Source organism: Schistocerca americana, chromosome 7, assembly GCF_021461395.2.
Source record: "Schistocerca americana isolate TAMUIC-IGC-003095 chromosome 7, iqSchAmer2.1, whole genome shotgun sequence".
Classification (NCBI taxonomy): domain Eukaryota; kingdom Metazoa; phylum Arthropoda; class Insecta; order Orthoptera; family Acrididae; genus Schistocerca; species Schistocerca americana.
In genome coordinates, this window is record NC_060125.1 from 25167226 (window position 1) to 25311404 (window position 144179).

Consider the following 144179-nt stretch of genomic DNA (forward strand, 5'->3'; position numbering starts at 1 on the left):
AGAAAATGTTACTGTTGACGAGCAGTTAGTAGCATTTAGAGGTCGCTGTCCATTCAAGCAGTATATCCCAAGTAAACCGGCAAAATATGGGATCAAAATATGGACCATGTGTGACAGCAAAACTTCATACGTACTGAAAGCCCAAATTTATACAGGAAAGGTGAGTGGAGCGGCACCAGAAAGAAATCAGGGAATGAGGGTGGTATCTGATCTCACTTCTGAGTTACGTGGTCAGAATATCACGTGTGACAACTTTTTTACGTCGTACAATTTGGGGCAGCTGCTTCTGAAAAGGAAATTGACTATGTTGGGAACTATACGGAAAAATAAGCCGGAGCTTCCACACAAAATGACCAACAAGGAGGTACACAGCTCTTCATTTTACTTCACAAATGACACTACTGTGGTTAATTATATTCCTAAGAGACACAAGAATGTTGTACTTATGAGCACTCTCCACCATGATGCGGAAATCAGTGACAGGGCTGATAAGAAGCCAAAAATGATTTTGGACTATAATTCAACCAAAGGTGCTGTAGACACGCTTGATCAGTTATTAGGTACATATACATGCAAACGAAAAAGTAATAGGTGGCCAATGATAGTTTTCTACAATATTCTTGATGTTTCTGCTTATAATGCATACGTTTTGTGGATTTCGGTTGACCCTAATTGGAATGCAAGCAAATTGACTAGAAGGAGAATATTCTTGGAGGAACTTGGAAAGTCACTGATAAAAGAACATATTGCATCAAGAACGCATTTCCCAAGAACAGAAGATTCTTTGAGAATGGTCACAAGCATCCAAAACCCGAATGATGTGGGTGGTGTGTCAGAATCGGTAACAACAAGAAAATCTACAAAACGTGCACGCTGTAAGTTCTGTCCATCAAGTAATGACAATAAAACAAACATGGTGTGTGGAAAATGTAGTAAACATATTTGCAAGAAACATGTAACCTACTTGTGTCCACAGTGCAAGCAGTAAGAAAAGAACTGTAGTATTTTATAAGATGATTGTATTGAAAATTCTGTTGTTTCAAATTTATGTGAATACTTGTGCCTAAACTACAATCAGTAAGAAGAGAGGATTCTAAAGTTGTAGTGCTTTCTATGTTGGAATGTAATAAAAAAACTGTAGTGTGTTCTGTACTGTAGTGTGCTCTAAGATGAATATCTGTAATGACAACTGTCTGTTGTTAGAAAATGTCAATACTTACGTCTAAACTGTCAACAATAAGAATAGAAGTATGGAAAAACTGTAGTGCTTTCTAAGTTGAATGCCTGTAATGGAAACTGTCTGTTGTTTCAAATTTATGTGCATATTTAAATGAAAAATATCCCTCAATAAAGTTGTATGCATTGTTATTATTATTATTATTACCATTATTATTATTATTATTATTATTATTATTATTACTAACAAGGTACTGGAATAGAACAACAATGTCGATAGCTAAAACTGTACCAAAATTTATGTTTCTAAAGCATTTTGATATGTCGGGTCATATTGACCCGAACAGTATATATGTCAAGTAAAAGTGAACAGAACAGCAGGGTTAAGGCGGCATTGCGCCTTTTGTATTTGATTCCGATGCGATTTCTGTGTTTCATCGTCAGTGTGAAGTTCCAAGGAATACATTGAACCTGCAGTGGTGTATCGGAAACTAATACTGGTCTCACAGGGAATGCTGAAAGCACCGACTGTAAGAAGAGTCTCTATTCTTGTACTTAAGGCGGCATTGTGCCTTTTGTATTTAATTCCGATGCCATTTCTGTGTTTCATCGTCAATGTGAAGGTCCAAGGAATAAACTGCACCTGCAGAGGTGTAGCGGAAACTAATACGGGTCTCACAGGGAATGCTCAAAGCACCGACTGTAAGAAGAGTCTCCATTCTTGTACTTAAGGCGGCATTGTGCCTTTTGTATTTAATTCCGATGCCATTTCGGTGTTACATCGTCAATGTGAAGGTCTAAGGAATAAACTGAACCTGCAGTGGTGTATCGGAAACTAATACTGGTCTCACAGGGAATGCTCAAAGCACCGACTGTAAGAAGAGTCTCTATTCTTGTACTTAAGGCGGCATTGTGCCTTTTGTATTTAATTCCGATGCCATTTCTGTGTTTCATCGTCAATGTGAAGGTCCAAGGAATACATTGAACCTGCAGTGGTGTATCGGAAACTAATACTGGTCTCACAGGGAATGCTCAAAGCACCGACTCTAAGAAGAGTCTCTATTCTTGTACTTAAGGCGGCATTGTGCCTTTTGTATTTAATTCCGATGCCATTTCTGTGTTTCATCGTCAATGTGAAGGTCCAAGGAATTCATTGAACCTGCAGAGGTGTAGCGGAAACTAATACTGGTCTCACAGGGAATGCTCAAATCACCGACTGTAAGAAGAGTCTCTATTCTGGTACTTAAGGTAGCATTGTGCCTTTTGTATTTAATTCCGATGCGATTTCTGTGTTTCATCGTCAATGTGAAGATCCAAGGAATATACTGAACCTGCAGAGGTGTAGCGGAAACTAATACTGGTCTCACAGGGAATGCTCAAAGCACCGACTGTAAGAAGAGTCTCTATTCTTGTACTTAAGGCGGCATTGTGCCTTTTGTACTTAATTCCGATGCGATTTCTGTGTATCATCGTCAATGTGAAGATCCAAGGAATACATTGAACCTGCAGAGGTGTAGCGGTACCTAATACTGGTCTCACAGGGAATGCTCAAAGCACCGACTGTAAGAAGAGTCTCTATTCTTGTACATAAGGCGGCATTGTGCGTTTTCTCTTTAATTCCGATGCGATTTCTGTGTTTCATCCTCAATGTGAAGGTCCAAGGAATACTTTGAACCTGCAGTGGTGTATCGGAAACTAATACTGGTCTCACAGGGAATGCTCAAAGCACCGACTGCAAGAAGAGTCTCTATTCTTGTACTTAAGGCGGCATTGCGCCTTTTGTATTTAATTCCGATGCCATTTCTGTGTTTAATCGTCAATGTGAAGGTCCAAGGAATTCTTTGAACCTGCAGAGGTGTAGCGGAAACTAATACTGGTCTCACAGGGAATGCTCAAAGCACCGACTGTAAGAAGAGTCTCTATTCTTGTACTTAAGGTGGCATTGTGCCTTTTGTATTTAATTCCGATGCGATTTCTGTGTTTCATCCTCAACGTGAAGATCCAAGGAATATACTGAACCTGCAGAGGTGTAGCGGAAACTAATACTGGTCTCACAGGGAATGCTCAAAGCACCGACTGTAAGAAGAGTCTCTATTCTTGTACTTAAGGCGGCATTGTGCCTTTTGTACTTAATTCCGATGCGATTTCTGTGTATCATCGTCAATGTGAAGATCCAAGGAATACATTGAACCTGCAGAGGTGTAGCGGTAACTAATACTGGTCTCACAGGGAATGCTCAAAGCACCGACTGTAAGAAGAGTCTCTATTCTTGTACATAAGGCGGCATTGTGCGTTTTGTATTTAATTCCGATGCGATTTCTGTGTTTCATCGTCAATGTGAAGGTCCATGGAATACTTTGAACCTGCAGTGGTGTATCGGAAACTAATACTGGTCTCACAGGGAATGCTCAAAGCACCGACTGCAAGAAGAGTCTCTATTCTTGTACTTAAAACGGCATTGCGCCTTTTGTATTTGATTCCGATGCGATTTCTGTGTTTCATCGTCAGTGTGAAGTTCCAAGGAATACATTGAACCTGCAGTGGTGTATCGGAAACTAATACTGGTCTCACAGGGAATGCTGAAAGCACCGACTGTAAGAAGAGTCTCTATTCTTGTACTTAAGGCGGCATTGTGCCTTTTGTATTTAATTCCGATGCCATTTCTGTGTTTCATCGTCAATGTGAAGGTCCAAGGAATAAACTGCACCTGCAGAGGTGTAGCGGAAACTAATACGGGTCTCACAGGGAATGCTCAAAGCACCGACTGTAAGAAGAGTCTCCATTCTTGTACTTAAGGCGGCATTGTGCCTTTTGTATTTAATTCCGATGCCATTTCGGTGTTTCATCGTCAATGTGAAGGTCTAAGGAATAAACTGAACCTGCAGTGGTGTATCGGAAACTAATACTGGTCTCACAGGGAATGCTCAAAGCACCGACTGTAAGAAGAGTCTCTATTCTTGTACTTAAGGCGGCATTGTGCCTTTTGTATTTAATTCCGATGCCATTTCTGTGTTTCATCGTCAATGTGAAGGTCCAAGGAATACATTGAACCTGCAGTGGTGTATCGGAAACTAATACTGGTCTCACAGGGAATGCTCAAAGCACCGACTCTAAGAAGAGTCTCTATTCTTGTACTTAAGGCGGCATTGTGCCTTTTGTATTTAATTCCGATGCCATTTCTGTGTTTCATCGTCAATGTGAAGGTCCAAGGAATTCATTGAACCTACAGAGGTGTAGCGGAAACTAATACTGGTCTCACAGGGAATGCTCAAAGCACCGACTGTAAGAAGAGTCTCTATTCTGGTACTTAAGGTTGCATTGTGCCTTTTGTATTTAATTCCGATTTGATTTCTGTGTTTCATCGTCAATGTGAAGATCCAAGGAATATACTGAACCTGCAGAGGTGTAGCGGAAACTAATACTGGTCTCACAGGGAATGCTCAAAGCACCGACTGTAAGAAGAGTCTCTATTCTTGTACTTAAGGCGGCATTGTGCCTTTTGTACTTAATTCCGATGCGATTTCTGTGTATCATCGTCAATGTGAAGATCCAAGGAATACATTGAACCTGCAGAGGTGTAGCGGTAACTAATACTGGTCTCACAGGGAATGCTCAAAGCACCGACTCTAAGAAGAGTCTCTATTCTTGTACTTAAGGCGGCATTGTGCCTTTTGTATTTAATTCCGATGCCATTTCTGTGTTTCATCGTCAATGTGAAGGTCCAAGGAATTCATTGAACCTGCAGAGGTGTAGCGGAAACTAATACTGGTCTCACAGGGAATGCTCAAATCACCGACTGTAAGAAGAGTCTCTATTCTGGTACTTAAGGTAGCTTGTGCCTTTTGTACTTAATTCCGATGCGATTTCTGTGTATCATCGTCAATGTGAAGATCCAAGGAATACATTGAACCTGCAGAGGTGTAGCGGTACCTAATACTGGTCTCACAGGGAATGCTCAAAGCACCGACTGTAAGAAGAGTCTCTATTCTTGTACATAAGGCGGCATTGTGCGTTTTCTCTTTAATTCCGATGCGATTTCTGTGTTTTATCGTCAATGTGAAGGTCCTAGGAATATACTGAACCTGCAGAGGTGTACCGGAAACTAATACTGGTCTCACAGGGAATGCTCAAATCACCGACTGTAAGAAGAGTCTCTATTCATGTACTTAAGGCGGCATTGTGCCTTTTGTATTTAATTCCGGTGCCATTTCTGTGTTTCATCGTCAATGTGAAGGTCCAAGGAATACATTGAACCTGCAGAGGTGTAGCGGAAACTAATACTGGTCTCACAGGGAATGCTCAAAGCACCGACTGTAAGAAGAGTCTCTATTCTTGTACTTAAGGTGGCATTGTGCCTTTTGTATTTAATTCCGATGCGATTTCTGTGTTTCATCGTCAATGTGAAGATCCAAGGAATACATTGAACCTGCAGAGGTGTAGCGGAAACTAATACTGGTCTCACAGGGAATGCTCAAAGCACCGACTGTAAGAAGAGTCTCTATTCTTGTACTTTAGGTGGCATTGTGCCTTTTGTATTTAATTCCGATGCGATTTCTGTGTTTCATCGTCAATGTGAAGATCCAAGAAATATACTGAACCTGCAGAGGTGTAGCGAAACTAATACTGGTCTCACAGGGAATGCTCAAAGCACCGACTGTAAGAAGAGTCTCTATTCTTGTACTTAAGGCGGCATTGTGCCTTTTGTACTTAATTCCGATGCGATTTCTGTGTATCATCGTCAATGTGAAGATCCAAGGAATACATTGAACCTGCAGAGGTGTAGCGGTAACTAATACTGGTCTCACAGGGAATGCTCAAAGCACCGACTGTAAGAAGAGTCTCTATTCTTGTACATAAGGCGGCATTGTGCGTTTTGTATTTAATTCCGATGCCATTTCGGTGTTTCATCGTCAATGTGAAGGTCTAAGGAATAAACTGAACCTGCAGTGGTGTAGCGGAAACTAATACTGGTCTCACAGGGAATGCTCAAAGCACCGACGGTAAGAAGATTCTCCATTCTTGTACTTAAGGCGGCATTGTGCCTTTTGTATTTACTTCCGATGCCATTTCTGTGTTTCATCGTCAATGTGAAGGTCCAAGGAATAATCTGAACCTGCAGAGGTGTAGCGGAAACTAATACTGGTCTCACAGGGAATGCTCAATGCACCGACTGTAAGATGAGTCTCTATTCTTGTACTTAAGGCGGCATTGTGCCTTTTGTATTTAATTCCGATGCGATTTCTGAGTTTCATCGTCAATGTGAAGGTCCAAGGAATACATTGAACCTGCAGTGGTGTATTGGAAACTAATACTGGTCTCACAGGGAATGCTCAAAGCACCGACTGTAAGACGAGTCTCTATTCTTGTACTTAAGGCGGCATTGTGCGTTTTGTATTTAATTCCGATGCCATTTCTGTGTTTTATCGTCAATGTGAAGTTCCTAGAAATAAACTGAACCTGCAGAGGTGTACCGGAAACTAATACTGGTCTCACAGGGAATGCTCAAAGCACCGACTGTAAGAAGAGTCTCTATTCTTGTACTTAAGGCGGCATTGTGCCTTTTGTATTTAATTCCGATGCCATTTCTGTGTTTCATCGTCAATGTGAAGGTCCAAGGAATACATTGAACCTGCAGTGGTGTATCGGAAACTAATACTGGTCTCACTGGGAATGCTCAAAGCACCGACTGTAAGAAGAGTCTCCATTCTTGAACTTAAGGCGGCATTGTGCCTTTTGTATTTAATTCCGATGCCATTTCTGTGTTTAATCGTCAATGTGAAGGTCCAAGGAATACATTGAAACTGCAGAGGTGTAGCGGAAACTAATACTGGTCTCACAGGGAATGCTCAAAGCACCGACTGTAAGAAGAGTCTCTATTCTTGTACTTAAGGTGGCATTGTGCCTTTTGTATTTAATTCCGATGCGATTTCTGTGTTTCATCGTCAACGTGAAGATCCAAGGAATATACTGAACTTGCAGAGGTGTAGCGGAAACTAATACTGGTCTCACAGGGAATGCTCAAAGCACCGACTGTAAGAAGAGTCTCTATTCTTGTACTTAAGGCGGCATTGTGCCTTTTGTACTTAATTCCGATGCGATTTCTGTGTATCATCGTCAATGTGAAGATCCAAGGAATACATTGAACCTGCAGAGGTGTAGCGGTAACTAATACTGGTCTCACAGGGAATGCTCAAAGCACCGACTGTAAGAAGAGTCTCTATTCTTGTACATAAGGCGGCATTGTGCGTTTTGTATTTAATTCCGATGCGATTTCTGTGTTTCATCGTCAATGGGAAGGTCCATGGAATACTTTGAACCTGCAGTGGTGTATCGGAAACTAATACTGGTCTCACAGGGAATGCTCAAAGCACCGACTGCAAGAAGAGTCTCTATTCTTGTACTTAAGGCGGCATTGCGCCTTTTGTATTTGATTCCGATGCGATTTCTGTGTTTCATCGTCAGTGTGAAGTTCCAAGGAATACATTGAACCTGCAGTGGTGTATCGGAAACTAATACTGGTCTCACAGGGAATGCTGAAAGCACCGACTGTAAGAAGAGTCTCTATTCTTGTACTTAAGGCGGCATTGTGCCTTTTGTATTTAATTCCGATGCCATTTCTGTGTTTCATCGTCAATGTGAAGGTCCAAGGAATAAACTGCACCTGCAGAGGTGTAGCGGAAACTAATACGGGTCTCACAGAGAATGCTCAAAGCACCGACTGTAAGAAGAGTCTCCATTCTTGTACTTAAGGCGGCATTGTGCCTTTTGTATTTAATTCCGATGCCATTTCGGTGTTACATCGTCAATGTGAAGGTCTAAGGAATAAACTGAACCTGCAGTGGTGTATCGGAAACTAATACTGGTCTCACAGGGAATGCTCAAAGCACCGACTGTAAGAAGAGTCTCTATTCTTGTACTTAAGGCGGCATTGTGCCTTTTGTATTTAATTCCGATGCCATTTCTGTGTTTCATCGTCAATGAGAAGGTCCAAGGAATACATTGAACCTGCAGTGGTGTATCGGAAACTAATACTGGTCTCACAGGGAATGCTCAAAGCACCGACTCTAAGAAGAGTCTCTATTCTTGTACTTAAGGCGGCATTGTGCCTTTTGTATTTAATTCCGATGCCATTTCTGTGTTTCATCGTCAATGTGAAGGTCCAAGGAATTCATTGAACCTGCAGAGGTGTAGCGGAAACTAATACTGGTCTCACAGGGAATGCTCAAATCACCGACTGTAAGAAGAGTCTCTATTCTGGTACTTAAGGTAGCATTGTGCCTTTTGTATTTAATTCCGATGCGATTTCTGTGTTTCATCGTCAATGTGAAGATCCAAGGAATATACTGAACCAGCAGAGGTGTAGCGGAAACTAATACTGGTCTCACAGGGAATGCTCAAAGCACCGACTGTAAGAAGAGTCTCTATTCTTGTACTTAAGGCGGCATTGTGCCTTTTGTACTTAATTCCGATGCGATTTCTGTGTATCATCGTCAATGTGAAGATCCAAGGAATACATTGAACCTGCAGAGGTGTAGCGGTACCTAATACTGGTCTCACAGGGAATGCTCAAAGCACCGACTGTAAGAAGAGTCTCTATTCTTGTACATAAGGCGGCATTGTGCGTTTTCTCTTTAATTCCGATGCGATTTCTGTGTTTCATCCTCAATGTGAAGGTCCAAGGAATACTTTGAACCTGCAGTGGTGTATCGGAAACTAATACTGGTCTCACAGGGAATGCTCAAAGCACCGACTGCAAGAAGAGTCTCTTTTCTTGTACTTAAGGCGGCATTGCGCCTTTTGTATTTAATTCCGATGCCATTTCTGTGTTTAATCGTCAATGTGAAGGTCCAAGGAATTCATTGAACCTGCAGAGGTGTAGCGGAAACTAATACTGGTCTCACAGGGAATGCTCAAAGCACCGACTGTAAGAAGAGTCTCTATTCTTGTACTTAAGGTGGCATTGTGCCTTTTGTATTTAATTCCGATGCGATTTCTGTGTTTCATCCTCAACGTGAAGATCCAAGGAATATACTGAACCTGCAGAGGTGTAGCGGAAACTAATACTGGTCTCACAGGGAATGCTCAAAGCACCGACTGTAAGAAGAGTCTCTATTCTTGTACTTAAGGCGGCATTGTGCCTTTTGTACTTAATTCCGATGCGATTTCTGTGTATCATCGTCAATGTGAAGATCCAAGGAATACATTGAACCTGCAGAGGTGTAGCGGTAACTAATACTGGTCTCACAGGGAATGCTCAAAGCACCGACTGTAAGAAGAGTCTCTATTCTTGTACATAAGGCGGCATTGTGCGTTTTGTATTTAATTCCGATGCGATTTCTGTGTTTCATCGTCAATGTGAAGGTCCATGGAATACTTTGAACCTGCAGTGGTGTATCGGAAACTAATACTGGTCTCACAGGGAATGCTCAAAGCACCGACTGCAAGAAGAGTCTCTATTCTTGTACTTAAGGCGGCATTGCGCCTTTTGTATTTGATTCCGATGCGATTTCTGTGTTTCATCGTCAGTGTGAAGTTCCAAGGAATACATTGAACCTGCAGTGGTGTATCGGAAACTAATACTGGTCTCACAGGGAATGCTGAAAGCACCGACTGTAAGAAGAGTCTCTATTCTTGTACTTAAGGCGGCATTGTGCCTTTTGTATTTAATTCCGATGCCATTTCTGTGTTTCATCGTCAATGTGAAGGTCCAAGGAATAAACTGCACCTGCAGAGGTGTAGCGGAAACTAATACGGGTCTCACAGGGAATGCTCAAAGCACCGACTGTAAGAAGAGTCTCCATTCTTGTACTTAAGGCGGCATTGTGCCTTTTGTATTTAATTCCGATGCCATTTCGGTGCTTCATCGTCAATGTGAAGGTCTAAGGAATAAACTGAACTTGCAGTGGTGTATCGGAAACTAATACTGGTCTCACAGGGAATGCTCAAAGCACCGACTGTAAGAAGAGTCTCTATTCTTGTACTTAAGGCGGCATTGTGCCTTTTGTATTTAATTCCGATGCCATTTCTGTGTTTCATCGTCAATGTGAAGGTCCAAGGAATACATTGAACCTGCAGTGGTGTATCGGAAACTAATACTGGTCTCACAGGGAATGCTCAAAGCACCGACTCTAAGAAGAGTCTCTATTCTTGTACTTAAGGCGGCATTGTGCCTTTTGTATTTAATTCCGATGCCATTTCTGTGTTTCATCGTCAATGTGAAGGTCCAAGGAATTCATTGAACCTGCAGAGGTGTAGCGGAAACTAATACTGGTCTCACAGGGAATGCTCAAAGCACCGACTGTAAGAAGAGTCTCTATTCTGGTACTTAAGGTTGCATTGTGCCTTTTGTATTTAATTCCGATTTGATTTCTGTGTTTCATCGTCAATGTGAAGATCCAAGGAATATACTGAACCTGCAGAGGTGTAGCGGAAACTAATACTGGTCTCACAGGGAATGCTCAAAGCACCGACTGTAAGAAGAGTCTCTATTCTTGTACTTAAGGCGGCATTGTGCCTTTTGTACTTAATTCCGATGCGATTTCTGTGTATCATCGTCAATGTGAAGATCCAAGGAATACATTGAACCTGCAGAGGTGTAGCGGTAACTAATACTGGTCTCACAGGGAATGCTCAAAGCACCGACTGTAAGAAGAGTCTCTATTCTTGTACATAAGGCGGCATTGTGCGTTTTCTATTTAATTCCGATGCGATTTCTGTGTTTCATCCTCAATGTGAAGGTCCAAGGAATACTTTGAACCTGCAGTGGTGTATCGGAAACTAATACTGGTCTCACAGGGAATGCTCAAAGCACCGACTGCAAGAAGAGTCTCTATTCTTGTACTTAAGGCGGCATTGCGCCTTTTGTATTTGATTCCGATGCGATTTCTGTGTTTCATCGTCAGTGTGAAGTTCCAAGGAATACATCGAACCTGCAGTGGTGTATCGGAAACTAATACTGGTCTCACAGGGAATGCTCAAAGCACCGACTGTAAGAAGAGTCTCTATTCTTGTACTTAAGGCGGCATTGTGCCTTTTGTATTTAATTCCGATGCCATTTCTGTGTTTCATCGTCAATGTGAAGGTCCAAGGAATAAACTGAACCTGCAGAGGTGTACCGGAAACTAATACTGGTCTCACAGGGAATGCTCAAAGCACCGACTGTAAGAAGAGTCTCTATTCTTGTACATAAGGCGGCATTGTGCCTTTTGTATTTAATTCCGATGCCATTTCTGTGTTTCATCGTCATTGTGAAGGTCCAAGGAATAAACTGCACCTGCAGAGGTGTAGCGGAAACTAATATGGGTCTCACAGGGAATGCTCAAAGCACCGACTGTAAGAAGAGTCTCCATTCTTGTACTTAAGGCGGCATTGTGCCTTTTGTATTTAATTCCGATGCCATTTCGGTGTTTCATCGTCAATGTGAAGGTCTAAGGAATAGACTGAACCTGCAGTGGTGTAGCGGAAAATAATACTGGTCTCACAGGGAATGCTCAAAGCACCGACGGTAAGAAGAGTCTCCATTCTTGTACTTAAAGCGGCATTGTGCCTTTTGTATTTACTTCCGATGCCATTTCTGTGTTTCATCGTCAATGTGAAGGTCCAAGGAATAATCTGAACCTGCAGAGGTGTAGCGGAAACTAATACTGGTCTCACAGGGAATGCTCAAAGCACCGACTGTAAGAAGAGTCTCTATTCTTGTACTTAAGGGGGCATTGTGCCTTTTGTATTTAATTCCGATGCGATTTCTGAGTTTCATCGTCAATGTGAAGGTCCTAGGAATAAACTGAACTTGCAGAGGTGTACCGGAAACTAATACTGGTCTCACAGGGAATGCTCAAAGCACCGACTGTAAGATGAGTCTCTATTCTTGTACTTAAGGCGGCATTGTGCCTTTTGTATTTAATTCCGATGCCATTTCTGTGTTTCATCGTCAATGTGAAGGTCCAAGGAATAAACTGAACCTGCAGGGGTGTAGCGGAAACTAATACTGGTCTCACAGGGAATGCTCAAAGCATCGACTGTAAGAAGAGTCTCTATTCTTGTACTTAAGGCGGCATTGTGCCTTTTGTATTTAATTCCGATGCCATTTCGGTGTTTCATCGTCAATGTGAAGGTCCAAGGAATATACTGAACCTGCAGATGTGTAGCGGAAACTAATACTGGTCTGACAGGGAATGCTCAAAGCACCGACTGTAAGAAGAGTCTCCATTCTTGTACTTAAGGCGGCATTGTGCCTTTTGTACTTATTTCCGATGCGATTTCTGTGTTTCATCGTCAATGTGAAGGTCCAAGGAATACATTGAACCTGCAGTGGTGTATCGGAAACTAATACTGGTCTCACAGGGAATGCTCAAAGCACCGACTGCAAGATAAGTCTCTATTCTTGTACTTAAGGCGGCATTGTGCTTTTTGTATTTCATTCCGATGCGATTTCTGTGTTTCATCGTCAGTGTGAAGTTCCAAGGAATACATTGAACCTGCAGTGGTGTATCGGAAACTAATACTGGTCTCACAGGGAATGCTCAAAGCACCGACTGTAAGAAGAGGCTCTATCCTTGTACTTAAGGCGGCATTGTGCCTTTTGTATTTAATTCCGATGCCATTTTTGTGTTTCATCGTCAATGTGAAGGTCCAAGGAATAAACTGCACCTGCAGAGGTGTAGCGGAAACTAATACGGGTCTCACAGGGAATGCTCAAAGCACCGACTGTAAGAAGAGTCTCCATTCTTGTACTTAAGGCGGCACTGTGCCTTTTGTATTTAATTCCGATGCCATTTCGGTGTTTCATCGTCAATGTGAAGGTCTAAGTAATAAACTAAACCTGCAGTGGTGTAGCGGAAACTAATACTGGTCTCACAGGGAATGTTCAAAGCACCGACGGTAAGAAGAGTCTCTATTCTTGTACTTAAGGCGGCATTGTGCCTTTTGTATTTACTTCCGATGCCATTTCTGTGTTTCATCGTCAATGTGAAGGTCCAAGGAATAATCTGAACCTGCAGAGGTGTATCGGAAACTAATACTTGTCTCACAGGGAATGCTCAAAGCACCGACTGTAAGAAGAGTCTCTATTCTTGTACTTAAGGCGGCATTGTGCCTTTTGTATTTAATTCCGATGCGATTTCTGTGTTTCATCGTCAATGTGAAGGTCCAAGGAATACATTGAACCTGCAGTGGTGTATCGAAAACTAATACTGGTCTCACAGGGAATGCTCAAAGCACCGACTGTAAGAAGAGGCTCTATTCTTGTACTTAAGGCGGCATTGTGCGTTTTGTATTTAATTCCGATGCCATTTCTGTGTTTCATCGTCAATGTGAAGGTCCAAGGAATAAACTGAACCTGCAGAGGAGTATCGGAATCTAATACTGGTCTGACAGGGAATGCTCAAAGCACCGACTGTAAGATGAGTCTCTATTCTTGTACTTAAGGCGGCATTGTGCCTTTTGTATTTAATTCCGATGCGATTCCTGTCTTTCATCGTCAATGCGAAGGTCCAAGCAATACATTGAACCTGCAGTGGTGTATCGGAAACTAATACTGGTCTCACAGGGAATGCTCAAAGCACCGACTGTAAGAAGAGTCTCTATTCTTGTACTTAAGGCGGCTTTGTGCCTTTTGTATTTAATTCCGATGCCATTTCTGTGTTTCATCGTCAATGTGAAGGTCCAAGGAATAAACTGCACCTGCAGAGGTGTAGCGGAAACTAATACGGGTCTCACAGGGAATGCTCAAAGCACCGACTGTAAGAAGAGTCTCCATTCTTGTACTTAAGGCGGCATTGTGCCTTTTGTATTTAATTCCGATGCCATTTCTGTGTTTCATCGTCAATGTGAAGGTCCAAGGAATAATCTGAACCTGCAGAGGTGTAGCGGAAACTAATACTGGTCTCACAGGGAATGCTCAAAGCACCGACTGTAAGAAGAGTCTCTATTCTTGTACTTCAGGCGGCATTGTGCCTTTTGTATTTAATTCCGATGCGATTTCTGAGTTTCATCTTCAATGTGAAGGTCCAAGGAATACATTGAACCTTCAGTGGTGTATCGGAAACTAATACTGGTCTCACAGGGAATGCTCAAAGCACCGACTGTAAGACGAGTCTCTATTCTTGTACTTAAGGCGGCATTGTGCGTTTTGTATTTAATTCCGATGCCATTTCTGTGTTTTATCGTCAATGTGAAGGTCCTAGGAATAACCTGAACCTGCAGAGGTGTACCGGAAACTAATACTGGTCTCACAGGGAATGCTCAAAGCACCGACTGTAAGAAGAGTCTCTATTCTTGTACTTAAGGCGGCATTGTGCATTTTGTATTTAATTGCGATGCGATTTCTGTGATTCATCGTCAATGCGAAGGTCCAAGGAATACATGGAACCTGCAGTGGTGTATCGGAAACTAATACTGGTCTCACAGGGAATGCTCAAAGCACCGACTGTAAGAAGAGTCTCTATTCTTGTACTTAAGGCGGTATTGTGCCTTTTGTATTTAATTCCGATGCCATTTCTGTGTTTCATCGTCAATGTGAAGGTCCGAGGAATATACTGAACCTGCAGATGTGTAGCGGAAAGTAATACTGGTCTGACAGAGAATGCTCAAAGCACCGACTGTAAGAAGAGTCTCTATTCTTGTACTTAAGGCGGCATTGTGCCTTTTGTACTTATTTCCGATGCGATTTCTGTGTATCATCGTCAATGTGAAGGCCCAAGGAATACATTGAACCTGCAGAGGTGTAGCGGTAACTAATACTGGTCTCACAGGGAATGCTCAAAGCACCGACTGAAAGAAGAGTCTATATTCTTGTACATAAGGCGGCATTGTGCGTTTTGTATTTAATTCCGATGCGATTTCTGTGTTTCATCGTCAATGTGAAGGTCCAAGGAATACTTTGAACCTGCAGTGGTGTATCGGAAACTAATACTGGTCTCACAGGGAATGCTCAAAGCACCGACTGCAAGAAGAGTCTCTATTCTTGTACTTAAGGCGGCATTGCGCCTTTTGTATTTAATTCCGATGCCATTTCTGTGTTTAATCGTCAATGTGAAGGTCCAAGGAATTCATTGAACCTGCAGAGGTGTAGCGGAAACTAATACTGGTCTCACAGGGAATGCTCAAAGCACCGACTGTAAGAAGAGTCTCTATTCTTGTACTTAAGGTGGCATTGTGCCTTTTGTATTTAATTCCGATGCGATTTCTGTGTTTCATCGTCAACGTGAAGATCCAAGGAATATACTGAACCTGCAGAGGTGTAGCGGAAACTAATACTGGTCTCACAGGGAATGCTCAAAGCACCGACTGTAAGAAGAGTCTCTATTCTTGTACTTAAGGCGGCATTGTGCCTTTTGTACTTAATTCCGATGCGATTTCTGTGTATCATCGTCAATGTGAAGATCCAAGGAATACATTGAACCTGCAGAGGTGTAGCGGTAACTAATACTGGTCTCACAGGGAATGCTCAAAGCACCGACTGTAAGAAGAGTCTCTATTCTTGTACTTAAGGCGGCATTGTGCGTTTTGTATTTAATTCCGATGCGATTTCTGTGTTTCATCGTCAATGTGAAGGTCCATGGAATACTTTGAACCTGCAGTGGTGTATCGGAAACTAATACTGGTCTCACAGGGAATGCTCAAAGCACCGACTGCAAGAAGAGTCTCTATTCTTGTACTTAAGGCGGCATTGCGCCTTTTGTATTTGATTCCGATGCGATTTCTGTGTTTCATCGTCAGTGTGAAGTTCCAAGGAATACATTGAACCTGCAGTGGTGTATCGGAAACTAATACTGGTCTCACAGGGAATGCTGAAAGCACCGACTGTAAGAAGAGTCTCTATTCTTGTACTTAAGGCGGCATTGTGCCTTTTGTATTTAATTCCGATGCCATTTCTGTGTTTCATCGTCAATGTGAAGGTCCAAGGAATAAACTGCACCTGCAGAGGTGTAGCGGAAACTAATACGGGTCTCACAGGGAATGCTCAAAGCACCGACTGTAAGAAGAGTCTCCATTCTTGTACTTAAGGCGGCATTGTGCCTTTTGTATTTAATTCCGATGCCATTTCGGTGTTTCATCGTCAATGTGAAGGTCTAAGGAATAAACTGAACCTGCAGTGGTGTATCGGAAACTAATACTGGTCTCACAGGGAATGCTCAAAGCACCGACTGTAAGAAGAGTCTCTATTCTTGTACTTAAGGCGGCATTGTGCCTTTTGTATTTAATTCCGATGCCATTTCTGTGTTTCATCGTCAATGTGAAGGTCCAAGGAATACATTGAACCTGCAGTGGTGTATCGGAAACTAATACTGGTCTCACAGGGAATGCTCAAAGCACCGACTCTAAGAAGAGTCTCTATTCTTGTACTTAAGGCGGCATTGTGCCTTTTGTATTTAATTCCGATGCCATTTCTGTGTTTCATCGTCAATGTGAAGGTCCAAGGAATTCATTGAACCTGCAGAGGTGTAGCGGAAACTAATACTGGTCTCACAGGGAATGCTCAAAGCACCGACTGTAAGAAGAGTCTCTATTCTGGTACTTAAGGTAGCATTGTGCCTTTTGTATTTAATTCCGATTTGATTTCTGTGTTTCATCGTCAATGTGAAGATCCAAGGAATATACTGAACCTGCAGAGGTGTAGCGGAAACTAATACTGGTCTCACAGGGAATGCTCAAAGCACCGACTGTAAGAAGAGTCTCTATTCTTGTACTTAAGGCGGCATTGTGCCTTTTGTACTTAATTCCGATGCGATTTCTGTGTATCATCGTCAATGTGAAGATCCAAGGAATACATTGAACCTGCAGAGGTGTAGCGGTAACTAATACTGGTCTCACAGGGAATGCTCAAAGCACCGACTGTAAGAAGAGTCTCTATTCTTGTACATAAGGCGGCATTGTGCGTTTTCTATTTAATTCCGATGCGATTTCTGTGTTTCATCCTCAATGTGAAGGTCCAAGGAATACTTTGAACCTGCAGTGGTGTATCGGAAACTAATACTGGTCTCACAGGGAATGCTCAAAGCACCGACTGCAAGAAGAGTCTCTATTCTTGTACTTAAGGCGGCATTGCGCCTTTTGTATTTGATTCCGATGCGATTTCTGTGTTTCATCGTCAGTGTGAAGTTCCAAGGAATACATCGAACCTGCAGTGGTGAATCGGAAACTAATACTGGTCTCACAGGGAATGCTCAAAGCACCGACTGTAAGAAGGGTCTCTATTCTTGTACTTAAGGCGGCATTGTGCCTTTTGTATTTAATTCCGATGCCATTTCTGTGTTTCATCGTCAATGTGAAGGTCCAAGGAATAAACTGAACCTGCAGAGGTGTACCGGAAACTAATACTGGTCTCACAGGGAATGCTCAAAGCACCGACTGTAAGAAGAGTCTCTATTCTTGTACTTAAGGCGGCATTGTGCCTTTTGTATTTAATTCCGATGCCATTTCTGTGTTTCATCGTCAATGTGAAGGTCCAAGGAATAAACTGCACCTGCAGAGGTGTAGCGGAAACTAATATGGGTCTCACAGGGAATGCTCAAAGCACCGACTGTAAGAAGAGCCTCCATTCTTGTACTTAAGGCGGCATTGTGCCTTTTGTATTTAATTCCGATGCCATTTCGGTGTTTCATCGTCAATGTGAAGGTCTAAGGAATAGACTGAACCTGCAGTGGTGTAGCGGAAAATAATACTGGTCTCACAGGGAATGCTCAAAGCACCGACGGTAAGAAGAGTCTCCATTCTTGTACTTAAAGCGGCATTGTGCCTTTTGTATTTACTTCCGATGCCATTTCTGTGTTTCATCGTCAATGTGAAGGTCCAAGGAATAATCTGAACCTGCAGAGGTGTAGCGGAAACTAATACTGGTCTCACAGGGAATGCTCAAAGCACCGACTGTAAGAAGAGTCTCTATTCTTGTACTTAAGGCGGCATTGTGCCTTTTGTATTTAATTCCGATGCGATTTCTGAGTTTCATCGTCAATGTGAAGGTCCTAGGAATAAACTGAACTTGCAGAGGTGTACCGGAAACTAATACTGGTCTCACAGGGAATGCTCAAAGCACCGACTGTAAGATGAGTCTCTATTCTTGTACTTAAGGCGGCATTGTGCCTTTTGTATTTAATTCCGATGCCATTTCTGTGTTTCATCGTCAATGTGAAGGTCCAAGTAATAAACTGAACCTGCAGGGGTGTAGCGGAAACTAATACTGGTCTCACAGGGAATGCTCAAAGCATCGACTGTAAGAAGAGTCTCTATTCTTGTACTTAAGGCGGCATTGTGCCTTTTGTATTTAATTCCGATGCCATTTCGGTGTTTCATCGTCAATGTGAAGGTCCAAGGAATATACTGAACCTGCAGATGTGTAGCGGAAACTAATACTGGTCTGACAGGGAATGCTCAAAGCACCGACTGAAAGAAGAGTCTCCATTCTTGTACTTAAGGCGGCATTGTGCCTTTTGTACTTATTTCCGATGCGATTTCTGTGTTTCATCGTCAATGTGAAGGTCCAAGGAATACATTGAACCTGCAGTGGTGTATCGGAAACTAATACTGGTCTCACAGGGAATGCTCAAAGCACCGACTGCAAGATAAGTCTCTATTCTTGTACTTAAGGCGGCATTGTGCTTTTTGTATTTCATTCCGATGCGATTTCTGTGTTTCATCGTCAGTGTGAAGTTCCAAGGAATACATTGAACCTGCAGTGGTGTATCGGAAACTAATACTGGTCTCACAGGGAATGCTCAAAGCACCGACTGTAAGAAGAGGCTCTATCCTTGTACTTAAGGCGGCATTGTGCCTTTTGTATTTAATTCCGATGCCATTTTTGTGTTTCATCGTCAATGTGAAGGTCCAAGGAATAAACTGCACCTGCAGAGGTGTAGCGGAAACTAATACGGGTCTCACAGGGAATGCTCAAAGCACCGACTGTAAGAAGAGTCTCCATTCTTGTACTTAAGGCGGCATTGTGCCTTTTGTATTTAATTCCGATGCCATTTCTGTGTTTCATCGTCAATGTGAAGGTCCAAGGAATAATCTGAACCTGCAGAGGTGTAGCGGAAACTAATACTGGTCTCACAGGGAATGCTCAAAGCACCGACTGTAAGAAGAGTCTCTATTCTTGTACTTCAGGCGGCATTGTGCCTTTTGTATTTAATTCCGATGCGATTTCTGAGTTTCATCTTCAATGTGAAGGTCCAAGGAATACATTGAACCTTCAGTGGTGTATCGGAAACTAATACTGGTCTCACAGGGAATGCTCAAAGCACCGACTGTAAGACGAGTCTCTATTCTTGTACTTAAGGCGGCATTGTGCGTTTTGTATTTAATTCCGATGCCATTTCTGTGTTTTATCGTCAATGTGAAGGTCCTAGGAATAACCTGAACCTGCAGAGGTGTACCGGAAACTAATACTGGTCTCACAGGGAATGCTCAAAGCACCGACTGTAAGAAGAGTCTCTATTCTTGTACTTAAGGCGGCATTGTGCATTTTGTATTTAATTGCGATGCGATTTCTGTGATTCATCGTCAATGCGAAGGTCCAAGGAATACATGGAACCTGCAGTGGTGTATCGGAAACTAATACTGGTCTCACAGGGAATGCTCAAAGCACCGACTGTAAGAAGAGTCTCTATTCTTGTACTTAAGGCGGTATTGTGCCTTTTGTATTTAATTCCGATGCCATTTCTGTGTTTCATCGTCAATGTGAAGGTCCAAGGAATAAACTGAACCTGCAGAGGTGTAGCGGAAACTAATACTGGTCTCACAGGTAATGCTCAAAGCATCGACTGTAAGAAGAGTCTCTATTCTTGTACTTAAGGCGGCATTGTGCCTTTTGTATTTAATTCCGATGCCATTTCTGTGTTTCATCGTCAATGTGAAGGTCCAAGGAATATACTGAACCTGCAGATGTGTAGCGGAAAGTAATACTGGTCTGACAGGGAATGCTCAAAGCACCGACTGTAAGAAGAGTCTCTATTCTTGTACTTAAGGCGGCATTGTGCCTTTTGTACTTATTTCCGATGCGATTTCTGTGTATCATCGTCAATGTGAAGGCCCAAGGAATACATTGAACCTGCAGAGGTGTAGCGGTAACTAATACTGGTCTCACAGGGAATGCTCAAAGCACCGACTGAAAGAAGAGTCTATATTCTTGTACATAAGGCGGCATTGTGCGTTTTGTATTTAATTCCGATGCGATTTCTGTGTTTCATCGACAATGTGAAGGTCCAAGGAATACATTGAACCTGCAGTGGTGTATCGGAAACTAATACTGGTCTCACAGGGAATGCTCAAAGCACCGACTGCAAGAAGAGTCTCTATTCTTGTACTTAAGGCGGCATTGTGCCTTTTGTATTTCATTTCGATGCGATTTTTGTGTTTGATCGTCACTGTGAAGTTCCAAGGAATACATTGAACCTGCAGTGGTGTATCGGAAACTAATACTGGTCTCACAGGGAATGCTCAAAGCACCGACTGTAAGAAGAGTCTCTATCCTAGAACTTAAGGCGGCATTGCGCCATTTGTATTTGATTCCGATGCGATTTCTGTGTTTCATCGTCAGTGTGAAGTTCCAAGGAATACATTGAACCTGCAGTGGTGTATCGGAAACTAATACTGGTCTCACAGGGAATGCTCAAAGCACCGACTGTAAGAAGAGTCTCTATCCTTGTACTTAAGGCGGCATTGTGCCTTTTGTATTTAATTCCGATGCCATTTCTGTGTTTCATCGTCAATGTGAAGGTCCAAGGAATAATCTGAACCTGGAGAGATGTATCGGAAACTAATACTTGTCTCACAGGGAATGCTCAAAGCACCGACTGTAAGAAGAGTCTCTATTCTTGTACTTAAGGCGGCATTGTGCCTTTTGTATTTAATTCCGATGCGATTTCTGTGTTTCATCGTCAATGTGAAGGTCCAAGGAATAAATTGAACCTGCAGTGGTGTATCGGAATCTAATACTGGTCTCACAGGGAATGCTCAAAGCACCGACTGTAAGAAGAGGCTCTATTCTTGTACTTAAGGCGGCATTGTGCGTTTTGTATTTAATTCCGATGCCATTTCTGTGTTTCATCGTCAATGTGAAGGTCCAAGGAATAAACTGAACCTGCAGAGGAGTATCGGAAACTAATACTGGTCTGACAGGGAGTGCTCAAAGCACCGACTGTAAGATGAGTCTCTATTCTTGTACTTAAGGCGGCATTGTGCCTTTTGTATTTAATTCCGATGCGATTTCTGTGATTCATCGTCAATGCGAAGTCCAAGGGATACATTGAACCTGCAGTGGTGTATCGGAAACTAATACTGGTCTCACATGGAATGCTCAAAGCACCGACTGCAAGAAGAGTCTCTATTCTTGTACTTAAGGCGGCATTGTGCTTTTTGTATTTAATTCCGATGCCATATCTGTGTTTCATTGTCAATGTGAAGGTCCAAGGAATACATTGAACCTGCAGTGGTGTATCGGAAACTAATACTGGTCTCACAGGGAATGCTCAAAGCACCGACTGTTAGAAGAGTCTCTATTCTTGTACTTAAGGCTTCATTGTGCTTTTTGTATTTAATTCCGATGCCATTTCTGTGTTTCATCGTCAATGTGAAGTTCCAAGGAATACATTGAACCTGCAGAGGTGTAGCGGAAAGTAATACTGGGCTCACAGGGAATGCTCAAAGCACCGACTGTAAGAAGAGTCCCTATTCTTGTACTTAAGGTGGCATTGTGCCTTTTGTATTTAATGCCGATGCGATTTCTGTGTTTCATCGTCAATGTGAAGGTCCAAGGAATATACTGAACCTGCAGAGGTGTAGCGGAAACTAATACTGGTCTCACAGGGAATGCTCAAAGCACCGGCTGTAAGGAGAGTCTCTATTCTTGTACTTAAGGCGGCATTGTGCCTTTTGTACTTAATTCCGATGCGATTTCTGTGTATCATCGTCAATGTGAAGGTCCAAGGAATACATTGAACCTGCAGTGGTGTAGCGGTAACTAATACTGGTCTCACAGGGAATGCTCAAAGCACCGACTGTAAGAAGAGTCTCTATTCTTGTACATAAGGCGGCATTTAGCGTTTGGTATTTAATGCCGATGCGATTTCTGTGTTTCATCGTCAATGTGAAGGTCCAAGTAATACATTGAACCTGCAGTGGTGTATCGGAAACTAATACTGGTCTCACAGGGAATGCTCAAAGCACCGACTGCAAGAAGAGTCTCTATTCTTGTACATAAGGCGGCATTTAGCGTTTGGTATTTAATGCCGATGCGATTTCTGTGTTTCATCGTCAATGTGAAGGTCCAAGTAATACATTGAACCTGCAGTGGTGTATCGGAAACTAATACTGGTCTCACAGGGAATGCTCAAAGCACCGACTGCAAGAAGAGTCTCTATTCTTGTACTTAAGGCGGCATTGTGCCTTTTGTATTTAATTCCGATGCTATTTCTGTGTTTCATCGTCAATGTGAAGGTCCAAGGAATATACTGAACCTGCAGAGGTGTAGCGGAAACTAATACTGGTCACACAGGGAATGTTCAAAGCACCGACGGTAAGAAGAGTCTCTATTCTTGTACTTAAGGCGGCATTGTGCCTTTTGTATTTAATTCCGATGCCATTTCTGTGTTTCATCGTCAATGTGAAGGTCCAAGGAATAAACTGCACCTGCAGAGGTGTGGCGGAAACTAATACGGGTCTCACAGGGAATGCTCAAAGCACCGACTGTAAGAAGAGTCTCCATTCTTGTACTTAAGGCGGCATTGTGTTTTTGTATTTAATTACGATGCCATTTCGGTTATTCATCGTCAATGTGAAGGTCTAAGGAATAAACTGAACCTGCAGTGGTGTAGCGGAAACTAATACTGGTCTCACAGGGAATGCTCAAAGCACCGACGGTAAGAAGAGTCTCTATTCTTGTACTTAAGGCGGCATTGTGCTTTTTGTATTTACTTCCGATGCCATTTCTGTGTTTCATCGTCAATGTGAAGGTCCAAGGAATAATCTGAACCTGCAGAGTTGTAGCGGAAACTAATACTGGTCTCACAGGGAATGCTCAAAGCACCGACTGTAAGATGAGTCTCTATTCTTGTACTTAAGGCGGCATTGTGCCTTTTGTATTTAATTCCGATGCCATTTCTGTGCTTCATCGTCAATTTGAAGGTCCAAGGAATAAAGTGAACCTGCAGAGTAGTATCGGAAACTAATACTGGTCTCACAGGGAATGCTCAAAGCACCGACTGTAAGAAGAGTCACTATTCTTGTACTTAAGGAGGCATTGTGCCTTTTGTATTTGATTCCCATGCGATTTCTGTGTTTCATCGTCAATGTGAAGTTCCAAGGAATACATTGAACCTGCTGTGGTGTATCGGATACTAATACTGGTCTCACAGGGAATGCTCAAAGCACCGACTGTTAAATGAGTCTCTATTCTTGTACTTAAGGCGGCATTGTGCCATTTGTATTTAATTCCGATGCCATTTCTGTGTTTCATCGTCAATGTGAAGGCCAAGGAGTAAAGTGAACCTGCAGAGGAGTATCGGAAACTAATACTGGTCTCACAGGGAATGCTCAAAGTACCGACTGTAAGAAGATTCTCTATTCTTGTACATAAATCGGCATTGTGGTTTTGTATTTAATTCCGAGCGATTTCTGTGTTTCATCGTCAATTTGAAGTTCCAAGGAATACATTGAACCGGCAGTGGTGTATCGGAAACTAATACTGGTCTCACAGGGAATGCTCAAAGCACCGACTGTAAGAAGAGTCTCTATTCTTGTACTTAAGGCGGCATTGTGCCTTTTGTATTTAATTCCGATGCCATTTCTGTGTTTCATAGTCTATGTGAAGGTCCAAAGAATAAACTGAACCTGCAGAGGTGTAGCGGAAACTAATACTGGTCTCACAGGGAATGCTCAAAGCACCGACTGCAAGAAGGGTCTCTATTCTTGTACTTAAGGCGGCATTGTGCCTTTTGTATTTAATTCCGATGCCATTTCTGTGTTTTATCGTCAATGTGAAGGTCCAAGGAATAAACTGAACCTGCAGAGGTGTAGCGGAAACTAATACTGGTCTCACAGGGAATGCTCAAATCACCGACTGTAAGAAGAGTCTCTATTCTTGTACTTAAGGCGGCATTGTGTCTTTTGTATTTAATTCCGATGCGGTTTCTGTGTTTCATCGTCAATGCGAAGGTCCAAGGAATACATTGAACCAGCAGTGGTGTATCGGAAACTAATACTGGTCTCACAGGGAATGCTCAAAGCACCGGTGTAAGAAGAGTCTCTATTCTTGTACTTAAGGCGGCATTGTGCCTTTTGTATTTAATTCCGATGCCATTTCTGTGTTTCATCGTCAATGTGAAGGTCCAAGGAATAAACTGAACCTGCAGAGGTGCAGCGGAAATTAATACTGGTCTCACAGGGAATGCTCAAAGCACCGACTGCAAGAAGAGTCTCTATTCTTGTACTTAAGGCGGCATTGTGCCTTTTGTATTTAATTCCGATGCGATTTCTGTGTTTCATCGTCAATGTGAAGTTCCAAGGAATACATTGAACCTGCAGTGGTGTATCGGAAACTAATACTGGTCTCACAGGGAATGCTCAAAGCACCGACTGTAAGAAGAGTCTCTATTCTTGTACTTAAGGCGGCATTGTGCCTTTTGTATTTAATTCCGATGCCATTTCTTCGTTTCATCATCAATGTGAAGGTCCAAGGAATAAACTGAACCTGCAGAGGTGTAGCGGAAACTAATACTGGTCTCACAGGGAATGCTCAAAGCACCGACTGTAAGAAGAGTCTCTATTCTTGTACTTAAGGCGGCATTGTGCCTTTTGTATTTAATTCCGATGGGATTTCTGTGTTTCATCGACAATGTGAAGGTCCAAGGAATAAAAAGAACCTGCAGAGGTGTAGCGGAAACTAATACTGGTCTCACAGGGAATGCTCAAAGCACCGACTATAAGAAGAGTCTCTATTCTTGTACTTAAGGCGCATTGTGCCTTTTGTATTTAATTCCGATGCCATTTCTGTGTTTCATCGTCAATGTGAAGGTCCAAGGAATAAACTGAACCTGCAGAGGTGTAGCGGAAACTAATACTGGTCTCACAGGGAATGCTCAAAACACCGACTGTAAGAAGAGTCTCTATTCTTTTACTTAAGGCGGCTTTGTGCCTTTTGTATTTGATTCCCATGCGATTTCTGTGTTTCATCGTCAATGTGAAATTCCATGGAATACATTGAACCTGCAGTGGTGAATCGGAAACTAATACTGGTCTCAAAGGGAATGCTCAAAGCACCGACTGTAAGAAGAGTCTCTATTCTTGTACTTAAGGCGGCATTGTGCCATTTGTATTTAATTCCGATGCGATTTCTGTGTATCATCGTCAATGTGAAGGTCCAAGGAATACATTGAACCTGCAGAGGTGTAGGGGAAACTAATACTGGTCTGACAGAGAATGCTCAAAGTCCCGACTGTAAGAAGAGTCTCTATTCCAGTACTTAAGGCGGCATTGTGCCATTTGTATTTAATTCCGATGCTATTTCTGTGTTTCATCGTCAATGTGAAGGTCCAAGGAATAAACTGAACCTGCAGAGGTGTGGCGGAAACTAATACTGGTCTCACAGGGAATGCTCATAGCACCGACTGTAAGAAGAGTCTCTATTCTTGTACTTAAGGCGGTATTGTGTCTTTTGTATTTAATTCCGATGCCATTTCTGTGTTTCATCGTCAATGTGAAGTTCCAAGGAATGCATTGAACCTGCAGAGGTGTAGCGGAAACTAATACTGGTCTCACAGAGAATGCTCAAAGCACCGACTGTAAGAAGAGTCTCTATTCTTGTACTTAAGGTGGCATTGTGCCTTTTGTATTTAATTCCGATGCGATTTCTGTGTTTCATCGTCAATGTGAAGGTCCAAGGAATATACTGAACCTGCAGAGGTGTAGCGGAAACTAATACTGGTCTCACAGGGAATGCTCAAAGCACCGACTGTAAGGTGAGTCTCTATTCTTGTACTTAAGGCGGCATTGAGCCTTTTGTACTTAATTCCGATGCGATTTCTGTGTATCATTGTCAATGTGAAGGTCCAAGGAATACATTGAACCTGCAGAGGTGTAGCGGAAACTATTACTGGTCTCACAGGGAATGCTCAAAGCATCGACTGTAAGAAGAGTCTCTATTCTTGTACTTAAGGCGGCATTGTGCGTTTTGTATTTAATTCCGATGCGATTTCTGTGTTTCATCGTCAATGTGAAGGTCCAAGGAATACATTGAACCTGCAGTGGTGTATCGGAAACTAATACTGGTCTCACAGGGAATGCTCAAAGCACCGACTGTAAGAAGAGTCTCTATTCTTGTACTTAAGGCGGCATTGTGCCTTTTGTATTTGATTCCGATGCGATTTCTGTGTTTCATCGTCAGTGTGAAGTTCCAAGGAATACATTGAACCTGCAGTGGTGTAGCGGAAACTAATACTGGTCTCACAGGGAATGCTCAAAGCACTGACTGTAAGCAGAGTCTCTATTCTTGTACTTAAGGCGGCATTGTGCCTTTTGTATTTAATTCCGAAGCCATTTCTGTGTTTCATCGTCAATTTGAAGGTCCAAGGAATAAAGTGAACCTGCAGAGGAGTATCGGAAACTAATACTGGTCTCACAGGGAATGCTCAAAGCACCGACTGTAAGAAGAGTCACTATTCTTGTACTTAAGGAGGCATTGTGCCTTTTGTATTTGATTCCCATGCGATTTCTGTGTTTCATCGTCAATGTGAAGTTCCAAGGAATACATTGAACCTGCTGTGGTGTATCGGATACTAATACTTTTCTCACAGGGAATGCTCAAAGCACCGACTGCTAAATGAGTCTCTATTCTTGTACTTAAGGCGGCATTGTGCCATTTGTATTTAATTCCGATGCCATTTCTGTGTTTCATCGTCAATGTGAAGGACCAAGGCGTAAAGTGAACCTGCAGAGGAGTATCGGAAACTAATACTGGTCTCACAGGGAATGCTCAAAGCACCGACTGTAAGAAGATTCTCTATTCTTGTACATAAATCGGCATTGTGCTTTTGTATTTAATTCCGAGCGATTTCTGTGTTTCATCGTCAATTTGAAGTTCCAAGGAATACATTGAACCGGCAGTGGTGTATCGGAAACTAATACTGGTCTCACAGGGAATGCTCAAAGCACCGACTGTAAGAAGAGTCTCTATTCTTGTACTTAAGGCGGCATTGTGCCTTTTGTATTTAATTCCGATGCCATTTCTGTGTTTCATCGTCTATGTCAAGGTCCAAAGAATAAACTGAACCTGCAGAGGTGTAGCGGAAACTAATACTGGTCTCACAGGGAATGCTCAAAGCACCGACTGTAAGAAGAGTCTCTATTCTTGTACTTAACTCGGCATTGTGCCTTTTGTATTTAATTCCGATGCCATTTCTGTGTTTTATCGTCAATGTGAAGGTCCAAGGAATAAACTGAACCTGCAGAGGTGTAGCGGAAACTAATACTGGTCTCACAGGGAATGCTCAAATCACCGACTGTAAGAAGAGTCTCTATTCTTGTACTTAAGGCGGCATTGTGTCTTTTGTATTTAATTCCGATGCGGTTTCTGTGTTTCATCGTCAATGCGAAGGTCCAAGGAATACATTGAACCAGCAGTGGTGTATCGGAAACTAATACTGGTCCCACAGGGAATGCTCAAAGCACCGGTGTAAGAAGAGTCTCTATTCTTGTACTTAAGGCGGCATTGTGCCTTTTGTATTTAATTCCGATGCCATATATGTGTTTCATCGTCAATGTGAAGGTCCAAGGAATAAACTGAACCTGCATAGGTGTAGCGGAAATTAATACTGGTCTCACAGGGAATGCTCAAAGCACCGACTGCAAGAAGAGTCTCTATTCTTGTACTTAAGGCGGCATTGTGCCTTTTGTATTTAATTCCGATGCGATTTCTGTGTTTCATCGTCAATGTGAAGTTCCAAGGAATACATTGAACCTGCAGTGGTGTATCGGAAACTAATACTGGTCTCACAGGGAATGCTCAAAGCACCGACTGTAAGAAGAGTCTCTATTCTTGTACTTAAGGCGGCATTGTGCCTTTTGTATTTAATTCCGATGCCATTTCTTCGTTTCATCATCAATGTGAAGGTCCAAGGAATAAACTGAACCTGCAGAGGTGTAGCGGAAACTAATACTGGTCTCACAGGGAATGCTCAAAGCACCGACTGTAAGAAGAGTCTCTATTCTTGTACTTAAGGCGGCATTGTGCCTTTTGTATTTAATTCCGATGGGATTTCTGTGTTTCATCGACAATGTGAAGGTCCAAGGAATAAAAAGAACCTGCAGAGGTGTAGCGGAAACTAATACTGGTCTCACAGGGAATGCTCAAAGCACCGACTATAAGAAGAGTCTCTATTCTTGTACTTAAGGCGCATTGTGCCTTTTGTATTTAATTCCGATGCCATTTCTGTGTTTCATCGTCAATGTGAAGGTCCAAGGAATAAACTGAACCTGCAGAGGTGTAGCGGAAACTAATACTGGTCTCACAGGGAATGCTCAAAACACCGACTGTAAGAAGAGTCTCTATTCTTTTACTTAAGGCGGCTTTGTGCCTTCTGTATTTGATTCCCATGCGATTTCTGTGTTTCATCGTCAATGTGAAATTCCAAGGAATACATTGAACCTGCAGTGATGAATCGGAAACTAATACTGGTCTCAAAGGGAATGCTCAAAGCACCGACTGTAAGAAGAGTCTCTATTCTTGTACTTAAGGCGGCATTGTTCCATTTGTATTTAATTCCGATGCGATTTCTGTGTATCATCGTCAATGTGAAGGTCCAAGGAATACATTGAACCTGCAGAGGTGTAGGGGAAACTAATACTGGTCTGACAGAGAATGCTCAAAGTCCCGACTGTAAGAAGAGTCTCTATTCCAGTACTTAAGGCGGCATTGTGCCATTTGAATTTAATTCCGATGCTATTTCTGTGTTTCATCGTCAATGTGAAGGTCCAAGGAATAAACTGAACCTGCAGAGGTGTGGCGGAAACTAATACTGGTCTCACAGGGAATGCTCATAGCACGGACTGTAAGAAGAGTCTCTATTCTTGTACTTAAGGGGGCATTGTGCCTTTTGTATTTAATTCCGATGCGATTTCTGTGTTTCATCGTCAATGTGAAGTTCCAAGGAATACATTGAACCTGCAGTGGTGTATCGGAAACTAATACTGGTCTCACAGGGAATGCTCAAAGCACCGACTGTAAGAAGAGGCTCTATTCTTGTACTTAAGGCGGCATTGTGCCTTTTGTATTTAATTCCGATGCCATTTCTGTGTTTCATCGTCAATGTGAATGTCCAAGGAATACATTGAACCTGCAGTGGTGCATCGGAAACTAATACTGGCCTAACAGGGAATGCTCAAAGCACCGATTGTAAGAAGAGTCTCTATTCTTGTACTTAAGGCGGCATTGTGCCTTTTGTATTTTATTCCGATGCCATTTCTGTGTTTCATCGTCAATGTGAAGGTCCAAGGAATAAACTGAACCTGCAGAGGTGTATCGGAAACTAATACTGGTCTCACAGGGAATGCTCAAAGCACCGACTGTAAGAAGAGTCTCTATTCTTGTACTTAAGGCGGCATTGTGCCTTTTGTATTTGACTCCGATGCGATTTCTGTGTTTCATCGTCAATGTGAAGTTCCAAGGAATACATTGAACCTGCAGTGGTGTATCGGAAACTAATACTGGTCTCAAAGGGAATGCTCAAAGCACCGACTGTAAGAAGAGTCTCTATTCTTGTACATAAGGCGGCATTGTGCCTTTTGTATTTAATTCCGATGCGATTTCTGTGTATCATCGTCAATGTGATGGTCCAAGGAATACATTGAACCTGCAGAGGTGTAGCGGAAACTAATACTGGTCTCACAGGGAATGCTCAAAGCACCAACTGTAAGAAGAGTCTCTATTCTTGTACATAAGGCGGCATTGTGCCTTTTGTATTTAATTCCGATGCCATTTCTGTGTTTCATCGTCAATGTGAAGGTCCAAGGAAAAAAACTGAACCTGCTGAGGTGTAGCGGAAACTAATACTGGTCTCACAGGGAATGCTCAAAGCACCGACTGTAAGAAGAATCTCTATTCTTGTACTTAAGGCGGCATTGTGCCTTTTGTATTTAATTACGATGCCATTTTTTTGTTTCATCGTCAATGTGAAGGTCCAAGGAATAAACTGAACCTGCAGAGGTGTAGCGGAATCTAATACTGGTCTCACAGGGAATGCTCAAAGCACCGACTGTAAGAAGAGTCTCTATTCTTGTACTTAAGGCGGCATTGTGCCTTTTGTATTTAATTCCGATGCGATTTCTGTGTTTCATCGTCAATGTGAAGTTCCAAAGAATACATTGAACCTGCAGTGGTGTATCGGAAACTAATACTGGTCTCACAGGGAATGCTCAAAGCACAGACTGTAAGAAGAGTCTCTATTCTTGTACTTATGGCACCATTGTGCCTTTTGTATTTAATTCCGATGCCATTTCTGTGCTTCATCGTCAATGTGAAGGTCCAAGGAATAATCTGAACCTGCTGAGGTGTGGCGGAAACTAATACTGGTCTCACAGGGAATGCTCAAAGCACCGACTGTAAGAAGAGTCTCTATTCTTGTACTTAAGGCGGCATTGTGCCTTTTGTATTTAATTCCGATGGGATTTCTGTGTTTCATCGTCAATGTGAAGGTCCAAGGAATTAAAAGAACCTGCAGACGTGTAGCGGAAACAAATACTGGTCTCACAGCTAATGCTCAAAGCACCGACTGTAAGAAGCGTCTCTATTCTTGTACTTAAGGCGCATTGTGCCTTTTGTATTTCATTCCGATGCGATTTCTGTGTTTCATCGTCAATGTGAAGGTCCAAGGAATAAACTGAACCTGCTGAGGTGTAGCGGAAACTAATACTGGTCTCACAGGGAATGCTCAAAGCACCGACTGTAAGAAGAGTCTCTATTCGTGTACTTAAGGGGGCATTGTGCCTTTTGTATTTTATTCCGATGCCATTTCTGTGTATCATCGTCAATGTGAAGGTCCAAGGAATAAACTGAACCTGCAGAGGTGTATCGGAAACTAATACTGGTCTCACAGGGAATGCTCAAAGCACCGACTGTTAGAAGAGTCTCTATTCTTGTACTTAAGGCGGCATTGTGCCTTTTGTATTTGACTCCGATGCGATTTCTGTGTTTCATCGTCAATGTGAAGTTCCAAGGAATACATTGAACCTGCAGTGGTGTATCGGAAACTAATACTGGTCTCAAAGGGAATGCTCAAAGCACCGACTGTAAGGAGAGTCTCTATTCTTGTACTTAAGGCGGCATTGTGCCTTTTGTATTTAATTCCGATGCGATTTCTGTGTATCATCATCAATGTGATGGTCCAAGGAATACATTGAACCTGCAGAGGTGTAGCGGAAACTAATACTGGTCTCACAGGGAATGCTCAAAGCACCGACTATAAGAAGAGTCTCTATTTCTGTACTTATGGCGGCATTGTGCGTTTTGTTTTAAATTCCGATGCGATTTCTGTGTTTCATTGTCAATGTGAAGATCCAAGGAATACATTCAACCTGCAGTGGTGTATCGGAAACTAATACTGGTCTCACAGGGAATGCCCAAAGCACCGACTGTAAGAAGAGTCTCTATTCTTGTACCTAAGGCGGCATTGTGCCTTTTGTATTTAATGACGATGCCATTTCTGTGTTTCATCGTCAATGTGAAGGTCCAAGGAATAAACTGAACCTGCAGAGGTGTAGCGGAAACTAATACTGGTCTCACAGGGAATGCTCAAATCACCGACTGTAAGAAGAGTCTCTATTCTTGTACTTAAGGCGGCATTGTGCCTTTTGTATTTAATTCCGATGCGATTTCTGTGTTTCATCATCAATGCGAAGGTCCAAGGAATACATTGAATCTGCAGTGGTGTATCGGAAACTAATACTGGTCTCACAGGGAATGCTCAAAACACCGACTGTAAGAAGAGTCTCTATTCTTGTACTTAAGGCGGCATTGTGCCATTTGTATTTAATTCCGATGCCATTTCTGTGTTTCATCGTCAATGTGAAGGTCCAAGGAATAAACTGAACCTGCAGAGGTGTAGCGGAAACTAATACTGGTCTTGCAGGGAATATTCAAAGCACCGACTGTAAGAAGAGTCTCTATTCTTGTACTTAAGGCGGCATTGTGCCATTTGTATTTAATTCCGATGCGATTTCTGTGTTTCATCGTCAATGTGAAGTTCCAAGGAATACATTCAACCTGCAGTGGTTTATCGGAAACTAATACTGGTCTCACAGGGAATGCTCAAAGCACCGACTGTAAGAAGAGTCTCTATTCTTGTACTTAAGGCGGCATTGTGCCTTTTGTATTTAATTCCGTTGCCATTTCTGTGTTTCATCGTCATTGTGAAGGTCCAAGGAAAAAAACTGAACCTGCTGAGGTGTAGCGGAAACTAATACTGGTCTCACAGGGAATGCTCAAAGCACCGACTGTAAGAAGAATCTCTATTCTTGTACTTAAGGCGGCATTGTTCCTTTTGTATTTAATTCCGATGTAATTTCTGTGTTTCATCGTAAATGTGTATGTCCAAGGAATAGATTGAACCTGCAGTGGTGTATCGGATACTATTACTGGTCTCACAGGAAATGCTCAAAGCACCGACTGTAAGAAGAGTCTCTATTCTTGTACTTATGGCGCCATTGTGCCTTTTGTACTTAATTCCGATGCCATTTCTGTGTTTCATCGTCAATGTGAAGGTCCAAGGAATAAAAAGAACCTGCAGAGGTGTAGCGGAAACTAATACTGGTCTCACAGGGAATGCTCAAAGCACCGAGTGTAAGAAGAGTCTCTATTCTTGTACTTAAGGCAGCATTGTGCCTTTTGTATTTAATTCCGATGCCATTCCTGTGTTTCATCGTCAATGTGAAGGTCCAAGGAATAAACTGAACCTGCAGAGGTGTATCGGAAACTAATAATGGTCTCACAGGGAATGCTCAAAGCACCGACTGTAAGAAGAGTCTCTATTCTTGTAGTTAAGGCGGCATTGTGCCTTTTGTATTTGATTCCGATTCGATTTCTGTGTTTCATCGTCAATGTGAAGTTCCAAGGAATACTTTGAACCTGCAGTGGTGTGTGGGAAACTAATACTGGTCACAAAGGGAATGCTTAAAGCACCGACTGTAAGAAGAGTCTCTATTCTTGTACTTAAGGCGGCATTGTGCCTTTTGTATTTAATTCCGAAGCGATTTCTGTGTATCATCGTCAATGTGAAGGTCCAAGGAATACATTGAACCTGCAGAGGTGTAGCGGAAACTAATACTGGTCTCACAGGGAATGCTCAAAGCACCGACTGTAAGAAGAGTCTCTATTCCTGTACTTATGGCGGCATTGTGCGTTTTGTATTTAATTCCGATGCGATTTCTGTGTTTCATTGTCAATGTGAAGATCCAAGGAATACATTCAACCTGCAGTGGTGTATCGGAAACTAATACTGGTCTCACAGGGAATGCCCAAAGCACCGACTGTAAGAAGAGTCTCTATTCTTGTACTTATGGCGCCATTGTGCCTTTTGTATTTAATTCCGATGCCATTTCTGTGTTTAATCGTCAATGTGAAGGTCCAAGGAATAAAAAGAACCTGCAGAGGTGTAGCGGAAACTAATACTGGTCTCACAGGGAATGCTCAAAGCACCGACTGTAAGAAGAGTCTCTATTCTTGTACTTATGGCGCCATTGTGCCTTTTGTATTTAATTCCGATGCCATTTCTGTGTTTCATCGTCAAAGTGAAGGTCCAAGGAAAAAAACTGAACCTGCTGAGGTGTAGCGGAAACTAATACAGGTCTCACAGGGAATGCTCAAAGCACCGACTGTAAGAAGAATCTCTATTCTTGTACTTAAGGCGGCATTGTTCCTTTTGTATTTAATTCCGATGTAATTTCTGTGTTTCATCGTCAATGTGTATGTCCAAGGAATAGATTTAACCTGCAGTGGTGTATCGGATACTATTAATGGTCTCACTGGTAATGCTCAAAGCACCGACTGTAAGAAGAGTCTCTATTCTTGTACTTATGGCGCCATTGTGCCTTTTGTGTTTAATTCCGATGCCGTTTCTGTGTTTCATCGTCAATGTGAAGGTCCAAGGAATAAAAAGAACCTGCAGAGGTGTAGCGGAAACTAATACTGGTCTCACAGGGAATGCTCAAAGCACCGACTGTAAGAAGAGGCTCTATTCTTGTACTTAAGGCGGCATTGTGCCTTTTTTATTTAATTCGGATGCCATTTCTGTGTTTCATCGTCAATGTGAAGGTCCAAGGAATAAACTGAACCTGCAGAGGTGTATCGGAAGCTAATAATGGTCTCACAGGGAATGCTCAAAGCACCGACTGTAAGAAGAGTCTCTATTCTTGTACTTAAGGCGGCATTGTGCCTTTTGTATTTGATTTCGATGCGATTTCTGTGTTTCATCGTCAATGTCAAGTTCCAAGGAATACATTGAACCTGCAGTGGTGTATGGGAAACTAATACTGGTCTCAAAGGGAATGCTCAAATCACCGACTGTAAGACGAGTCTCTATTCTTGTACTTAAGGCGGCATTGTGCCTTTTGTATTTAATTCCGATGCGATTTCTGTGTATCATCGTCAATGTGAAGGTCCAAGGAATACATTGAACCTGCAGAGGAGTAGCGGAAACTAATACTGGTCTCACAGGGAATGCTCAAAGCACCGACTGTAAGAAGAGGCTCTATTCTTGTACTTAAGGCGGCATTGTGCCTTTTGTATTTAATTCCGATGCCATTTCTGTGTTTCATCATCAATGTGAAAGTCCAAGGAATACATTGAACCTGCAGTGGTGCATCGGAAACTAATACTGGCCTCACAGGGAATGCTCAAAGCACCGATTGTAAGAAGAGTCTCTATTCTTGTACTTAAGGCGGCATTGTGCCTTTTGTATTTAATTCCGATGCCATTTCTGTGTTTCATCGTCAATGTGAAGGTCCAAGGAAAAAAACCGAACCTGCTGAGGTGTAGCAGAAACTAATACTGGTCTCACAGGGAATGCTCAAAGCACCGACTGTAAGAAGAATCTCTATTCTTGTACTTAAGGCGGCATTGTTCCTTTTGTATTTAATTCCGATGTAATTTCTGTGTTTCATCGTCAATGTGTATGTCCAAGGAATAGATTGAATCTGCAGTAGTGTATCGGATACTATTACTGGTCTCACAGGGATTGCTCAAAGCACCGACTGTAAGAAGAGTCTCTATTCTTGTACTTATGGCGCCATTGTGCCTTTTGTATTTAATTCCGATGCCATTTCTGTGTTTCATAGTCAATGTGAAGGTCCAAGGAATAAACTGAACCTGCAGAGGTGTATCGGAAACTAATAATGGTCTCACAGGGAATGCTCAAAGCACGGACTGTAAGAAGAGTCTCTATTCTTGTACTTATGGCGCCATTGTGCCTTTTGTATTTAATTCCGATGCCATTTCTGTGTTTCATCGTCAATGTGAAGGTCCAAGGAATAAAAAGAACCTGCAGTGGTGTAGCGGAAACTAATACTGGTCTCACAGGGAATGCTCAAAGCACCGACTGTAAGAAGAGGCTCTATTCTTGTACTTAAGGCGCCATTGTGCCTTTTGTATTTAATTCCGATGCCATTTCTGTGTTTCATCGTCAATGTGAAGGTCCAAGGTATAAACTGACCCTGCAGAGGTGTAGCGGAAACTAATAATGGTCTCACAGGGAATGCTCAAAGCACGGACTGTAAGAAGAGTCTCTATTCTTGTACTTAAGGCGGCATTGTGCCTTTTGTATTTGATTCCGATGCGATTTCTGTGTTTCATCGTCAATGTCAAGTTCCAAGGAATACATTGAACCTGCAGTGGTGTATGGGAAACTAATACTGGTCTCAAAGGGAATGCTCAAATCACCGACTGTAAGAAGAGTCTCTATTCTTGTACTTAAGGCGGCATTGTGTCTTTTGTATTTAATTCCGATGCGATTTCTGTGTATCCTCGTCAATGTGAAGGTCCAAGGAATACATTGAACCTGCAGAGGTGTAGCGGAAACTAATACTGGTCTCACAGGGAATGCTCAAAGCACCGACTGTAAGAAGAGTCTCTATTCCTGTACTTATGGCGGCATTGTGCATTTTGTATTTAATTCCGATGCGATTTCTGTGTTTCATTGTCGATGTGAAGGTCCAAGGAATAAAAAGAACCTGCAGAGGTGTAGCGGAAACAAATACTGGTCTCACAGGGAATGCTCAAAGCACCGACTGTAAGAAGAGTCTCTATTCTTGTACTTAAGGCGCATTGTGCCTTTTGTATTTAATTCCTATGCCATTTCTGTGTTTCATCGTCAATGTGAAAGTCCAAGGAATACATTGAACCTGCAGTGGTGCATCGGAAACTAATACTGGCCTCACAGGGAATGCTCAAATCACCGATTGTAAGAAGAGTCTCTATTCTTGTACTTAAGGCGGCATTGTGCCTTTTGTATTTAATTCCGGTGCCATTTCTGTGTTTCATCGTCAATGTGAAGATCCAAGGAATACATTCAACCTGCAGTGGTGTATCGGAAACTAATACTGGTCTCACAGGGAATGCCCAAAGCACCGACTGTAAGAAGAGTCTCTATTCTTGTACCTAAGGCGGCATTGTGCCTTTTGTATTTAATTCCGATGTAATTTCTGTGTTTCATCGTCAATGTGTATGTCCAAGGAATAGATTGAACCTGCAGTGGTGTATCGGATACTATTACTGGTCTCACAGGGAATGCTAAAGGCACCGACTGTAAGAAGAGTCTCTATTCTTGTACTTATGGCGCCATTGTGCTTTTGTATTTAATTCCGATGCCATTTCTGTGTTTCATCGTCAATGTGAAGGTCCAAGGAATAAAAAGAACCTGCAGAGGTGTAGCGGAAACTAATACTGGTGTCACAGGGAATGCTCAAAGCACCGACTGTAAGAAGAGGCTCTATTCTTGTACTTAAGGCAGCATTGTGCCTTTTGTATTTAATTCCGATGCCATTTCTGTGTTTCATCGTCAATGTGAAGGTCCAAGGAATAAAAAGAACCTGCAGAGGTGTATCGGAAACTAATAATGGTCTCACAGGGAATGCTCAAAGCACCGACTGTAAGAAGAGTCTCTATTCTTGTACTTAAGGCGGCATTGTGCCTTTTGTATTTAATTCCGATGAAATTTCTGTGTTTCATCGTCAATGTGAAAGTCCAAGAAAAAAAACTGAACCTGCTGAGGTGTAGCGGAAACTAATACTGGTCTCACAGGGAATGCTCAAAGCACCGACTGTAAGAAGAATCCCTATTCTTGTACTTAAGGCGGCATTGTTCCTTTTGTATTTAATTCCGATGTAATTTCTGTGTTTCATCGTCAATGTGTATGTCCAAGGAATAGATTGAACCTGCAGTGGTGTATCGGATACTATTACTGGTCTCACAGGGAATGCTAAAGGCACCGACTGTAAGAAGAGTCTCTATTCTTGTACTTATGGCGCCATTGTGCTTTTGTATTTAATTCCGATGCCATTTCTGTGTTTCATCGTCAATGTGAAGGTCCAAGGAATAAAAAGAACCTGCAGAGGTGTAGCGGAAACTAATACTGGTGTCACAGGGAATGCTCAAAGCACCGACTGTAAGAAGAGGCTCTATTCTTGTACTTAAGGCAGCATTGTGCCTTTTGTATTTAATTCCGATGCCATTTCTATGTTTCATCGTCAATGTGAAGGTCCAAGGAATAAAAAGAACCTGCAGAGGTGTATCGGAAACTAATAATGGTCAACAGGGAATGCTCAAAGCACCGACTGTAAGAAGAGTCTCTATTCTTGTACTTAAGGCGGCATTGTGCCTTTTGTATTTTATTCCGATGCGATTTCTGTGTTTCATCGTCAATGTGAAGTCCCCAGGAATGCATTGAACCTGCAGTGGTGTATGGGAAACTAATACTGGTCTCAAAGGGAATGCTCAAAGCACCGACTGTAAGAAGAGTCTCTATTCTTGTACTTAATGCGGCATTGTGCCTTTTGTATTTAATTCCGTTGCGATTTCTTTGTATCATCGACAATGTGAAGGTCCAAGGAATACATTGAACCTGCAGAGGTGTAGCGGAAACTAATACTGGTCTCACAGGGAATGCTCAAAGTACCGACTGTAAGAAGAGTCTCTATTCCTGTACTTATGGCGGCAGTGTGCGTTTTGTATTTAATTCCGATGCGATTTCTGTGTTTCATTGTCAATGTGAAGATCCAAGGAATACATTCAACCTGCAGTGGTGTATCGGAAACTAATACTGGTCTCACAGGGAATGCCCAAAGCACCGACTGTTAGAAGAGTCTCTATTCTTGTACTTATGGCGCCATTGTGCCTTTTGTATTTAATTCCGATGCCATTTCTGTGTTTCATCGTCAATGTGCAGGTCCAAGGAATAAAACGAACCTGCAGAGGTGTAGCGGAAACTAATACTGGTCACACAGGGAATGCTCAAAGCACCGACTGTAAGAAGAGTCTCTATTCTTGTACTTATGGCGCCATTGTGCCTTTTGTATTTAATATCGATGCCATTTCTGTGTTTCATCGTCAAAGTGAAGGGCCAAGGAAAAAAACTGAACCTGCTGAGGTGTAGCGGAAACTAATACTGGTCTCACAGGGAATGCTCAAAGCACCGACTGTAAGAAGAGTCTCTATTCTTGTACTTAAGGTGGCATTGTGCCTTTTGTATTTGATTCCGATGCGATTTCTGTGTTTCATCGTCAATGTCAAGTTCCAAGGAATACATTGAACCTGCAGTGGTGTATGGGAAACTAATACTGGTCTCAAAAGGGAATGCTCAAAGCACCGACTGTAAGAAGAGTCTCTATTCCTGTACTTATGGCGGCATTGTTCGATTTGTATTTAATTCCGATGCGATTTCGGTGTTTCATTGTCGATGTGAAGATATAGGGAATACATTCAACCTGCAGTGGTGTATCGGAAACTAATACTGGTCTCACAGGGAATGCCCAAAGCACCGACTGTAAGAAGAGTCTCTATTCTAGTACTTATGGCGCCATTGTGCCTTTTGTATTTAATTCCGATGCCATTTCTGTGTTTCATCGTCAATGTGAAGTTCCAAGGAATAAAAAGAACCTGCAGAGGTGTAGCGGAAACTAATACTGGTCTCACAGGGAATGCTCAAAGCACCGACTGTAAGAAGAGTCTCTATTCTTGTACTTATGGCGCCATTGTGCCTTTTGTATTTACTTCCGATGCCATTTCTGTGTTTCATCGTCAATGTGAAGGTCCAAGGAATAAAAAGAACCTGCAGAGGTGTAGCGGAAACTAATACTGGTCTCACAGGGAATGCTCAAAGCACCGACTGTAAGAAGATTCTCTATTCTTGTACTTAAGGCGGCATTGTGCCTTTTGTATTTAATTCCGATGCGATTTCTGTGTTTCATCGTCAATGTGAAGGTCCAAGGTATAAACTGAACCTGCAGAGGTGTATCGGAAACTAATAATGGTCTCACAGGGAATGCTCAAAGCACCGACTGTAAGAAGAGTCTCTATTCTTGTACTTAAGGCGGCATTGTGCCTTTTGTATTTGATTCCGATGCGATTTCTGTGTTTCATCGTCAATGTCAAGTTCCAAGGAATACATTGAACCTGCAGTGGTGTATGGGAAACTAATACTGGTCTCACAGGGAATGCCCAAAGCACCGACTGTAAGAAGAGTCTCTATTCTTGTACCTAAGGCGGCATTGTGCCTTTTGTATTTAATGACGATGCCATTTCTGTTTTTCATCGTCAATGTGAAGGTCCAAGAAATAAACTGAACATGAAGAGGTGTAGCGGAAACTAATACTGGTCTCACAGGGAATGCTCAAAGCACCGACTGTAAGAAGAGTCTCTATTCTTGTTCTTAAGGCGGCATTGTGCCTTTTGTAATTAATTCCGATGCGATTTCTGTGTTTCATCATCAATGCGTAGGTCCAAGAAATACATTGAATCTGCAGTGGTGTATCGGAAACTAATACTGGTCTCACAGGGAATGCTCAAAGCACCGACTGTAAGAAGAGTCTCTATTCCTGTACTTATGGCGGCAGTGTGCGTTTTGTATTTAATTCCGATGCGATTTCTGTGTTTCATTGTCAATGTGAAGATCCAAGGAATACATTCAACCTGCAGTGGTGTATCGGAAACTAATACTGGTCTCACAGGGAATGCCCAAAGCACCGACTGTTAGAAGAGTCTCTATTCTTGTACTTATGGCGCCATTGTGCCTTTTGTATTTAATTCCGATGCCATTTCTGTGTTTCATCGTCAATGTGAAGGTCCAAGGAATAAAAAGAACCTGCAGAGGTGTAGCGGAAACTAATACTGGTCACACAGGGAATGCTCAAAGCACCGACTGTAAGAAGAGTCTCTATTCTTGTACTTATGGCGCCATTGTGCCTTTTGTATTTAATTCCGATGCCATTTCTGTGTTTCATCGTCAAAGTGAAGGTCCAAGGAAAAAAACTGAACCTGCTGAGGTGTAGCGGAAACTAATACTGGTCTCACAGGGAATGCTCAAAGCACCGACTGTAAGAAGAGTCTCTATTCTTGTACTTAAGGTGGCATTGTGCCTTTTGTATTTGATTCCGATGCGATTTCTGTGTTTCAGCGTCAATGTCAAGTTCCAAGGAATACATTGAACCTGCAGTGGTGTATGGGAAACTAATACTGGTCTCAAAAGGGAATGCTCAAAGCACCGACTGTAAGAAGAGTCTCTATTCCTGTACTTATGGCGGCATTGTGCGATTTGTATTTAATTCCGATGCGATTTCGGTGTTTCATTGTCGATGTGAAGATATAGGGAATACATTCAACCTGCAGTGGTGTATCGGAAACTAATACTGGTCTCACAGGGAATGCCCAAAGCACCGACTGTAAGAAGAGTCTCTATTCTAGTACTTATATCGCCATTGTGCCTTTTGTATTTAATTCCGATGCCATTTCTGTGTTTCATCGTCAATGTGAAGTTCCAAGGAATAAAAAGAACCTGCAGAGGTGTAGCGGAAACTAATACTGGTCTCACAGGGAATGCTCAAAGCACCGACTGTAAGAAGAGTCTCTATTCTTGTACTTATGGCGCCATTGTGCCTTTTGTATTTACTTCCGATGCCATTTCTGTGTTTCATCGTCAATGTGAAGGTCCAAGGAATAAAAAGAACCTGCAGAGGTGTAGCGGAAACTAATACTGGTCTCACAGGGAATGCTCAAAGCACCGACTGTAAGAAGATTCTCTATTCTTGTACTTAAGGCGGCATTGTGCCTTTTGTATTTAATTCCGATGCGATTTCTGTGTTTCATCGTCAATGTGAAGGTCCAAGGTATAAACTGAACCTGCAGAGGTGTATCGGAAACTAATAATGGTCTCACAGGGAATGCTCAAAGCACCGACTGTAAGAAGAGTCTCTATTCTTGTACTTAATTCGGCATTGTGCCTTTTGTATTTGATTCCGATGCGATTTCTGTGTTTCATCGTCAATGTCAAGTTCCAAGGAATACATTGAACCTGCAGTGGTGTATGGGAAACTAATACTGGTCTCACAGGGAATGCCCAAAGCACCGACTGTAAGAAGAGTCTCTATTCTTGTACCTAAGGCGGCATTGTGCCTTTTGTATTTAATGACGATGCCATTTCTGTTTTTCATCGTCAATGTGAAGGTCCAAGAAATAAACTGAACATGAAGAGGTGTAGTGGAAACTAATACTGGTCTCACAGGGAATGCTCAAAGCACCGACTGTAAGAAGAGACTCTATTCTTGTTCTTAAGGCGGCATTGTGCCTTTTGTAATTAATTCCGATGCGATTTCTGTGTTTCATCATCAATGCGAAGGTCCAAGAAATACATTGAATCTGCAGTGGTGTATCGGAAACTAATACTGGTCTTACAGGGAATGCTCAAAGCACCGACTGTATGAAGAGTCTCTATTCTTGTACTTAAGGCGGCATTGTGCCATTTGTATTTAATTCCGATGCGATTTCTGTGTTTCATCGTCAATGTGAAGATCCAAGGAATACATTCAACCTGCAGTGGTGTATCGGAAACTAATACTGGCCTCACAGGGAATGCTCAAAGCACCGACTGTAAGAAGAGTCTCTATTCTTGTACTTAAGGCGGCATTGTGCCTTTTGTATTTAATTCCGATGCCATTTCTATGTTTCATCGTCAATGTGAAGGTCCAAGGAAAAAAACCGAACCTGCTGAGGTGTAGCAGAAACTAATACTGGTCTCACAGGGAATGCTCAAAGCACCGACTGTAAGAAGAATCTCTATTCTTGTACTTAAGGCGGCATTGTTCCTTTTGTATTTAATTCCGATGTAATTTCTGTGTTTCATCGTCAATGTGTATGTCCAAGGAATAGATTGAACCTGCAGTGGTGTATCGGATACTATTACTGGTCTAACAGGGATTGCTCAAAGCACCGACTGTAAGAAGAGTCTCTATTCTTGTACTTATGGCGCCATTGTGCCTTTTTTAATTAATTCCGATGCCATTTCTGTGTTTCATCGTCAATGTGAAGGTCCAAGGAATAAACTGAACCTGCAGAGGTGTATCGGAAACTAATAATGGTCTCACAGGGAATGCTCAAAGCACCGACTGTAAGAAGAGTATCTATTCTTGTACTTAAGGCGGCATTGTGCCTTTTGTATTTGATTCCGATGCGATTTCTGTGTTTCATCTTCAATGTGAAGTTCCAAGGAATGCATTGAACCTGCAGTGGTGTATGGGAAACTAATACTGGCCTCAAAGGGAATGCTCAAAGCACCGACTGTAAGAAGAGTCTCTATTCTTGTACTTAAGGCGGCATTGTGCCTTTTGTATTTAATTCCGATGCGATTTCTGTGTATCATCGACAATGTGAAGGTCCAAGGAATACATTGAACCTGCAGAGGTGTAGCGGAAACTAATACTGGTCTCACAGGGAATGCTCAAAGTACCGACTGTAAGAAGAGTCTCTATTCCTGTACTTATGGCGGCATTGTGCGTTTTGTATTTAATTCCGATGCGATTTCTGTGTTTCATCGTCAAAGTGAAGGTCCAAGGAAAAAAACTCAACCTGCTGAGGTGTAGCGGAAACTAATACTGGTCTCACAGGGAATGCTCAAAGAACCGACTGTAAGAAGAATCTCTATTCTTGTACTTAAGGCGGCATTGTTCCTTTTGTATTTAATTCCGATGTAATTTCTGTGTTTCATCGTCAATGTGTATGTCCAAGGAACAGATTGAACCTGCAGTGGTGTATCGGATACTATTACTGGTCTCACAGGGAATGCTCAAAGAACCGACTGTAAGAAGAATCTCTATTCTTGTACTTAAGGCGGGATTGTTCCTTTTGTATTTAATTCCGATGTAATTTCTGTGTTTCATCGTCAATGTGTATGTCCAAGGAACAGATTGAACCTGCAGTGGTGTATCGGATACTATTACTGGTCTCACAGGGAATGCTCAAAGCACCGACTGTAAGAAGAGTCTCTATTCTTGTACTTATGGCGCCATTGTGCCTTTTGTATTTAATTCCGATGCCATTTCTGTGTTTCATCGTCAATGTGAAGGTCCAAGGAATAAAAAGAACCTGCAGAGGTGTAGCGGAAACTAATACTGGTCTCACAGGGAGTGCTCAAAGCACCGACTGTAAGAAGAGGCTCTATTCTTATACTTAAGGCGGCATTGTGCCTTTTGTATTTAATTCCGATGCCATTTCTGTGTTTCATCGTCAATGTGAAGGTCCAAGGTATAAACTGAACCTGCAGAGGTGTAGCGGAAACTAATAATGGTCTCACAGGGAATGCTCAAAGCACCGACTGTAAGAAGAGTCTCTATTCTTGTACTTAAGGCGGCATTGTGCCTTTTGTATTTGATTCCGATGCGATATCTGTGTTTCATCGTCAATATCAAGTTCCAAGGAATACATTGAACCTGCAGTGGTGTATGGGAAACTAATACTGGTCTCAAAGGGAATGCTCAAATCACCGACTGTAAGAAGAGTCTCTATTCCTGTACTTATGGCGGCATTGTGCGTTTTGTATTTAATTCCGATGCGATTTCTGTGTTTCATTGTCGATGTGAAGGTCCAAGGAATAAAAAGAACCTGCAGAGGTGTAGCGGAAACAAATACTGGTCTCACAGGGAATGCTCAAAGCACCGACTGTAAGAAGAGTCTCTATTCTTGTACTTAAGGCGCATTGTGCCTTTTGTATTTCATTCCGATGCCATTTCTGTGTTTCATCGTCAATGTGAACGTCCAAGGAATAAACTGAACCTGCTGAGGTGTAGCGGAAACTAATACTGGTCTCACAGGGAATGCTCAAAGCACCGACTGTAAGAAGAGTCTCTATTCTTGTACTTAAGGCGGCATTGTGCCTTTTGTATTTAATTCCGATGCGATTTCTGTGTTTCATCGTCAATGTGAAGTTCCAAGTAATACATTTAACCTGTAGTGGTGTATCGGAAACTAATACTGGTATCACAGGGAATGCTCAAAGCACCGACTGTAAGAAGAGGCTCAATTCTTGTACTTAAGGCGGCATTGTGCCTTTTGTATTTAATTCCTATGCCATTTCTGTGTTTCATCGTCAATGTGAAAGTCCAAGGAATACATTGAACCTGCAGTGGTGCATCGGAAACTAATACAGGCCTCACAGGGAATGCTCTAAGCACCGATTGTAAGAAGAGTCTCTATTCTTGTACTTAAGGCGGCATTGTGCCTTTTGCATTTAATTCCGGTGCCATTTCTGTGTTTCATCGTCAATGTGAAGATCCAAGGAATACATTCAACCTGCAGTGGTGTATCGGAAACTAATACTGGTCTCACAGGGAATGCCCAAAGCACCGACTGTAAGAAGAGTCTCTATTCTTGTACCTAAGGCGGCATTGTGCCTTTTGTATTTAATGACGATGCCATTTCTGTTTTTCATCGTCAATGTGAAGGTCCAAGGAATAAACTGACCCTGCAGAGGTGTAGCGGAAACTAATACTGGTCTCACAGGGAATGCTCAAAGCACCGACTGTAAGAAGAGTCTCTATTCTTGTACTTAAGGCGGCATTGTGCCTTTTATATTTAATTCCGATGCGATTTCTGTGTTTCATCATCAATGCGAAGGTCCAAGGAATACATTGAATCTGCAGTGGTGTGTCGGAAACTAATACTGGTCTTACAGGGAATGCTCAAAGCACCGACTGTATGAAGAGTCTCTATTCTTGTACTTAAGGCGGCATTGTGCCATTTGTATTTATTTCCGGTGCGATTTCTGTGTTTCATCGTCAATGTGAAGTTCCAAGGAATACATTCAACCTGCAGTGGTGTATCGGAAACTAATACTGGTCTCACAGGGAATGCTCAAAGCACCGACTGTAAAAAGAGTCTCTATTCTTGTACTTAAGGCGGCATTGTGCCTTTTGTATTTAATTCCGATGCCATTTCTGTGTTTCATCGTCAATGTGAAGGTCCAAGAAAAAAAACTGAACCTGCTGAGGTGTAGCGGAAACTAATACTGGTCTCACAGGGAATGCTCAAAGCACCGACTGTAAGATGAGGCTCTATTCTTGTACTTAAGGCGGCATTGTGCCTTTTGTATTTGATTCCGATGCGATTTCTGTGTTTCATCGTCAATGTGAAGTCCCCAGGAATGCATTGAACCTGCAGTGGTGTATGGGAAACTAATACTGGTCTCAAAGGGAATTCTCAAAGCACCGACTGTAAGAAGAGTCTCTATTCTTGTACTTAAGGCGGCATTGTGCCTTTTGTATTTAATTCCGATGTAATTTCTGTGTTTCATCGTCAATGTGTATGTCCAAGGAATAGATTGGACCTGCAGTGGTGTATCGGATACTCTTACTGGTCTCACAGGGAATGCTAAAGGCACCGACTGTAAGAAGAGTCTCTATTCTTGTACTTATGGCGCCATTGTGCCTTTTGTATTTAATTCCGATGCCATTTCTGTGTTTCATCGTCAATGTGAAGGTCCAAGGAATAAAAAGAACCTGCAGAGGTGTAGCGGAAACTAATACTGGTCTCACAGGGAATGCTCAAAGCGCCGACTGTAAGATGAGGCTCTATTCTTGTACTTAAGGCAGCATTGTGCCTTTTGTATTTAATTCCGATGCCATTTCTGTGTTTCATCGTCAATGTGAAGGTCCAAGGAATAAACTGAACCTGCAGAGGTGTATCGGAAACTAATAATGGTCTCACAGGGAATGCTCAAAGCACCGACTGTAAGAAGAGTCTCTATTCTTGTACTTAAGGCGGCATTGTGCCTTTTGCATTTGATTCCGATGCGATTTCTGTGTTTCATCGTCAATGTGAAGTCCCCAGGAATGCATTGAACCTGCAGTGGTGTATGGGAAACTAATACTGGTCTCAAAGGGAATGCTCAAAGCACCGACTGTAAGAAGAGTCTCTATTCTTGTACTTAAGGCGGCATTGTGCCTTTTGTATTTAATTCCGATGCGATTTCTATGTATCATCGACAATGTGAAGGGCCAAGGAATACATTGAACCTGCAGAGGTGTAGCGGAAACTAATACTGGTCTCACAGGGAATGCTCAAAGCACCGACTGTAAGAAGAGTCTCTATTCCTGTACTTATGGCGGCATTGTGCGTTTTGCATTTAATTCCGATGCGATTTCTGTGTTTCATTGTCAATGTGAAGATCCAAGGAATACATTCAACCTGCAGTGGTGTATCGGAAACTAATACTGGTCTCACAGGGAATGCCTAAAGCACCGACTGTTAGAAGAGTCTCTATTCTTCTACTTATGGCGCCATTGTGCCTTTTGTATTTAATTCCGATGCCATTTCTGTGTTTCATCGTCAATGTGAAGGTCCAAGGAATAAAAAGAACCTGCAGAGGTGTAGCGGAATCTAATACTGGTCTCACAGGGAATGCTAAAAGCCCCGACTGTAAGAAGAGTCTCTATTCTTGTACTTATGGCGCCATTGTGCCTTTTGTATTTAATTCCGATGCCATTTCTGTGTTTCATCGTCAAAGTGAAGGTCCAAGGAAAAAAACTGAACCTGCTGAGGTGTAGCGGAAACTAATACTGGTCTCACAGGGAATGCTCAAAGCACCGACTGTAAGAAGAGTCTCTATTCTTCTACTTAAGGCGGCATTGTGCCTTTTGTATTTGATTCCGATGCGATTTCTGTGTTTCATCGTCAATGTCAAGTTCCAAGGAATACATTGAACCTGCAGAGGTGTATGGGAAACTAATATTGGTCTCAGAAGGGAATGCTCAAAGCACCGACTGTAAGAAGAGTCTCTATTCCTGTACTTATGGCGGCATTGTGCGTTTTGTATTTAATTCCGATGCGATTTCGGTGTTTCATTGTCGATGTGAAGATATAAGGAATACATTCAACCTGCAGTGGTGTATCGGAAACTAATACTGGTCTCACAGGGAATGCCCAAAGCACCGACTGTAAGAAGAGCCTCTATTCTTGTACTTATGGCGCCATTGTGCTTTTGTATTTAATTCCGATGCCATTTCGGTGTTTCATCGTCAATGTGAAGTTCCAAGGAATAAAAAGAACCTGCAGAGGTGTAGCGGAAACTAATACTGGTCTCACAGGGAATGCTCAAAGCACCGACTGTAAGAAGAGTCTCTATTCTTGTACTTATGGCGCCATTGTGCCTTTTGTATTTAATTCCGATGCCATTTCTGTGTTTCATCGTCAATGTGAAGGTCCAAGGAATAAAAAGAACCTGCAGAGGTGTAGCGGAAACTAATACTGGTCTCACAGGGAATGCTCAAAGCACCGACTGTAAGAAGATTCTCTATTCTTGTACTTAAGGCGGCATTGTGCCTTTTGTATTTAATTCCGATGCGATTTCTGTGTTTCATCGTCAATGTGAAGGTCCAAGGTATAAACTGAACCTGCAGAGGTGTATCGGAAACTAATAATGGTCTCACAGGGAATGCTCAAAGCACCGACTGTAAGAAGAGTCTCTATTCTTGTACTTAAGGCGGCATTGTGCCTTTTGTATTTGATTCCGATGCGATTTCTGTGTTTCATCGTCAATGTCAAGTTCCAAGGAATACATTGAACCTGCAGTGGTGTATGGGAAACTAATACTGGTCTCAAAGGGAATGCTCAAATCACCGACTGTAAGAAGAGTCTCTATTCCTGTACTTAAGGCGGCATTGTGCCTTTTGTATTAAATTCCGATGCGATTTCTGTGTATCATCGTCAATGTGAAGGTCCAAGGAATACATTGAACCTGCAGAGGTGTAGCGGAAACTAATACTGGTCTCACAGGGAATGCTCAAAGCACCGACTGTAAGAAGAGTCTCTATTCCTGTACTTATGGCGGCATTGTGCTTTTTGTATTTAATTCAGATGCGATTTCTGTGTTTCATTGTCGATGTGAAGGTCCAAGGAATAAAAAGAACCTGCAGAGGTGTAGCGGAAACAAATACTGGTCTCACAGGGAATGCTCAAAGCACCGACTGTAAGAAGAGTCTCTATTCTTGTACTTAAGGCGCATTGTGCCTTTTGTATTTCATTCCGATGCCATTTCTGTGTTTCATCGTCAATGCGAACGTCCAAGGAATAAACTGAACCTGCTGAGGTGTAGCGGAAACTAATACTGGTCTCACAGGGAATGCTCAAAGCACCGACTGTAAGAAGAGTCTCTATTCTTGTACTTAAGGCGGCATTGTGCCTTTTGTATTTAATTCCGATGCGATTTCTGTGTTTCATCGTCAATGTGAAGTTCCAAGGAATACATTTAACCTGCAGTGGTGTATCGGAAACTAATACTGGTATCACAGGGAATGCTCAAAGCACCGACTCGAAGAAGATTCTCTATTCTTGTACTTAAGGCGGCATTGTGCCTTTTGTATTTAATTCCTATGCCATTTCTGTGTTTCATCGTCAATGTGAAAGTCCAAGGAATACATTGAACTTGCAGTGGTGCATCGGAAACTAATACTGGCCTCACAGGGAATGCTCAAAGCACCGATTGTAAGAAGAGTCTCTATTCTTGTACTTAAGGCGGCATTGTGCCTTTTGTATTTAATTCCGGTGCCATTTCTGTGTTTCATCGTCAATGTGAAGATCCAAGGAATACATTCAACCTGCAGTGGTGTATCGGAAACTAATACTGGTCTCACAGGGAATGCCCAAAGCACCGACTGTAAGAAGAGTCTCTATTCTTGTACCTAAGGCGGCATTGTGCCTTTTGTATTTAATGACGATGCCATTTCTGTTTTTCATCGTCAATGTGAAGGTCCAAGGAATAAACTGACCCTGCAGAGGTGTAGCGGAAACTAATACTGGTCTCACAGGGAATGCTCAAAGCACCGACTGTAAGAAGAGTCTCTATTCTTGTACTTAAGGCGGCATTGTGCCTTTTGTATTTAATTCCGATGCGATTTCTGTGTTTCATCATCAATGCGAAGGTCCAAGGAATACATTGAATCTGCAGTGGTGTATCGGAAACTAATACTGGTCTTACAGGGAATGCTCAAAGCACCGACTGTATGAAGAGTCTCTATTCTTGTACTTAAGGCGGCATTGTGCCATTTGTATTTATTTCCGGTGCGATTTCTGTGTTTCATCGTCAATGTGAAGTTCCAAGGAATACATTCAACCTGCAGTGGTGTATCGGAAACTAATACTGGTCTCACAGGGAATGCTCAAAGCACCGACTGTAAGAAGAGTCTCTATTCTTGTACTTAAGGCGGCATTGTGCCTTTTGTATTTAATTCCGATGTAATTTCTGTGTTTCATCGTCAATGTGTATGTCCAAGGAATAGATTGGACCTGCAGTGGTGTATCGGATACTCTTACTGGTCTCACAGGGAATGCTAAAGGACCGACTGTAAGAAGAGTCTCTATTCTTGTACTTATGGCGCCATTGTGCCTTTTGTATTTAATTCCGATGCCATTTCTGTGTTTCATCGTCAATGTGAAGGTCCAAGGAATAAAAAGAACCTGCAGAGGTGTAGCGGAAACTAATACTGGTCTCACAGGGAATGCTCAAAGCACCGACTGTAAGATGAGGCTCAATTCTTGTACTTAAGGCAGCATTGTGCCTTTTGTATTTAATTCCGATACCATTTCTGTGTTTCATCGTCAATGTGAAGGTCCAAGGAATAAACTGAACCTGCAGAGGTGTATCGGAAACTAATAATGGTCTCACAGGGAATGCTCAAAGCACCGACTGTAAGAAGAGTCTCTATTCTTGTACTTAAGGCGGCATTGTGCCTTTTGTATTTGATTCCGATGCGATTTCTGTGTTTCATCGTCAATGTGAAGTCCCCAGGAATGCATTGAACCTGCAGTGGTGTATGGGAAACTAATACAGGTCTCAAAGGGAATGCTCAAAGCACCGACTGTAAGAAGAGTCTCTATTCTTGTACTTAAGGCGGCATTGTGCCTTTTGTATTTAATTCCGATGCGATTTCTATGTATCATCGACAATGTGAAGGGCCAAGGAATACATTGAACCTGCATAGGTGTAGCGGAATCTAATACTGGTCTCACAGGGAATGCTCAAAGCACCGACTGTAAGAAGTGTCTCTATTCCTGTACTTATGGCGGCATTGTGCGTTTTGTATTTAATTCCGATGCGATTTCTGTGTTTCATTGTCAATGTGAAGATCCAAGGAATACATTCAACCTGCAGTGGTGTATCGGAAACTAATACTGGTCTCACAGGGAATGCCCAAAGCACCGACTGTTAGAAGAGTCTCTATTCTTCTACTTATGGCGCCATTGTGCCTTTTGTATTTAATTCCGATGCCATTTCTGTGTTTCATCGTCAATGTGAAGGTCCAAGGAATAAAAAGAACCTGCAGAGGTGTAGCGGAATCTAATACTGGTCTCACAGGGAATGCTCAAAGCACCGACTGTAAGAAGAGTCTCTATTCTTGTACTTATGGCGCCATTGTGCCTTTTGTATTTAATTCCGATGCCATTTCTGTGTTTCATCGTCAAAGTGAAGGTCCAAGGAAAAAAACTGAACCTGCTGAGGTGTAGCGGAAACTAACACTGGTCTCACAGGGAATGCTCAAAGCACCGACTGTAAGAAGAGTCTCTATTCTTCTACTTAAGGCGGCATTGTGCCTTTTGTATTTGATTCCGATGCGATTTCTGTGTTTCATCGTCAATGTCAAGTTCCAAGGAATACATTGAACCTGCAGTGGTGTATGGGAAACTAATATTGGTCTCAAAAGGGAATGCTCAAAGCACCGACTGTAAGAAGAGTCTCTATTCCTGTACTTATGGCGGCATTGTGCGTTTTGTATTTAATTCCGATGCGATTTCGGTGTTTCATTGTCGATGTGAAGATATAAGGAATACATTCAACCTGCAGTGGTGTATCGGAAACTAATACTGGTCTCACAGGGAATGCCCAAAGCACCGACTGTAAGAAGAGTCTCTATTCTTGTACTTATGGCGCCATTGTGCCTTTTGTATTTAATTCCGATGCCATTTCTGTGTTTCATCGTCAATGTGAAGTTCCAAGGAATAAAAAGAACTTGCAGAGGTGTAGCGGAAACTAATACTGGTCTCACAGGGAATGCTCAAAGCACCGACTGTAAGAAGAGTCTCTATTCTTGTACTTATGGCGCCACTGTGCCTTTTGTATTTAATTCCGATGCCATTTCTGTGTTTCATCGTCAATGTGAAGGTCCAAGGAATAAAAAGAACCTGCAGAGGTGTAGCGGAAACTAATACTGGTCTCACAGGGAATGCTCAAAGCACCGACTGTAAGAAGATTCTCTATTCTTGTACTTAAGGCGGCATTGTGCCTTTTGTATCTAATTCCGATGCGATTTCTGTGTTTCATCGTCAATGTGAAGGTCCAAGGTATAAACTGAACCTGCAGAGGTGTATCGGAAACTAATAATGGTCTCTCAGGGAATGCTCAAAGCACCGACTGTAAGAAGAGTCTCTATTCTTGTACTTAAGGCGGCATTGTGCCTTTTGTATTTGATTCCGATGCGATTTCTGTGTTTCATCGTCAATGTCAAGTTCCAAGGAATACATTGAACCTGCAGTGGTGTATGGGAAACTAATACTGGTCTCAAAGGGAATGCTCAAATCACCGACTGTAAGAAGAGTCTCTATTCCTGTACTTAAGGCGGCATTGTGCCTTTTGTATTAAATTCCGATGTGATTTCTGTGTATCATCGTCAATGTGAAGGTCCAAGGAATACATTGAACCTGCAGAGGTGTAGCGGAACCTAATACTGGTCTCACAGGGAATGCTCAAAGCACCGACTGTAAGAAGAGTCTCTATTCCTGTACTTATGGCGGCATTGTGCTTTTTGTATTTAATTCAGATGCGATTTCTGTGTTTCATTGTCGATGTGAAGGTCCAAGGAATAAAAAGAACCTGCAGAGGTGTAGCGGAAACAAATACTGGTCTCACAGGGAATGCTCAAAGCACCGACTGTAAGAAGAGTCTCTATTCTTGTACTTAAGGCGCATTGTGCCTTTTGTATTTCATTCCGATGCCATTTCTGTGTTTCATCGTCAATGCGAACGTCCAAGGAATAAACTGAACCTGCTGAGGTGTAGCGGAAACTAATACTGGTCTCACAGGGAATGCTCAAAGCACCGACTGTAAGAAGAGTCTCTATTCTTGTACTTAAGGCGGCATTGTGCCATTTGTATTTAATTCCGATGCGATTTCTGTGTTTCATCGTCAATGTGAAGTTCCAAGGAATACATTTAACCTGCAGTGGTGTATCGGAAACTAATACTGGTATCACAGGGAATGCTCAAAGCACCGACTGTAAGAAGAGGCTGAATTCTTGTACTTAAGGCAGCATTGTGCCTTTTGTATTTAATTCCTATGCCATTTCTGTGTTTCATCGTCAATGTGAAAGTCCAAGGAATACATTGAACTTGCAGTGGCGCATCGGAAACTAATACTGGCCTCACAGGGAATGCTCAAAGCACCGATTGTAAGATGAGTCTCTATTCTTGTACTTAAGGCGGCATTGTGCCTTTTGTATTTAATTCCGGTGCCATTTCTGTGTTTCATCGTCAATGTGAAGATCCAAGGAATACATTCAACCTGCAGCGGTGTATCGGAAACTAATACTGGTCTCACAGGGAATGCCCAAAGCACCGACTGTAAGAAGAGTCTCTATTCTTGTACCTAAGGCGGCATTGTGCCTTTTGTATTTAATGACGATGCCATTTCTGTTTTTCATCGTCAATGTGAAGGTCCAAGGAATAAACTGACCCTGCAGAGGTGTAGCGGAAACTAATACTGGTCTCACAGGGAATGCTCAAAGCACCGACTGTAAGAAGAGTCTCTATTCTTGTACTTAAGGCGGCATTGTGCCTTTTGTATTTAATTCCGATGCGATTTCTGTGTTTCATCATCAATGCGAAGGTCCAAGGAATACATTGAATCTGCAGTGGTGTATCGGAAACTAATACTGGTCTTACAGGGAATGCTCAAAGCACCGACTGTATGAAGAGTCTCTATTCTTGTACTTAAGGCGGCATTGTGCCATTTGTATTTATTTCCGGTGCGATTTCTGTGTTTCATCGTCAATGTGAAGTTCCAAGGAATACATTCAACCTGCAGTGGTGTATCGGAAACTAATACTGGTCTCACAGGGAATGCTCAAAGCACCGACTGTAAGAAGATTCTCTATTCTTGTACTTAAGGCGGCATTGTGCCTTTTGTATTTAATTCCGATGCCATTTCTGTGTTTCATCGTCAATGTGAAGGTCCAAGAAAAAAAACTGAACCTGCTGAGGTGTAGCGGAAACTAATACTGGTCTCACAGGGAATGCTCAAAGCACCGACTGTAAGAAGAATCTCTATTCTTGTACTTAAGGCGGCATTGTTCCTTTTGTATTTAATTCCGATGTAATTTCTGTGTTTCATCGTCAATGTGTATGTCCAAGGAATAGATTGAACCTGCAGTGGTGTATCGGATACTATTACTGGTCTCACAGGGAATGCTAAAGGCACCGACTGTAAGAAGAGTCTCTATTCTTGTACTTATGGCGCCATTGTGCCTTTTGTATTTAATTCCGATGACATTTCTGTGTTTCATCGTCAATGTGAAGGTCCAAGGAATAAAAAGAACCTGCAGAGGTGTAGCGGAAACTAATACTGGTCTCACAGGGAATGCTCAAAGCACCGACTGTAAGATGAGGCTCTATTCTTGTACTTAAGGCAGCATTGTGACTTTTGTATTTAATTCCGATGCCATTTCTGTGTTTCATCGTCAATGTGAAGGTCCAAGGAATAAGCTGAACCTGCAGAGGTGTATCGGTATCTAATAATGGTCTCACAGGGAATGCTCAAAGCACCGACTGTAAGAAGAGTCTCTATTCTTGTACTTAAGGCGGCATTGTGCCTTTTGTATTTGATTCCGATGCGATTTCTGTGTTTCATCGTCAATGTGAAGTCCCCAGGAATGCATTGAACCTGCAGTGGTGTATGGGAAACTAATACTGGTCTCAAAGGGAATGCTCAAAGCACCGACTGTAAGAAGAGTCTCTATTCTTGTACTTAAGGCGGCATTGTGCCTTTTGTATTTAATTCCGATGCGATTTCTATGTATCATCGACAATGTGAAGGTCCAAGGAATACATTGAACCTGCAGAGGTGTAGCGGAAACTAATACTGGTCTCACAAGTAATGCTCAAAGCACCGACTGTAAGAAGAGTCTCTATTCCTGTACTTATGGCGGCATTGTGCGTTTTGTATTTAATTCCGATGCGATTTCTGTGTTTCATTGTCAATGTGAAGATCCAAGGAATACATTCAACCTGCAGTGGTGTATCGGAAACTAATACTGGTCTCACAGGGAATGCCCAAAGCACCGACTGTTAGAAGAGTCTCTATTCTTGTACTTATGGCGCCATTGTGCCTTTTGTATTTAATTCCGATGCCATTTCTGTGTTTCATCGTCAATGTGAAGGTCCAAGGAATAAAAAGAACCTGCAGAGGTGTAGCGGAAACTAATACTGGTCTCACAGGGAATGCTCAAAGCACCGACTGTAAGAAGAGTCTCTGTTCTTGTACTTGTGGCGCCATTGTGCCTTTTGTATTTATTTCCAATGCCATTTCTGTGTTTCATCGTCAAAGTGAAGGTCAAAGGAAAAAAACTGAACCTGCTGAGGTGTAGCGGATACTAATACTGGTCTCACAGGGAATGCTCAAAGCACCGACTGTAAGAGGAGTCTCTATTCTTGTACTTAAGGCGGCATTGTGCCTTTTGTATTTGATTCCGATGCGATTTCTGTGTTTCATCGTCAATGTCAAGTTCCAAGGAATACATTGAACCTGCAGTGGTGTATGGGAAACTAATACTGGTCTCAAAAGGGAATGCTCAAAGCACCGACTGTAAGAAGAGTCTCTATTCCTGTACTTATGGCGGCATTGTGCGTTTTGTATTTAATTCCGATGCGATTTCGGTGTTTCATTGTCGATGTGAAGATATAAGGAATACATTCAACCTGCAGTGGTGTATCGGAAACTAATACTGGTCTCACAGGGAATGCCCAAAGCACCGACTGTAAGAAGAGTCTCTATTCTTGTACTTATGGCGCCATTGTGCCTTTTGTATTTTATTCCGATGCCATTTCTGTGTTTCATCGTCAATGTGAGGTTCCAAGGAATAAAAAGAACCTGCAGAGGTGTAGCGGAAACTAATACTGGTCTCACAGGGAATGCTCAAAGCACCGACTGTAAGAAGAGTCTCTATTCTTGTACTTATGGCGCCATTGTGCCTTTTGTATTTAATTCCGATGCCATTTCTGTGTTTCATCGTCAATGTGAAGGTCCAAGGAATAAAAAGAACCCGCAGAGGTGTAGCGGAAACTAATACTGGTCTCACAGGGAATGCTCAAAGCACCGACTGTAAGAAGATTCTCTATTCTTGTAGTTAAGGCGGCATTGTGCCTTTTGTATTTAATTCCGATGTGATTTCTGTGTTTCATCGTCAATGTGAAGGTCCAAGGTATAAACTGAACCTGCAGAGGTGTATCGGAAACTAATAATGGTCTCACAGGGAATGCTCAAAGCACCGACTGTAAGAAGAGTCTCTATTCTTGTACTTAAGGCGGCATTGTGCCTTTTGTATTTGATTCCGATGCGATTTCTGTGTTTCATCGTCAATGTCAAGTTCCAAGGAATACATTGAACCTGCAGTGGTGTATGGGAAACTAATACTGGTCTCAAAGGGAATGCTCAAATCACCGACTGTAAGAAGAGTCTCTATTCCTGTACTTAAGGCGGCATTGTGATTTTTGTATTTAATTCCGATGCGATTTCTGTGTATCATCGTCAATGTGAAGGTCCAAGGAATACATTGAACCTGCAGAGGTGTAGCGGAAACTAATACTGGTCTCACAGGGAATGCTCAAAGCACCGACTGTAAGAAGAGTCTCTATTCCTGTACTTATGGCGGCATTGTGCTTTTTGTATTTAATTCAGATGCGATTTCTGTGTTTCATTGTCGATGTGAAGGTCCAAGGAATAAAAAGAACCTGCAGAGGTGTAGCGGAAACAAATACTGGTCTCACAGGGAATGCTCAAAGCACCGACTGTAAGAAGAGTCTCTATTCTTGTACTTAAGGCGCATTGTGCCTTTTGTATTTCATTCCGATGCCATTTCTGTGTTTCATCGTCAATGCGAACGTCCAAGGAATAAACTGAACCTGCTGAGGTGTAGCGGAAACTAATACTGGTCTCACAGGGAATGCTCAAAGCACCGACTGTAAGAAGAGTCTCTATTCTTGTACTTAAGGCGGCATTGTGCCTTTTGTATTTATTTCCGATGCGATTTCTGTGTTTCATCGTCAATGTGAAGTTCCAAGGAATACATTTAACTTGCAGTGGTGTATCGGAAACTAATACTGGTCTCACAGGGAACGCTCAAAGCACCGACTGTAAGAAGAGGCTCAATTCTTGTACTTAAGGCGGCATTGTGCCTTTTGTATTTAATTCCTATGCCATTTCTGTGTTTCATCGTCAATGTGAAAGTCCAAGGAATACATTGAACCTGCAGTGGTGCATCGGAAACTAATACTGGCCTCACAGGGAATGCTCAAAGCACCGATTGTAAGAAGAGTCTCTATTCTTGTACTTAAGGCGGCATTGTGCCTTTTGTATTTAATTCCGATGGCGTTTCTGTGTTTCATCGTCAATGTGAAGATCCAAGGAATACATTCAACCTGCAGTGGTGTATCGGAAACTAGTACTGGTCTCACAGGGAATGCCCAAAGCACCGACTGTAAGAAGAGTCTCTATTCTTGTACCTAAGGCGGCATTGTGCCTTTTGTGTTTAATGACGATGCCATTTCTGTTTTTCATCGTCAATGTGAAGGTCCAAGGAATAAACTGACCCTGCAGAGGTGTAGCGGAAACTAATACTGGTCTCACAGGGAATGCTCAAAGCACCGACTGTTAGAAGAGTCTCTATTCTTGTACTTAAGGCGGCATTGTGCCTTTTGTATTTAATTCCGATGCGATTTCTGTGTTTCATCATCAATGCGAAGGTCCAAGGAATACATTGAATCTGCAGTGGTGTATCGGAAACTAATACTGGTCTTACAGGGAATGTATGTATGAAGAGTCTCTATTCTTGTACTTTAGGCGGCATTGTGCCATTTGTATTTATTTCCGGTGCGATTTCTGTGTTTCATCGTCAATGTGAAGTTCCAAGGAATACATTCACCCTGCATTGGTGTATCGGAAACTAATACTGGTCTCACAGAAAATGCTCAAAGCACCGACTGTAAGAAGAGTCTCTATTCTTGTACTTAAGGCGGCATTGTGCCTTTTGTATTTAATTCCGATGCCATTTCTGTGTTTCATCGTCAATGTGAAGGCCCAAGAAAAAAAACTGAACCTGCTGAGGTGTAGCGGAAACTAATACTGGTCTCACAGGGAATGCTCAAAGCACCGACTGTAAGAAGAATCTCTATTCTTGTACTTAAGGCGGCATTGTTCCTTTTGTATTTAATTCCGATGTAATTTCTGTGTTTCATCGTCAATGTGTATGTCCAAGGAATAGATTGAACCTGCAGTGGTGTATCGGATACTATTACTGGTCTCACAGGGAATGCTAAAGGCACCGACTGTAAGAAGAGTCTCTATTCTTGTACTTATGGCGCCATTGTGCCTTTTGTATTTAATTCCGATGCCATTTCTGTGTTTCATCGTCAATGTGAAGGTCCAAGGAATAAAAAGAACCTGCAGAGGTGTAGCGGAAACTAATACTGGTCTCACAGGGAATGCTCAAAGCACCGACTGTAAGAAGAGGCTCTATTCTTGTACTTAAGGCAGCATTGTGCCTTTTGTATTTAATTCCGATGCCATTTCTGTGTTTCATCGTCAATGTGAAGGTCCAAGGAATAAACTGAACCTGCAGAGGTGTATCGGAAACTAATAATGGTCTCACAGGGAATGCTCAAAGCACCGACTGTAAGAAGAGTCTCTATTCTTGTACTTAAGGCGGCATTGTGCCTTTTGTATTTGATTCCGATGCGATTTCACTGTTTCATCGTCAATGTGAAGTCCCCAGGAATGCATTGAACCTGCAGTGGTGTATGGGAAACCTATACTGGTCTCAAAGGGAATGCTCAAAGCACCGACTGTAAGAAGAGTCTCTATTCTTGTACTTAAGGCGGCATTGTGCCTTTTGTATTTAATTCCGATGCGATTTCTATGTATCATCGACAATGTGAAGGTCCAAGGAATACATTGAACCTGCAGAGGTGTAGCGGAAACTAATACTGGTCTCACAGGGAATGCTCAAAGCACCGACTGTTAGAAGAGTCTCTATTCCTGTACTTATGGCGGCATTGTGCGTTTTGTATTTAATTCCGATGCGATTTCTGTGTTTCATTGTCAATGTGAAGATCCAAGGAATACACTCAACCTGCAGTGGTGTATCGGAAATTAATACTGGTCTCACAGGGAATGCCCAAAGCACCGACTGTTAGAAGAGTCTCTATTCTTGTACTTATGGCGCCATTGTGCCTTTTGTATTTAATTCCGATGCCATTTCTGTGTTTCATCGTCAATGTGAAGGACCAAGGAATAAAAAGAACCTGCAGAGGTGTAGCGGAAACTAATACTGGTCTCACAGGGAATGCTCAAAGCACCGACTGTAAGAAGAGTCTCTATTCTTGTACTTATGGCGCCATTGTGCCTTTTGTATTTAATTCCGATGCCATTTCTGTGTTTCATCGTCAAAGTGAAGGTCCAAGGAAAAAAACTGAACCTGCTGAGGTGTAGCGGAAACTAATACTGGTCTCACAGGGTATGCTCAAAACACCGACTGTAAGAAGAGTCTCTATTCTTGTACTTAAGGCGGCATTGTGCCTTTTGTATTTGATTCCGATGCGATTTCTGTGTTTCATCGTCAATGTCAAGTTCCAAGGAATACATTGAACCTGCAGTGGTGTATGGGAAACTATTACTGGTCTCAAAAGGGAATGCTCAAAGCACCGACTGAAAGAAGAGTCTCTATTCCTGTACTTATGGCGGCATTGTGCGTTTTGTATTTAATTCCGATGCGATTTCGGTGTTTCATTGTCGATGTGAAGATATAAGGAATACATTCAACCTGCAGTGGTGTATCGGAAACTAATACTGGTCTCACAGGGAATGCCCAAAGCACTGACTGTAAGAAGAGTCTCATTTCTTGTACTTATGGCGCCATTGTGCCTTTTGTATTTAATTCCGATGCCATTTCTGTGTTTCATCGTCAATGTGAAGGTCCAAGGAATAAAAAGAACCTGCAGAGGTGTAGCGGAAACTAATACTGGTCTCACAGGGAATGCTCAAAGCACCGACTGTAAGAAGAGTCTCTATTCTTGTACTTATGGCGCCATTGTGCCTTTTGTATTTAATTCCGATGCCATTTCTGTGTTTCATCGTCAATGTGAAGGTCCAAGGAATAAAAAGAACCTGCAGAGGTGTAGCGGAAACTAATACTGGTCTCACAGGGAATGCTCAAAGCACCGACTGTAAGAAGATTCGCTATTCTTGTATTTAAGGCGGCATTGTGCCTTTTGTATTTAATTCCGATGCGATTTCTGTGTTTCATCGTCAATGTGAAGTTCCAAGGAATACATTGAACCTGCAGTGGTGTATCGGAAACTAATACTGGTCTCACAGGGAATGCTCAAAGCACCGACTGTAAGAAGAGTCTCTATTCTTGTACTTATGGCGACATTGTGCCTTTTGTATTTAATTCCGATGCGATTTCTGTGTTTCATTGTCAATGTGAAGGTCCAAGGAATAAAAAGAACCTGCCGAGGTGTAGCGGAAACTAATACAGGTCTCACAGGGAATGCTTATAGCACCGACTGTAAGAAGAGTCTCTATTCTTGTACTTATGGCGCCATTGTGCTTTTTGTATTTAATTCCGATGCCATTTCTGCGTTTCATCGTCAATGTGAAGGTCCAAGGAATAAAAAGAACCTGCAGAGGTGTAGCGGAAACTAATACTGGTCTCACAGCTAATGCTCAAAGCACCGACTGTAAGAAGAGGCTCTATTCTTGTACTTAAGGCGGCATTGTGCCTTTTGTATTTAATTCCGATGCCATTTCTGTGTTTCATCGTCAATGTGAAGGTCCAAGGAATAAACTGAACCTGCAGAGGTGTATCGGAAACTAATAATTGTCTCACAGGGAATGCTCAAAGCACCGACTGTAAGAAGAGTCTCTATTCTTGTACTTAAGGCGGCATTGTGCCTTTTGTATTTAATTCCAATGCGATTTCTGTGTATCATCGTCAATGTGAAGGTCCAAGGAATACATTGAACATGCAGAGGTGTTGCGGAAACTAATACTGGTCTCACAGGGATTGCTCAAAGCACCGACTGTAAGAAGAGTCTCTATTCCTGTTCTTATGGCGGCATTGTGCGTTTTGTATTTAATTCCGCTGCGATTTCTGTGTTTCATTGTCAATGTGAAGATCCAAGGAATACATTCAACCTGCAGTGGTGTATCGGAAACTGATACTGGTCTCACAGGTAATGCCCAAAGCACCGACTGTAAGAACAGTCTCTATTCTTGTACTTAAGGCGGCATTGTGCCTTTTGTATTTAATTCCGATGCCATTTCTGTGTTTCATCGTCAATGTGAAAGTCCAAGGAATACATTGAACCTGCAGTGGTGCATCGGAAACTAATACTGGCCTCACAGGGAATGCTCAAAGCACCGATTGTAAGAAGAGTCTCTATTCTTGTACTTAAGGCGGCATTGTGCCCTTTGTATTTAATTCCGATGCCATTTCTGTGTTTCATCGTCAATGTGAAGATCCAAGGAATACATTCAACCTGCAGTGGTGTATCGGACACTAATACTGGTCTCACAGGTAATGCCCAAAGCACCGACTGTAAGAAGAGTCTCTATTCTTTTACTTATGGCGCCATTGTGCCTTTTGTATTTAATTCCGATGACATTTCTGTGTTTCATCGTCAATGTGAAGGTCCAAGGAATAAAAAGAACCTGCAGAGGTGTAGCGGAAACTAATACTGGTCTCACAGGGAATGCTCAAAGCACCGACTGTAAGAAGTTTCTCTATTCTTGTACTTAAGGCGGCATTGTGCCTTTTGTATTTAATTCCGATGCGATTTCTGTGTTTCATCGTCAATGTGAATTTCCAAGGAATACATTGAACCTGCAGTGGTGTATCGGAAACTAATACTGGTCTCACAGGGAATGCTCAAAGCACCGACTATAAGAAGAGTCTCTATTCTTGTACTTATGGCGCCATTGTGCCTTTTGTATTTAATTCCGATGCGATTTCTGTCTTTCATCGTCAATGTGAAGGTCCAAGGAATAAAAAGAACCTGCAGAGGTGTAGCGGAAACTAATACTGGTCTCACAGGGAATGCTCAAAGCACCGATTGTAAGAAGAGTCTCTATTCTTGTACTTAAGGCGGCATTGTGCCCTTTGTATTTAATTCCGATGCCATTTCTGTGTTTCATCGTCAATGTGAAGATCCAAGGAATACATTCAACCTGCAGCGGTGTATCGGAAACTAATACTGGTCTCACAGGGAATGCCCAAAGCACCGACTGTAAGAAGAGTCTCTATTCATGTACCTAAGGCGGCATTGTGCCTTTTGTATTTAATGACGATGCCATTTCTGTTTTTCATCGTCAATGTGAAGGTCCAAGGAATAAACTGAACCTGCAGAGGTGTAGCGGAAGCTAATACTGGTCTCACAGGGAATGCTCAAAGCACCGACTGTAAGAAGAGTCTCTATTCTTGTACTTAAGGCGGCATTGTGCCTCATGTATTTAATTCCGATGCGATTTCTGTGTTTCATCATCAATGCGAAAGTCCAAGGAATACATTGAACCTGCAGTGGTGCATCGGAAACTAATACTGGCCTCACAGGGAATGCTCAAAGCACCGATTGTAAGAAGAGTCTCTATTCTTGTACTTAAGGCGGCATTGTGCCCTTTGTATTAAATTCCGATGCCATTTCTGTGTTTCATCGTCAAGGTGAAGATCCAAGGAATACATTCAACCTGCAGTGGTGAATCGGAAACTAATACTGGTCTCACAGGGAATGCCCAAAGCACCGACTGTAAGAAGAGTCTCTATTCTTGTACTTAAGGCGGCATTGTGCCTTTTGTATTTGATTCCGATGCGATTTCACTGTTTCATCGTCAATGTGAAGTCCCCAGGAATGCATTGAACCTGCAGTGGTGTATGGGAAACCTATACTGGTCTCAAAGGGAATGCTCAAAGCACCGACTGTAAGAAGAGTCTCTATTCTTGTACTTAAGGCGGCATTGTGCCTTTTGTATTTAATTCCGATGCGATTTCTATGTATCATCGACAATGTGAAGGTCCAAGGAATACATTGAACCTGCAGAGGTGTAGCGGAAACTAATACTGGTCTCACAGGGAATGCTCAAAGCACCGACTGTTAGAAGAGTCTCTATTCCTGTACTTATGGCGGCATTGTGCGTTTTGTATTTAATTCCGATGCGATTTCTGTGTTTCATTGTCAATGTGAAGATCCAAGGAATACACTCAACCTGCAGTGGTGTATCGGAAATTAATACTGGTCTCACAGGGAATGCCCAAAGCACCGACTGTTAGAAGAGTCTCTATTCTTGTACTTATGGCGCCATTGTGCCTTTTGTATTTAATTCCGATGCCATTTCTGTGTTTCATCGTCAATGTGAAGGTCCAAGGAATAAAAAGAACCTGCAGAGGTGTAGCGGAAACTAATACTGGTCTCACAGGGAATGCTCAAAGCACCGACTGTAAGAAGAGTCTCTATTCTTGTACTTATGGCGCCATTGTGCCTTTTGTATTTAATTCCGATGCCATTTCTGTGTTTCATCGTCAAAGTGAAGGTCCAAGGAAAAAAACTGAACCTGCTGAGGTGTAGCGGAAACTAATACTGGTCTCACAGGGTATGCTCAAAGCACCGACTGTAAGAAGAGTCTCTATTCTTGTACTTAAGGCGGCATTGTGCCTTTTGTATTTGATTCCGATGCGATTTCTGTGTTTCATCGTCAATGTCAAGTTCCAAGGAATACATTGAACCTGCAGTGGTGTATGGGAAACTAATACTGGTCTCAAAAGGGAATGCTCAAAGCACCGACTGTAAGAAGAGTCTCTATTCCTGTACTTATGGCGGCATTGTGCGTTTTGTATTCAATTCCGATGCGATTTCGGTGTTTCATTGTCGATGTGAAGATATAAGGAATACATTCAACCTGCAGTGGTGTATCGGAAACTAATACTGGTCTCACAGGGAATGCCCAAAGCACTGACTGTAAGAAGAGTCTCATTTCTTGTACTTATGGCGCCATTGTGCCTTTTGTATTTAATTCCGATGCCATTTCTGTGTTTCATCGTCAATGTGAAGGTCCAAGGAATAAAAAGAACCTGCAGAGGTGTAGCGGAAACTAATACTGGTCTCACAGGGAATGCTCAAAGCACCGACTGTAAGAAGAGTCTCTATTCTTGTACTTATGGCGCCATTGTGCCTTTTGTATTTAATTCCGATGCCATTTCTGTGTTTCATCGTCAATGTGAAGGTCCAAGGAATAAAAAGAACCTGCAGAGGTGTAGCGGAAACTAATACTGGTCTCACAGGGAATGCTCAAAGCACCGACTGTAAGAAGATTCGCTATTCTTGTATTTAAGGCGGCATTGTGCCTTTTGTATTTAATTCCGATGCGATTTCTGTGTTTCATCGTCAATGTGAAGTTCCAAGGAATACATTGAACCTGCAGTGGCGTATCGGAAACTAATACTGGTCTCACAGGGAATGCTCAAAGCACCGACTGTAAGAAGAGTCTCTATTCTTGTACTTATGGCGACATTGTGCCTTTTGTATTTAATTCCGATGCGATTTCTGTGTTTCATTGTTAATGTGAAGGTCCAAGGAATAAAAAGAACCTGCCGAGGTGTAGCGGAAACTAATACAGGTCTCACAGGGAATGCTTATAGCACCGACTGTAAGAAGAGTCTCTATTCTTGTACTTATGGCGCCATTGTGCTTTTTGTATTTAATTCCGATGCCATTTCTGCGTTTCATCGTCAATGTGAAGGTCCAAGGAATAAAAAGAACCTGCAGAGGTGTAGCGGAAACTAATACTGGTCTCACAGGGAATGCTCAAAGCACCGACTGTAAGAAGAGGCTCTATTCTTGTACTTAAGGCGGCATTGTGCCTTTTGTATTTAATTCCGATGCCATTTCTGTGTTTCATCGTCAATGTGAAGGTCCAAGGAATAAACTGAACCTGCAGAGGTGTATCGGAAACTAATAATTGTCTCACAGGGAATGCTCAAAGCACCGACTGTAAGAAGAGTCTCTATTCTTGTACTTAAGGCGGCATTGTGCCTTTTGTATTTAATTCCAATGCGATTTCTGTGTATCATCGTCAATGTGAAGGTCCAAGGAATACATTGAACATGCAGAGGTGTTGCGGAAACTAATACTGGTCTCACAGGGATTGCTCAAAGCACCGACTGTAAGAAGAGTCTCTATTCCTGTTCTTATGGCGGCATTGTGCGTTTTGTATTTAATTCCGATGCGATTTCTGTGTTTCATTGTCAATGTGAAGATCCAAGGAATACATTCAACCTGCAGTGGTGTATCGGAAACTGATACTGGTCTCACAGGTAATGCCCAAAGCACCGACTGTAAGAAGAGTCTCTATTCTAGTACTTAAGGCGGCATTGTGCCTTTTGTATTTAATTCCGATGCCATTTCTGTGTTTCATCGTCAATGTGAAAGTCCAAGGAATACATTGAACCTGCAGTGGTGCATCGGAAACTAATACTGGCCTCACAGGGAATGCTCAAAGCACCGATTGTAAGAAGAGTCTCTATTCTTGTACTTAAGGCGGCATTGTGCCCTTTGTATTTAATTCCGATGCCATTTCTGTGTTTCATCGTCAATGTGAAGATCCAAGGAATACATTCAACCTGCAGTGGTGTATCGGACACTAATACTGGTCTCACAGGTAATGCCCAAAGCACCGACTGTAAGAAGAGTCTCTATTCTTGTACTTATGGCGCCATTGTGCCTTTTGTATTTAATTCCGATGACATTTCTGTGTTTCATCGTCAATGTGAAGGTCCAAGGAATAAAAAGAACCTGCAGAGGTGTAGCGGAAACTAATACTGGTCTCACAGGGAATGCTCAAAGCACCGACTGTAAGAAGATTCTCTATTCTTGTACTTAAGGCGGCATTGTGCCTTTTGTATTTAATTCCGATGCGATTTCTGTGTTTCATCGTCAATGTGAATTTCCAAGGAATACATTGAACCTGCAGTGGTGTATCGGAAACTAATACTGGTCTCACAGGGAATGCTCAAAGCACCGACTATAAGAAGAGTCTCTATTCTTGTACTTATGGCGCCATTGTGCCTTTTGTATTTAATTCCGATGCGATTTCTGTCTTTCATCGTCAATGTGAAGGTCCAAGGAATAAAAAGAACCTGCAGAGGTGTAGCGGAAACTAATACTGGTCTCACAGGGAATGCTCAAAGCACCGATTGTAAGAAGAGTCTCTATTCTTGTACTTAAGGCGGCATTGTGCCCTTTGTATTTAATTCCGATGCCATTTCTGTGTTTCATCGTCAATGTGAAGATCCAAGGAATACATTCAACCTGCAGCGGTGTATCGGAAACTAATACTGGTCTCACAGGGAATGCCCAAAGCACCGACTGTAAGAAGAGTCTCTATTCATGTACCTAAGGCGGCATTGTGCCTTTTGTATTTAATGACGATGCCATTTCTGTTTTTCATCGTCAATGTGAAGGTCCAAGGAATAAACTGAACCTGCAGAGGTGTAGCGGAAACTAATACTGGTCTCACAGGGAATGCTCAAAGCACCGACTGTAAGAAGAGTCTCTATTCTTGTACTTAAGGCGGCATTGTGCCTCATGTATTTAATTCCGATGCGATTTCTGTGTTTCATCATCAATGCGAAAGTCCAAGGAATACATTGAACCTGCAGTGGTGCATCGGAAACTAATACTGGCCTCACAGGGAATGCTCAAAGCACCGATTGTAAGAAGAGTCTCTATTCTTGTACTTAAGGCGGCATTGTGCCCTTTGTATTTAATTCCGATGCCATTTCTGTGTTTCATCGTCAATGTGAAGATCCAAGGAATACATTCAACCTGCAGTGGTGAATCGGAAACTAATACTGGTCTCACAGGGAATGCCCAAAGCACCGACTGTAAGAAGAGTCTCTATTCTTGTGCCTAAGGCGGCATTGTGCCTTTTGTATTTAATGACGATGCCATTTCTGTTTTTCATCGTCAATGTGAAGGTCCAAGGAATAAACTGAACCTGCAGAGGTGTAGCGGAAACTATTACTTTTCTCACAGGGAATGCTCAAAGCACCGACTGTAAGAAGAGTCTCTATTCTTGTACTTAAGGCGGCATTGTGCCTCTTGTATTTAATTCCGATGCGATTTCTGTGTTTCATCATCAATGCGAAGTTCCAAGGAATACATTGAACCTGCAGTGGTGTATGGGAAACTAATACTGGTCTCAAAGGGAATGCTCAAAGCACCGACTGTAAGAAGAGTCTCTATTCTTGTACTTATGGCGGCATTGTGCGTTTTGTATTTAATTCCGATGCGATTTCTGTGTTTCATTGTCAATGTGAAGATCCAAGGAATACATTCAACCTGCAGTGGTGTATCGGAAACTAAAACTGGTCTCACAGGTAATGCCCAAAGCACCGACTGTAAGAAGAGTCTCTATTCTTGTACGTAAGGCGGCATTGTGCCTTTTGTATTTAATTCCGATGCCATTTCTGTGTTTCATCGTCAATGTGAAAGTCCAAGGAATACATTGAACCTGCAGTGGTGCATCGGAAAGTAATACTGGCCTCACAGGGAATGCTCAAACACCGATTGTAAGAAGAGTCTCTATTCTTGTACTTAAGGCGGCATTGTGCCTTTGTATTTAATTCCGATGCCATTTCTGTGTTTCATCGTCAATGTGAAGGTCCAAGGAAAAAAACTGAACCTGCTGAGGTGTAGCGGAAACTAATACTGGTCTCACAGGGAATGCTCAAAGCACCGACTGTAAGAACAATCTCTATTCTTGTACTTAAGGCGGCATTGTTCCTTTTGTATTTAATTCCGATGTAATTTCTGTGTTTCATCGTCAATGTGTATGTCCAAGGAGTAGATTGAACCTGCAGTGGTGTATCGGATACTATTACTGGTCTCACAGGGAAGGCTCAAAGCACCGACTGTAAGAAGAGTCTCTATTCTTGTACTTATGGCGCCATTGTGCCTTTTGTATTTAATTCCGATGCCATTTCTGTGTTTCATCGTCAATGTGAAGGTCCAAGGAATAAAAAGAACCTGCAGAGGTGTAGCGGAAACTAATACTGGTCTCACAGGGAATGCTCAAAGCACCGACTGTAAGAAGAGGCTCTATTCTTGTACTTAAGGCAGCATTGTGCCTTTTGTATTTAATTCCGATGCCATTTCTGTGTTTCATCGTCAATGTGAAAGTCCAAGGAATAAACTGAACCTGCAGAGGTGTATCGGAAACTAATAATGGTCTCACAGGGAATGCTCAAAGCACCGACTGTAAGAAGAGTCTCTATTCTTGTACTTAAGGCGGCATTGTGCCCTTTGTATTTGATTCCGATGCGATTTCTGTGTTTCATCGTCAATGTGAAGTTCCAAGGAATGCATTGAACCTGCAGTGGTGTATGGGAAACTAATACTGGTCTCAAAGGGAATGCTCAAAGCACCGACTGTAAGAAGAGTCTCTATTCTTGTACTTAAGGCGGCATTGTGCCTTTTGTATGTAATTCCGATGCGATTTCTATGTATCATCGACAATGTGAAGGTCCAAGGAATACATTGAACCTGCAGAGGTGTAGCGGAAACTAATACTGGTCTCACAGGGAATGCTCAAAGCACCGACTGTAAGAAGAGTCTCTATTCCTGTACTTATGGCGTCATTGTGCGTTTTGTATTTAATTCCGATGCGATTTCTGTGTTTCATTGTCAATGTGAAGATCCAAGGAATACATTCAACCTGCAGTGGTGTATCGGGAACAAATACTGGTCTCACAGGGAATGCCCAAAGCACCGACTGTTAGAAAAGTCTCTATTCTTGTACTTATGGCGCCATTGTGCCTTTTGTATTTAATTCCGATGCCATTTCTGTGTTTCATCGTCAATGTGAAGGTCCAAGGAATAAAAAGAACCTGCAGAGGTGTAGCGGAAACTAATACTGGTCTCACAGGGAATGCTCAAAGCACCGACTGTAAGAAGAGTCTCTATTCTTGTACTTATGGCGCCATTGTGCCTTTTGTATTTAATTCCGATGCCATTTCTGTGTTTCATCGTCAAAGTGAAGGTCCAAGGAAAAAAACTGAACCTGCTGAGGTGTAGCGGAAACTAATACTGGTCTCACAGGGAATGCTCAAAGCACCGACTGTAAGAAGAATCTCTATTCTTGTACTTAAGGCGGCATTGTTCCTTTTGTATTTAATTCCGATGTAATTTCTGTGTTTCATCGTCAATGTGTATGTCCAAGGAATAGATTGAACCTGCAGTGTGTATCGGATACTATTACTGGTCTCACAGGGAATGCTCAAAGCACCGACTGTAAGAAGAGTCTCTATTCTTGTACTTATGGAGCCATTGTGCTTTTTGTATTTAATTCCGATGCCATTTCTGTGTTTCATCGTCAATGTGAAGGTCCAAGGAATAAAAAGAACCTGCAGAGGTGTAGCGGAAACTAATACTGGTCTCACAGGGAATGCTCAAAGCACCGACTGTAAGAAGAGGCTCTATTCTTGTACTTAAGGCGGCATTGTGCCTTTTGTATTTAATTCCGATGCCATTTCTGTGTTTCATCGTCAATGTGAAGGTCCAAGGAATAAACTGAAGCTGCAGAGGTGTATCGTAAACTAATACTGGTCTCACAGGGAATGCTCAAAGCACCGACTGTAAGAAGAGTCTCTATTCTTGTACTTAAGGCGGCATTGTGCCTTTTGTATTTGATTCCGATGCGATTTCTGTGTTTCATCGTCAATTTGAAGTTCCAAGGAATACATTGAACCTGCAGTGGTGTATGGGAAACTAATACTGGTCTCAAAGGGAATGCTCAAAGCACCGACTGTAAGAAGAGTCTCTATTCTTTTACTTAAGGCGGCATTGTGCCTTTTGTATTTGATTCCGATGCGATTTCTGTGTTTCATCGTCAATGTGAAGTTCCAAGGAATGCATTGAACCTGCAGTGGTGTATGGGAAACTAATACTGGTCTCAAAGGGAATGCTCAAAGCACCGACTGTAAGAAGAGTCTCTATTCTTGTACTTAAGGCGGCATTGTGCCTTTTGTATGTAATTCCGATGCGATTTCTATGTATCATCGACAATGTGAAGGTCCAAGGAATACATTGAACCTGCAGAGGTGTAGCGGAAACTAATACTGGTCTCACAGGGAATGCTCAAAGCACCGACTGTAAGAAGAGTCTCTATTCCTGTACTTATGGCGGCATTGTGCGTTTTGTATTTAATTCCGATGCGATTTCTGTGTTTCATTGTCAATGTAAAGATCCAAGGAATACATTCAGCCTGCAGTGGTGTATCGGGAACAAATACTGGTCTCACAGGGAATGCCCAAAGCACCGACTGTTAGAAAAGTCTCTATTCTTGTACTTATGGCGCCATTGTGCCTTTTGTATTTAATTCCGATGCCATTTCTGTGTTTCATCGTCAATGTGAAGGTCCAAGGAATAAAAAGAACCTGCAGAGGTGTAGCGGAAACTAATACTGGTCTCACAGGAAATGCTCAAAGCACCGACTGTAAGAAGAGTCTCTATTCTTGTACTTATGGAGCCATTGTGCCTTTTGTATTTAATTCCGATGCCATTTCTGTGTTTCATCGTCAAAGTGAAGGTCCAAGGAAAAAAACTGAACCTGCTGAGGTGTAGCGGAAACTAATACTGGTCTCACAGGGAATGCTCAAAGCACCGACTGTAAGAAGAATATCTATTCTTGTACTTAAGGCGGCATTGTTCCTTTTGTATTTAATTCCGATGTAATTTCTGTGTTTCATCGTCAATGTGTATGTCCAAGGAATAGATTGAACCTGCAGTGTGTATCGGATACTATTACTGGTCTCACAGGGAATGCTCAAAGCACCGACTGTAAGAAGAGTCTCTGTTCTTGTACTTATGGCGCCATTGTGCCTTTTGTATTTAATTCCGATGCCATTTCTGTGTTTCATCGTCAATGTGAAGGTCCAAGGAAAAAAAGAACCTGCAGAGGTGTAGCGGAAACTAATACTGGTCTCACAGGGAATGCTCAAAGCACCGACTGTAAGAAGAGGCTCTATTCTTGTACTTAAGGCGGCATTGCGCCTTTTGTATTTAATTCCGATGCCATTTCTGTGTTTCATCGTCAGTGTGAAGGTCCAAGTAATAAACTGAACCTGCAGAGGTGTATCGGAAACTAATAATGGTCTCACAGGGAATGCTCAAAACCTCGACTGTAAGAAGAGTCTCTATTCTCGTACTTAAGGCGGCATTGTGCCTTTTGTATTTGATTCCGATGCGATTTCTGTGTTTGATCGTCAATGTCAAGTTCCAAGGAATAGATTGAACCTGCAGTGGTGTATGGGAAACTAATACTGGTCTCAAAATTGAATGCTCAAAGCACCGACTGTAAGAAGAGTCTCTATTCCTGTACTTATGGCGGCATTGTGTGTTTTGTATTTAATTCCGATGCGATTTCGGTGTTTCATTGTCGATGTGAAGATCCAAGGAATATATTCAATCTGCAGTGGTGTATTGGAAACTAATACTGGTCTCACAGGGAATGCCCAGAGCACCGACTGTAAGAAGAGTCCCTATTCTTGTACGTATGGCGCCATTGTGCCTTTTGTATTTAATTCCGATGCGATTTCTGTGTTTCATAGTCAATGTGAAGGTCCAAGGAATAAAAAGAACCTGCAGAGGTGTAGCGGAAACTAATACTGGTCTCACAGGGAATGCTCATAGCACCGACTGTAAGAAGAGTCTCTATTCTTGTACTTATGGCGCCATTGTGCTTTTTGTATTTAATTCCGATGCCATTTCTGTGTTTCATCGTCAATGTGAAGGTCCAAGGAATAAAAAGAACCTGCAGAGGTGTAGCGGAAACTAATACTGGTCTCACAGGGAATGCTCAAAGCACCGACTGTAAGAAGAGGCTCTATTCTTGTACTTAAGGCGGCATTGTGCCTTTTGTATTTAATTCTGATGCCATTTCTGTGTTTCATCGTCAATGTGAAGGTCCAAGGAATAAACTGAAGCTGCTGAGGTGTATCGTAAACTAATACTGGTCTCACAGGGAATGCTCAAAGCACCGACTGTAAGAAGAGTCTCTATTCTTGTACTTAAGGCGGCTTTGTGCCTTTTGTATTTGATTCCGATGCGATTTCTGTGTTTCATCGTCAATTTGAAGTTCCAAGGAATACATTGAACCTGCAGTGGTGTATGGGAAACTAATACTGGTCTCAAAGGGAATGCTCAAAGCACCGACTGTAAGAAGAGTCTCTATTCTTGTACTTAAGGCGGCATTGTGCCTTTTGTATTTAATTCCGATGCGATTTCTGTGTATCATCGTCAATGTGAAGGTCCAAGGAATACATTGAACCTGCAGAGGTGTAGCGGAAACTAATACTGGTCTCACAGGGATTGCTCAAAGCACCGACTGTAAGATGAGTCACTATTCCTGTACTTATGGCGGCATTGTGCGTTTTGTATTTAATTCCGATGCGATTTCTGTGTTTCATTGTCAATGTGAAGATCCAAGGAATACATTCAACCTGCAGTGGTGTATCGGAAACTAATACTGGTCTCACAGGTAATGCCCAAAGCACCGACTGTAAGAAGAGTCTCTATTCTTGTACTTAAGGCGGCATTGTGCCTTTTGTATTTAATTCCGATGCCATTTCTGTGTTTCATCGTCAATGTGAAGGTCCAAGGAATAAAAAGAACCTGCAGAGGTGTAGCGGAAACTAATACTGGTCTCACAGGGAATGCTCAAAGCACCGACTGTAAGAAGAGTCTCTATTCTTGTACTTATGGCGCCATTGTGCCTTTTGTATTTCATTCCGATGCCATTTCTGTGTTTCATCGTCAATGTGAAGGTCCAAGGAATAAAAAGAACCTGCAGAGGTGTAGCGGAAACTAATACCGGTCTCACAGGGAATGCTCAAAGCACCGACTGTAAGAAGAGTCTCTATTCTTGTACTTAAGGCGGCATTGTGCCTTTTGTATTTAATTCCGATGCGATTTCTGTGTTTCATCGTCAATGTGAAGTTCCAAGGAATACATTGAACCTGCAGTGGTGTATCGGAAACTAATACTGGTCTCACAGGGAATGCTCAAAGCACCGACTGTAAGAAGAGTCTCTATTCTTGTACTTATGGCGCCATTGTGCCTTTTGTATTTAATTCCGATGCGATTTCTGTGTTTCATAGTCAATGTGAAGGTCCAAGGAATAAAACGAACCTGCAGAGGTGTAGCGGAAACTAATACTGGTCTCACAGGGAATGCTCATAGCACCGACTGTAAGAAGAGTCTCTATTCTTGTACTTATGGCGCCATTGTGCTTTTTGTATTTATTTCCGATGCCATTTCTGTGTTTCATCGTCAATGTGAAGGTCCAAGGAATAAAAAGAACCTGCAGAGGTGTAGCGGAAACTAATACTGGTCTCACAGGGAATGCTCAAAGCACCGACTGTAAGAAGAGGCTCTATTCTTGTACTTAAGGCGGCATTGTGCCTTTTGTATTTAATTCCGATGCCATTTCTGTGTTTCATCGTCAATGTGAAGGTCCAAGGAATAAACTGAAGCTGCAGAGGTGTATCGTAAACTAATACTGGTCTCACAGGGAATGCTCAAAGCACCGACTGTAAGAAGAGTCTCTATTCTTGTACTTAAGGCGGCATTGTGCCTTTTGTATTTAATTCCGATGCGATTTCTGTGTATCATCGTCAATGTGAAGGTCCAAGGAATACATTCAACCTGCAGTGGTGTATCGGAAACTAATACTGGTCTCACAGGTAATGCCCAAAGCACCGACTGTAAGAAGAGTCTCTATTCTTGTACTTAAGGCGGCATTGTGCCTTTTGTATTTAATTCCGATGCCATTTCTGTGTTTCATCGTGAATGTGAAGGTCCAAGGAATAAACTGAACCTGCAGAGGTGTATCGGAAAGTAATACTGGTCTCACAGGGATTGATCAAAGCACCGACTGTAAGAAGAGTCTCTATTCTTGTACTTAAGGCGGCATTGTGCCTTTTGTATTTGATTCCGATGCCATTTCTGTGTTTCATCGTCAATGTGAAGTTCCAATGAATACATTGAACCTGCAGTGGTGTATCGGAAACTAATACTGGTCTCACAGGGAATGCTCGAAGCACCGACTGTAGGAAGAGTCTCTATTCTTGTACTTAAGGCGGCATTGTGTCTTTTGTATTTAATTCCGATGCGATTTCTGTGTTTCATCGTCAATGTGAAGGTCCAAGGAATAAACTGAACCTGCAGAGGTGTAGCGGAAACTAATACTGGTCTCACAGGGAATGCTCAAAGCACCGACTGTAAGAAGAGTCTCTATTCTTGTACTTAAGGCGGCATTGTGCCTTTTGAATTTAATTCCGATGCGATTTCTGTGTTTCATCGTCAAGGTGAAGTTCCGAGGAATACATTCAACCTGCAGTGGCGTATCGGAAACTAATACTGGTCTGACAGGGAATGCTCAAAGCACCGACTGTAAGAAGAGTCTCCATTCTTGTACTTAAGGCGGCATTGTGCCTTTTGTATTTAATTCCGATGCGATTTCTGTGTTTCATCATCAATGCGAAGGTCCAAGGAATACATTGAATCTGCAGTGGTGTATCGGAAACTAATACTGGTCTCACAGGGAATGCTCAAAGCACCGACTGAAGAAGAGTCTCTATTCTTGTACTTAAGGCGGCATTGTGCCTTTTGTATTTAATTCCGATGCCATTTCTGTGCTTCATCGTCAATGTGAAGGTCCAAGGAATAAACTGAACCTGCAGAGGTGTAGCGGAAACTAATACTGGTCTCACAGGGAATGCTCAAAGCACCGACTGTAAGAAGAGTCTCTATTCTTGTACTTAAGGCGGCATTGTGCCTTTTGTATTTAATTCGGATGCCATTTCTGTGTTTCATCGTCAATGTGAAGTTTCAAGGAATACATTCAACCGGCAGTGGTGTATCGGAAACTAATACTGGTCTCACAGGGAATGCTCAAAGCACCGACTGTAAGAAGAGTCTCTATTCTTGTACTTAAGGCGGCATTGTGCCTTTTGTATTTAATTCCGATGCCATTTCTGTGTTTTATCGTCAATGTGAAGGTCCAAGGAATAAACTTAACCTGCTGAGGTGTAGCCTAAACTAATACTGGTCTCACAGGGAATGCTCAAAGCACCGAATGTTAGAAGAATCTCCATTCTTGTACTTAAGGCGGCATTGTGCCTTTTGTATTTAATGACGATGCCATTTCTGTGTTTTATCGTCAATGTGAAGGTCCAAAGAATAATCTGAACCTGCAGAGGTGTAGCAGAAACTAATACTGTACTCACAGGGATTGCTCAAAGCACCGACTGTAGGAAGAGTCTCTATTCCTGTACTTATGGCGGCATTGTGCGTTTTGTATTTAATTCCGATGCGATTTCTGTGTTTCATTGTCAATGTGAAGATCCAAGGAATACATTCAACCTGCAGTCGTGTATCGGAAACTAATACTGGTCTCAAGGGAATGCCCAAAGCACCGACTGTAAGAAGAGTCTCTATTCTTGTACTTAAGGCGGCATTGTGCCTTTTGTATTTAATTCCGATGCCATTTCTGTGTTTCATCGTCAATGTGAAAGTCCAAGGAATAAACTGAACCTGCAGAGGTGTATCGGAAACTAATACTGGTCTCACAGGGAATGCTCAAAGCACCGACTGTAAGAAGAGTCTCTATTCTTGTACTTAAGGCATCATTGTGCCTTTTGTATTTGATTCCGATGCCATTTCTATGTTTCATCGTCAATGTGAAGTTCCAAGGAATACATTGAACCTGCAGTGGTGTATCGGAAACTAATACTGGTCTCACAGGGAATGCTCGAAGCACCGACTGTAAGAAGAGTCTCTATTCTTGTACTTAAGGCGGCATTGTGTCTTTTGTATTTAATTCCGATGCGATTTCTGTGTTTCATCGTCAATGTGAAAGTCCAAGGAATGAACTGAACCTGCAGAGATGTAGCGGAAACTAATACTGGTCTCACAGGGAATGCTCAAAGCACCGACTGTAAGAAGAGTCTCTATTCTTGTACTTAAGGCTTCATTGTGCCTTTTGTATTTAATTCCGATGCGATTTCTGTGTTTCATCGTCAATGTGAAGGTCCAAGGAATACATTGAACCTGCAGTGGTGTATCGGAAACTAATACTGGTCTCACAGGGAATGCTCAAAGCACCGACTGTAAGAAGAGTCTCTATTCTTGTACTTAAGGCGGCATTGTGCCTTTTGTATTTAATTCCGATGCCATTTCTGTGTTTCATCGTCAATGTGAAGGTCCAAGAAATAAACTGAACCTGCAGAGGTGTAGCGGAAACTAATACTGGTCTCACAGGGAATGCTCAAAGCACCGACTGTAAGAAGAGTCACTATTCTTGTACTTAAGGCGGCATTGTGCCTTTTGTATTTAATTCCGATGCGACTTCTGTGTTTCATCGTCAATGTGAAGTTCCAAGGAATACATTCAACCTGCAGTGGTGTATCGGAAACTAATACTGGTCTCACAGGGAATGCTCTAAGCACCGACTGTAAGAAGAGTCTCTATTCTTGTACTTAAGGCGGCATTGTGCCTTTTGTATTTAATCCCGATGCCATTTCTGTGTTTCACAGTCAATGTGAAGGTCCAAGGAATAAACTTAACCTGCTGAGGTGTAGCGGAAACTAATACTGGTCTCACAGGGAATGCTCAAAGCACCGAATGTAAGAAGAATCTCTATTCTTGTACTTAAGGCGGCATTGTGCCTTTTGTATTTAATGACGATGCCATTTCTGTGTTTCATCGTCAATGTGAAGGTCCAAAGAATAATCTGAACCTGCAGAGGTGTAGCGGAAACTAATACTGGTCTCACAGGGAATGCTCAAAGCACCGACTGTAAGAAGAGTTTCTATTCTTGTACTTAAGGCGGTATTGTGCCTTTTGTATTTAATTCCGATGCGATTTCTGTGTTTCATCATCAATGCGAAGGTCCAAGGAATACATTGAATCTGCAGTGGTGTATCGGAAACTAATACTGGTCTCACAGGGAATGCTCAAAACACCGACTGAAGGAAGAGTCTCTATTCTTGTACTTAAAGCGGCATTGTGCCTTTTGTATTTAATTCCGATGCCATTTCTGTGTTTCATCGTCAATGTGAAGGTCTAAGGAATAAACTGAACCTGCAGAGGTGTAGCGGAAACTAATACTGGTCTCACAGGGAATGATCAAAGTACCGACTGTAAGAAGAGTCTCTATTCTTGTACTTAAGGCGGCATTGTGCCTTTTGTATTTAATTCCGATGCGATTTCTGTGTTTCATCGTCAATGTGAAGTTCCAAGGAATACATTGAACCTGCAGTGGTGTATCGGAAACTAATACTGGTCTCACAGGGAATGCGCAAAGCACCGACTGTAAGAAGAGTCTCTATTCTTGTACTTTAGGCGGCTTTGTGCCTTTTGTATTTAATTCCGATGCCATTTCTGTGTTTCATCGTCAATGTGGAGGTCCAAGGAATAAACTGAACCTGCAGAGGTGTAGCGGAAACTAATACTGGTCTCACAGGGAATTTCAAAGCACCGACTGTAAGAAGAGTCTCTTTTCTTGTACTTAAGGCGGCATTGTGCCTTTTGTATTTAATTCCGATGCCATATCTGTGTTTCATCGTCAATGTGAAGGTCCAAGGAATAAACTGAAGCTGCAGAGGTGTAGCGGAAACTAATACTGGTCTCACAGGGAATGCTCAAAGCACCGACTGTAAGAAGAGTCTCCATTCTAGTACTTAGGGCGGCATTGTGCCTTTTGTATTTAATTCCGATGCGATTTCTGTGTTTCATCGACAATGTGAAGGTCCAAGGAATAAACTGAACCTGCAGAGGTGTAGCGGAAACTAATACTGGTCTGACAGGGAATGCTCAAAGCACCGACTGTAAGAAGAGTCTCTATTCTTGTACTTAAGGCGGCATTGTGCCTTTTGTATGTAATTCCGATGCGATTTCTGTGTTTCATCGTCAATGTGAAGTTCCAAGGAATACATTGAACCTGCAGTGGTGTATCGGAAACTAATACTGGTCTCACAGGGAATGCTCAAAGCACCGACTGTAAGAAGAGTCTCTATTCTTGTACTTAAGGCGGAATTGTGCCTTTTGTATTTAATTCCGATGCCATTTCTGTGTTTCATCGTCAATGTGAAGTTCCAAGGAATAAACTGAACCTGCAGTGGTGTATCGGAAACTAATACTCGTCTCACAGGGAATGCTCAAAGCACCGACTGTAAGAAGAGTCTCTATTCTTGTACTTAAGGCGGCATTGTGCCTTTTGTATTTAATTCCGATGCGATTTCTGTGTATCATCGTCAATGTGAAGGTCCAAGGAATACATTGAACCTGACGAGGTGTAGCGGAAACTAATACTGGTCTCACAGGGAATGCTCAAAGCACCGACTGTAAGAAGAGTCTCTATTCTTGTACTTAAGGCGGCATTGTGCCTTTTGTATTTAATTCCGATGCGATTTCTGTGTTTCATCGTCAATGTGAAGTTCCAAGGAATACATTGAACCTGCAGTGGTGTATCGGAAACTAATACTGGTCTCACAGGGAATGCTCAAAGCACCGACTGTAAGAAGAGTCTCTATTCTAGTACTAAAGGCGGCATTGTGCCTTTTGTATTTAATTCCGATGCCATATCTGTGTTTCATCGTCAATGTGAAGGTCCAAGGAATAAACTGAAGCTGCAGAGGTGTAGCGGAAACTAATACTGGTCTCACAGGGAATGCTCAAAGCACCGACTGTAAGATGAGTGTCTATTCTTGTACTTAAGGCGGCATTGTGCCTTTTGTATTTAAGTCTGATGCCATTTCTGTGTTTCATCGTCAATGTGAAGGTCCAAGGAATAAACTGAACCTGCAGAGGTGTAGCGGAAACTAATACTGGTCTCACAGGGATTGCTCAAAGCACCGACTGTAAGAAGAGTCTCTATTCTTGTACTTAAGGCGGCATTGTGCCTTTTGCATATAATTCCAATGCTATTTCTGTGTTTCATCGTCAATGTGATGTTCCAAGGAATACGTTGAACCTGCAGTGGTGTATCGAAAACTAATACTGGTCTCACAGGGAATGCTCAAAGCACCGACTGTAAGAAGAGTCTCAATTCTTGTACTTAAGGCGGCATTGTGCCTTTTGTATTTAATTCCGATGCGATTTCTGTGTTTCATCGACAATGTGAAGGTCCAAGGAATAAACTGAACCTGCAGAGGTGTAGCGGATACTAATACTGGTCTCACAGGGAATGCTCAAAGCACCGACTGTAAGAAGAGTCTCTATTCTTGTACTTAAGGCGGCATTGTGCCTTTTGTATTTAATTCCGATGCGATTTCTGTGTATCATCGTCAATGTGAAGGTCCAAGGAATACATTGAACCTGCAGTGGTGTATCGGAAACTAATACTGGTCTCACAGGGAATGCTCAAAGCAACGACTGTAAGAAGTGTCTCTATTCTAGTACTGAAGGCGGCATTGTGCCTTTTGTATTTAATTCCGATGCCATATCTGTGTTTCATCGTCAATGTGTAGGTCCAAGGAATAAACTGAAGCTGCAGGGGTGTAGCTGAAACTAATACTGGTCTCACAGGGAATGCTCAAAGCACCGACTGTAAGATGAGTGTCTATTCTTGTACTTAAGGCGGCATTGTGCCTTTTGTATTTAATTCTGATGCCATTTCTGTGTTTCATCGTCAATGTGAAGGTCCAAGGAATAAACTGAACCTGCAGAGGTGTAGCGGAAACTAATACTGGTCTCACAGGGATTGCTCAAAGCACCGACTGTAAGAAGAGTCTCTATTCTTGTACTTAAGGCGGCATTGTGCCTTTTGTATATAATTCCGATGCTATTTCTGTGTTTCATCGTCAATGTGATGTTCCAAGGAATACGTTGAACCTGCAGTGGTGTATCGAAAACTAATACTGGTCTCACAGGGAATGCTCAAAGCACCGACTGTAAGAAGAGTCTCAATTCTTGTACTTAAGGCGGCATTGTGCCTTTTGTATTTAATTCCGATGCGATTTCTGTGTTTCATCGACAATGTGAAGGTCCAAGGAATAAACTGAACCTGCAGAGGTGTAGCGGAAACTAATACTGGTCTCACAGGGAATGCTCAAAGCACCGACTGTAAGAAGAGTCTCTATTCTTGTACTTAAGGCGGCATTGTGCCTTTTGTATTTAATTCCGATGCCATTTCTGTGTTTCATCGTCAATGTGAAGTTCCAAGGAATACATTGAACCTGCAGTGGTGTATCGGAAACTAATACTGGTCTCACAGGGAATGCTCAAAGCACCGACTGTAAGAAGAGTCTCTATTCTAGTACTTAAGGCGGCATTGTGCCTTTTGTATTTAATTCCGATGCGATTTCTGTGTTTCATCGACAATGTGAAGGTCCAAGGAATAAACTGAACCTGCAGAGGTGTAGCGGAAACTAATACTGGTCTCACAGGGAATGCTCAAAGCACCGACTGTAAGAAGAGTCTCTATTCTTGTACTTAAGGCGGCATTGTACCATTTGTATGTAATTCCGATGCGATTTCTGTGTTTCATCGTCAATGTGAAGTTCCAAGGAATACATTGAACCTGCAGTGGTGTATCGGAAACTAATACTGGTCTCACAGGGAATGCTCAAAGCACCGACTGTAAGAAGAGTCTCTATTCTTGTACTTAAGGCGGCATTGTGCCTTTTGTATTTAATTCCGATGCCATTTCTGTGTTTCATCGTCAATGTGAAGTTCCAAGGAATAAACTGAACCTGCAGAGGTGTATCGGAAGCTAATACTGGTCTCACAGGGAATGCTCAAAGCACCGACTGTAAGAAGAGTCTCTATTCTTGTACTTAAAGCGGCATTGTGGCTTTTGTATTTGATTCCGATGCGATTTCTGTGTTTCATCGTCAATGTGAAGTTCCAAGGAATACATTGAACCTGCAGTGGTGTATCGGAAACTAATACTCGTCTCACAGGGAATGCTCAAAGCACCGACTGTAAGAAGAGTCTCTATTCTTGTACTTAAGGCGGCATTGTGCGTTTTGTATTTAATTCCGATGCGATTTCTTTGTTTCATCGTCAATGTGAAGGTCCAAGGAATACATTGAACCTGCAGTGGTGTATAGGAAACTTATACTGGTCTCACAGGGAATGCGCAAAGCACCGACTGTAAGAAGAGTCTCTATTCTTGTACTTAAGGCGGCATTGTGCCTTTTGTATTTAATTCCGATGCGATATCTGTGTTTCATCATCAATGCGAAGGTCCAAGGAATACATTGAATCTGCAGTGGTGTATCGGAAACTAATACTGGTCTCACAGGGAATCCTCAAAGCACCGACTGTAAGAAGAGTCTCTATTCTTGTACTTAAGGCGGCATTGTGCCTTTTGTATTTAATTCCGATGCCATTTCTGAGTTTCATCGTCAATGTGAAGGTCCAAGGAATAAACTGAACCTGCAGAGGTGTAGCGGAAACTAATACTGGTCTCACAGGGAATGCTCAAAGCACCGACTGTAAGAAGAGTCTCTATTCTTGTACTTAAGGCGGCATTGTGCCTTTTGTATTTAATTCCGATGCCTTTTCTGTGTTTCATCGTCAATGTGAAGTTCCAAGGAATACATTCAACCTGCAGTGGTGTATCGGAAACTAATACTGGTCTCACAGGGAATGCTCAAAGCACCGACTGTAAGAAGAGTCTCTATTCTTGTACTTAAGGCGGCATTGTGCCTTTTGTATTTAATTCCGATGCCATTTCTGTGTTTCATCGTCAATGTGAAGGTCCAAGGAATAAACTTAACCTGCTGAGGTGTAGCGGAAACTAATACTGGTCTCACAGCTAATGCTCAAAGCACCGAATGTTAGAAGAATCTCTATTCTTGTACTTAAGGCGGCATTGTGCCTTTCGTATTTAATGACGATGCCATTTCTGTGTTTCATCGTCAATGTGAAGGTCCAAAGAATAATCTGAACCTGCAGAGGTGTAGCAGAAACTAATACTGGTCTCACAGGGATTGCTCAAAGCACCGACTGTAGGAAGAGTCTCTATTCCTGTACTTATGGCGGCATTGTGCGTTTTGTATTTAATTCCGATGCGATTTCTGTGTTTCATTGTCAATGTGAAGATCCAAGGAATACATTCAACCTGCAGTCGTGGATCGGAAACTAATACTGGTCTCACAGGGAATGCCCAAAGCACCGACTGTAAGAAGAGTCTCTATTCTTGTACTTAAGGCGGCATTGTGCCTTTTGTATTTAATTCCGATGCCATTTCTGTGTTTCATCGTCAATGTGAAGGTCCAAGGAATAAACTGAACCTGCAGAGGTGTATCGGAAGCTAATACTGGTCTCACAGGGAATGCTCAAAGCACCGACTGTAAGAAGAGTCTCTATTCTTGTACTTAAGGCATCATTGTGCCTTTTGTATTTGATTCCGATGCCATTTCTGTGTTTCATCGTCAATGTGAAGTTCCAAGGAATACATTGAACCTGCAGTGGTGTATCGGAAACTAATACTGGTCTCACAGGGAATGCTCGAAGCACCGACTGTAAGAAGAGTCTCTATTCTTGTACTTAAGGCGGCATTGTGTCTTTTGTATTTAATTCCGATGCGATTTCTGTGTTTCATCGTCAATGTGAAGGTCCAAGGAATAAACTGAACCTGCAGAGATGTAGCGGAAACTAATACTGGTCTCACAGGGAATGCTCAAAGCACCGACTGTAAGAAAAGTCTCTATACTTGTACTTAAGGCGGCATTGTGCCTTTTGTATTTAATTCCGATGCGATTTCTGTGTTTCATCGTCAATGTGAAGGTCCAAGGAATACATTGAACCTGCAGTGGTGTATCGGAAACTAATACTGGTCTCACAGGGAATGCTCAAAGCACCGACTGTAAGAAGAGTCTCTATTCTTGTACTTAATGCGGCATTGTGCCTTTTGTATTTAATTCCGATGCCATTTCTGTGTTTCATCGTCAATGTGAAGGTCCAGGAAATAAACTGAACCTGCAGAGGTGTAGCGGAAACTAATACTGGTCTCACAGGGAATGCTCAAAGCACCGACTGTAAGAAGAGTCTCTATTCTTGTACTTAAGGCGGCATTGTGCCTTTTGTATTTAATTCCGATGCTATTTCTGTGTTTCATCGTCAATGTGAAGGTCCAAGGAATAAACTTAACCTGCTGAGGTGTAGCGGAAACTAATACTGGTCTCACAGGGAATGCTCAAAGCACCGACTGTAAGAAGAGTCTCTATTCTTGTACTTAAGCGGCATTGTGCCTTTTGTATTTAATTCCGATGCGATTTCTGTGTTTCATCGTCAATGTGAAGATCCAAGGAATACATTGAACCTGCAGTGGTGTATCGGAAACTAATACTGGTCTCACAGGGATTGCTCAAAGCACCGACTGTAAGAAGTGTCTCTATTCTTGTACTTTAGGCGGCATTGTGCCTCTTGTATTTAATTCCGACGCCATTTCTGTGTTTCATCGTCAATGTGAAGGTCCAAGGAATAAACTGAACCTGCAGAGGTGTATGGGAAACTAATACTGGTCTCACAGGGAATGCTCAAAGCACCGACTGTAAGAAGAGTCTCTATTCTTTTACTTAAAGCGGCATTATGGCTTTTGTATTTGATTCCGATGCAATTTCTGTGTTTCATCGTCAATGTGAAGTTCCATGGAATACATTGAACCTGCAGTGGTGTATCGGAAACTAATACACGTCTCACAGGGAATGCTCAAAGCACCGACTGTAAGAAGGGTCTCTATTCTTGTACTTAAGGCGGCATTGTGCCTTTTGTATTTAATTCCGATGCGATTTCTGTGTATCATCGTCAATGTGAAGGTCCAAGGAATACATTGAACCTGATGTGGTGTAGCGGAAACTGATACTGGTCTCACAGGGAATGCTCAAAGCACCGACTGTAAGAAGAGTCTCTATTCTTGTACTTAAGGCGGCATTGTGCGTTTTGTATTTAATTCCGATGCGATTTCTTTGTTTCATCGTCAATGTGAAGGTCCAAGGAAACAATTGAACCTGCAGTGGTGTATAGGAAACTAATACTGGTCTCACAGGGAATGCGCAAAGCACCGACTGTAAGAAGAGTCTCTATTCTTGTACTTAAGGCGGCATTGTGCCTTTTGTATTCCATTCCGATGCCATTTCTGTGTTTCATCGTCAATGTGAAGGTCCAAGGAATAAACTGAACCTGCAGAGGTGTATCGGAAACTAATACTGGTCTCACAGGGAATGCTCAAAGCACCGACTGTAAGAAGAGTCTCTATTCTTGTACTTAAGGCGGCATTGTGCCTTTTGTATTTGATTCCGATGCGATTTCTGTGTTTCATTGTCAATGTGAAGTTCCAAGGAATACATTGAAACTACAGTGGTGTATCAGAAACTAATACTGGTCTCACAGGGAATGCTCAAATCACCGACTGTAAGAAGAGTCTCTATTCTTGTACTTAAGGCGGCATTGTGCCTTTTGTATTTAATTCCGATGTCATTTCTGTGTTTCATCGTCAATGTGAAGGTCCAAGGAATAAACTGAACCTGCAGAGGTGTAGCGGAAACTAATACTGGTCTCACAGAGAATGCTCAAAGCACCGACTGTAAGAAGAGTCTCTATTCTTGTACTTAAGGCAGTATTGTGCTTTTTGTATTTAATTCCGATGCGATTTCTGTGTTTCATCGTCAATGTGAAGGTCCAAGAAAAACATTGAACCTGCAGTGGTGTATCGGAAACTAATACTGGTCTCACAGGGAATGCTCAAAGCACCGACTGTAAGAAGAGTCTCTATTCTTGTACTTAAGGCGGCATTGTGCCTTTTGTATTTGATTCCGATGCGATTTCTGTGTTTCATTGTCAATGTGAAGTTCCAAGGAATACATTGAAACTGCAGTGGTGTATCAGAAACTAATACTGGTCTCACAGGGAATGCTCAAATCACCGACTGTAAGAAGAGTCTCTATTCTTGTACTTAAGGCGGCATTGTGCCTTTTGTATTTAATTCCGATGCCATTTCTGTGTTTCATCGTCAATGTGAAGGTCCAAGGAATAAACTTAACCTGCTGAGGTGTAGCGGAAACTAATACTGGTCTCACAGGGAATGCTCAAAGCACCGAATGTTAGAAGAATCTCTATTCTTGTACTTAAGGCGGCATTGTGCCTTTTGTATTTAATGACGATGCCATTTCTGTGTTTCATCGTCAATGTGAAGGTCCAAAGAATAATCTGAAACTGCAGAGGTGTAGCAGAAACTAATACTGGTCTCACAGGGATTGCTCAAAGCACCGACTGTAGGAAGAGTCTCTATTCCTGTACTTATGGCGGCATTGTGCGTTTTGTATTTAATTCCGATGCGATTTCTGTGTTTCATTGTCAATGTGAAGATCCAAGGAATACATTCAACCTGCAGTCGTGTATCGGAAACTAATACTGGTCTCACAGGGAATGCCCAAAGCACCGACTGTAAGAAGAGTCTCTATTCTTGTACTTAAGGCGGCATTATGCCTTTTGAATTTAATTCCGATGCCATTTCTGTGTTTCATCGTCAATGTGAAGGTCCAAGGAATAAACTGAACCTGCAGAGGTGTATCGGAAACTAATACTGGTCTCACAGGGAATGCTCAAAGCACCGACTGTAAGAAGAGTCTCTATTCTTGTACGTAAGGTATCATTGTGCCTTTTGTATTTGATTCCGATGCCATTTCTGTGTTTCATCGTCAATGTGAAGTTCCAAGGAATACATTGAACCTGCAGTGGTGTATCGGAAACTAATACTGGTCTCACAGGGAATGCTCGAAGCACCGACTATAAGAAGAGTCTCTATTCTTGTACTTAAGGCGGCATTGTGTCTTTTGTATTTAATTCCGATGCGATTTCTGTGTTTCATCGTCAATGTGAAGGTCCAAGGAATAAACTGAACCTGCAGAGATGTAGCGGAAACTAATACTGGTCTCACAGGGAATGCTCAAAGCACCGACTGTAAGAAAAGTCTCTATACTTGTACTTAAGGCGGCATTGTGCCTTTTGTATTTATTTCCGATGCGATTTCTGTGTTTCATCGTCAATGTGAAGGTCCAAGGAATACATTGAACCTGCAGTGGTGTATCGGAAACTAATACTGGTCTCACAGGGAATGCTCAAAGCACCGACTGTAAGAAGAGTCTCTATTCTTGTACTTAAGTTGGCATTGTGCCTTTTGTATTTAATTCCGATGCCATTTCTGTGTTTCATCGTCAATGTGAAGGTCCAGGAAATAAACTGAACCTGCAGAGGTGTAGCGGAAACTAATACTGGTCTCACAGGGAATGCTCAAAGCACCGACTGTAAGAAGAGTCTCTATTCTTGTACTTAAGGCGCATTGTGAGTTTTGTATTTAATTCCTATGCGACTTCTGTGTTTCATCGTCAATGTGAAGTTCCAAGGAATACATTCAACCTGCAGTGGTGTATCGGAAACTAATACTGGTCTCACAGGGAATGTTCAAAGCACCGTCTGTAAGAAGAGTCTCTATTCTTGTACTTAAGGCGGCATTGTGCCTTTTGTATTTAATTCCGATGCCATTTCTGTGTTTCATCGTCAATGTGAAGGTCCAAGGAATAAACTTAACCTGCTGAGGTGTAGCGGAAACTAATACTGGTCTCACAGGGAATGCTCAAAGCACCGACTGTAAGAAGAGTCTCTATTCTTGTACTTAAGCGGCATTGTGCCTTTTGTATTTAATTCCGATGCGATTTCTGTGTTTCATCGTCAATGTGGAGATCCAAGGAATACATTGAACCTGCAGTGGTGTATCGGAAACTAATACTGGTCTCACAGGGATTGCTCAAAGCACCGACTGTAAGAAGTGTCTCTATTCTTGTACTTAAGGCGGCGTTGTGCCTCTTGTATTTAATTCCGACGCCATTTCTGTGTTTCATCGTCAATGTGAAGGTCCAAGGAATAAACTGAACCTGCAGAGGTGTATCGGAAACTAATACTGGTCTCACAGGGAATGCTCAAAGCACCGACTGTAAGAAGGGTCTCTATTCTTTTACTTAAAGCGGCATTGTGGCTTTTGTATTTGATTCCGATGCGATTTCTGTGTTTCATCGTCAATGTGAAGTTCCAAGGAATACATTGAACCTGCAGTGGTGTATCGGAAACTAATACACGTCTCACAGGGAATGCTCAAAGCACCGACTGTAAGAAGAGTCTCTATTCTTGTACTTAAGGCGGCATTGTGCCTTTTGTATTTAATTCCGATGCGATTTCTGTGTATCATCGACAATGTGAAGGTCCAAGGAATACATTGAACCTGACGAGGTGTAGCGGAAACTAATACTGGTCTCACAGGGAATGCTCAAAGCACCGACTGTAAGAAGAGTCTCTATTCTTGTACTTAAGGCGGCATTGTGCGTTTTGTATTTAATTCCGATGCGATTTCTTTGTTTCATCGTCAATGTGAAGGTCCAAGGAAACAATTGAACCTGCAGTGGTGTATAGGAAACTTATACTGGTCTCACAGGGAATGCGCAAAACACCGACTGTAAGAAGAGTCTCTATTCTTGTACTTAAGGCGGCATTGTGCCTTTTGTATTTCATTCCGATGCCATTTCTGTGTTTCATCGTCAATGTGAAGGTCCAAGGAATAAACTGAACCTGCAGAGGTGTATCGGAAACTAATACTGGTCTCACAGGGAATGCTCAAAGCACCGACTGTAAGAAGAGTCTCTATTCTTGTACTTAAGGCGGCATTGTGCCTTTTGTATTTGATTCCGATGCGATTTCTGTGTTTCATTGTCAATGTGAAGTTCCAAGGAATACATTGAAACTGCAGTGGTGTATCAGAAACTAATACTGGTCTCACAGGGAATGCTCAAATCACCGACTGTAAGAAGAGTCTCTATTCTTGTACTTAAGGCGGCATTGTGCCTTTTGTATTTAATTCCGATGTCATTTCTGTGTTTCATCGTCAATGTGAAGGTCCAAGGAATAAACTGAACCTGCAGAGGTGTAGCGGAAACTAATACTGGTCTCACAGGGAATGCTCAAAGCACCGACTGTAAGAAGAGTCTCTATTCTTGTACTTAAGGCGGCATTGTGCTTTTTGTATCTAATTCCGATGCGATTTCTGTGTTTCATCGTCAATGTGAAGGTCCAAGAAAAACATTGAACCTGCAGTGGTGTATCGGAAACTGATACTGGTCTCACAGGGTATGCTCAAAGCACCGACTGTAAAAAGAGTCTCTATTGTTGTACGTAAGGCGGCATTGTGCCTTTTGTATTTCATTCCGATGCCATTTCTGTGTTTCATCGTCAATGTGAAGGTCCAAGGAATAAACTGAACCTGCAGAGGTGTATCGGAAACTAATACTGGTCTCACAGGGAATGCTCAAAGCACCGACTGTAAGGAGAGTCTCTATTCTTGTACTTAAGGCGGCATTGTGCCTTTTGTATTTGATTTCGATGCGATTTCTGTGTTTCATTGTCAATGTGAAGTTCCAAGGAATACATTGAAACTGCAGTGGTGTATCAGAAACTAATACTGGTCTCACAGGGAATGCTCAAATCACCGATTGTAAGAAGAGTCTCTATTCTTGTACTTAAGGCGGCATTGTGCCTTTTGTATTTAATTCCGATGTCATTTCTGTGTTTCATCGTCAATGTGAAGGTCCAAGGAATAAACTGAACCTGCAGAGGTGTAGCGGAAACTAATACTGGTCTCACAGGGAATGCTCAAAGCACCGACTGTAAGAAGAGTCTCTATTCTTGTACTTAAGGCGGCATTGTGCCTTTTGTATTTAATTCCGATGCGACTTCTGTGTTTCATCGTCAATGTGAAGTTCCAAGGAATACATTCAACCTGCAGTGGTGTATCGGAAACTAATACTGGTCTCACAGGGAATGCTCAAAGCACCGACTGTAAGAAGAGTCTCTATTCTTGTACTTAAGGCGGCATTGTGCCTTTTGTATTTCATTCCGATGCCATTTCTGTGTTTCATCGTCAATGTGAAGGTCCAAGGAATAAACTTAACCTGCTGAGGTGTAGCGGAAACTAATACTGGTCTCACAGGGAATGCTCAAAGCACCGACTGTAAGAAGAGTCTCTATTCTTGTACTTAAGCGGCATTGTGCCTTTTGTATTTAATTCCGATGCGATTTCTGTGTTTCATCGTCAATGTGAAGATCCAAGGAATACATTGAACCTGCAGTGGTGTATCGGAAACTAATACTGGTCTCACAGGGATTGCTCAAAGCACCGACTGTAAGAAGTGTCTCTATTCTTGCACTTAAGGCGGCATTGTGCCTCTTGTATTTAATTCCGACGCCATTTCTGTGTTTCATAGTCAATGTGAAGGTCCAAGGAATAAACTGAACCTGCAGAGGTGTATCGGAAACTAATACTGGTCTCACAGGGAATGCTCAAAGCACCGACTGTAAGAAGAGTCTCTATTCTTTTACTTAAAGCGGCATTGTGGCTTTGTATTTGATTCCGATGCGATTTCTGTGTTTCATCGTCAATGTGAAGTTCCAAGGAATACATTGAACCTGCAGTGGTGTATCGGAAACAAATACACGTCTCACAGGGAATGCTCAAAGCACCGACTGTAAGAAGAGTCTCTATTCTTGCACTTAAGGCGGCATTGTGCCTTTTGTATTTAATTCCGATGCGTTTTCTGTGTATCATCGTCAATGTGAAGGTCCAAGGAATACATTAAACCTGACGAGGTGTAGCTCAAACTAATACTGGTCTCACAGGGAATGCTCAAAGCACCGACTGTAAGAAGAGTCTCTATTCTTGTACTTAAGGCGGCATTGTGCGTTTTGTATTTAATTCCGATGCGATTTCTTTGTTTCATCGTCAATGTGAAGGTCCAAGGAAACAATTGAACCTGCAGTGGTGTATAGGAAACTAATACTGGTCTCACAGGGAATGCGCAAAGCACCGACTGTAAGAAGAGTCTCTATTCTTGTACTTAAGGCGGCATTGTGCCTTTTGTATTTGATTCCGATGCGATTTCTGTGTTTCATTGTCAATGTGAAGTTCCAAGGAATACATTGAAACTGCAGTGGTGTATCAGAAACTAATACTGGTCTCACAGGGAATGCTCAAATCACCGACTGTAAGAAGAGTCTCTATTCTTGTACTTAAGGCGGCATTGTGCCTTTTGTATTTAATTCCTATGCCATTTCTGTGTTTCATCGTCAATGTGAAGGTCCAAGGAATAAACTGAACCTGCAGAGGTGTAACGGAAACTAATACTGGCCTCACAGGGAATGCTCAAAACACCGACTGTAAGAAGAGTCTCTATTCTTGTACGTAAGGCGGCATTGTGCCTTTTGTATTTAAATCCGATGCCATTTCTGTGTTTCATCGTCAATGTGAAGGTCCAAGGAATAAACTGAACCTCCTTAGGTGTAGCGGAAACCAATACTGGTCTCACAGGGAATGCTAAAAGCACCGACTGTAAGAAGAGTCTCTATTCTTGTACTTAAGGCGGCATTGTGCCTTTTGTATTTAATTCCGATGCCATTTCTGTGTTTCATCGTGAATGTGAAGGTCCAAGGAATAAACTGAATCTGCAGAGGTGTAGCGGAAACTAATACTGGTCTCACAGGGAATGCTCAAAGCACCGACTGTAAGTAGAGTCTCTATTCTTGTACTTAAGGCGGCATTGTGCCTTTTGTATTTAATTCCGATGCGATTTCTGTGTTTCATCGTCAATGTGAAGTTCCAAGGAATACATTGAACCTGCAGTGGTGTATCGGAAACTAATACTGGTCTCACAGGGAATGCTCAAAGCACCGACTGTAAGAAGAGTCTCTATTCTTGTACTTAAGGCGGCATTGTGCCTTATGTATTTAATTCCGATGCCATTTCTGTGTTCCATCGTCAATGTGAAGGTCCAAGGAATAAACTGAACCTGCAGAGGTGTAGCGGAAACTAATACTGGTCTCACAGGGAATGCCCAAAGCACCGACTGTAGGAAGAGTCCCTATTCTTGTACTTAAGGCGGCATTGTGCCTTTTGTATTTAATTCCGATGCGATTTCTGTGTTTCATAGTCAATGAAAAGTTCCAAGGAATACATTGAACCAGCAGTGGTGTATCGGAAACTAATACTGGTCTCACAGGGAATGCTCAAAGCACCGACTGTAAGAAGAGTCTCTATCCTTGTGGTTAAGGCGGCATTGTGCCTTTTGTATTTAATTCCCATGCCATATCTGTGTTTCAGCGTCAATGTGAAGTTCCAAGGAATACATTGAACGTGCAGTGGTGTATCAGAATCTAATACTGGTCTCACAGGGAATGCTCAAAGCACCGACTGTAAGAAGAGTCTCTATTCTTGTACTTAAGGCGGCATTGTGCCTTTTGTATTTAATTCCGATGCCATTTCTGTGTTTCATCGTCAATGTGAAGGTCCAAGGCATAAACTGAACCTGCGGAGGTGTAGCGGAAACTAATACTGGTCTCACAGGGAATGCTCAAAGCACCGACTGTAAGAAGAGTCTCTATTGTTGTAGTTAAGGCGGAATTGTTCGTTTTGTATTTAATTCCGATGCCATTTCTGTGTTTCATCGTCAATGTGAAGGTCCAAGGGATAAACTGAACCTGAAGAGGTGTAGCGGAAACTAATACTGGCCTCACAGGGAATGCTCAAAACACCGACTGTAAGAAGAGTCTCTATTCTTGTACGTAAGGCGGCATTGTGCCATTTGTATTTAATGCCGATGCCATATCTGTGTTTCATCGTCAATGTGAAGGTCCAAGGAATAAACTGAACCTCCTTAGGTGTAGCGGAAACCAATACTGGTCTCACAGGCAATGCTCAAAGTACCGACTGTAAGAAGAGTCTCTATTCTTGTACTTAAGGCGGCATTGTGCCTTTTGTATTTAATTCCGATGCCATTTCTGTGTTTCATCGTCAATGTGAAGGTCCAAGGAATAAACTGAACCTGCAGAGGTGTAGCGGAAACTAATACTGGTCTCACAGGGAATGCTCAAATCAGAGACTGTAAGAAGAGTCTCTATTCTTGTACTTAAGGCGGCATTGTGCCTTTTGTATTTAATTCCGATGCGATTTCTTTGTTTCATCGTCAATGTGAAGTTCCAAGGAATCCATTGAACCTGCAGTGGTGTATCGGAAGCTAATACTGGTCTCACAGGGAATGCTCAAAGCACCGACTGTAAGAAGTGTCTCTATTCTTGTACTTAAGGCGGCTTTGTGCCTTTTGTATTTAATTCCGATGCCATTTCTGTTTTTCATCGTCAATGTGAAGGTCCAAGGAATAAACTGGACCTGCAGAGGTGTATCGGAAACTAATACTGGTCTCACAGGGAATGCTCAAAGCACCGACTGTAAGAAGAGTCTCTATTCTTGTACTTAAAGCGGCATTGTGGCTTTTGTATTTGATTCCGATGCGATTTCTGTGTTTCATCGTCAATGTGAAGTTCCAAGGAATACATTGAACCTGCAGTGGTGTATCGGAAACTAATACTCGTCTCACAGGGAATGCTCAAACCACCGACTGTAAGAAGAGACTCTATTCTTGTACTTAAGGCGGCATTGTGCCTTTTGTATTTAATTCCGATGCGATTTCTGTGTATCATCGTCAATGTGAAGGTCCAAGGAATACATTGAACCTGACGAGGTGTAGCGGAAACTAATACTGGTCTCACAGGGAATGCTCAAAGCACCGACTGTAAGAAGATTCTCTATTCTTGTACTTAATGCGGCATTGTGCGTTTTGTATTTATTTCCGATGCGATTTCTTTGTTTCATCGTCAATGTGAAGGTCCAAGGAATACATTGAACCTGCAGTGGTGTATAGAAAACTAATACTGGTCTCACAGGGAATGCGCAAAGCACCGACTGTAAGAAGAGTCTCTATTCTTGTACTTAAGGCGGCATTGTGCCTTTTGTATTTCATTCCGATGTCATTTCTGTGTTTCATCATCAATGTGAAGGTCCAAGGATTAAACTGAACCTGCAGAGATGTATCGGAAACTAATACTGGTCTCACAGGGAATGCTCAAAGCACCGACTGTAAGAAGAGTCTCTATTCTTGTACTTAAGGCGGCATTGTGCCTTTTGTATTTGATCCCGATGCGATTTCTGTGTTTCATCGTCAATGTGAAGTTCCAAGGAATACATTGAACCTGCAGTGGTGTATCAGAAACTAATACTGGTCTCACAGGGAATGCTCAAAGCACCGACTGTAAGAAGAGTCTCTATTCTTGTACTTAAGGCGGCATTGTGCCTTATGTATTTAATTCCGATGCCATTTCTGTGTTCCATCGTCAATGTGAAGGTCCAAGGAATAAACTGAACCTGCAGAGGTGTAGCGGAAAGTAATACTGGTCTCACAGGGAATGCCCAAAGCACCGACTGTAGGAAGAGTCCGTATTCTTGTACTTAAGGCGGCATTGTGCCTTTTGTATTTAATTCCGATGCGATATCTGTGTTTCATAGTCAATGAAAAGTTCCAAGGAATATATTGAACCTGCAGTGGTGTATCGGAAACTAATACTGGCCTCACAGGGAATGCTCAAAGCACCGACTGTAAGAAGAGTCTCTATTCTTGTGGTTAAGGCGGCATTGTGCCTTTTGTATTTAATTCCGATGCCATTTCTGTGTTTCATCGTCAATGTGAAGTTCCAAGGAATACATTGAACGTGCAGTGGTGTATCAGAAACTAATACTGGTCTCACAGGGAATGCTCAAAGCACCGACTGTAAGAAGAGTCTCTATTCTTGTACTTAAGGCGGCCTTGTGCCTTTTGTATTTAATTCCGATGCCATTTCTGTGTTTCATCGTCAATGTGAAGGTCCAAGGCATAAACTGAACCTGCGGAGGTGTAGCGGAAACTAATACTGGTCTCACAGGGAATGCCCAAAGCACCGACTGTAAGAAGAGTCTATATTGTTGTACTTAAGGCGGAATTGTTCGTTTTGTATTTAATTCCGATGCCATTTCTGTGTTTCATCGTCAATGTGAAGGTCCAAGGGATAAACTGAACCTGCAGATGTGTAGCGGAAACTAATACTGGCCTCACAGGGAATGCTCAAAACACCGACTGTATGAAGAGTCTCTATTCTTGTACGTAAGGCGGCATTGTGCCTTTTGTATTTAATTCCGATGCCATATCTGTTTTTCATCGTCGATGTGAAGGTCCAAGGAATAAACTGAACCTCCTTAGGTGTAGCGGAAACCAATACCGGTCTCACAGGCAATGCTCAAAGTACCGACTGTTAGAAGAGTCTCTATTCTTGTACTTAAGGCGGCATTGTGCCTTTTGTATTTAATTCCGATGCCATTTCTGTGTTTCATCGTCAATGTGAAGGTCCAAGGAATAAACTGAACCTGCAGAGGTGTAGCGGAAACTAATACTGGTCTCACAGGGAATGCTCAAATCAGAGACTGTGAGAAGAGTCTCTATTCTTGTACTTAAGGCGGCACTGTGCCTTTTGTTATCAATTCCGATGCGATTTCTTTGTTTCATCGTCAATGTGAAGTTCCAAGGAATACATTGAACCTGCAGTGGTGTATCGGAAACTAATACTCGTCTCACTGGGAATGCTCAAAGCACCGACTGTAAGAAGAGTCTCTATTCTTGTACTTAAGGCGGCATTGTGCCTTTTGTATTTAATTCCGATGCGATTTCTGTGTATCATCGTCAATGTGAAGGTCCAAGGAATACATTGAACCTGACGAGGTGTAGCGGAAACTAATACTGGTCTCACAGGGAATGCTCAAAGCACCGACTGTAAGAAGATTCTCTATTCTTGTACTTAAGGCGTCATTGTGCGTTTTGTATTTGTTTCCGATGCGATTTCTTTGTTTCATCGTCAATATGAAGGTCCAAGGAATACATTGAACCTGCAGTGGTGTATAGGAAACTAATACTGGTCTCACAGGGAATGCGCAAACCACCGACTGTAAGAAGAGTCTCTATTCTTGTACTTAAGGCGGCATTGTGCCTTTTGTATTTCATTCCGATGTCATTTCTGTGTTTCATCATCAATGTGAAGGTCCAAGGATTAAACTGAACCTGCAGAGATGTATCGGAAACTAATACTGGGATCACAGGGAATGCTCAAAGCACCGACTGTAAGAAGATTCTCTATTCTTGTACTTAAGGCGGCATTGTGCGTTTTGTATTTGTTTCCGATGCGATTTCTTTGTTTCATCGTCAATATGAAGGTCCAAGGAATACATTGAACCTGCAGTGGTGTATCAGAAACTAATACTGGTCTCACAGGGAATGCTCAAAGCACCGACTGTAAGAAGAGTCTCTATTCTTGTACTTAAGGCGGCATTGTGCCTTTTGTTTTTAATTCCGATGCCATTTCTGTGTTTCATCGTCAATGTGAAGGTCCAAGGAATAAACTGAACCTGCAGAGGTGTAGCGGAAACTAATACTGGTCTCACAGGGAATGCCCAAAGCACCGACTGTAGGAAGAGTCCCTATTCTTGTACTTAAGGCGGCATTGTGCCTTTTTTATTTAATTCCCATGCGATTTCTGTGTTTCATAGTCAATGAAAAGTTCCAAGGAATACATTGAACCTGCAGTGGTGTATCGGAAACTAATACTGGTCTCACAGGGAATGCTCAAAGCACCGACTGTAAGAAGAGTCTCTATTCTTGTGGTTAAGGCGGCATTGTGCCTTTTGTATTTAATTCCGATGCCATTTCTGTGTTTCATCGTCAATGTGAAGTTCCAAGGAATACATTGAACGTGCAGTGGTGTATCAGAAACTAATACTGGTCTCACAGGGAATGCTCAAAGCACCGACTGTAAGAAGAGTCTCTATTCTTGTACTTAAGGCGGCATTGTGCCTTTTGTATTTAATTCCGATGCCATATCTGTGTTTCATCGTCGATGTGAAGGTCCAAGGAATAAACTGAACCTCCTTAGGTGTAGCGGAAACCAATACTGGTCTCACAGGCAATGCTCAAAGTACCGACTGTAAGAAGAGTCTCTATTCTTGTACTTAAGGCGGCATTGTGCCTTTTGTATTTAATTCCGATGCCATTTCTGTGTTTCATCGTCAATGTGAAGGTCCAAGGAATAAACTGAACCTGCAGAGGTGTAGCGGAAACTAATACTGGTCTCACAGGGAATGCTCAAATCAGAGACTGTAAGAAGAGTCTCTATTCTTGTACTTAAGGCGGTATTGTGCCTTTTGTATTTAATTCCGATGCGATTTCTTTGTTTCATCGTCAATGTGAAGTTCCAAGGAATACATTGAACCTGCAGTGGTGTATCGGAAACTAATACTGGTTTCACAGGGAATGCTCAAAGCACCGACTGTAAGAAGTGTCTCTATTCTTGTACTTAAGGCGGCTTTGTGCCTTTTGTATTTAATTCCGATGCCATTTCTGTTTTTCATCGTCAATGTGAAGGTCCAAGGAATAAACTGGACCTGCAGAGGTGTATCGGAAACTAATACTGGTCTCACAGGGAATGCTCAAAGCACCGACTGTAAGAAGAGTCTCTATTCTTGTACTTAAAGCGGCATTGTGGCTTTTGTATTTGATTCCGATGCGATTTCTGTGTTTCATCGTCAATGTGAAGTTCCAAGGAATACATTGAACCTGCAGTGGTGTATCGGAAACTAATACTCGTCTCACAGGGAATGCTCAAACCACCGACTGTAAGAAGAGTCTCTATTCTTGTACTTAAGGCGGCATTGTGCCTTTTGTATTTAATTCCGTTGCGATTTCTGTGTATCATCGTCAATGTAAAGGTCCAAGGAATACATTGAACCTGACGAGGTGTAGCGGAAACTAATACTGGTCTCACAGGGAATGCTCAAAGCACCGACTGTAAGAAGATTCTCTATTCTTGTACTTAAGGCGGCATTGTGCGTTTTGTATTTATTTCCGATGCGATTTCTTTGTTTCATCGTCAATGTGAAGGTCCAAGGAATACATTGAACCTGCAGTGGATTATAGGAAACTAATACTGGTCTCACAGGGAATGCGCAAAGCACCGACTGTAAGAAGAGTCTCTATTCTTGAACTTAAGGCGGCATTGTGCCTTTTGTATTTCATTCCGATGTCATTTCTGTGTTTCATCATCAATGTGAAGGTCCAAGGATTAAACTGAACCTGCAGAGATGTATCGGAAACTAATACTGGTCTCACAGGGAATGCTCAAAGCACCGACTGTAAGAAGAGTCTCTATTCTTGTACTTAAGGCGGCATTGTGCCTTTTGTATTCGATCCCGATGCGATTACTGTGTTTCATCGTCAATGTGAAGTTCCAAGGAATACATTGAACCTGCAGTGGTGTATCAGAAACTAATACTGGTCTCACAGGGAATGCTCAAAGCACCGACTGTAAGAAGAGTCTCAATTCTTGTACTTAAGGCGGCATTGTGCCTTTTGTATTTAATTCCGATGCCATTTCTGTGTTTCATCGTCAATGTGAAGGTCCAAGGAATAAACTGAACCTGCAGAGGTGTAGCGGAAACTAATACTGGTCTCACAGGGAATGCTCAAAGCACCGACTGTAAGAAGAGTCTCTATTCTTGTACTTAAGGCGGCATTGAGCCTTTTGTATTTAATTCCGATGCGATTTCTGTGTTTCATCGTCAATGTGAAGGTCCAAGGAATACATTGAACCTGCAGTGGTGTATCGGAAACTGATACTGGTCTCACAGGGAATGCTCAAAGCACCGACTGTAAGAAGAGTCTCTATTGTTGTACTTAAGGCGGCATTGTTCGTTTTGTATTTAATTCCTATGCCATTTCTGTGTTTCATCGTCAATGTGAAGGTCCAAGGAATAAACTGAACCTGCAGAGGTGTAACGGAAACTAATACTGGCCTCACAGGGAATGCTCAAAACACCGACTGTAAGAAGAGTCTCTATTCTTGTACGTAAGGCTGCATTGTGCCTTTGTATTTAAATCCGATTCCATTTCTGTGTTTCATCGTCAATGTGAAGGTCCAAGGAATAAACTTAACCCCCTTAGGTGTAGCGGAAACCAATACTGGTCTCACAGGGAATGCTCAAAGCACCGACTGTAAGAAGAGTCTCTATTCTTGTACTTAAGGCGGCATTGTGCCTTTTGTATTTAATTCCGATGCCATTTCTGTGTTTCATCGTCAATGTGAAGGTCCAAGGAATAAACTGAACCTGCAGAGGTGTAGCGGAAACTAATACTGGTCTCACAGGGAATGCTCAAAGCACCGACTGTAAGTAGAGTCTCTATTCTTGTACTTAAGGCGGCATTGTGCCTTTTGTATTTAATTCCGATGCGATTTCTATGTTTTATCGTCAATGTGAAGTTCCAAGGAATACATTGAACCTGCAGTGGTGTATCGGAAACTAATACTGGTCTCACAGGGAATGCTCAAAGCACCGACTGTAAGAAGAGTCTTTATTCTTGTACTTAAGGCGGCATTGTGCCTTATGTATTTAATTCCGATGCGATTTCTGTGTTACATCGTCAATGTGAAGGTCCAAGGAATAAACTGAACCTGCAGAGGTGTAGCGGAAACTAATACTGGTCTCACAGGGAATGCCCAAAGCAAAGACTGTAGGAAGAGTCCCTATTCTTGTACTTAAGGCGGCATTGTGCCTTTTGTATTCAATTCCGATGCGATTTCTGTGTTTCATCGTCAAAGTGAAGTTCCAAGGAATACATTGAACCTGCAGGGGTGTATCGGAAACTAACACTGGTCTCACAGGGAATGCTCAAAGTACCGACTGTAAGAAGAGTCTCTATTCTTGTGCTTAAGGCGGCATTGTGCCTTTTGTATTTAATTCCGATGCCATTTCTGTGTTTCATCGTCAATGTGAAGGTCCAAGGAATAAACTGAACCTGCAGAGGTGTAGCGGAAACTAATACTGGCCTCACAGGGAATGCTCAAAACACCGACTGTAAGAAGAGTCTCTATTCTTGTACGTAAGGAGGCATTGTGCCTTTTGTATTTAATTCCGATGCCATTTCTGTGTTTCATCGTCAATGTGAAGGTCCAAGGAATAAACCGAATCTGCAGAGGTGTAGCGGAAACTAATACTGGTCTCACAGGGAATGCTCAAAGCAGAGACTGTAAGAAGAGTCTCTATTCTTGTACTTATGGCGGCATTGTGCCTTTTGTATTTACTTCCGATGCGATTTCTGTGTTTCATCGTCAATGTGAAGTTCCAAGGAATACATTGAACCTGCAGTTGTGTATCGGAAACTAATACTGGTCTCACAGGGATTGCTCAAAGCACCGACTGTAAGAAGTGTCTCTATTCTTGTACTTAAGGCTGCATTGTGCCTTTTGTATTTAATTCCGATGCCATTTCTGTGTTTCATCGTCAATGTGATGGTCCAAGGAATAAACTGAACCTGCAGAGGTGTAGCGGAAACTAATACTGGTCTCACAGGGAATGCTCAAAGCACCGACTGTAAGAAGAGTCTCTATTCTTGTACTCAAGGCGGCATTGTGCCTTTTGAATTTAATTCCGATGCGATTTCTGTGTTCCATCGTCAATGTGAAGGTCCAAGGAATACACTGAACCTGCAGTGGTGTATCGGAAACTGAACTGGCCTCACAGGGAATGCTCAAAGCACCGACTGTAAGAAAAGTCTCTATTGTTGTACTTAAGGCGGCATTGTTCGTTTTGTATTTAATTCCGATGCCATTTCTGTGTTTCATCGTCAATGTGAAGGTCCAAGGAATAAACTGAACCTGCAGAGGTGTAGCGGAAACTAATACCGGCCTCACAGGGAATGCTCAAAACACCGACTGTAAGAAGAGTCTCTATTCTTGTACGTATGGCGGCATTGTGCCTTTTGTATTTAATTCCGGTGCGATTTCTGTGTTTCATCGTCAATGTGAAGTTCCAAGGAATACATTGAACCTGCAGTGGTGTATCGGAAACTAATACTGGTCTTGCAGGGAATGCTCAAAGCTCCGACTGTAAGAAGAGTCTCTATTCTTGTACTTAAGGCGGCATTGTGCCTTATGTATTTAATTGCGATGCAATTTCTGTGTTTCATCGTCAATGTGAAGGTCCAAGGAATAAACTGAACCTGCAGAGGTGTAGCGGACACTAATACTGGTCTCACAGGGAAGGCCCAAGCACCGACTGTGGGAAGAGTCTTTTTCTTGTACTTAAGGCGGCATTGTGCCTTTTGTATTTAATTCCGATGCGATTTCTGTGTTTCATGGTCAATGTGAAGTTCCAAGGAGTACATTGAACCTGCAGTGGTGTATCGGAAACTAATACTGGTCTCACAGGGAATGCTCAAAGCACCGACTGTAAGAAGAGTCTCTATTCTTGTACCTAAGGCGGCATTGTGCCTTTTATATTTCATTCCGATGCCATTTCTGTGTTTCATCGTCAATGTGAAGGTCCAAGGATTAAACTGAACCTGCAGAGGTCTAGCGGAAAGTAATACTGGTCTCACAGGGAATGCTCAAAGCACCGACTGTAAGAAGAGTCACTATTCTTGTACTTAAGGCGGCGTTGTGCCTTTTGTGATTAATTCCGATTCCATTTCTGTGTTTCATCGTCAATGTGAAGGTCCAAGGAATAAAAAGAACCTGCAGAGGTGTAGCGGAAACTAATATTGGTCTCACAGGGAAGCCCAAAGCACCGACTGTAAGAAGAGTCTCTATTCTTGTACTTAAGGCAACATTGTGCCCTTTGTATTTAATTCCGATGCGATTTCTGTGTTTCATCGTCAATGTGAAGTTCCAAGGCATACATTGAACCTGCAGTGGTGTATCGGAATCTAATACTGGTCTCACAGAAAATGCTCAAAGCACCGACTGTAAGAAGAGTCTCTATTCTTGTACTTACGGCGGCATTGTGCCTTTTCTATTTAATTCCGATGCCATTTCTGTGTTTCATCGTCAATGTGAAGGTCCAAGGAATAAACTGAACCTGCAGAGGTGTAGCGGAAACTAATACTGGTCTCACAGGGAATGCTCAAAGCACCGACTGTAAGAAGAGTCTCTACTCTTGTACTTAAGGCGGCATTGTGCCTTTTCTATTTAATTCCGATGCCATTTCTGTGTTTCATCGTCAATGTGAAGTCCCAAGGAATACATTGAACCTGCAGTGGTGTATCAGAAACTAATACTGGTCTCACAGGGAATGCTCAAAGCACCGACTGTAAGAAGAATCTCTATTCTTGTACTTAAGGCGGCATTGTGCCTTTTGTATTTAATTCCGATGCCATTTCTGTGTATCATCGTCAATGTGTTGGTCCAAGGAATAAACTGAACCTGCAGAGGTGTAGCGGAAACTAATACTGGTCTCACAGGGAATGCTCAAAGCACCGACTGTAAGAAGAGTCTCTATTCTTGTACATAAGGCGGCATTGTGCCTTTTGAATTTAATTCCGATGCGATTTCTGTGTTCCACCGGCAATGTGAAGGTCCAAAGAATTCATTGAACCTGCAGTGGTGTATCGGAAACTGATACTGGCCTCACAGAATATGCTAAAAAAGCACCGACTGTAAGAAGAGTCTCTATTGTTGTACTTAAGGCGGCATTGTTCGTTTTGTATTTAATTCCGATTCCATTTCTGCGTTTCATCGTCAATGTGAAGGTCCAAGGAATAAACTAAACCTGCAGAGGTGTAGCGGAAACTGATACTGGCCTCACAGGGAATGCTCAAAACACCGACTGTAAGAAGAGTCTCTATTCTTGTACGTAAGGCGGCATTGTGCCTTTTGTATTTAATTCCGATGCGATTTCTGTGTTTCATCGTCAATGTGAAGTTCCAACATTGAAACTGCAGTGGTGTATCGGAAACTAATACTGGTCTCACAGGGAATGCTCAAAGCACCGACTGTAAGAAGAGTCTCTATTCTTGTACTTAAGGCGGCATTGTGCCTTTTGTATTTAATTCCGATGCCATTTCTGTGTTTCATCGTCAATGTGAAGTTCCAAGGAATACATTGAACCTGCAGTGGTGTATTGGAAACTAATACTGGTCTCTCAGGGAATGCTCCAAGCACCGACTGTAAGAAGAGTCTCTATTCTTGTACTTAAGGCTTCATTGTGCCTTTTGTATTTAATACCGATGCCATTTCAGTGTTTCATCGTCAATGTGAAGGTCCAAGGAATAAACTGAACCTGCAGAGGTGTAGCGGAAACTAATACTGGGCTCACAGGGAATGCTCAAAGCACCGACTGTAAGAAGGGTCTATTCTTGTACTTAAGGCGGCATTGTGCCTTTTGTATTTAATTCCGATGCCATTTCTGTGTTTCATCGTCAATGTGAAGTTCCAAGGAATACATTGAACCTGCAGTGGTGTATCGGAAACTAATACTGGTCTCACAGGGAATGCTCAAAGCACCGACTGTAAGAAGAGTCTCTATTCTTGTACCTAAGGCGGCATTGTGCCTTTTGTATTTCATTCCGATGCCATTTCTGTGTTTCATCGTCAATGTGAAGGTCCAAGGAATAAACTGAACATGCAGAGGTGTAGCGGAAAGTAATACTGGTCTCACAGGGAATGCTCAAAGCACCGACTGTAAGAAGGGTCTCTATTCTTGTACTTAAGGTGGCGTTGTGCCTTTTGTGTTTAATTCCGATTCCATTTCTGTGTTTCATCGTCAATGTGAAGGTCCAAGGAATAAAAAGAACCTGCAGAGGTGTAGCGGAAACTAATATTGGTCTCACAGGGAAGCCCAAAGCACCGACAGTAAGATGAGTCTCTATTCTTGTACTTAAGGCAACATTGTGCCCTTTGTACTAAATTCCGATGCGATTTCTGTGTTTCATCGTCAATGTGAAGTTCCAAGGAATACATTGAACCTGCAGTGGTGTATGGGAATCTAATACTGGTCTCACAGGGAATGCTCAAAGCACCGACTGTAAGAAGAGTCTCTATTCTTGTACTTACGGCGGCATTGTGCCTTTTCTATTTAATTCCGATGCCATTTCTGTGTTTCATCGTCAATGTGAAGGTCCAAGGAATAAACTGAACCTGCAGAGGTGTAGCGGAAACTAATACTGGTCTCACAGGGAATGCTCAAAGCACCGACTGTAAGAAGAGTCTCTATTCTTGTACTTAAGGCGGCATTGTGCCTTTTGTATTTAATTCCGAAGCCATTTCTGTGTTTCATCGACAATGTGAAGTTCCAAGGAATACATTGAACCTGCAGTGGTGTATCAGAAACTAATACTGGTCTCACAGGAAATGCTCAAAGCACCGACTGTAAGAAGAGTCTCTATTCTTGTACTTAAGGCGGCATTGTGCCTTTTGAATTTAATTCCGATGCGATTTCTGTGTTCCATCGTCAATGTGAAGGTCCAAGGAATACATTGAACCTGCAGTGGTGTATCGGAAACTGATACTGGCCTCACAGGGAATGCCCAAAGCACCGACTGTAAGAAGAGTCTCTATTGTTGTACTTAAGGCGGCATTGTTCGTTTTGTATTTCATTCCGATGCCATTTCTGTGTTTCATCGTCAATGTGAAGGTCCAAGGAATAAACTGAACCTGCAGAGGTGTAGCGGAAACTAATACTGGCCTCACAGGGAATGCTCAAAACACCGACTGTAAGAAGAGTCTCTATTCTCGTACGTAAGGCGGCATTGTGCCTTTTGTATTTAATTCCGATGCCATTTCTGTGTTTCATCGTCAATGTGAAGTTCCAAGGAATACATTGAACCTGCAGTGGTGTATCGGAAACTAATACGGGTCTCACAGGGAATGCTCAAAGCACCGACTGTAAGAAGAGTCTCTATACTTGTACCTAAGGCGGCATTGTGAATTATGTATTTAATTGCGATGCCATTTCTGTGTTTCATCGTCAATGTGAAGGTCCAAGGAATAAACTGAACCTGCAGAGGTGTAGCGGAAAGTAATACTGGTCTCACAGGGAATGCTCAAAGCACCAACTGTAGGAAGAGCCTCTATTCTTGTACTTAAGGCGGCGTTGTGCCTTTTGTGTTTAATTCCGATGCCATTTCTGTGTTTCATCGTCAATGTGAAGGTCCAAGGAATAAAAAGAACCTGCAGAGGTGTAGCGGAAACTAATATTGGTCTCACAGGGAAGCCCAAAGCACCGACTGTAATAAGAGTCTCTATTCTTGTACTTAAGGCAACATTGTGCCCTTTGTATTTAATTCCGATGCGATTTTTGTGTTTCATCGTCAATGTGAAGTTCCAAGGAATACATTGAACCTGCAGTGGTGTATCGGAATCTAATACTGGCCTCACAGGGAATGCTCAAAGCACCGACTGTAAGAAGAGTCTCTATTCTTGTACTTACGGCGGCATTGTGACTTTTCCATTTAATTCCGATGCCATTTCTGTGTTTCATCGTCAATGTGAAGGTCCAAGGAATAAACTGAACCTGCAGAGGTGTATCGGAAACTGATACTGGGCTCACAGGGAATGCTCAAAGCACCGACTGTAAGAAGAGTCTCTATTCTTGTACTTAAGGCGGCATTGTGCCTTTTGTATTTAATTCCGATGCCATTTCTGTGTTTCATCGTCAATGTGATGGTCCAAGGAATAAACTGAACCTGCAGAGGTGTAGCGGAAACTAATACTGGTCTCACAGGGAATGCACAAAGCACCGACTGTAAGAAGAGTCTCTATTCTTGTACTTAAGGCGGCATTGTGCCTTTTGTATTTAATTCCGATGCCATTTCTGTGTTTCATCGTCAATGTAAAGGTCCAAGGAATAAACTGAACCTGCAGAGGTGTGGCGGAAACTAATACTGGTCTCACAGGGTTGTGCTCAAGGCACCGACTGTAAGAAGAGTCTCTATTCTTGTACTTAAGGCGGCATTGTGCCTTTTGTATTTAATTCCGATGCGATTTCTGTATTTCATCGTCAATGTGAAGTTCCAAGGAATACATTGTACCTGCAGTGGTGTATCGGAAACTAATACTGGTCTCACAAGGAATGCTTAAAGCACCGACTGTAAGAAGAGTCTCTATTCTTGTACTTAAGGCGGCATTTCCCTTCTGTTTTTAAGTCCGATTCCATTTCTGTGTTTCATCGTCAATGTGAAGGACCAAGGAATAAACTGAACCTGCAGAGGTGTAACGGAAACTAATACTGGTCTCACAGGGAATGCTCAAAGCACCGACTGTAAGAAGAGTCTCTATTCTTGTACTTAAGGCGGCATTGTGCCTTTTGTATTTAATTCCGATGCCATTTCTGTGTTTCATCGTCAATGTGATTGTCCAAAGAATAAACTGAACCTGCAGAGGTGTAGCGGAAACTAATACTGGTGTCACAGGGAATGCTCAAAGCACCGACTGTAAGAAGAATCACTATTTTTGTACTTAAGGTGGCATTGTGCCTTTTGTATTTAATTCCGTTGCGATTTCTGTGTTTCAACGTCAATGTGAAGGTCCAAGGAATACATTGAACATGCAGTGGTGTATCGGAAACTAATACTGGTCTCACAGGGAATGCTCAAAGCACCGACTGTAAGAAGAGTCTCCATTCTTGTACTTAAGGCGGCATTGAGCCTTTTGTATTTAATTCCGATGCCATTACTGTGTTTCATCGTCAATGTGAAGGTCCAAGGAATAAACTGAACCTGCAGTGGTGTATCGGAAACTAATACTGGTCTCACAGGGAATGCTCAAAGCACCGACTGTAAGAAGAGTCTCTATTCTTGTACTTACTGCGGCATTGTGTCTTTTGTATTTAATTCCGATGCCATTTCTGTGTTTCATCGTCAATGTAAAGGTCCAAGGAATACATTGAACCTGCAGTGGTGTATCGGAAACTAATACTGGTCTCACAGGGAATGCTCAAAGCACCGACTGTAAGAAGAGTGTCTATTCTTGTACTTAAGGCGGCATTGTGCCTTTTGTATTTAATTCCGATGCCATTTCTGTGATTCATCGTGAATGTGAAGGTCCAAGGAATAAACAGAACCTGCAGAGGTGTAGCGGAAACTAATACTGGTCCCACAGGGAATGCTCAAAGCACCGCCTCTAAGAAGAGTCTCTATTCTTGTACTTAAGGCGGCATTGTGCCTTTTGTATTTAATTCCGATGCCATTTCTGTGTTTCATCGTCAATGTGAAGGTCCAAGGAATAAACTGAACCTGCAGAGGTGTAGCGGAAACTAATACTGGTCTCACAGGGAATGCTCAAAGTACCGACTGTAAGAGGAGTCTCTATTATTGTACTTAAGGCGGCATTGTGCCTTTTGTATTTTCCTCCGATGCCATTTCTGTGTTTCATCGTCAATGTGCAGGTCCAAGGAGTAAACTGAACCTGCAGTGGTGTAGCGGAAACTAATACTGGTCTCACATCGAATGCTCAAAGCACCGACTGTAAGAAGAGTCTCTATTCTTGTACTTAAGGCGGCATTGCGCCTTTTGTATTTAATTCCGATGCGATTTCTATGATTCATCGTCAATGTGAAGTTCCAAGGAATACATTGAACCCGCAGTGGTGTATCGGAAACTAATACTGGTCTCACAGGGAATGCTCAAAGCACCGACTGTAAGAAGAATCTCTATTCTTGTACTTAAGGCGGCATTGTGCCTTTTGTATTTAATTCCTATGCCATTTCTGTGTTTCATCGTCAATGTGAAGGTCCAAGTAATAAACTGAACCTGCAGAGGTGTAGCGGAAACTAATAGTGGTCTCACAGGGAATGCTCAAAGCACCGACTGTAAGAAGAGTCTCTATTCTTGTACTTAAGGCGGCATTGTGCCTTTTGTATTTAATTCCGATGCATTTCTGTGTTTCATCGTCAATGTGAAGGTCCAAGGAATAAACTGAACCTGCAGAGGTGTAGCGGAAACTAATACTGGTCTCACAGGGAATGCTAAAAGCACCGACGGTAAGAACAGTCTCTATTCTTGTACTTAAGGAGGCATTGTGAATTTTATATTTAATTCCGATGTAATTTCAGTGTTTCATCGTCAATGTGAATGTCCAAGGAATTCATTGAACCTCCAGTGGTGTATCGGAAACTAATACTGGTCTCACAGGGAATGCTCAAAGCACCGACGGTAAGAAGAGTCTCTATTCTTGTACTTAAGACGGCATTGTCCCTTTTGGTCATAATTCCGATGTAATCTCAGTGTTTCATCGTCAATGTGTATGTCCAAGGAATAGATTGAACCAGCAGTGGTGTATCGGATACTATTACTGGTCTCACAGGGAATGCTCAAAGCACCGACTGTAAGAAGAGTCTCTATTCTTGTACTTAAGGCGGCATTGTGCCTTTTGTATTTGATTCCGATGCGATTTCTGTGTTTCATCGTCAATGTGAAGGTCCAAGGAATACATTGAACCTGCAGTGGTGTATCGGAAACTAATACTGGTTTCACAGGAAATGCTCAAAGCACCGACTGTAAGTAGAGTCTGTAATCTTGTACATAAGGCGGCATTGAGCGTTTTGGATTTAATTCCGATGCGATTTCTGTGTTTCATCATTCAATGTGAAGGTCCAAGGAATACATTGAACCTGCAGTGGTGTATCGGAAACTAATACTGGTCTCACAGGGAATGCTCAAAGCACCGAATGTGAGAAGAGTCTCTATTCTTGTACTTAAGGTGGCATTGTGCCTTTTGTATTTAATTCCGATGCCATTTCTGTGTTTCATCGTCAATGTGAAGGTCCAAGGAATAAACTGAACCTGCGGAGGTGTAGCGGAAACTAATACTGGTCTCACAGGGAATGCTCAAAGCACCGACTGTAAGAAGAGTCTCTATTCTTGTACTTACTGCGGCATTGTGTCTTTTGTATTTAATTCCGATGCCATTTCTGTGTTTCATCGTCAATGTAAAGGTCCAAGGAATACATTGAACCTGCAGTGGTGTATCGGAAACTAATACTGGTCTCACAGGGAATGCTCAAAGCACCGACTGTAAGAAGAGTGTCTATTCTTGTATTTAAGGCGGCATTGTGCCTTTTGTATTTAATTCCGATGTGATTTCTGTGTATCATCGCCAATTTGAAGGTCCAAGGAATACATTGAACCTGCAGTGGCGTATCGGAAACTAATACTGGTCTCACAGAGAATGCTCAAAGCACCGACTGTAAGAAGAGTCTCTATTCTTGTACTTAAGGCGGCATTGTACCTTTTGTATTTAATTCCGATGCGATTTCTGCGTTTCATCGTCAATGTGAAGGTCCAAGGAATACATTGAACCTGCAGAGGTGTAGCGGAAAGTAATCCTGGTCTCACAGGGAATGCTCAAAGCACCGACTGTAAGAAGAGTCTCTATTCTTGTACTTAAGGCGGCATTGTGCCTTTTGTATTTGCTTCCGATGCGATATCTGTGTATCATCGTCAAATTCAAGATCCAAGGAATACATTGAACCGGCAGTGGTGTGTCGGAAAGTAATACTGGTCCCACAGGGAATTCTCAAAGCACCGACTGTAAGAAGAGTCTCTATTCCTGTACTTATGGCTGCATTGTGCGTTTTGTATTTAATTCCGATGCCATTTCTGTGTTTCATCGTCAATGTGAAGGTCCAAGGAATAAACTGAACCTGCAGAGGTGTAGCGGAAACCAATACTGGTCTCACAGGGAATGCTCAAAGCACCGACTGTAAGAAGAGTCTCTATCCTTGTACTTATTGCGGCATTGTGCCTTTTGTATTTAATTCCGATGCCATTACTGTGTTTCATCGTCAATGTGAAGGTCCAAGGAATAAACTGAACCTGCAGTGGTGTATCGGAAACTAATACTGGTCTCACAGGGAATGCTCAAAGCACCGACTGTAAGAAGAGTCTCTATTCTTGTACTTAAGGCGGCATTGTGCCTTTTGTATTTAATTCCGATGCCATTTCTGTGTTTCATCGTCAATGTGAAGGTCCAAGGAATAAACTGAACCTGCAGAGGTGTGGCGAAAACTAATACTGGTCTCACAGGAAATGCTCAAAGAACCGGCTGTAAGAAGAGTCTCTATTCTTGTACTTAAGGCGTCGTTGTGCCTTTTGTGTTTAATTCCGATGCCATTTCTGTGATTCATCGTCAATGTGAAGGTCCAAGGAGTAAACTGAACCTGCAGAGGTGTAGCGGAAACTAATACTGGTCTCACAGGGAATGCTCATAGCACCGACTGTAAGAAGAGTCTCTATTCTTGTATTTAAGGCGCATTGTGCCTTTTGTTTTTAATTCCGATGCCATTTCTGTGTTTCATCGTCAATGTGAAGGTGCAAGGAATAAACTGAACCTGCAGAGGTGTAGCGTAAACTAATACTGGTCTCACAGGGAATGCTCAAAGCACCGACTGTAAGAAGTGTCTCTATTCTTGTACTTAAGGCGGCATTGCGCCTTTTGTATTTAATTCCGATGCGATTTTTGTGTTTCATCGTCAATGTGAAGTTCCAAGGAATACATTGAACCTGCAGTGGTGTATCGGAAACTTATACTGGTCTCACAGGGAATGCTCAAAGCTCCGACTGTAAGAAGAGTCCCTATTCTTGTACTTAAGGCGGCATTGTGCATTTTGTATTTAATTCCGATGCAATTTCTAAGTTTCATCGTCAATGTGAAGGTCCAAGGAATAAACTGAAGCTGCAGAGGTGTAGCGGAAACTAATACTGGTCTCACAGGGAATGCTCAAAGCACCGACTGTAAGAGGAGTCTCGACTCTTGTACTTAAGGCGGCATTGTGCCTTTTGTATTTAATTCCGATGCCATTTCTGTGTTTCATCGTCAATGTGCAGGTCCAAGGAATAAACTGAACCTGCAGTGGTGTAGCGGAATCTAATACTGGTCTCACAGGGAATGCTCAATGCACCGACTGTAAGAAGAGTCTCTATTCTTGTACTTAAGGCGGCATTGTGCCTTTTGTATTTAATTCCGATGCCATTTCTGTGTTTCATCGTCAATGTGAAGGTCCAAGGAATTAACTGAACCTGCAGTGGTGTATCGGAAACTAATACTGGTCTCACAGGGAATGCTCAAAGCACCGACTGTAAGAAGAGTCTCTATTCTTGTACTTACTGCGGCATTGTGTCTTTTGTATTTAATTCCGATGCCATTTCTGTGTTTCATCGTCAATGTAAAGGTCCAAGGAATACATTGAACCTGCAGTGGTGTATCGGAAACTAATACTGGTCTCACAGGAAATGCTCAAAGCACCGACTGTAAGAAGAGTGTCTATTCTTGTACTTAAGGCGGCATTGTGCCTTTTGTATTTGATTCCGATGCCATTTCTGTGATTCATCGTCAATGTGAAGGTCCAAGGAATAAACAGAACCTGCAGAGGTGTAGCGGAAACTAATACTGGTCTCACAGGGAATGCTCAAAGCACCGACTGTAAGAGGAGTCTCTACTCTTGTACTTAAGGCGGCATTGTGCCTTTTGTATTTAATTCCGATGCCATTTCTGTGTTTCATCGTCAATGTGCAGGTCCAAGGAATAAACTGAACCTGCAGTGGTGTAGCGGAATCTAATACTGGTCTCACAGGGAATGCTCAATGCACCGACTGTAAGAAGAGTCTCTATTCTTGTACTTAAGGCGGCATTGCGCCTTTTGTATTTAATTCCGATGCGATTTCCATGTTTCATCGTCAATGTGAAGCTCCAAGGAACACATTGAACCCGCAGTGGTGTATCGGAAACTAATACTGGTCTCACAGGGAATGCTCAAAGCACCGACTGTAAGAAGAGTCTCTATTCTTGTACTTAAGGCGGCATTGTGCCTTTTGTATTTAATTCCGATGCCATTTCTGTGTTTCATCGTCAATGTGATTGTCCAAAGAATAAACTGAACCTGCAGAGGTGTAGCGGAAACTAATACTGGTGTCACAGGGAATGCTCAAAGCACCGACTGTAAGAAGAATCTCTATTTTTGTACTTAAGGTGGCATTGTGCCTTTTGTATTTAATTCCGTTGCGATTTCTGTGTTTCAACGTCAATGTGAAGGTCCAAGGAATACATTGAACATGCAGTGGTGTATCGGAAACTAATACTGGTCTCACAGGGAATGCTCAAAGCACCGACTGTAAGAAGAGTCTCCATTCTTGTACTTAAGGCGGCATTGTGCCTTTTGTATTTAATTCCGATGCCATTACTGCGTTTCATCGTCAATGTGAAGGTCCAAGGAATAAACTGAACCTGCAGTGGTGTATCGGAAACTAATACTGGTCTCACAGGGAATGCTCAAAGCACCGACTGTAAGAAGAGTCTCTATTCTTGTACTTACTGCGGCATTGTGTCTTTTGTATTTAATTCCGATGCCATTTCTGTGTTTCATCGTCAATGTAAAGGTCCAAGGAATACATTGAACCTGCAGTGGTGTATCGGAAACTAATACTGGTCTCACAGGGAATGCTCAAAGCACCGACTGTAAGAAGAGTGTCTATTCTTGTACTTAAGGCGGCATTGTGCCTTTTGTATTTAATTCCGATGCCATTTCTGTGATTCATCGTCAATGTGAAGGTCCAAGGAATAAACAGAACCTGCAGAGGTGTAGCGGAAACTAATACTGGTCCCACAGGGAATGCTCAAAGCACCGCCTCTAAGAAGAGTCTCTATTCTTGTACTTAAGGCGGCATTGTGCCTTTTGTATTTAATTCCGATGCCATTTCTGTGTTTCATCGTCAATGTGAAGGTCCAAGGAATAAACTGAACCTGCAGAGGTGTAGCGGAAACTAATACTGGTCTCACAGGGAATGCTCAAAGTACCGACTGTAAGAGGAGTCTCTATTATTGTACTTAAGGCGGCATTGTGCCTTTTGTATTTTCCTCCGATGCCATTTCTGTGTTTCATCGTCAATGTGCAGGTCCAAGGAGTAAACTGAACCTGCAGTGGTGTAGCGGAAACTAATACTGGTCTCACATCGAATGCTCAAAGCACCGACTGTAAGAAGAGTCTCTATTCTTGTACTTAAGGCGGCATTGCGCCTTTTGTATTTAATTCCGATGCGATTTCTATGATTCATCGTCAATGTGAAGTTCCAAGGAATACATTGAACCCGCAGTGGTGTATCGGAAACTAATACTGGTCTCACAGGGAATGCTCAAAGCACCGACTGTAAGAAGAATCTCTATTCTTGTACTTAAGGCGGCATTGTGCCTTTTGTATTTAATTCCTATGCCATTTCTGTGTTTCGTCGTCAATGTGAAGGTCCAAGTAATAAACTGAACCTGCAGAGGTGTAGCGGAAACTAATACTGGTCTCACAGGGAATGCTCAAAGCACCGACTGTAAGAAGGGTCTCTATTCTTGTACTTAAGGCGGCATTGTGCCTTTTGTATTTAATTCCGATGCATTTCTGTGTTTCATCGTCTATGTGAAGGTCCAAGGAATAAACTGAACCTGCAGAGGTGTAGCGGAAACTAATACTGGTCTCACAGGGAATGCTAAAAGCACCGACGGTAAGAACAGTCTCTATTCTTGTACTTAAGGAGGCATTGTGAATTTTATATTTAATTCCGATGTAATTTCAGTGTTTCATCGTCAATGTGAATGTCCAAGGAATTCATTGAACCTCCAGTGGTGTATCGGAAACTAATACTGGTCTCACAGGGAATGCTCAAAGCACCGACGGTAAGAAGAGTCTCTATTCTTGTACTTAAGACGGCATTGTCCCTTTTGGTCATAATTCCGATGTAATCTCAGTGTTTCATCGTCAATGTGTATGTCCAAGGAATAGATTGAACCAGCAGTGGTGTATCGGATACTATTACTGGTCTCACAGGGAATGCTCAAAGCACCGACTGTAAGAAGAGTCTCTATTCTTGTACTTAAGGCGGCATTGTGCCTTTTGTATTTGATTCCGATGCGATTTCTGTGTTTCATCGTCAATGTGAAGGTCCAAGGAATACATTGAACCTGCAGTGGTGTATCGGAAACTAATACTGGTCTCACAGGAAATGCTCAAAGCACCGACTGTAAGTAGAGTCTGTAATCTTGTACATAAGGCGGCATTGAGCGTTTTGGATTTAATTCCGATGCGATTTCTGTGTTTCATCATTCAATGTGAAGGTCCAAGGAATACATTGAACCTGCAGTGGTGTATCGGAAACTAATACTGGTCTCACAGGGAATGCTCAAAGCACCGAATGTGAGAAGAGTCTCTATTCTTGTACTTAAGGTGGCATTGTGCCTTTTGTATTTAATTCCGATGCCATTTCTGTGTTTCATCGTCAATGTGAAGGTCCAAGGAATAAACTGAACCTGCAGAGGTGTAGCGGAAACTAATACTGGTCTCACAGGGAATGCACAAAGCACCGACTGTAAGAAGAGTCTCTATTCTTGTAATTAAGGCGGCATTGTGCCTTTTGAATTTAATTCCGATGCGATTTCTGTGTTCCATCGTCAATGTGAAGGTCCAAGGAATACATTGAACCTGTAGTGGTGTATCGGAAACTGATACTGGGCTCACAGGGAATGCTCAAAGCACCGACTGTAAGAAGAGTCTCTATTCTTGTACTTAAGGCGGCATTGTGCCTTTTGTATTTAATTCCGATGCCATTTCTGTGTTTCATCGTCAATGTGATGGTCCAAGGAATAAACTGAACCTGCAGAGGTGTAGCGGAAACTAATACTGGTCTCACAGGGAATGCACAAAGCACCGACTGTAAGAAGAGTCTCTATTCTTGTACTTAAGGCGGCATTGTGCCTTTTGTATTTAATTCCGATGCCATTTCTGTGTTTCATCGTCAATGTAAAGGTCCAAGGAATAAACTGAACCTGCAGAGGTGTGGCGGAAACTAATACTGGTCTCACAGGGTTGTGCTCAAGGCACCGACTGTAAGAAGAGTCTCTATTCTTGTACTTAAGGTGGCATTGTGCCTTTTGTATTTAATTCCGATGCGATTTCTGTATTTCATCGTCAATGTGAAGTTCCAAGGAATACATTGTACCTGCAGTGGTGTATCGGAAACTAATACTGGTCTCACAAGGAATGCTTAAAGCACCGACTGTAAGAAGAGTCTCTATTCTTGTACTTAAGGCGGCATTTCCCTTCTGTTTTTAAGTCCGATTCCATTTCTGTGTTTCATCGTCAATGTGAAGGACCAAGGAATAAACTGAACCTGCAGAGGTGTAACGGAAACCAATACTGGTCTCACAGGGAATGCTCAAAGCACCGACTGTAAGAAGAGTCTCTATTCTTGTACTTAAGGCGGCATTGTGCCTTTTGTATTTAATTCCGATGCCATTTCTGTGTTTCATCGTCAATGTGATTGTCCAAAGAATAAACTGAACCTGCAGAGGTGTAGCGGAAACTAATACTGGTGTCACAGGGAATGCTCAAAGCACCGACTGTAAGAAGAATCTCTATTTTTGTACTTAAGGTGGCATTGTGCCTTTTGTATTTAATTCCGTTGCGATTTCTGTGTTTCAACGTCAATGTGAAGGTCCAAGGAATACATTGAAGATGCAGTGGTGTATCGGAAACTAATACTGGTCTCACAGGGAATGCTCAAAGCACCGACTGTAAGAAGAGTCTCCATTCTTGTACTTAAGGCGGCATTGTGCCTTTTGTATTTAATTCCGATGCCATTACTGTGTTTCATCGTCAATGTGAAGGTCCAAGGAATAAACTGAACCTGCAGTGGTGTATCGGGAACTAATACTGGTCTCACAGGGAATGCTCAAAGCACCGACTGTAAGAAGAGTCTCTATTCTTGTACTTACTGCGGCATTGTGTCTTTTGTATTTAATTCCGATGCCATTTCTGTGTTTCATCGTCAATGTAAAGGTCCAAGGAATACATTGAAAATGCAGTGGTGTATCGGAAACTAATACTGGTCTCACAGGGAATGCTCAAAGCACCGACTGTAAGAAGAGTGTCTATTCTTGTACTTAAGGCGGCATTGTGCCTTTTGTATTTAATTCCGATGCCATTTCTGTGATTCATCGTCAATGTGAAGGTCCAAGGAATAAACAGAACCTGCAGAGGTGTAGCGGAAACTAATACTGGTCCCACAGGGAATGCTCAAAGCACCGCCTCTAAGAAGAGTCTCTATTCTTGTACTTAAGGCGGCATTGTGCCTTTTGTATTTAATTCCGATGCCATTTCTGTGTTTCATCGTCAATGTGAAGGTCCAAGGAATAAACTGAACCTGCAGAGGTGTAGCGGAAACTAATACTGGTCTCACAGGGAATGCTCAAAGTACCGACTGTAAGAGGAGTCTCTATTATTGTACTTAAGGCGGCATTGTGCCTTTTGTATTTTCCTCCGATGCCATTTCTGTGTTTCATCGTCAATGTGCAGGTCCAAGGAGTAAACTGAACCTGCAGTGGCGTAGCGGAAACTAATACTGGTCTCACATCGAATGCTCAAAGCACCGACTGTAAGAAGAGTCTCTATTCTTGTACTTAAGGCGGCATTGCGCCTTTTGTATTTAATTCCGATGCGATTTCTATGATTCATCGTCAATGTGAAGTTCCAAGGAATACATTGAACCCGCAGTGGTGTATCGGAAACTAATACTGGTCTCACAGGGAATGCTCAAAGCACCGACTGTAAGAAGAATCTCTATTCTTGTACTTAAGGCGGCATTGTGCCTTTTGTATTTAATTCCTATGCCATTTCTGTGTTTCATCGTCAATGTGACGGTCCAAGTAATAAACTGAACCTGCAGAGGTGTAGCGGAAACTAATACTGGTCTCACAGGGAATGCTCAAAGCACCGACTGTAAGAAGAGTCTCTATTCTTGTACTTAAGGCGGCATTGTGCCTTTTGTATTTAATTCCGATGCATTTCTGTGTTTCATCGTCAATGTGAAGGTCCAAGGAATAAACTGAACCTGCAGAGGTGTAGCGGAAACTAATACTGGTCTCACAGGGAATGCTAAAAGCACCGACGGTAAGAACAGTCTCTATTCTTGTACTTAAGGAGGCATTGTGAATTTTATATTTAATTCCGATGTAATTTCAGTGTTTCATCGTCAATGTGAATGTCCAAGGAATTCATTGAACCTCCAGTGGTGTATCGGAAACTAATACTGGTCTCACAGGGAATGCTCAAAGCACCGACGGTAAGAAGAGTCTCTATTCTTGTACTTAAGACGGCATTGTCCCTTTTGGTCATAATTCCGATGTAATCTCAGTGTTTCATCGTCAATGTGTATGTCCAAGGAATAGATTGAACCAGCAGTGGTGTATCGGATACTATTACTGGTCTCACAGGGAATGCTCAAAGCACCGACTGTAAGAAGAGTCTCTATTCTTGTACTTAAGGCGGCATTGTGCCTTTTGTATTTGATTCCGATGCGATTTCTGTGTTTCATCGTCAATGTGAAGGTCCAAGGAATACATTGAACCTGCAGTGGTGTATCGGAAACTAATACTGGTCTCACAGGAAATGCTCAAAGCACCGACTGTAAGTAGAGTCTGTAATCTTGTACATAAGGCGGCATTGAGCGTTTTGGATTTAATTCCGATGCGATTTCTGTGTTTCATCATTCAATGTGAAGGTCCAAGGAATACATTGAACCTGCAGTGGTGTATCGGAAACTAATACTGGTCTCACAGGGAATGCTCAAAGCACCGAATGTGAGAAGAGTCTCTATTCTTGTACTTAAGGTGGCATTGTGCCTTTTGTATTTAATTCCGATGCCATTTCTGTGTTTCATCGTCAATGTGAAGGTCCAAGGAATAAACTGAACCTGCGGAGGTGTAGCGGAAACTAATACTGGTCTCACAGGGAATGCTCAAAGCACCGACTGTAAGAAGAGTCTCTATTCTTGTACTTACTGCGGCATTGTGTCTTTTGAATTTAATTCCGATGCCATTTCTGTGTTTCATCGTCAATGTAAAGGTCCAAGGAATACATTGAACCTGCAGTGGTGTATCGGAAACTAATACTGGTCTCACAGGGAATGCTCAAAGCACCGACTGTAAGAAGAGTGTCTATTCTTGTATTTAAGGCGGCATTGTGCCTTTTGTATTTAATTCCGATGTGATTTCTGTGTATCATCGCCAATTTGAAGGTCCAAGGAATACATTGAACCTGCAGTGGCGTATCGGAAACTAATACTGGTCTCACAGAGAATGCTCAAAGCACCGACTGTAAGAAGAGTCTCTATTCTTGTACTTAAGGCGGCATTGTACCTTTTGTATTTAATTCCGATGCGATTTCTGCGTTTCATCGTCAATGTGAAGGTCAAAGGAATACATTGAACCTGCAGAGGTGTAGCGGAAAGTAATCCTGGTCTCACAGGAATGCTCAAAGCACCGACTGTAAGAAGAGTCTCTATTCTTGTACTTAAGGCGGCATTGTGCCTTTTGTATTTGCTTCCGATGCGATATCTGTGTATCATCGTCAAATTCAAGATCCAAGGAATACATTGAACCGGCAGTGGTGTGTCGGAAAGTAATACTGGTCCCACAGGGAATTCTCAAAGCACCGACTGTAAGAAGAGTCTCTATTCCTCTACTTATGGCTGCATTGTGCGTTTTGTATTTAATTCCGATGCGATTTCTGTGTTTCATCTTCAATGTGAAGGTCCAAGGAATACATTGAACCTGCAGTGGTGTATCGGAAATTAATACTGGTCTCACAGGGAATGCTGAAAGCACCGACTGTAAGAAGAGTCTCTATTCTTGTACTTAAGGCGGCATTGTTCCTTTTGTATTTAATTCCGATGCCATTTCTGTGTTTCATCGTCAATGTGAAGGTCCAAGGAATAAACTGAACCTGCAGAGGTGTAGCGGAAACCAATACTGGTCTCACAGGGAATGCTCAAAGCACCGACTGTAAGAAGAGTCTCTATTCTTGTACTTATTGCGGCATTGTGCCTTTTGTATTTAATTCCGATGCCATTACTGTGTTTCATCGTCAATGTGAAGGTCCAAGGAATAAACTGAACCTGCAGTGGTGTATCGGAAACTAATACTGGTCTCACAGGGAATGCTCAAAGCACCGACTGTAAGAAGAGTCTCTATTCTTGTACTTAAGGCGGCATTGTGCCTTTTGTATTTAATTCCGATGCCATTTCTGTGTTTCATCGTCAATGTGAAGGTCCAAGGAATAAACTGAACCTGCAGAGGTGTGGCGAAAACTAATACTGGTCTCACAGGAAATGCTCAAAGAACCGGCTGTAAGAAGAGTCTCTATTCTTGTACTTAAGGCGGCGTTGTGCCTTTTGTGTTTAATTCCGATGCCATTTCTGTGTTTCATCGTCAATGTGAAGGTGCAAGGAATAAACTGAACCTGCAGAGGTGTAGCGTAAACTAATACTGGTCTCACAGGGAATGCTCAAAGCACCGACTGTAAGAAGAGTCTCTATTCTTGTACTTAAGGCGGCATTGTGCCTTTTGTATTTAATTCCGATGCGATTTTTGTGTTTCATCGTCAATGTGAAGTTCCAAGGAATACATTGAACCTGCAGTGGTGTATCGGAAACTTATACTGGTCTCACAGGGAATGCTCAAAGCTCCGACTGTAAGAAGAGTCCCTATTCTTGTACTTAAGGCGGCATTGTGCATTTTGTATTTAATTCCGATGCAATTTCTGTGTTTCATCGTCAATGTGAAGGTCCAAGGAATAAACTGAAGCTGCAGAGGTGTAGCGGAAACTAATACTGGTCTCACAGGGAATGCTCAAAGCACCGACTGTAAGAGGAGTCTCTACTCTTGTACTTAAGGCGGCATTGTGCCTTTTGTATTTAATTCCGATGCCATTTCTGTGTTTCATCGTCAATGTGCAGGTCCAAGGAATAAACTGAACCTGCAGTGGTGTAGCGGAATCTAATACTGGTCTCACAGGGAATGCTCAATGCACCGACTGTAAGAAGAGTCTCTATTCTTGTACTTAAGGCGGCATTGCGCCTTTTGTATTTAATTCCGATGCGATTTCCATGTTTCATCGTCAATGTGAAGCTCCAAGGAACACATTGAACCCGCAGTGGTGTATCGGAAACTAATACTGGTCTCACAGGGAATGCTCTAAGCACCGACTGTAAGAAGAGTCTCTATTCTTGTACTTAAGGCGGCATTGTGCCTTTTGTATTTAATTCCGATGCCATTTCTGTGTTTCATCGTCAATGTGAAGGTCCAAGGAATAAACTGAACCTGCAGAGGTGTAGCGGAAACTAATACTGGTCTCACAGGGAATGCTCACAGCACCGGCGGTAAGAACAGTCTCTATTCTTGTACTTAAGGCGGCATTGTGAATTTTGTATTTAATTCCGATGTAATTTCAGTGTTTCATCGTCAATGTGAATGTCCAAGGAATTCATTGAACCTCCAGTGGTGTATCGGAAACTAATACTAGTCTCACAGGGAATGCTCAAAGCACCGACGGTAAGAAGAGTCTCTATTCTTGAACTTAAGGCGGCATTGTCCCTTTTGTATTTAATTCCGATGTAATTTCAGTGTTTCATCGTCAATGTGTATGTCCAAAGAATAGATTGAACCTGCAGTGGTGTATCGGATACTATTACTGGTCTCACAGGGAATGCTCAAAGCACCGACTGTAAGAAGAGTCTCTGTTCTTGTACTTAAGGCGGCATTGTGTCTTTTGTATTTAATTCCGATGCCATTTCTGTTTTTCATCGTCAATGTGAAGGTCCAAGGAATACATTGAACATGCAGTGGTGTATCGGAAACTAATACTGGTCTCACAGGGAATGCTCAAAGCACCGACTGTAAGAAGAGTCTCCATTCTTGTACTTAAGGCGGCATTGTGCCTTTTGTATTTAATTCCGATGCCATTACTGTGTTTCATCGTCAATGTGAAGGTCCAAGGAATAAACTGAACCTGCAGTGGTGTATCGGAAACTAATACTGGTCTCACAGGGAATGCTCAAAGCACCGACTGTAAGAAGAGTCTCTATTCTTGTACTTACTGCGGCATTGTGTCTTTTGTATTTAATTCCGATGCCATTTCTGTGTTTCATCGTCAATGTAAAGGTCCAAGGAATACATTGAACCTGCAGTGGTGTATCGGAAACTAATACTGGTCTCACAGGGAATGCTCAAAGCACCGACTGTAAGAAGAGTGTCTATTCTTGTACTTAAGGCGGCATTGTGCCTTTTGTGTTTAATTCCGATGCCATTTCTGTGATTCATCGTCAATGTGAAGGTCCAAGGAATAAACAGAACCTGCAGAGGTGTAGCGGAAACTAATACTGGTCCCACAGGGAATGCTCAAAGCACCGCCTCTAAGAAGAGTCTCTATTCTTGTACTTAAGGCGGCATTGTGCCTTTTGTATTTAATTCCGATGCCATTTCTGTGTTTCATCGTCAATGTGAAGGTCCAAGGAATAAACTGAACCTGCAGAGGTGTAGCGGAAACTAATACTGGTCTCACAGGGAACGCTCAAAGTACCGACTGTAAGAGGAGTCTCTATTATTGTACTTAAGGCGGCATTGTGCCTTTTGTATTTTCCTCCGATGCCATTTCTGTGTTTCATCGTCAATGTGCAGGTCCAAGGAGTAAACTGAACCTGCAGTGGTGTAGCGGAAACTAATACTGGTCTCACATCGAATGCTCAAAGCACCGACTGTAAGAAGAGTCTCTATTCTTGTACTTAAGGCGGCATTGCGCCTTTTGTATTTAATTCCGTTGCGATTTCTGTGTTTCAACGTCAATGTGAAGGTCCAAGGAATACATTGAACATGCAGTGGTGTATCGGAAACTAATACTGGTCTCACAGGGAATGCTCAAAGCACCGACTGTAAGAAGAGTCTCCATTCTTGTACTTAAGGCGGCATTGTGACTTTTGTATTTAATTCCGATGCCATTACTGTGTTTCATCGTCAATGTGAAGGTCCAAGGAATAAACTGAACCTGCAGTGGTGTATCGGAAACTAACACTGGCCTCACAGGGAATGCTCAAAGCACCGACTGTAAGAAGAGTCTCTATTCTTGTACTTACTGCGGCATTGTGTCTTTTGTATTTAATTCCGATGCCATTTCTGTGTTTCATCGTCAATGTAAAGGTCCAAGGAATACATTGAACCTGCAGTGGTGTATCGGAAACTAATACTGGTCTCACAGGGAATGCTCAAAGCACCGACTGTAAGAAGAGTGTCTATTCTTGTACTTAAGGCGGCATTGTGCCTTTTGTATTTAATTCCGATGCCATTTCTGTGATTCATCGTCAATGTGAAGGTCCAAGGAATAAACAGAACCTGCAGAGGTGTAGCGGAAACTAATACTGGTCCCACAGGGAATGCTCAAAGCACCGCCTCTAAGAAGAGTCTCTATTCTTGTACTTAAGGCGGCATTGTGCCTTTTGTATTTAATTCCGATGCCATTTCTGTGTTTCATCGTCAATGTGAAGGTCCAAGGAATAAACTGAACCTGCAGAGGTGTAGCGGAAACTAATACTGGTCTCACAGGGAATGCTCAAAGTACCGACTGTAAGAGGAGTCTCTATTATTGTACTTAAGGCGGCATTGTGCCTTTTGTATTTTCCTCCGATGCCATTTCTGTGTTTCATCGTCAATGTGCAGGTCCAAGGAGTAAACTGAACCTGCAGTGGTGTAGCGGAAACTAATACTGGTCTCACAGGGAATGCTCAAAGCACCGACTGTAAGAAGAGTCTCTATTCTTGTACTTAAGGCGGCATTGCGCCTTTTGTATTTAATTCCGATGCGATTTCTATGATTCATCGTCAATGTGAAGTTCCAAGGAATACATTGAACCCGCAGTGGTGTATCGGAAACTAATACTGGTCTCACAGGGAATGCTCAAAGCACCGACTGTAAGAAGAATCTCTATTCTTGTACTTAAGGCGGCATTGTGCCTTTTGTATTTAATTCCTATGCCATTTCTGTGTTTCATCGTCAATGTGAAGGTCCAAGTAATAAACTGAACCTGCAGAGGTGTAGCGGAAACTAATACTGGTCTCACAGGGAATGCTCAAAGCACCGACTGTAAGAAGAGTCTCTATTCTTGTACTTAAGGCGGCATTGTGCCTTTTGTATTTAATTCCGATGCATTTCTGTGTTTCATCGTCAATGAAGGTCCAAGGAATAAACTGAACCTGCAGAGGTGTAGCGGAAACTAATACTGGTCTCACAGGGAATGCTAAAAGCACCGACGGTAAGAACAGTCTCTATTCTTGTACTTAAGGAGGCATTGTGAATTTTATATTTAATGCCGATGTAATTTCAGTGTTTCATCGTCAATGTGAATGTCCAAGGAATTCATTGAACCTCCAGTGGTGTATCGGAAACTAATACTGGTCTCACAAGGAATGATCAAAGCACCGACGGTAAGAAGAGTCTCTATTCTTGTACTTAAGACGGCATTGTCCCTTTTGGTCATAATTCCGATGTAATCTCAGTGTTTCATCGTCAATGTGTATGTCCAAGGAATAGATTGAACCAGCAGTGGTGTATCGGATACTATTACTGGTCTCACAGGGAATGCTCAAAGCACCGACTGTAAGAAGAGTCTCTATTCTTGTACTTAAGGCGGCATTGTGCCTTTTGTATTTGATTCCGATGCGATTTCTGTGTTTCATCGTCAATGTGAAGGTCCAAGGAATACATTGAACCTGCAGTGGTGTATCGGAAACTAATACTGGTCTCACAGGAAATGCTCAAAGCACCGACTGTAAGTAGAGTCTGTAATCTTGTACATAAGGCGGCATTGAGCGTTTTGGATTTAATTCCGATGCGATTTCTGTGTTTCATCATTCAATGTGAAGGTCCAAGGAATACATTGAACCTGCAGTGGTGTATCGGAAACTAATACTGGTCTCACAGGGAATGCTCAAAGCACCGAATGTGAGAAGAGTCTCTATTCTTGTACTTAAGGTGGCATTGTGCCTTTTGTATTTAATTCCGATGCCATTTCTGTGTTTCATCGTCAATGTGAAGGTCCAAGGAATAAACTGAACCTGCGGAGGTGTAGCGGAAACTAATACTGGTCTCACAGGGAATGATCAAAGCACCGACTGTAAGAAGAGTCTCTATTCTTGTACTTACTGCGGCATTGTGTCTTTTGTATTTAATTCCGATGCCATTTCTGTGTTTCATCGTCAATGTAAAGGTCCAAGGAATACATTGAACCTGCAGTGGTGTATCGGAAACTAATACTGGTCTCACAGGGAATGCTCAAAGCACCGACTGTAAGAAGAGTGTCTATTCTTGTATTTAAGGCGGCATTGTGCCTTTTGTATTTAATTCCGATGTGATTTCTGTGTATCATCGCCAATTTGAAGGTCCAAGGAATACATTGAACCTGCAGTGGCGTATCGGAAACTAATACTGGTCTCACAGAGAATGCTCAAAGCACCGACTGTAAGAAGAGTCTCTATTCTTGTACTTAAGGCGGCATTGTACCTTTTGTATTTAATTCCGATGCGAATTCTGCGTTTCATCGTCAATGTGAAGGTCCAAGGAATACATTGAACCTGCAGAGGTGTAGCGGAAAGTAATCCTGGTCTCACAGGGAATGCTCAAAGCACCGACTGTAAGAAGAGTCTCTATTCTTGTACTTAAGGCGGCATTGTGCCTTTTGTATTTGCTTCCGATGCGATATCTGTGTATCATCGTCAAATTCAAGATCCAAGGAATACATTGAACCGGCAGTGGTGTGTCGGAAAGTAATACTGGTCCCACAGGGAATTCTCAAAGCACCGACTGTAAGAAGAGTCTCTATTCCTGTACTTATGGCTGCATTGTGCGTTTTGTATTTAATTCCGATGCGATTTCTGTGTTTCATCTTCAATGTGAAGGTCCAAGGAATACATTGAACCTGCAGTGGTGTATCGGAAATTAATACTGGTCTCACAGGGAATGCTGAAAGCACCGACTGTAAGAAGAGTCTCTATTCTTGTACTTAAGGCGGCATTGTTCCTTTTGTATTTAATTCCGATGCCATTTCTGTGTTTCATCGTCAATGTGAAGGTCCAAGGAATAAACTGAACCTGCAGAGGTGTAGCGGAAACCAATACTGGTCTCACAGGGAATGCTCAAAGCACCGACTGTAAGAAGAGTCTCTATTCTTGTACTTATTGCGGCATTGTGCCTTTTGTATTTAATTCCGATGCCATTACTGTGTTTCATCGTCAATGTGAAGGTCCAAGGAATAAACTGAACCTGCAGTGGTGTATCGGAAACTAATACTGGTCTCACAGGGAATGCTCAAAGCACCGACTGTAAGAAGAGTCTCTATTCTTGTACTTAAGGCGGCATTGTGCATTTTGTATTTAATTCCGATGCCATTTCTGTGTTTCATCGTCAATGTGAAGGTCCAAGGAATAAACTGAACCTGCAGAGGTGTGGCGAAAACTAATACTGGTCTCACAGGAAATGCTCAAAGAACCGGCTGTAAGAAGAGTCTCTATTCTTGTACTTAAGGCGGCGTTGTGCCTTTTGTGTTTAATTCCGATGCCATTTCTGTGATTCATCGTCAATGTGAAGGTCCAAGGAGTAAACTGAACCTGCAGAGGTGTAGCGGAAACTAATACTGGTCTCACAGGGAATGCTCATAGCACCGACTGTAAGAAGAGTCTCTATTCTTGTATTTAAGGCGCATTGTGCCTTTTGTATTTAATTCCGATGCCATTTCTGTGTTTCATCGTCAATGTGAAGGTGCAAGGAATAAACTGAACCTGCAGAGGTGTAGCGTAAACTAATACTGGTCTCACAGGGAATGCTCAAAGCACCGACTGTAAGAAGAGTCTCTATTCTTGTACTTAAGGCGGCATTGTGCCTTTTGTATTTAATTCCGATGCGATTTTTGTGTTTCATCGTCAATGTGAAGTTCCAAGGAATACATTGAACCTGCAGTGGTGTATCGGAAACTTATACTGGTCTCACAGGGAATGCTCAAAGCTCCGACTGTAAGAAGAGTCCCTATTCTTGTACTTAAGGCGGCATTGTGCATTTTGTATTTAATTCCGATGCAATTTCTGTGTTTCATCGTCAATGTGAAGGTCCAAGGAATAAACTGAAGCTGCAGAGGTGTAGCGGAAACTAATACTGGTCTCACAGGGAATGCTCAAAGCACCGACTGTAAGAGGAGTCTCTACTCTTGTACTTAAGGCGGCATTGTGCCTTTTGTATTTAATTCCGATGCCATTTCTGTGTTTCATCGTCAATGTGCAGGTCCAAGGAATAAACTGAACCTGCAGTGGTGTAGCGGAATCTAATACTGGTCTCACAGGGAATGCTCAATGCACCGACTGTAAGAAGAGTCTCTATTCTTGTACTTAAGGCGGCATTGCGCCTTTTGTATTTAATTCCGATGCGATTTCCATGTTTCATCGTCAATGTGAAGCTCCAAGGAACACATTGAATCCGCAGTGGTGTATCGGAAACTAATACTGGTCTCACAGGGAATGCTCAAAGCACCGACTGTAAGAAGAGTCACTATTCTTGTACTTAAGGCGGCATTGTGCCTTTTGTATTTAATTCCGATGCCATTTCTGTGTTTCATCGTCAATGTGAAGGTCCAAGGAATAAACTGAACCTGCAGAGGTGTAGCGGAAACTAATACTGGTCTCACAGGGAATGCTCACAGCACCGGCGGTAAGAACAGTCTCTATTCTTGTACTTAAGGCGGCATTGTGAATTTTGTATTTAATTCCGATGTAATTTCAGTGTTTCATCGTCAATGTGAATGTCCAAGGAATTCATTGAACCTCCAGTGGTGTATCGGAAACTAATACTAGTCTCACAGGGAATGCTCAAAGCACCGACGGTAAGAAGAGTCTCTATTCTTGTACTTAAGGCGGCATTGTCCCTTTTGTATTTAATTCCGATGTAATTTCAGTGTTTCATCGTCAATGTGTATGTCCATGGAATAGATTGAACCTGCAGTGGTGTATCGGATACTATTACTGGTCTCACAGGGAATGCTCAAAGCACCGACTGTAAGAAGAGTCTCTGTTCATGTACTTAAGGCGGCATTGTGTCTTTTGTATTTAATTCCGATGCCATTTCTGTTTTTCATCGTCAATGTGAAGGTCCAAGGAATACATTGAACCTGCAGTGGCGTATCGGAAACTAATACAGGTCGCACAGGAAAGGATCAAAACACAGACTCTAAGAAGTCTCACTCTTCTTGCACTTATGGCGGCATTGTGCCTTTTGTATTTAATTCCGATGTGATATCAGTATTTCATCGTCAATGTGTATGTCCGAGGAATACATTGAACCTGCAGTGGTGTATCGGAAACTAATACTGCTCTCACAGGGAATGCTCAAAGCACCGGCTGTAAGAAGAGTCTCTATTCTTGTACTTAAGGCGGCGTTGTGCCTTTTGTTTTTAATTCCGATGCCATTTCTGTGATTCATCGTCAATGTGAAGGTCCAAGGAGTAAACTGAACCTGCAGAGGTGTAGCGGAAACTAATACTGGTCTCACAGGGAATGCTCATAGCACCGACTGTAAGAAGAGTCTCTATTCTTGTATTTAAGGCGCATTGTGCCTTTTGTATTTAATTCCGATGCCATTTCTGTGTTTCATCGTCAATGTGAAGGTGCAAGGAATAAACTGAACCTGCAGAGGTGTAGGGTAAACTAATACTGGTCTCACAGGGAATGCTCAAAGCACCGACTGTAAGAAGAGTCTCTATTCTTGTACTTAAGGCGGCATTGTGCCTTTTGTATTTAATTCCGATGCCATTTCTGTGTTTCATCGTCAATGTGCAGGTCCAAGGAATAAACTGAACCTGCAGTGGTGTAGCGGAATCTAATACTGGTCTCACAGGGAATGCTCAATGCACCGACTGTAAGAAGAGTCTCTATTCTTGTACTTAAGGCGGCATTGCGCCTTTTGTATTTAATTCCGATGCGATTTCCATGTTTCGTCGTCAATGTGAAGCTCCAAGGAACACATTGAACCCGCAGTGGTGTATCGGAAACTAATACGGGTCTCACAGGGAATGCTCAAAGAACCGACTGTAAGAAGAGTCTCTATTCTTGTACTTAAGGCGGCATTGTGCCTTTTGTATTTAATTCCGATGCCATTTCTGTGTTTCATCGTCAATGTGAAGGTCCAAGGAATAAACTGAACCTGCAGAGGTGTAGCGGAAACTAATACTGGTCTCACAGGGAATGCTCAAAGCACCGACGGTAAGAACAGTCTCTATTCTTGTACTTAAGGCGGCATTGTGAATTTTGTATTTAATTCCGATGTAATTTCAGTGTTTCATCGTCAATGTGAATGTCCAAGGAATTCATTGAACCTCCAGTGGTGTATCGGAAACTAATACTAGTCTCACAGGGAATGCTCAAAGCACCGACGGTAAGAAGAGTCTCTATTCTTGTACTTAAGGCGGCATTGTCCCTTTTGTATTTAATTCCGATGCCATTTCTGTTTTTCATCGTCAATGTGAAGGTCCAAGGAATACATTGAACCTGCAGTGGCGTATCGAAAACTAATACAGGTCGCACAGGAAAGGATCAAAACACAGACTCTAAGAAGTCTCACTCTTCTTGCACTTATGGCGGCATTGTGCCTTTTGTATTTAATTCCGATGTGATATCAGTATTTCATCGTCAATGTGTATGTCCGAGGAATACATTGAACCTGCAGTGGTGTATCGGAAACTAATACTGGTCTCACAGGGAATGCTCAAAGCACCGACTGTAAGAAGAGTCTCTATTCTTGTACTTAAGGCGACATTGTGACTTTTGTATTTAATTCCGATGCGATTTCTGTGTTTCATCGTCAATGTGAAGGTCCAAGGAATACATTGAACCTGCAGTGGTGTATCGGAAACTAATACTGGTCTCACAGGGAATGCTCAAAGCACCGACTGTAAGATGAGTCTCTATTCTTGTACTTAAGGCGGCATTGGGCCTTTTGTATTTAATTCCGATGCCATTACTGTGTTTCATCGTCAATGTGAAGGTCCAAGGAATAAACTGAATCTGCAGTGGTGTATCGGAAACTAATACTGGTCTCACAGGGAATGCTCAAATCATCGACTGTAAGAAGAGTCTCTATTCTTGTACTTAAGGCGGCATTGAGCCTTTTGTATTTAATTCCGATGCCATTTCTGTGTTTCATCGTCAATGTGAAGGTCCAACGAATAAACTGAACCTGCAGGGGTGTAGCGGAAACTAATACTGGTCTCACAGGGAATGCTCATAGCACCGACTGTAAGAAGAGTCTCTATTCTTGTACTTAAGGCTCATTGTGCCTTTTGTATTTATTTCCGATGCCATTTCTGTGTTTCATCGTCAATGTGAAGGTCCAAGGAATAAACTGAACCTGCAGAGGTGTAGCGGAAACTAATACTGGTCTCACAGGGAATGCTCAAAGCACCGACGGTAAGAAGAGTCTCTATTCTTGTACTTAAGGCGGCATTGTGCCATTTGTATTTAATTCCGATGCGATTTCTGTGTTTCATCGTCAATGTGAAGTTCCAAGGAATACATTGAACCAGCAGTGGTGTATCGGAAACTAATACTGGTCTCACAGGGAATGCTCAAAGCACCGACTGTAAGAAGAGTCTCTATTCTTGTACTTAAGGCGGCATTGTGCCTTTTGTATTTAATTCCGATGCCATTTCTGTGTTTCATCGTCAATGTGAAGGTCCAAGGAATAATCTGAACCTGCAGAGGTGTAGCGGAAACTAATACTGGTCTCACAGGGAACGCTCAAAGCACCGACTGTAAGAAGAGTCTCTATTCTTGTACTTAAGGCGGCATTGTGAATTTTGTATTTAATTCCGATGTAATTTCAGTGTTTCATCGTCAATGTGAATGTCCAAGGAATTCATTGAACCTCCAGTGTTGTATCGGAAGCTAATACTGGTCTCACAGGGAATGCTCAAAGCACCGACGGTAAGAAGAGTGTCTATTCTTGTACTTAAGGCGGCATTGTCCCTTTTGTATTCAATTCCGATGTAATTTCAGTCTTTCATCGTCAATGTGTATGTCCAAGGAATAGATTGAACCTGCAGTGGTGTATCGGATACTATTACTGGTCTCACAGGGAATGCTCAAAGCACCGACTGTAAGAGGAGTCTCTACTCTTGTACTTAAGGCGGCATTGTGCCTTTTGTATTTAATTCCGATGCCATTTCTGTGTTTCATCGTCAATGTGCAGGTCCAAGGAATAAACTGAACCTGCAGTGGTGTAGCAGAATCTAATACTGGTCTCACAGGGAATGCTCAATGCACCGACTGTAAGAAGAGTCTCTATTCTTGTACTTAAGGCGGCATTGTGCCTTTTGTATTTAATTCCGATGCGATTTCCATGTTTCATCGTCAATGTGAAGCTCCAAGGAACACATTGAACCCGCAGTGGTGTATCGGAAACTAATACGGGTCTCACAGGGAATGCTCAAAGCACCGACTGTAAGAAGAGTCTCTATTCTTGTACTTAAGGCGGCATTGTGCCTTTTGTGTTTAATTCCGATGCCATTTCTGTGTTTCATCGTCAATGTGAAGGTCCAAGGAATAAACTGAACCTGCAGAGGTGTAGCGGAAACTAATACTGGTCTCACAGGGAATGCTCAAAGCACCGACGGTAAGAACAGTCTCTATTCTTGTACTTAAGGCGGCATTGTGAATTTTGTATTTAATTCCGATGTAATTTCAGTGTTTCATCGTCAATGTGAATGTCCAAGGAATTCATTGAACCTCCAGTGGTGTATCGGAAACTAATACTAGTCTCACAGGGAATGCTCAAAGCACCGACGGTAAGAAGAGTCTCTATTCTTGTACTTAAGGCGGCATTGTCCCTTTTGTATTTAATTTCGATGTAATTTCAGTGTTTCATCGTCAATGTGTATGTCCAAGGAATAGATTGAACCTGCAGTGGTGTATCGGATACTATTACTGGTCTCACAGGGAATGCTCAAAGCACCGACTGTAAGAAGAGTCTCTATTCTTGTACTTAAGGCGGCATTGTGCCTTTTGTTTTTAATTCCGATGCCATTTCTGTGATTCATCGTCAATGTGAAGGTCCAAGGAGTAAACTGAACCTGCAGAGGTGTAGCGGAAACTAATACTGGTCTCACAGGGAATGCTCATAGCACCGACTGTAAGAAGAGTCTCTATTCTTGTATTTAAGGCGCATTGTGCCTTTTGTATTTAATTCCGATGCCATTTCTGTGTTTCATCGTCAATGTGAAGGTGCAAGGAATAAACTGAACCTGCAGAGGTGTAGGGTAAACTAATACTGGTCTCACAGGGAATGCTCAAAGCACCGACTGTAAGAAGAGTCTCTGTTCTTGTACTTAAGGCGGCATTGTGTCTTTTGTATTTAATACCGATGCCATTTCTGTTTTTCATCGTCAATGTGAAGGTCCAAGGAATACATTGAACCTGCAGTGGCGTGTCGAAAACTAATACAGGTCGCACAGGAAAGGATCAAAACACAGACTCTAAGAAGTCTCACTCTTCTTGCACTTATGGCGGCATTGTGCCTTTTGTATTTATTTCCGATGTGATATCAGTATTTCATCGTCAATGTGTATGTCCGAGGAATACATTGAACCTGCAGTGGTGTATCGGAAACTAATACTGCTCTCACAGGGAATGCTCAAAGCACCGGCTGTAAGAAGAGTCTCTATTCTTGTACTTAAGGCGGCGTTGTGCCTTTTGTTTTTAATTCCGATGCCATTTCTGTGATTCATCGTCAATGTGAAGGTCCAAAGAGTAAACTGAACCTGCAGAGGTGTAGCGGAAACTAATACTGGTCTCACAGGGAATGCTCATAGCACCGACTGTAAGAAGAGTCTCTATTCTTGTACTTAAGGCGGCATTGCGCCTTTTGTATTTAATTCCGATGCGATTTCCATGTTTCATCGTCAATGTGAAGCTCCAAGGAACACATTGAACCCGCAGTGGTGTATCGGAAACTAATACGGGTCTCACAGGGAATGCTCAAAGCACCGACTGTAAGAAGTGTCTCTATTCTTGTACTTAAGGCGGCATTGTGCCTTTTGTATTTAATTCCGATGCCATTTCTGTGTTTCATCGTCAATGTGAAGGTCCAAGGAATGAACTGAACCTGCAGAGGTGTAGCGGAAACTAATACTGGTCTCACAGGGAATGCTCAAAGCACCGACGGTAAGAACAGTCTCTATTCTTGTACTTAAGGCGGCATTGTGAAATTTGTATTTAATTCCGATGTAATTTCAGTGTTTCATCGTCAATGTGAATGTCCAAGGAATTCATTGAACCTCCAGTGGTGTATCGGAAACTAATACTAGTCTCACAGGGAATGCTCAAAGCACCGACGGTAAGAAGAGTCTCTATTCTTGTACTTAAGGCGGCATTGTGCCTTTTGTTTTTAATTCCGATGCCATTTCTGTGATTCATCGTCAATGTGAAGGTCCAAGGAATAATCTGAACCTGCAGAGGTGTAGCGGAAACTAATACTGGTCTCACAGGGAACGCTCAAAGCACCGACTGTAAGAAGAGTCTCTATTCTTGTACTTAAGGCGGCATTGTGAATTTTGTATTTAATTCCGATGTAATTTCAGTGTTTCATCGTCAATGTGAATGTCCAAGGAATTCATTGAACCTCCAGTGTTGTATCGGAAGCTAATACTGGTCTCACAGGGAATGCTCAAAGCACCGACGGTAAGAAGAGTGTCTATTCTTGTACTTAAGGCGGCATTGTCCCTTTTGTATTCAATTCCGATGTAATTTCAGTCTTTCATCGTCAATGTGTATGTCCAAGGAATAGATTGAATCTGCAGTGGTGTATCGGATACTATTACTGGTCTCACAGGGAATGCTCAAAGCACCGACTGTAAGAGGAGTCTCTACTCTTGTACTTAAGGCGGCATTGTGCCTTTTGTATTTAATTCCGATGCCATTTCTGTGTTTCATCGTCAATGTGCAGGTCCAAGGAATAAACTGAACCTGCAGTGGTGTAGCGGAATCTAATACTGGTCTCACAGGGAATGCTCAATGCACCGACTGTAAGAAGAGTCTCTATTCTTGTACTTAAGGCGGCATTGCGCCTTTTGTATTTAATTCCGATGCGATTTCCATGTTTCATCGTCAATGTGAAGCTCCAAGGAACACATTGAACCCGCAGTGGTGTATCGGAAACCAATACGGGTCTCACAGGGAATGCTCAAAGCACCGACTGTAAGAAGAGTCTCTATTCTTGTACTTAAGGCGGCATTGTGCCTTTTGTGTTTAATTCCGATGCCATTTCTGTGTTTCATCGTCAATGTGAAGGTCCAAGGAATAAACTGAACCTGCAGAGGTGTAGCGGAAACTAATACTGGTCTCACAGGGAATGCTCAAAGCACCGACGGTAAGAACAGTCTCTATTCTTGTACTTAAGGCGGCATTGTGAATTTTGTATTTAATTCCGATGTAATTTCAGTGTTTCATCGTCAATGTGAATGTCCAAGGAATTCATTGAACCTCCAGTGGTGTATCGGAAACTAATACTAGTCTCACAGGGAATGCTCAAAGCACCGACGGTAAGAAGAGTCTCTATTCTTGTACTTAAGGCGGCATTGTCCCTTTTGTATTTAATTCCGATGTAATTTCAGTGTTTCATCGTCAATGTGTATGTCCAAGGAATAGATTGAACCTGCAGTGGTGTATCGGATACTATTACTGGTCTCACAGGGAATGCTGAAAGCACCGACTGTAAGAAGAGTCTCTGTTCTTGTACTTAAGGCGGCATTGTGTCTTTTGTATTTAATTCCGATGCCATTTCTGTTTTTCATCGTCAATGTGAAGGTCCAAGGAATACATTGAACCTGCAGTGGCGTGTCGATAACTAATACAGGTCGCACAGGAAAGGATCAAAACACAGACTCTAAGAAGTCTCACTCTCCTTGCACTTATGGCGGCATTGTGCCTTTTGTATTTAATTCCGATGTGATACCAGTATTTCATCGTCAATGTCTATGTCCGAGGAATACATTGAACCTGCAGTGGTGTATCGGAAACTAATACTGCTCTCACAGGGAATGCTCAAAGCACCGGCTGTAAGAAGAGTCTCTATTCTTGTACTTAAGGCGGCGTTGTGCCTTTTGTTTTCAATTCCGATGCCAATTCTGTGATTCATCGATAATGTGAAGGTCCAAGGAGTAAACTGAACCTGCAGAGGTGTAGCGGAAACTAATACTGGTCTCACAGGGAATGCTCATAGCACCGACTGTAAGAAGAGTCTCTATTCTTGTACTTAAGGCGGCATTGCGCCTTTTGTATTTAATTCCGATGCGATTTCCATGTTTCATCGTCAATGTGAAGCTCCAAGGAACACATTGAACCCGCAGTGGTGTATCGGAAACTAATACGGGTCTCACAGGGAATGCTCAAAGCACCGACTGTAAGAAGAGTCTCTATTCTTGTACTTAAGGCGGCATTGTGCCTTTTGTATTTAATTCCGATGCCATTTCTGTGTTTCATCGTCAATGTGAAGGTCCAACGAATAAAGTGAACCTGCAGAGGTGTAGCGGAAACTAATACTGGTCTCACAGGGAATGCTCAAAGCACCGACGGTAAGAACAGTCTCTATTCTTGTACTTAAGGCGGCATTGTGAAATTTGTATTTAATTCCGATGTAATTTCAGTGTTTCATCGTCAATGTGAATGTCCAAGGAATTCATTGAACCTCCAGTGGTGTATCGGAAACTAATACTAGTCTCACAGGGAATGCTCAAAGCACCGACGGTAAGAAGAGTCTCTATTCTTGTACTTAAGGCGGCATTGTCCCTTTTGTATTTAATTCCGATGCCATTTCTGTTTTTCATCGTCAATGTGAAGGTCCAAGGAATACATTGAACCTGCAGTGGCGTATCGAAAACTAATACAGGTCGCACAGGAAAGGATCAAAACACAGACTCTAAGAAGTCTCACTCTTCTTGCACTTATGGCGGCATTGTGCCTTTTGTATTTAATTCCGATGTGATATCAGTATTTCATCGTCAATGTGTATGTCCGAGGAATACATTGAACCTGCAGTGGTGTATCGGAAACTAATACTGGTCTCACAGGGAATGCTCAAAGCACCGACTGTAAGAAGAGTCTCTATTCTTGTACTTAAGGCGGCATTGTGCCTTTTGTATTTAATTCCGATGTAATTTCAGTGTCTCATCGTCAATTTGAATGTCCAAGGAATTCATTGGACCTCCAGTGGTGTATCGGAAGCTAATACTGGTCTCACAGGGAATGCTCAAAGCACCGACTGTAAGAAGAGTCTCTATTCTTGTACTTAAGGCGGCATTGTGTCTTTTGTATTTAATTCCGATGCGATTTCTGTGTTTCCTCGTCAATGTGAAGGTCCAAGGAATACATTGAACCTGCAGTGGTGTATCGGAAACTAATACTGGTCTCACAGGGAATGCTCAAAGCACCGACTGTAAGAAGAGTCTCTATTCTTGTACTTAAGGCGGCATTGGGCCTTTTGTATTTAATTCCGATGCCATTACTGTGTTTCATCGTCAATGTGAAGGTCCAAGGAATAAACTGAATCTGCAGTGGTGTATCGGAAACTAATACTGGTCTCACAGGGAATGCTCAAAGCATCGACTGTAAGAAGAGTCTCTATTCTTGTACTTAAGGCGGCATTGAGCCTTTTGTATTTAATTCCGATGCCATTTCTGTGTTTCATCGTCAATGTGAAGGTCCAACGAATAAACTGAACCTGCAGGGGTGTAGCGGAAACTAATACTGGTCTCACAGGGAATGCTCATAGCACCGACTGTAAGAAGAGTCTCTGTTCTTGTACTTAAGGCGGCATTGTCCCTTTTGTTTTTAATTCCGATGTAATTTCAGTGTTTCATCGTCAATGTGTATGTCCAAGGAATGGATTGAACCTGCAGTGGTGTATCGGATACTATTACTGGTCTCACAGGGAATGCTCAAAGCACCGACTGTAAGAAGAGTCTCTATTCTTGTACTTGAGGCGGCATTGTGCCTTTTGTATTTGATTCCGATGCGATTTCTGTGTTTCTTCGTCAATGTGAAGCTCCACGGAATACATTTAACCTGCAGTGGTGTATCGGAAACTAATACTGGTCTCACCGGGAATGCTCAAAGCACCGACTGTAAGTAGAGTCTGTATTCTTGTACATAAGGCGGCATTGAGCGTTTTGGATTTAATTCCGATGCGATTTCTGTGTTTCATCGTCAATGTGAAGGTCCAAGGTATACATTGAACCTGCAGTGGCGTATCGAAAACTAATACAGGTCGCACAGGAATGGATCAAAACACAGACTCTAAGAAGTCTCACTCTTCTTGCACTTATGGCGGCATTGTGCCTTTTGTATTTAAATCCGATGTGATATCAGTATTTCATCGTCCATGTGTATGTCCGAGGAATACATTGAACCTGCAGTGGTGTATCGGAAACTGATACTGGTCTCACAGGGAATGCTCAAAGCACCGACTGTAAGAACAGTCTCTATTCTTGTACTTAAGACGGCATTGTGCCTTTTGTATTTAATTCCGATGTAATTTCAGTGTCTCATCGTCTATGTGATATCCAACGAATACATTGAACCTGCAATGGTGTATCGGAATCTAATACTGGTCTCACAGGGAATGCTCCAAGCACCGACTGTAAGAAAAGTCTCTATTCTTGTACTTAAGGCGGCATTGTTCCTATTGTATTTCATTCCGATGCGGTTTATGTGCTTCATCCTCAATGTGAAGGTCCAAGGAATACACTGAAATTGCAGTGGTGTATCGGAAACTAATACTGGTCTCACAAGGAATGCTCAAATCCTCGACTGTAAGAAGGGTCTCTATTCTTGTACTTATGGCGGCATTGTGCTTCTTGTATTTAATGCCGATGCGATTTCTGTGTTTCATCGTCAATGCGAAGGTCCAAGGAATACACTGAACCTGCACTAATGTATTGGAAACTAATACTGGTCTCACAGGGAATGCTCAAAGCACCGACTGTAAGAAGAGTCTCTATATTTGTACTTAAGGCGGAATTGCGGCTTTTGTATTTAATTCCGATGCGATATCTTTGTTTAATCGTTAATGTGAAGGTCCAAGGAATACATTGAACCTGCAGTCGTGTATCGGAAACTAATACTGGTCTCACAGGGAATGCTCAAAGCATCGACTGTAAGAAGAGTCTCTATTCTTGTACTTAAGGCGGCATTGGGCCTTTTGTATTTAATTCCGATGCCATTACTGTGTTTCATCGTCAATGTGAAGGTCCAAGGAATAAACTGAATCTGCAGTGGTGTATCGGAAACTAATACTGGTCTCACAGGGAATGCTCAAATCATCGACTGTAAGAAGAGTCTCTATTCTTGTACCTAAGGCGGCATTAGCCTTTTGTATTTAATTCCGATGCCATTTCTGTGTTTCATCGTCAATGTGAAGGTCCAACGAATAAACTGAACCTGCAGGGGTGTAGCGGAAACTAATACTGGTCTCACAGGGAATGCTCATAGCACCGACTGTAAGAAGAGTCTCTATTCTTGTACTTAAGGCTCATTGTGCCTTTTGTATTTATTTCCGATGCCATTTCTGTGTTTCATCGTCAATGTGAAGGTCCAAGGAATAAACTGAACCTGCAGAGGTGTAGCGGAAACTAATACTGGTCTCACAGGGAATGCTCAAAGCACCGACGGTAAGAAGAGTCTCTATTCTTGTACTTAAGGCGGCATTGTGCCATTTGTATTTAATTCCGATGCGATTTCTGTGTTTCATCGTCAATGTGAAGTTCCAAGGAATTCATTGAACCAGCAGTGGTGTATCGGAAACTAATACTGGTCTCACAGGGAATGCTCAAAGCACCGACTGTAAGAAGAGTCTCTATTCTTGTACTTAAGGCGGCATTGTGCCTTTTGTATTTAATTCCGATGCCATTTCTGTGTTTCATCGTCAATGTGAAGGTCCAAGGAATAATCTGAACCTGCAGAGGTGTAGCGGAAACTAATACTGGTCTCACAGGGAACGCTCAAAGCACCGACTGTAAGAAGAGTCTCTATTCTTGTACTTAAGGCGGCATTGTGAATTTTGTATTTAATTCCGATGTAATTTCAGTGTTTCATCGTCAATGTGAATGTCCAAGGAATTCATTGAACCTCCAGTGTTGTATCGGAAGCTAATACTGGTCTCACAGGGAATGCTCAAAGCACCGACGGTAAGAAGAGTGTCTATTCTTGTACTTAAGGCGGCATTGTCCCTTTTGTATTCAATTCCGATGTAATTTCAGTCTTTCATCGTCAATGTGTATGTCCAAGGAATAGATTGAACCTGCAGTGGTGTATCGGATACTATTACTGGTCTCACAGGGAATGCTCAAAGCACCGACTGTAAGAGGAGTCTCTACTCTTGTACTTAAGGCGGCATTGTGCCTTTTGTATTTAATTCCGATGCCATTTCTGTGTTTCATCGTCAATGTGCAGGTCCAAGGAATAAACTGAACCTGCAGTGGTGTAGCGGAATCTAATACTGGTCTCACAGGGAATGCTCAATGCACCGACTGTAAGAAGAGTCTCTATTCTTGTACTTAAGGCTCCATTGTGCCTTTTGTATTTAATTCCGATGCGATTTCCATGTTTCATCGTCAATGTGAAGCTCCAAGGAACACATTGAACCCGCAGTGGTGTATCGGAAACTAATACGGGTCTCACAGGGAATGCTCAAAGCACCGACTGTAAGAAGAGTCTCTATTCTTGTACTTAAGGCGGCATTGTGCCTTTTGTGTTTAATTCCGATGCCATTTCTGTGTTTCATCGTCAATGTGAAGGTCCAAGGAATAAACTGAACCTGCAGAGGTGTAGCGGAAACTAATACTGGTCTCACAGGGAATGCTCAAAGCACCGACGGTAAGAACAGTCTCTATTCTTGTACTTAAGGCGGCATTGTGAATTTTGTATTTAATTCCGATGTAATTTCAGTGTTTCATCGTCAATGTGAATGTCCAAGGAATTCATTGAACCTCCAGTGGTGTATCGGAAACTAATACTAGTCTCACAGGGAATGCTCAAAGCACCGACGGTAAGAAGAGTCTCTATTCTTGTACTTAAGGCGGCATTGTCCCTTTTGTATTTAATTTCGATGTAATTTCAGTGTTTCATCGTCAATGTGTATGTCCAAGGAATGGATTGAACCTGCAGTGGTGTATCGGATACTATTACTGGTCTCACAGGGAATGCTCAAAGCACCGACTGTAAGAAGAGTCTCTATTCTTGTACTTGAGGCGGCATTGTGCCTTTTGTATTTGATTCCGATGCGATTTCTGTGTTTCTTCGTCAATGTGAAGCTCCACGGAATACATTTAACCTGCAGTGGTGTATCGGAAACTAATACTGGTCTCACCGGGAATGCTCAAAGCACCGACTGTAAGTAGAGTCTGTATTCTTGTACATAAGGCGGCATTGAGCGTTTTGGATTTAATTCCGATGCGATTTCTGTGTTTCATCGTCAATGTGAAGGTCCAAGGTATACATTGATTCTGCAGTGGCGTATCGAAAACTAATACAGGTCGCACAGGAATGGATCAAAACACAGACTCTAAGAAGTCTCACTCTTCTTGCACTTATGGCGGCATTGTGCCTTTTGTATTTAAATCCGATGTGATATCAGTATTTCATCGTCCATGTGTATGTCCGAGGAATACATTGAACCTGCAGTGGTGTATCGGAAACTGATACTGGTCTCACAGGGAATGCTCAAAGCACCGACTGTAAGAACAGTCTCTATTCTTGTACTTAAGACGGCATTGTGCCTTTTGTATTTAATTCCGATGTAATTTCAGTGTCTCATCGTCTATGTGATATCCAACGAATACATTGAACCTGCAATGGTGTATCGGAATCTAATACTGGTCTCACAGGGAATGCTCCAAGCACCGACTGTAAGAAAAGTCTCTATTCTTGTACTTAAGGCGGCATTGTTCCTATTGTATTTCATTCCGATGCGATTTATGTGCTTCATCCTCAATGTGAAGGTCCAAGGAATACACTGAAATTGCAGTGGTGTATCGGAAACTAATACTGGTCTCACAAGGAATGCTCAAATCCTCGACTGTAAGAAGGGTCTCTATTCTTGTACTTATGGCGGCATTGTGCTTCTTGTATTTAATGCCGATGCGATTTCTGTGTTTCATCGTCAATGCGAAGGTCCAAGGAATACACTGAACCTGCACTAATGTATTGGAAACTAATACTGGTCTCACAGGGAATGCTCAAAGCACCGACTGTAAGAAGAGTCTCTATATTTGTACTTAAGGCGGAATTGCGGCTTTTGTATTTAATTCCGATGCGATATCTTTGTTTAATCGTTAATGTGAAGGTCCAAGGAATACATTGAACCTGCAGTCGTGTATCGGAAACTAATACTGGTCTCACAGGGAATGCTCAAAGCATCGACTGTAAGAAGAGTCTCTATTCTTGTACTTAAGGCGGCATTGGGCCTTTTGTATTTAATTCCGATGCCATTACTGTGTTTCATCGTCAATGTGAAGGTCCAAGGAATAAACTGAATCTGCAGTGGTGTATCGGAAACTAATACTGGTCTCACAGGGAATGCTCAAATCATCGACTGTAAGAAGAGTCTCTATTCTTGTACTTAAGGCGGCATTGAGCCTTTTGTATTTAATTCCGATGCCATTTCTGTGTTTCATCGTCAATGTGAAGGTCCAACGAATAAACTGAACCTGCAGGGGTGTAGCGGAAACTAATACTGGTCTCACAGGGAATGCTCATAGCACCGACTGTAAGAAGAGTCTCTATTCTTGTACTTAAGGCTCATTGTGCCTTTTGTATTTATTTCCGATGCCATTTCTGTGTTTCATCGTCAATGTGAAGGTCCAAGGAATAAACTGAACCTGCAGAGGTGTAGCGGAAACTAATACTGGTCTCACAGGGAATGCTCAAAGCACCGACGGTAAGAAGAGTCTCTATTCTTGTACTTAAGGCGGCATTGTGCCATTTGTATTTAATTCCGATGCGATTTCTGTGTTTCATCGTCAATGTGAAGTTCCAAGGAATTCATTGAACCAGCAGTGGTGTATCGGAAACTAATACTGGTCTCACAGGGAATGCTCAAAGCACCGACTGTAAGAAGAGTCTCTATTCTTGTACTTAAGGCGGCATTGTGCCTTTTGTATTTAATTCCGATGCCATTTCTGTGTTTCATCGTCAATGTGAAGGTCCAAGGAATAATCTGAACCTGCAGAGGTGTAGCGGAAACTAATACTGGTCTCACAGGGAACGCTCAAAGCACCGACTGTAAGAAGAGTCTCTATTCTTGTACTTAAGGCGGCATTGTGAATTTTGTATTTAATTCCGATGTAATTTCAGTGTTTCATCGTCAATGTGAATGTCCAAGGAATTCATTGAACCTCCAGTGTTGTATCGGAAGCTAATACTGGTCTCACAGGGAATGCTCAAAGCACCGACGGTAAGAAGAGTGTCTATTCTTGTACTTAAGGCGGCATTGTCCCTTTTGTATTCAATTCCGATGTAATTTCAGTCTTTCATCGTCAATGTGTATGTCCAAGGAATAGATTGAACCTGCAGTGGTGTATCGGATACTATTACTGGTCTCACAGGGAATGCTCAAAGCACCGTCTGTAAGAGGAGTCTCTACTCTTGTACTTAAGGCGGCATTGTGCCTTTTGTATTTAATTCCGATGCCATTTCTGTGTTTCATCGTCAATGTGCAGGTCCAAGGAATAAACTGAACCTGCAGTGGTGTAGCGGAATCTAATACTGGTCTCACAGGGAATGCTCAATGCACCGACTGTAAGAAGAGTCTCTATTCTTGTACTTAAGGCGGCATTGTGCCTTTTGTATTTAATTCCGATGCGATTTCCATGTTTCATCGTCAATGTGAAGCTCCAAGGAACACATTGAACCCGCAGTGGTGTATCGGAAACTAATACGGGTCTCACAGGGAATGCTCAAAGCACCGACTGTAAGAAGAGTCTCTATTCTTGTACTTAAGGCGGCATTGTGCCTTTTGTGTTTAATTCCGATGCCATTTCTGTGTTTCATCGTCAATGTGAAGGTCCAAGGAATAAACTGAACCTGCAGAGGTGTAGCGGAAACTAATACTGGTCTCACAGGGAATGCTCAAAGCACCGACGGTAAGAACAGTCTCTATTCTTGTACTTAAGGCGGCATTGTGAATTTTGTATTTAATTCCGATGTAATTTCAGTGTTTCATCGTCAATGTGAATGTCCAAGGAATTCATTGAACCTCCAGTGGTGTATCGGAAACTAATACTAGTCTCACAGGGAATGCTCAAAGCACCGACGGTAAGAAGAGTCTCTATTCTTGTACTTAAGGCGGCATTGTCCCTTTTGTATTTAATTTCGATGTAATTTCAGTGTTTCATCGTCAATGTGTATGTCCAAGGAATAGATTGAACCTGCAGTGGTGTATCGGATACTATTACTGGTCTCACAGGGAATGCTCAAAGCACCGACTGTAAGAAGAGTCTCTATTCTTGTACTTAAGGCGGCATTGTGCCTTTTGTTTTTAATTCCGATGCCATTTCTGTGATTCATCGTCAATGTGAAGGTCCAAGGAGTAAACTGAACCTGCAGAGGTGTAGCGGAAACTAATACTGGTCTCACAGGGAATGCTCATAGCACCGACTGTAAGAAGAGTCTCTATTCTTGTATTTAAGGCGCATTGTGCCTTTTGTATTTAATTCCGATGCCATTTCTGTGTTTCATCGTCAATGTGAAGGTGCAAGGAATAAACTGAACCTGCAGAGGTGTAGGGTAAACTAATACTGGTCTCACAGGGAATGCTCAAAGCACCGACTGTAAGAAGAGTCTCTGTTCTTGTACTTAAGGCGGCATTGTGTCTTTTGTATTTAATTCCGATGCCATTTCTGTTTTTCATCGTCAATGTGAAGGTCCAAGGAATACATTGAACCTGCAGTGGCGTGTCGAAAACTAATACAGGTCGCACAGGAAAGGATCAAAACACAGACTCTAAGAAGTCTCACTCTTCTTGCACTTATGGCGGCATTGTGCCTTTTGTATTTATTTCCGATGTGATATCAGTATTTCATCGTCAATGTGTATGTCCGAGGAATACATTGAACCTGCAGTGGTGTATCGGAAACTAATACTGCTCTCACAGGGAATGCTCAAAGCACCGGCTGTAAGAAGAGTCTCTATTCTTGTACTTAAGGCGGCGTTGTGCCTTTTGTTTTTAATTCCGATGCCATTTCTGTGATTCATCGTCAATGTGAAGGTCCAAAGAGTAAACTGAACCTGCAGAGGTGTAGCGGAAACTAATACTGGTCTCACAGGGAATGCTCATAGCACCGACTGTAAGAAGAGTCTCTATTCTTGTACTTAAGGCGGCATTGCGCCTTTTGTATTTAATTCCGATGCGATTTCCATGTTTCATCGTCAATGTGAAGCTCCAAGGAACACATTGAACCCGCAGTGGTGTATCGGAAACTAATACGGGTCTCACAGGGAATGCTCAAAGCACCGACTGTAAGAAGTGTCTCTATTCTTGTACTTAAGGCGGCATTGTGCCTTTTGTATTTAATTCCGATGCCATTTCTGTGTTTCATCGTCAATGTGCAGGTCCAAGGAATAAACTGAACCTGCAGTGGTGTAGCGGAATCTAATACTGGTCTCACAGGGAATGCTCAATGCACCGACTGTAAGAAGAGTCTCTATTCTTGTACTTAAGGCGGCATTGCGCCTTTTGTATTTAATTCCGATGCGATTTCCATGTTTCATCGTCAATGTGAAGCTCCAAGGAACTCATTGAACCCGCAGTGGTGTATCGGAAACCAATACGGGTCTCACAGGGAATGCTCAAAGCACCGACTGTAAGAAGAGTCTCTATTCTTGTACTTAAGGCGGCATTGTGCCTTTTGTGTTTAATTCCGATGCCATTTCTGTGTTTCATCGTCAATGTGAAGGTCCAAGGAATAAACTGAACCTGCAGAGGTGTAGCGGAAACTAATACTGGTCTCACAGGGAATGCTCAAAGCACCGACGGTAAGAACAGTCTCTATTCTTGTACTTAAGGCGGCATTGTGAATTTTGTATTTAATTCCGATGTAATTTCAGTGTTTCATCGTCAATGTGAATGTCCAAGGAATTCATTGAACCTCCAGTGGTGTATCGGAAACTAATACTAGTCTCACAGGGAATGCTCAAAGCACCGACGGTAAGAAGAGTCTCTATTCTTGTACTTAAGGCGGCATTGTCCCTTTTGTATTTAATTCCGATGTAATTTCAGTGTTTCATCGTCAATGTGTATGTCCAAGGAATAGATTGAACCTGCAGTGGTGTATCGGATACTATTACTGGTCTCACAGGGAATGCTGAAAGCACCGACTGTAAGAAGAGTCTCTGTTCTTGTACTTAAGGCGGCATTGTGTCTTTTGTATTTAATTCCGATGCCATTTCTGTTTTTCATCGTCAATGTGAAGGTCCAAGGAATACATTGAACCTGCAGTGGCGTGTCGATAACTAATACAGGTCGCACAGGAAAGGATCAAAACACAGACTCTAAGAAGTCTCACTCTTCTTGCACTTATGGCGGCATTGTGCCTTTTGTATTTAATTCCGATGTGATACCAGTATTTCATCGTCAATGTCTATGTCCGAGGAATACATTGAACCTGCAGTGGTGTATCGGAAACTAATACTGCTCTCACAGGGAATGCTCAAAGCACCGGCTGTAAGAAGAGTCTCTATTCTTGTACTTAAGGCGGCGTTGTGCCTTTTGTTTTCAATTCCGATGCCATTTCTGTGATTCATCGATAATGTGAAGGTCCAAGGAGTAAACTGAACCTGCAGAGGTGTAGCGGAAACTAATACTGGTCTCACAGGGAATGCTCATAGCACCGACTGTAAGAAGAGTCTCTATTCTTGTACTTAAGGCGGCATTGCGCCTTTTGTATTTAATTCCGATGCGATTTCCATGTTTCATCGTCAATGTGAAGCTCCAAGGAACACATTGAACCCGCAGTGGTGTATCGGAAACTAATACGGGTCTCACAGGGAATGCTCAAAGCACCGACTGTAAGAAGAGTCTCTATTCTTGTACTTAAGGCGGCATTGTGCCTTTTGTATTTAATTCCGATGCCATTTCTGTGTTTCATCGTCAATGTGAAGGTCCAACGAATAAAGTGAACCTGCAGAGGTGTAGCGGAAACTAATACTGGTCTCACAGGGAATGCTCAAAGCACCGACGGTAAGAACAGTCTCTATTCTTGTACTTAAGGCGGCATTGTGAAATTTGTATTTAATTCCGATGTAATTTCAGTGTTTCATCGTCAATGTGAATGTCCAAGGAATTCATTGAACCTCCAGTGGTGTATCGGAAACTAATACTAGTCTCACAGGGAATGCTCAAAGCACCGACGGTAAGAAGAGTCTCTATTCTTGTACTTAAGGCGGCATTGTCCCTTTTGTATTTAATTCCGATGCCATTTCTGTTTTTCATCGTCAATGTGAAGGTCCAAGGAATA